Genomic DNA, 131,038 nt, shown 5'->3' on the forward strand with positions numbered 1-131,038 from the left:
TATTGAAGTTTTTGAGAAAAACAAAATTTAGAGATGAATTTGTGAAGGTATCCTAGAAAAACTCCAAGGTATTCTATCAAGTAGCTAGAAAAAAAAAAGTGAAATTTACACATAATATTATTTTGTAAGAAAAAAATTTATTATACAATTAAGTAGAATCTTTTTTTATGGTAAAATTTCTACATTTTTTTTTACATGTACAAAATTTCATGCTTCATTGATATTTTTGTACTAGGAAACAACTGAACACACTCGTGGCTTTGTCTTCTCCAACAACACATCAACAACGAGTCGTCGAAGAAGAAAATCACTATTTTGTTATCTAAAGAACATGAAAATGAGTGGTCTCCTTCATGAAGCTTAAGCATTATATATTTCAACCAAAAAAGAAAAAAAGAAGCTTAAGCATTATATTAGAATATGAGTCATATGCATAAACTTGCATATTTGGATGGTTTTTTTTATAAATAAAATCATTAATTATCCCCTCAAAAAAACATTATAATTTAATATAGAAAATGTTATCTTTTGTATGTAAATCCAAAATAGTCACCCACTAGTTATTATTAAATGTCAGTGAAATATAAACTTTTATTATTATTATTATCATTATTCAAAATTTTATCTATTCGGCTGGTTATAATTATAAGAAGAAAAATGGCAGTTGTGGCCAAATTGATTGCATTTCATAACAAACGATAACTTTCATTAAGTGATAAGATAGTCATTTCACACATTACAACGTAGAAATCTTGGCATTTCTATGTATGTAAAGCAGAATATTACATATTACAAACACACACTCACACGCACACAATTAGAAATTAATACAATTCAAATTACATATCATAAAACCAAATGAGATAATAATAATAATTCAACACCAAGCCACGTACGGTACATAAGGCCTACAGTCTTGTTCACACACCTGAAATCATTCAAAACACAATTCAACAAACCAATTTTGCACTATATTACTTAATATTCTATACAAAAATTTGTGTAAAAATTAATTTTTTTGTTGCACTTAAATTTCTATATAAATTTTTTGGTGAAAAAAATTCCAACATTGTCTTTTTCGTTGCAGTTGATAGTTTTTTGAAAATTCATGTATAATTCATTTTTGATGCAACATCAATCCTGAAGTTGGTAACAACAAAAAAATTAATATTGTAGTAAAATGATTGCCTAGCTAAGAATTTTTGGGACATATAAATTTAATTGCAACAAAATAACTCTATAAAAAATTTTGCCACAAAAAATTACAGAAAGATTTGGGCAACAAAATAAATAAGACTCGATATTAAATTTTACCAGTAATACCTTATTAACAGTTAGGAGGAGATGGAATGTTGCATTTAGCGGGTAGTTGCATGGCGAGAGTAGGATCGATGCCAAAAGCACTGAGTAGGAAAGGGCTGCTATTTTTGTAATCACAGAAGCACTGTAAATCGGCGCTTTTTAAAGCGTCGCAACAGGTTTGGGTAGGGGGAACGGGGTTAGATGCGGTGACAGCCGGTCGACAAGTGTTGAGGCCATCCTCACTCATGTTGCATATGCCTGCAGCACTAGACACTTCAAACATAGATGACACAATAAGTACTATTGCCATAATCACCATTGTTGCCATTTTCATCTCCATATCTTAAAAAATTATCTCTTCTTTATTATTAACTTACTCCTTTGATAGTATTGTTCAATTAATTTGATGTTAGTGTATTTATATATGTGTAGTGTAGGGAGGAGAGAGATTGGAAAGATTGTAAACCACAAGTTTGAAAACCCGTGAATGAGAATTGGCACTATTAGGCTAGCTAAGGGTCACGGGAACTTATTCTTTTTTTGTGTGTTAAATTTATTAATAATATCCCAACCATATATAATAATAATAATAATAATAATGAGTGAGTGAGTTTGACCTTTTGGGATATGGTGATTGTTATATACGGTTGTATAGTATTGTCTTATGTTTGTATACAACTCATTTAAAAACAAAAATACACTAAAAGTACGAAATCATACCAGTTTGGACCTATATATATAACTTATCTTTTGTTGTTAATAACAGAGTTATATCTATGGAGATGAACAGAGTAAGACAAGATTAACTTGTGATAAACTAATTGACTTAGCTAGCGATTTGAGTTCCGAAAATAAAGTAAAAGATTAAACAAATACTATCTAAATATATAACTTTCATTAGTGATCGATTGATCTTTGGTTAGTTTGGTAAACAAGTAAATAAAAACATATTCAATAAGGGCTTGTTTGACATCTGGATTGTATTTTATAGTATTGTGTTTGGTATTATATTGTATTAATAGACGTGTAAATTATATTATCTTTCTTGACTATAAACTTGACTCCAATCCCAATACCTAAACCATGACTTTGGACTCGGACCCTTGGGTCGAGTTTAGGGTTCAGTCCAGGATTAGGGTCCAAGTTTGGAGTTCGGGTCCGGCCGAATCCAGAGTCGAGGGTCAGGTTTGAATTTTGAGGTTCGGGACTATGGCTAGGCTAAGTCTAGAGTCTAGGTCCAAATTCGAAGTTCGAGTTTAAATTTGGGTTTGAAATTTGGGATTCGAATTCTTTTTAAATATTATAATACAAACTAATACATATTATTTGTTAAATATTTAATAATACAATTCACATGTATTAAATTTATAGTCATAAGAATTTATATAATATAAAATTTTATTTAAATATAATATTTTTTATTATTTAATACAATACGACATTTATATTAAATAAATTAAAATTTGAAGTCGGCATAACTTTATAAATTTAATGAAATCTTCAAAGTGTTTATTTTAGTGGAATTATAACTATTTTGGGTGAATCCCCAATTCCCCATACAAACGCATTCTTTTATGTTAGTGTGGCGTGCAGGACCATAAATTTTTACAAGAGTCAAAATTTAAATGTATAAAAAATATATATGATTTAAAATTATTAAAATTGTAATACTATATAATATATACCAAAGAAAGTATTGTAAAAAAACCTAACAAATAAAATTAATGGGAACCCGTGTAAGAATTTATATTTTTCTTTTTTAAAAAAAAGGATTAAGAACTAAGAATTTATGATCAATTGCCCCCCATAGTCATTGAATATCCACATTATTTAGGGCACTCTAAATAAATTTTCTATACTATTCTTTAAAATAGATTACTAAAATTTTACTTTCTCTATTTTACATTACATCATACAATAGTCTCTTAATTTTATTTTCTACATCAAATAAAATATTTTATCTTTACATATTTAATTACTTAAATTAAAAAAAATAGAAAAAATACTAAAAAAAGTTAATTAGTAGGAGAGAGAAAAAAAAAGATTATTAAAAAATATATGAAGAAGCTTTAAAATTTCTCTCTATATGTGGAGATGAATTAAAAAATTTCTATTTTAAAGAGCTGATGAAGTTATTTTTTATACCATTTTCTTTATAATTTTAAAAAATGTAAGAGTTTGAAAGAATTGTTGGGAGCTCTTGTTGAGTAAACTGCTAGCAAAATAAAAGAGGAACGATATTACCGAATGAAGAATTCCGGGTTGAGTCGCGGACTAAGTCGCTCTCTTTAAGACGTTCGCGGCACTGCCCAGGAGTGTGCAAGCAGTCGGAAACCCATTCGCACAAAACTGGGTACCCCTTGGGGCCCAAACCCAAATGCCAAAGTTGCACTCTTTATACCCATATCCCATGTGAGACTCTTTCCAACTCACACACACTAAGACACTTATATATTTTGTTAAAATATTCACAATATTTCCAACAGCTCTTATACATAGTTATATTTCAAACGAGTATGGAGTTTGACAATGTAAGCATAGTCAATTTTACAAATGTAATTTAATATTAAGCATAGTTAATTTAATATTAATAGTCAATGTAATAGTAAAGATGTAATTTTTTATTTATATTGTTTTAGTAATGTAAATATTGCATCACATCCAATTTGTCTATGTACCACATCATTCTTCTTTAGTTAGGTTCTTGATTTTTTGGTTTGTTAATTTGCAATTATGTCTGTTGTGTCTCCTCTTATGAAGTTAGTCCGTTGTGTCTCCTCTTATGAAGTTAGTCCGCTTAAGTCTTGTTTGGTTAAAATTCTTCTTTCTGCTTTTAACTTCTCAAGAAATTTTCTTGAGAAAGCTACTAAAGTTAGTTTCTGTTAAAATTAAAAATATTTTTTAGAGCTAAAAGTTTAAATTTATTAGTTACCCAACTAACAACAGAAGTATTTTTGAAGTTTTAGAATCCCAAAAATAGCTTTTAAAAGCCCCACTAACTATGGTCTATACATAAAGATTCCTAACTTAGTTGGGAGATAAGCTAAACTAAGAGATTTCTCGAACCCAAAATTATAGTTAGAGAAAGAGAGAGAGCATAGAGAGAAATTGAGAGTTTTCTTAGGCAACTTGTTTAGTCACCTGGTTTTGTAATAGTAAACTTGAATCATGATAGTGCAAGAATTTGAATCTATATTGTTGGGAGTTCAGAAGAAAGGAATAGACTCTTCAACTAATTTTAAAGGAAGTGTGAATCTCTATAGTTCGGTGTATATATCTTTTATTTATTGTTTTACTTCCTTTCAGTTTGTTCGAATTGTGTTTGTTCGTGTTTGGATTTGAGATTGGGTTTGGATTGAATTTCCAACAGTAAAGATGCAAACTTAAACTTAAGTATGCCACTTAGATATTTTATAATATTATTTTAACATTAAAATGTAAATGTAAAAGGGATTAACATAAACTAGTAGAACTTCTTTACACCATAACAAACTGAATGGTATTGCAATCAAAACACATTGTGAAACACTAATACCGCTGCATATTGTTAATAGGATTACTTCACTACCAAAAGCTAAAATTAGTGGAAGCCATTACATTAGTCAAAGAGATTGGCAAATTGCAAATTTAGCTCTGCATGGTAAATCCTTGTTAGTGGTGTTTGACATTACATAATGTGAGATTCATGGGCCAAGCCCAGAATGGGCCCAATTTGAGTGCTCATGATTTGAAACTAGATCCTAGCCTATCTCGAATGGGCCCATTTAACTTTGAGTATGGCATGGCCTACAAATGTTGAACGTACAATGAATATGCTTATGGATTAAACGGTTGAGAGAGATATTCTAAAGACTTTGGATTGTAAAGTTAGTCTCATTTATAACCTCACAACTTAAATTTAAATTTTGTAGCTCATAATGTGGTGAAGTAGATTTTTACCAATAAATAATATGATTGTTTGTCTATTTCTTCCGTTCTCTAAAACTTATTTTATAATGATTATGAGATTTAATTTTTCTTTATTAATGAACGGTATTTATGGTAATTCTTGTAGTGAATAAAGCCCGAGTCAATGAAAAATCTTGCATTGATTAATAGATTTAGGGTTCGTTTGAAACGTCGTATAAGGTTGTATTGTATTGTATTATATTAAATTGGATTATATATCATATTTTTATATAATACTATGTTAAACTTTAATTTATACTAAAATATTATATATTTAAGTGTATATAAAAGTTAATACCACATATAGTTTTACATAAAAATATTGCATAAAATACAATTTAATATAATACAATACAATACGACCTAATACGGCATTCCAAACGAGCCCTTAAGTGAGAATAATCTTCAAGAGAAAACTGTAGTATATTTATATTATTTAAAATTAATTATTTTTTTTAAAAAAAATATTTTGTTTAATCACTCAAGTGATAATAGGAGTTATTGAGATGCATGTGTTAGGGGTCTTGGGATCGAATCCCAACTTATGTAATTCAAAAATGTATTTGAGCTATCAAACTTAACAGATATGAACTATAACATCAAATGATTTAAAGTGACAAATTTTTTACTTAGCATTTTATAAATGGAACAGAAGAATCACATATTTATTTATTTAATTTGCTATATTCAATTACGTTTATATAAAAATAAGAAAAATATGTATTAGGCAAACTTTTGGTCATGATGAATCACTTATGGGTTCAAGGCTTTAATTAATTACAATTACATTTTATTATTTGAGCTAGAGTGCACTTAAGCTATTAAAAATTCACAAGTAGTTTTTGGCATCATTTCAAAGGAATTTAATTGCTAAATTTACACTATACAATAAAAACGAGATTTAGCATATTGCTTTTTAGATACCTCTTGTTTCTTATTGAGTACTACATCAGTACTACTTAATTGGGACTAGGTTAAGTTTTCAACAAGCAATATATTTGGAATCTCAGAACACATGATACCTTAACAAACAAGAAGAAAAAGAACAAAACAAAATCCTCATAATTGCACAATGAAACAAGACACAATGTTAAGAGGGAAATTATATTCAAAGTTAAACCTTGCAAGAAAAGCAATACCAAAAAAACTTAAATGACAATAATAATAGTACAAATGATGAATAATATTTTAGTTATTGTGAATTGTGATGATCACTTTCATTATTATGAGGGAATAAAGAAGAGAATAAGATTCAAAAACGACAACTCGTTTGTAAGAAAGATAGTATACGACAAATTGTCATGATAAATAAAGAGCTGCATCAAATAAAGAATCACAGTCCGCAGCACATATATTGAACTGTCACTTTTTATTTTTATTTTTTTTTTTACAGTCGTTCAAAAAATGACCAGTCATTTTCGTAAAAGACTGTCTCAAAAAAACTCCAATTTAAACAACTTCATATATACAAGCTTTTGATTCGTGAGAGTGTCATATATATATATATGCATGTGTATATACATAACATGTACATATAATACAATATCATACACATAAGATGTATAATATGGTACGTACGTACTTTCATTTGTAATAATAGGAAGTAATTAACCTTGAAGAAATTTATATATAGGCCAGATTAATTTTGAAGACAATTGCTTAAAATGGTGTTTGACCAAGATTTTCTCATTCACATGTCTTTACTACATATACATATATTTTTGTTCATTGAAGAACAACAAAGCAATAATATTGAACTGCATGCCCCTCTGTAAATTGATTAATTTCATATTTTATTTAGAAAAAAAAGTACTAAAAAGAATACGATATAATAAGAATATAGGGCAAAAAGCAATACATGAAAAGTAGATATAGTATAAGGGTTGCAGGAGGAAGATATATGTACTTGAATTGCATATGCCAGATAATCAAATGGTGTGAAAACTCATCAAGAATCTCATAAGAAGTAGAGCCCCTCTCCATTTAAAAAAAAAAAAAACCTGACTTTGGATTAATATAGTGAATATTTGTGTTCACGTGTTATTGTGTATAATAAGGAAAATGCTTAACATAATTTATTGAACGTGCAGGTCCTATTTATAAACAGACCATTGAAAGTGACTCGTTTATAATTAAAAAGATCGATCATATTAAATTTTAGGTTAACTTAATTAGCATCATCAACTAATTAGTGCATGATGTTTAACTCGTATTGTTAACTTGTTTATAAGCTCATTTTTATGATCAATTAAATAAATATATGTGTACAATATTACAGTCACACTTATTTTAAATAAAATAAACTTAAGCTTTATATAATTTAAATAAATTAAGAGTTTTTTTTTTTTTATACTTACATAAAAATTACCCGAGAAACTATTGGAGCAATTACATAAACTATAAATTTAAAAAATAAAATAAAATAAAATAAAATGAAATAATTTCTTAATACATTATGTATTTTTTTTTATTCTATTATACATCTTAATTTGTTTTTTTAAAAAGAAAAATTGACAAAAAAATATCCATTATCATTGATAAAAATAACATTTTAAAATTAACAGTGTACAATATATTTCTTTCATTGCATTTGGAAAACTAATTAATTGAGATTGGGTAATTGCAAAATTAAATTAATATTGTGTTACATAAATTCTTGTGTCAGGTTAGTTTTTGTGTTTGCAATTCCAAACAAACAGTATCTCACACTCTCCTAACCTAATTAGTTTAAGATTTGAATTTCTAATTTTCATAAAACAATGATAACGATAATAACAAAGAAAAAAACATTGAAAGCACAATTATCCAAAAAAAATAAAAAATAAATAAAAAGCTCAAAACCCAAAGTGAGCAGAATTTGTCTGAAACTGTCTACAACATGGGGAGAATAGAAAAACGGGTAAGATTTTAAGACGTATATTTTTATTTATTAAATGCAAACAACAAAACTTTGATTTTAGGGTTAGTTGATGGAATACAATATTAATTAAGTGTTGAAAAGACACCGAATTTAACATGGAATACAATATTATTGCACACTGTTTAAGTTGACCAAAGACAACTGACACCTCAGATTCTGACCATACTTAGCTACTCTTTTCTTTTAACCCCAAAATTAAATGACTCTCTCTCTCTCTCTCTGCTCTTGGCTATTTGCTTCCTTTGTTTACTTACTCGTGTGCCAAGTTAAAAGAAGAGAAAGGAAAAAAGAAAAGCAAAAATAATAAGAGCTACCTAGGTAGCTTTGGTTAAAATAACACCATTAATTACTATGACATGACCATGTTGCATTTATCTAGATTTTTGCCCCACAAATTTAAAAAGGAACTAAATTAATGAAGTTATTGAATTTAAAGTTTTTTTTAGTCTAATTTTATTAAAATATGAAAGCCATGTTAAAATTTAAAAGATATAATTTTGTAAATTTTTGCCCCACAAATTTAAAAAGGAACTAAATTAATGAAGTTATTGAATTTAAAGTTTTTTTTTTGAGTAATTTTATTAAGGGAAGTATGAAAGACATGATTTTGTATATGTTAAAATTTAGAAGATATAATTTTGTAGATATTAAAATTTGAAGAGTAGAATTTGGTACATAGATAATTTACGTATTAATAAAATTAAATAAAAATCTTTATATCAAATAATCTTCATAATTCAAAAAAAAAATTAACAACCTTAGACTTAATTTAAGACAAGTTAGAACTATGCCTAAAGCCCATTCAATCCATAGCTTCAAAAATATATTTTACTTTTAAAATATATTTTATCATATACATCATATTAAGTGCGAGTATTAATATTAGTTTAGTATTATTGTTGGATATCAGTGATGCTCAATACTTTTTATAAGTGACACTTATAATTAGTTAACGATATTTTTTAAAAATTATTTTCTTAAGTTATAAGAGTTCTCATTACATCAACAGAAGTATGACAGTAATAAAAATATTAGCCACCAATAATACCTTTAACAATTCTCGTATTAATTATTAAATTAAAATTTTGAAATTCCATATTAAACTACACTGCAGTAGCATTAATATTCACAGTTGCTAATTACTATTTTAACCCTGGGAGAGGAGGTGTGGCTTCGAGATTGAAGAAAGAAAGAAACCCCACAACAAGCCAAGAAGCTGAGCTTGAAAGAGAGAGAGAAGAATGAATGAAAGACTTTTATGTAGTTGCTTTGGAATATACATATATATATATATATTTATCTCTGAAGAGAGACAAAGTAGGGGAAAGCTATTAAGCCCTGATAAAAGGTAATAATAAAGATACATATATACTCTCTTTTCTCTCTTCTCTCTCTTACCTTACTTCTTTGTCCCTCTGTCTCTTACTAGTGATACTTCGTTATCTGTGGTTACTTTCTTTTTTACCTATTCCACACTACCAGTTAAGTTAGCTTTGAATCCCTACTCCTCTTTTTTTACTGTACTCTTTTTCTCTCTCTTCACCATTCTTTTTAAATTGGCTCAAAAAAACCCACGCTTACAACCACAGGTTAGAAAGAAAACAAAGAAAGACAACACATTTTCTGTATTCTCTCTCTTTGAAAGGAGCTCATTCAAAAAAAATTTGATATGGAAGTAAGTTTTAGTTGGTTAGTTTTCGTTTTCTTTAAGTTTTTCTTTATAAAGAGTGAAACTTTACCGTATCTCACCGATGTGGGACTAATGATGTAAGTTGTTTCTGTTTGGTTTGGAATTACAGGACTACAGAAGGACTCATTTGCCTGCGTTTGGGAGTTGGGATTGGAACGACAATGTTCCATTCACTGAGTGTTTTGAGTCAGCTAGACAAGCTGGCTTACTACGCTATAGCTACTCTGAAGATCGTGATTTGTACGTAACAGGGGATTTGTATGAGAATGATGTCGTTACACCTGCAATGATTGTCGTTCCTCGTAGAAGGGTAAGCTAAAAATAATCACTCAAAATGATGTCGTTTTCCCCCTTACACCATCATGTATATCAATATCATCATCAAGATTTTATATTTATGTTATGTCATATCATGTGATGTTTTTATTTCTTGAAATTTTCTTTAGAAATAAAGTTTTAATATTTGCCCAGAAAAAAAAAGTCAGTTTTAGTGGCTTCAATAATGGAAATATGACTCTCTTTGAGATTTGCATGAGTTTAGCTTTTGCAATTTTGCTTTATTATTGCTAAAGAGTCAATAGTGTAGATAACAAAAAGAAGAAAATAAAGTTATATTCTTGATAGTTGAGAAAGGCCTAGTAGCTAGCTAGTATATATCTCTTTATATATATTGTGTTGGTGTGTGATTAAATTTCTATATATGATTTTTTTTATAGACCAAAGCTCGAGACTCATGCCATGAAAAAGAGGCCAAACAACATGAGTACCAAAGTTGGGTAAGTGATGAGTTGAAAGAGATTGCTCCTCCTATGCCAAGGCCAACCCCTAAGCCAGTAGATGAAGACCTCTATAGAATCTCACCCGAACTCCTCTTCAAAAAACACAAAAAGGTAATTAAAATTATAAAGCTTTATTTACACTATTGCATTTTTCTTATTATAAAGTTCTTCCTTTTTTCTTTTTCTTTTTTTATTTTTGGCCCACTTTACCATAAAATGTGTAATGTATAGTATATATGTATTAATATTTAATGTCTTTTTTTGCAGAAGAGAGGGCTGAGTTTCTTCTCAAGTTGCTTGTTGCCTACTTGCATTGCGTGAAGCTTTGACAATATAATTCTATAGTAGACTAGTAGTACTACGTACATATAGATAAGAAGAGAGAGAGAGAGAATGTGATGTTTGGGTCTTTTTTTTTTAATGTGTAAATGTGTTCCTTCCATTGGACCTTTTGGTGGGGTGTGGGACATGGCATATATATGGTGATGTTTGTAAGACCAAAAAAATATTCTTAATTACTAGTCATTTTAATTAAGTGACACTATTATATGAAGGTGGTACTTGATCTTGAAGTATATTTAATTTGGTTTTTGGTTAATTTTTGGGTATGTATCTTTTGGATCTTTTTAATGTGACAAAAGAGAAATAGAGGAGAGACAATGTTAATTAATATAAAGTGTTTTGTAAAAAGAAGGGAAAAGTATTTTTCTTTCATGTATGGTATGTGGGGTTTAATTATTATTTCAATTATCTTTTTTTCTTTATTTCTCAACAAAAAAAAAATTAAAAAGCTTTTCTTTTAGTTGAGAGTGGTTGTAACAAAGCTATAGTCTCACACATGAGTTGTGGTTACAATGGAAATTGGCTGAAAAAAGAAAAAGTGGAATCTCATCATGTGTGGTGTGAATATTTTCTTCCATCTGAAAAAGAAAAGTATTTCAATTATTATTAAATTCAGTACTATATATATAGTCTTCTCTATTCATATATGTGTTAGTTCCACAGTAGACTATCAACAAAAGATGAGAAAAAGGCTATTTCAATTTCAAAAGCTAGATTTATATGTGTACATAAATTTAGGTATGTTGTAAATTAGGAAAATAAAAAAAAAAACAATATGTGAAAGAATGATGATCAAGTTTTCAGTAGTTGATACTGATAGTGATAGATATTATTTTCTTGAAAATTATTGGTTATTAGAGATTCCATTTTGAGTTCAAAATACATACAAATATAGCCTACACATAAATTATATGTTTATAAAATTTTGATGCTTTTGAGATAAATGTATATATATATAGATCCCACCCCATATTGTTGCTTTGGTATATTTATAGATAATCAATCATAGATCCCACCATATGTTTCTTTTGTTAAAGTTGGGTTTGCATGTTATGTAAAAGTTGGTTCACTTATGAAAGTGATGAAAGGCACATTACAAAATTAATAATTAGGATTAAGTAACAACCATCAAGTTAATTAGTGAAAACCTTTCTCTTTTTCTTCTTTGTTTGAGCAAATAATGATACTTTTTGTCGTTTTATAACAACCATAATTAAGAATGGGAAATTTGATTTTCTATGCTTAGAAAATCAAAAAATTTGATTTTTAAACCAATAATTAAAACCCTAAAAAAACTATACCTTTTTTTTCAAAACCCCAAAAATACCCCCAAACTAAAACTATCTCTCTTTCTCTCTCTATCTAGCCGGTCCCAATAATCCCACACCCCAGGTCCGATGGTCGGACCATGGGGTCCGACCAATCGGACCCATCGGACCCCAAGGTCCGACCATCGGACCTCTCTCTTCCCCTCTCTCTCAAATCGCAGGAAAAAAAAAAAAATTAAAAGCCGGTCGGACCTTGTCCGATGGGTCCGACCATCGGACCCATCGGACCCGAAGGTCCGACCATCGACCCTTTCTTCCTCTCTCTCCAGGAATCGCGAGAAAAAAAAAAAAAAAAAAAATTCAAAGGTCCGATGGTCGGACCTTGGGAGTCCGATGGGTCCGACCATCGGACCCCAAGGTCCGACCATCGGACCTTTGTCTTCTTCCCTCTCTCAAATCGCAGGAAAAAAAAAAAAAGTTTCAGAGAAAATCGCAGGAAGTGGGTGGGGGCGGTGGTGCGATCTAGGGTGGGTGGGTGCGGTCTACCGTCGGTGGGTGGGTGCGGTCTACCGTGGGTGCGGTGGTTCACCGTGGGTGGTGGTCGATCGGCGTTTTGGGTGGAACGCCGGAGGTGGATCGGTTGGATTTGGTGCTTTCTTAGTTGGGTTTCGGGTGGGATTGCTTTGAGAGAGAAAGGAGGAAGAGAGAGAGATGGTTGAGAATAATGAGGGGGGTATTTTTGGGGTTTTGAAAAAAAAGGAATAGTTTTTTTAGGTTTTAAATTTTTGGTTTAAAAATCAAATTTTTTGATTTTCTAAGCATAGAAAATCAAATTTCCCTTAAGAATTGGGTGAAAATGCTATGCCTCTCTCCTCTCTATTAACTTAATTTTTTTATCAAAATTTTTTCGTTCATATATATATGTTTAGATTTTGTCCATAATTATATATATATATTGTTAATTTAGTGTGATTATATTGAGTTTAGCAAGTTATTCTTTGTTTCTACTTTTCCTTTTAACTTTATAAATGTACATGAAAACTTATTGAAGTAAAATAATGAAGATAAAATAAAAAATTATATTAAAAGAACAAACTTAATTTAATAAATAATGTAAAAAAGTGAAGAAAAAATGTTTTATGAAAATAAATATTTTCTTACTTTTCGAAAATGTATTGTTTGCATGTGATTACATGGTAATTACTTACCATAAATAATGGAAATTCTTCCCAATGAAATATCTGAAAATATCCCGGGACAAATAAATATCTTTATATCGTGCATCTCTTCTATTTTTGGCACATTTATATTCATATTTATGAGCAATCAAATAATTGATAATGTACATTAGAGTTATTAAGAACATCCAACAAATTTTATTTATTTAAATAATTTATTATATCAAAAACAATAAATTTAAAAAATTATTTGACACCTGTGTAAATATAATTACTCATATAGATTTTTTTTTTTTTTTTGACAAAGTGATTAAAATCACTCATGAATTTACGATGCCCACGTCCGCCACCGGCGCTGGAACCTCCTCGAACCAGGATAGCTCATCGTCTAACCGCAGAGCATGCTTTGCCAAGCTATGGGCCGCTAAATTCTCAGAGCGAGCCACATGGGACAAAACTGCCCCCGAAAATTTAGACAATAAAGCTATAACATCTTCAAACAACGCTCCTAACTTGTTGAAATACATCTCCCCATTGTTGATAGCCGTCACCAAAGCTAACGAATATGAATAAACTGAAAACAAATCAAAAAATCAAAAAATTTTATTAGAAAATAATCAATATGATCAAAACACTCATACAATGATAGATTTGCTTAGACTCAATAAATTATTTGAAATTGTTCGAAAATTTATAAAATGTTTAGAAGTTGATGTTTATAATATTAAGTTGTGTCTTAGGAGGATATGAATGTTAAGAAGTTAGGTGTTCACTCTTCTTTTTTTTTTTGGAAATATTTATATATCTCTAAAAATTATGCTAATTATAAGAATTATAGATGGAAACTCAGTCGGGAGTGCTGTCCATATTCACATCTCCTATATTTCACAAAAACAAGCACAAAATATAAAAGGGGCAATAATAATATATAATAATACAATTAAAGACAGTCAATATATAAATTTATAAAGAAAAATTAAAAAAAAAAATTACAAAATTATATGTAAGGGGTCAAGGCAGCTCCCATATCACCTATTTAAAAACAAATAAAATTATGAATATAAAAGATAAATTATATAATAAGTAAAAAATTATATATGTTTTTAAATTAAGACATACAATATTATAAAACTTAATGATAATATTTAAGAGAATTATTTTATATATTATTTTTTTAATTTTTTTTTTCAAATTTACAGTTTGGATTTCTAAAGTGGTTGCAGTGCTAGTTGCAATAGAGGTTTCTGTACGATTTTTAGTTGCAATTTAGGTTGCAGCACTAGTTACAATAGGGGTTTCTATGTAGAATTTCGTAAAAATACAAAAAAAACTGTTTTAAAGTGTAAAAATAAAAAACCCCCTAATATTTACAAGGTACAAAAACGGTAATGATATATGTATAATAATTGAAAAAATAATATTATAAAATAAATAAAAATTTAAATGAGAATTCCAATTTTATATTGGTGATAGAAAATTGTATATTTTTCTGTCTCTCGTACTCATGAATTAAATTTGTTTCTTAAAATAGATGATTTATTCCTTTTCAAGAAAAAAAAATAGATGATTTATTTATTTAAAGGAAGAGTGTGATGACATTTGGTACTAAAGAAAAGCTTTATCAGTTAGCTTAGCTTAGAATATGGGACAAATACATTCATTAAAGTTTTATTAACTTTTTTAAAATTCAATTAGACTAACGAATTACGACTTTTTCTCTATAGATAACTATAAACAAATGGTCAATATTTTCTTTTTATGTAAAACAAAGTATTTAACAAAAAAAAAAAAAAGAACAACACACGTACACAAGTAAATTGAAATTGCAGTAATCAAAATAAATAATTAAATTGAAATTGCTTTAGTCTTGATTGGATAGATATTAGATAAGATAGAAAAAGATAAAAAATTAATTATTATTATTATTATTGATATGGGATTGGACCACCCTCTGAATCTGATCACAACAAGTATATGGGTTTTTATACCACTATACGGTGGAAAATATAAGCTATCCTTATTATTAATTAACAACTTACACGTGTCACATTTTTACGTGTTTTATGCATGAGCTTGTCAAGCTGTCATTGGTTAAAATACATTTAATTAATTTCATTATTCTGCCATATAATTAGGATTTTCATTTCTAAAGATTTGAAAGGCTAGTTATATATTATTACGTTCAGATTTGAAATAAATAATATTGATCAGATATCGATCGGAGGAGCGTTTTCTCTACTTGTCACAAAAATCTCTCTCTGCTTATTCAAATCTTACCCATTTGATCCATTTTATCAACACTAAAATATGCCTATTGTTGTTGTTACTGATGATGATCAAAGAAATATTATCAACAACAATGTTCTCAAGAATAGTAACCATCATGACTCCATTCCCTTCCCTCTTTGGTACGTAAATTTATTTATATATATAATCTTTCTTATTCTTCTTCTTCAAATAAATAAATAAATTCACATATTTGATTCTTGATTTGGGCAAAAAAAAAAAAAAAACTGACTGATTCTTTCTTGACACTATGTAGTGAATATGGGCACTGAATCATAAAATTTTGGGCCTTATTTTGGGATATGAAACAGAATATTGTTGATTACTCACTCACTCACTATATTTTAAACATATATATATATACACATACATTTAGATTTTGTTATTTTTGTTATTGTTGTCTCACTCTTATGTTATGTGTATGATCATGTACTTACATACAGCCGTAATAGAAGTAAAAAAAGTGATGAAAAAGTGACAAAAGAAGTGATTATTAGTAAAGAAAATTACAAAGCATCATCATCATCATCATCATCATTAGAGAAGAAGAAGAAGATTATTTTTATGAATATGGAAGAGGAGAAAGTAAGTGGTTCATCATCATCTATTGGGATTATTAATAATAGTAATTCAAAATCTTGTATATGCTCTCCAACAAGCCATGCTGGCTCATTCAGATGTCATCTTCACCGAGCTAATGTGTCTAATTCATGCAATATAAACATTATTAGTACTCTTAATAATGATAATAATAGTAAGAGTTTTGAGTCCAAGAATTATGTCCGTACCAATGGTGATGGACAGGGTAGGTTATCAAGGTTCGGCAGGGCTGCCTGTGATCCTGGAAAGTGAAAATTGCCCATCATTAGTATTGGCCTTCTCAAACACTGACAAACTCAAGTAGTCATCTTTTCTTGTAAATACAAATAAATTCTTTTTTGTTTTTATTTTAGCAGTAATAGTATTGTGTGTTTCTTTTATTTGGATTAATGGACTTTCAGAGCGTGAACAGTTTATTTATTTATTTTTTATAATATAAATATTTGATATAACAAGTACTAAGTGTCTATTGATAGAAGATGAAAAGTTTGAATCTAAAAACTAAAGTTATAGAAAATATTTGTTTCAATTTTATTATTTGGTGACTAGAGTGACATTGCCAACCTTTTAGAGTAACTATAATTTCTCTCCTTTCAATGGTAAGTCTATTAAACATCTCTCTCTAAAAGTATTTGAGAAGAGAATTTTTTAGTTTTTTTTTTTTCTATAATACCGAAAATAAAATTTAAATATTTTATGCGTAATAAATAATTATTTAAATCTAATTTTTAACATTCTAAACTATTTAAAAAAATTAAAAATTAATTAGTAATGCTAAATAATTAAAAGATACATCATCATAAAAAAAAGCTTTCTTCAATTTAAAAACAGATAAAAATCTACCAAAACAATCTTTTAAATTAAAATAAAAAAATCAATGCCAAAAAAAAGAAAAATCGATGCCAAAACAAATTAAAGTTTACCAAAACACATTTAAGAGGTGTACTATATAAATTTCCTTACATAAATGTAAATATTGCCTCCTTTTTCACTTCTCTATTTTCATTACTACCAATTAAAAAGAGCCAGAAATTTTCCATTTAATTAAAATTGTCGTCCACAAGTAGTGAGATTTACAACTTAGTTATTCCAAAAATACATACAAGACTGCTTCGCACATTCACAGGCACATACAGAAACCAGGGGAGAGAGAGATTAAAAACAGAGATATGAAATTAGGAAACTTGCAAAGCTCTGACTCGTGCTGTCAGCTCCCTAACTTGGCTCCTCAAACGTTCGGGATTACAAAAGAAATCAACAAAGACCCGTCGCTGCAGAGCAACCTCTTGAGAGTGATGTTTTACAATCTGCATACCGAAATGAACAAAATCGTGTAAAGAACAAGAATGAGTCTTCCACCCTCAATTTAAGTAAATGAAATAGAAACACTTCCCTGATTTCCATTCCCCTAAACATATAGTATTGATTATGAAACATGGTCTGGTTGTTTAATTTAGAAGGGTTAATTTTGAACAGGAATTTTTAATCATTTGAAATTGGAAACTGTAGATGCTACTGCAGTATATTGATATTCATACAACCTCCAAAGACTGGCTTATTAAATGAGAAGGATAGTAAAAGAATCAAATAATGAAAGGTTACCTCATTCTTCTTGCAGTGCTCAAGTGTCACCTCTTCGACGGCAGCAGAGAGTTTGGCATTAATCTTCTCCATTTCATCAAGCTCTTTCATTAATGGCTGAAAAAATAAATCAAGGGATACAGGAAAATGACATCATGTTGTAATAATGTATAAACAACTTGTCACGAATTGCATGAATAACCAACCAAATCCCATATGTAAACCAAATGAACAAGCTCTTGATGTATGGAATAGTGTAAAGTCTAGTCAAGTATTACTTAGGCAGTTCATTATGTTTAGAACTTTGCCACTGTAACACAACACAGTATGAAACTTTAAAAAGTGAGGTAAGAAATGAGTGGTAACTGTAAAAGACTAGTGAATGATTTTGTACCCGAGGCGTCAGTATCGGTTGTGCAGTGGTTGAAGAGGCAAAAAGCAATTGCTGCAAACTTTGAATTAAAGTGCACCTGGCAAAAAGAAACCACAGATAAGGCATTTGAAGATTATTCTCCAGTAACAGTAATACTAGTACTACGATGGTTAAGTATGAATATGATAACTTACAGCTCATTGATAAATCTATTTCTATCCTCAGGAAGAGAGTTTTCAAGATCAGACTGAAGAGTCATTAAGTCGGATTGCAGACCTGATATCTGCTGAACAATGCCTGGAGCTGATACATATGTTGACAACCCAGCTTGTGCATCTAATAAAAAGTAGTTAAAAACAATAATTCGTTATCAATTGAAAAACAGGAATATGGAAGAAATGTTATCAAAATTTTATGTACTGTCATTACTTGAATGTATACTTAAAAGATCTCTGACACCATGCAGAAAATGGTCCTGATCATCCACCCCTCCTTGTTCTTGCACATCTGATGCAGCTTGTATTAGTGCAAGGCAGCGACCCTAATTGAGAGAACAGTGGTTCAGAATGGAAAGATTGACGGGAATATTATATTTAAATCTCAATGTACACATGAACAGGATAGAAACAGATAAACATAGAGAGTTGAGATACCACACGGCCTTTGGTTGCTGAAAGGTAAGCTTGCAGCTCTGACTCAATGACTTTAAGCAAGGAATATGCTCCAAGCATATTCTTCTTTTCCAACTGGCAAGCAATTTTTAAGAATTGATGTCTTGCAAGCTGATTAACCAGATGATTTATAAACTACAAGTTCACATAAGGATTATGAAATGTCAGTGTACAAAATCAGTAAGTATGGTGATGGGAATATATTTCTACCAACAAAGTTAACTTGGAATGATGTTGAAAATCAAGTTAGAGCTCTTTCCTCTCTACAAAAACAATAATAATAATTAAAAAAGAAAAGTTAAAATAGGTGTATCTAATAATACCGCTTTCTGTCGGTTAATATAATATTCTTGACGCATGACCTTCAAATCATAATCACCTATAATTCCATTCAGATTGCATCAGTCTTAGAGAAATAAGAAATCAAAAATGGGTTCATATGACACTTCTGTAAAGGGAAAGCTAGAAGAAATACCTTGCAAAATGTATGTGTCTTGGAGCTGAGCCAGCTCCCAACAAAGATCCGGTATTGTCTTTAAATCAGAAACACACAATTGGTTAGAAAATATAAATGCAACAACAGAAAAATTATCCACCAATTCGTAAGAAAATGAAAGCATAAAGAAGCCTTCTAACTTAAAACAAACATATAGGAAAAATCCCCTCAAAGCCAATAATATAAAAGAGGCCCAAAAGTTAAGGTACACACCTCAGATAACAATTTCTCTTCTTTATGATAAAGATTTGATAGTTCTCCAACCAGTTCAGAATGCTTTCTCCTGAATATCGTGTAACATTAGTAACCAAGAAGATCAAGCTGAAGGAATGTAAGTTGCAAAATGTAGTTTCTAGTTTGGTACATATAGTAAAAGAGCTATGAACTCAATGATGCGTTAACGAATCAACTAGTAGAAGGAGCATACCTGAGAGAGTGAAGATCAAGATGAATGTGTGCTTCATCTGAAGTTACTTGAGATCTAAGTGATATTAGAATAGCTTGCTGCTTAGCATTCTCAACTTGGGCTTCCACCCATTGTCTTTCACTTGTCCCAAAACTGTTCCAAATGACAATCAGTTACAAAATCATCATAGAATTTTTCCTATATAACTTCAACATGCTTTAACCACAAGTAAAAATATTCATGGCATGTTATAATTGCTCTTTTCACATCATACTAAAGGCACAAAGCCAGTTAAAGGTCCAGTTAAAGGTAAATGGGGGATGAAGGCCCCGCTAAAATTTTATGTTTTTTTAATATAGAGTTTATATAAATATTAACAACAGAGAAAACATCTACAACAGATTATATAATTAGCCTTACTAACAGACTCTGCTTCCCTGATATAATGAGTGAAATAAGTCAAACTCTTCTTTTTTATCATTTCTTCCAAATAACCACAAGACATTGTTATTTGTCAACGTTTTCAGTATTCAATTCAAAGCTAAATGAAACTTTGTTAATATGCGCAAAGGAAATAGACCAGTCCATAGGATTAAGAAAAACTTACACTGAACGAAGTCGTTGCAACTCAGAGACACGTTGATGATGAGATGTTTCAATATCTGCTGCAAAAACAGATCAATTAGAGAAGATTCATTTGCGGAAAATAAAAATGGCCAAACTCACAAGTGACGACAGACGACAATCTTTCCTATTTTCCAACAAAGAAAAAAGATTTTTCATTCCAAAAATCTCCTTAAAAATAATAAAATAAATTCTATAAAAGTTAAAAGATAATGTTCTGTCTCTCTCAATGGGCATACATAAATATACATTAGGGAAACAAGGGGGAATCCGTATACCCAAAAAATAATGGAAAAACAATACAGAAATGAAAAGAAATTTGATGAGGACAGCACCAAGGCAGCTGGAAAATTACCTCGTATGATGATATTTGAGATATCATCAAGACTCACCCATGAGCACTTAGACTTTCCATCTTCAGCAACTAATCGGAAGGGACCCTGATAAATTAAAAATGATGTAGAAAGAGCATCAGAAGAAATCACAATATACATTCTAGAAAACAGCAATAAATGTTTATACTTGGTACCGTGTCCAACTGCTTAGAAAACCACTGATTTAGCTCCTTTATACAAGCTGAATCTCCAACCAAGTAGGGATCAAAGTAAGAGTAAGCTAAGTAGATTCCATCCTCTGAATGTAAAAAATAGAGCTAATTAGAGCAGAAAAAGGATTAAAGCCTTATTATTTATGCATGGTTAGCCATTAATTAGTCCCATTATGGTGTACACAAAGGGAAAAAAATAAATATGTCAAATCGTTTTTGAAGAATCATATAGCCAACAAGTACAAGTAAGCAATACCCTCTCCAGAATGATAATGAGCCAACTCCTCTGAGGTAGAAGCAATCTTTTCTAGAACTGCATTCATCTAAAAAAAAATCACTTGTCAAAAATACACAACAAATAAATGAGGTAATTACTTCCTTGCAAGATATTAATGTCGGAACACAACAATATGGCATCACGAGGGGAAAAGAAAGGAGGGGGAATCTTTCACTTGATAAATGTAAATTTCATTAACAAATTACTTGTAGATTGCAATAACAAAAAAAACCTCACAGATTGCAATAACAAAAAAAAAAAACCTCACAGAATGCATCAACAAATTACTTTAAAAAGAACAAATTAATCACAAGTTACTTTATAGCCAGAACAGAAGCACAATTTCCAAATATTGATAAAATAAAGAAAACTCTTGTCTCCTAGCTACCTGTAAATTTCTAGCAGAAAGGCTGTCATCTACAGTTGTAAGGTGTCCATTGACAGTAGATGTAGCGGCAACTCTTGCTCGTCTCCCTTGTATCAAGGAAGAAGCCTGACCAGACAGCATATCAAATTGAGATTGCAAGCTTCTAAGTTGTCTCTGCAAGTCTAAAGCTTCAGTTCTATAGGCCATAGTTGCATCCCTAAAACAAATAAGAAGTTTATTAGAACTCTTGGAGAAAATTCTCACATCCTAAATTTGTATGATTAACAATGTTAAAAACCTACCGAATATCTAAAATTAATCAATACGTCTAAGACAAATAACCATCAAACTGTATTTCTTATAAGTCATTCTATTTGTTTTATATCAAAAAGTTACACATAAATAACTTACATTCCACCCCATCTTAACATAATTCACATCGAAATAGATGCTTGTATAGAATCAATCATATTGCACAAAAAATTTCCTTAACCAAATTTTTTAAGATATTCCCACTTAAAGACAGTAATGTAGCATCAAAGATTCAAAATTGTATATTACCTGATGTCCTTCAATCCTTCTTCAGCTCCAAAAACCGCTTCTTGGTTATCTCTCCTGGAAGCAAAAGCTGAAATGCTATCATAGGCAAAGTCCAAGTCTTCACCCTGCCCAATCATGGAAATTAAGTATCATTTGTAGCCCATATACTTGAGATCATTTCAACCTGTTCATCACAATTTTCAATTCTGCACCAAATGAAACTAAGAAAGGGAAACCCAGATACATACCTCAAGTAGCTTCCCCTCTTGAAGAAATTGTCCATACCTAGAAACCAAATCATATAGATAATTACATACCAGTGATTTCACATTTCATTTCAAATTCAGCCAAAAGAAACGAAATAGCATAAAACCCAGTAATTCACAACGATTCCTCCACTAATTTCTAGAGTTTCTCAGCAAGCAAAAACAATGTAAAATAACGAGAGAAAAGAGAAAGAAGGGAAGGTTACTGGGATAGTTCGGGGAGTGAAAGGACATTAGAGGGACGGAGGCTGGAGCAGATCCAGTCGAGAATAGGTCGTGCGTCGTCGTATTGGAATGGCCATTCGAAGCTATCAGGGTCTAATGCCTCCGCACCTTCGTACCCCAATTCACCTAACAAGGAGCACAATTTGGCTCCGCTCATTCTCGATCTCTATCTGTCTAGGCCTGAGGCCTCACTCTCACTCTGATCTTCTTCTTCTTCTTCTTCTTGTTTCAATTTCAAAAATGTAACAGTGAGGAGTGTTTGGGAAGGTTTTTGGCGCCGGCCACCAACAAAAATGACACTACTTCTACTCTTACTTTCTCATGTAAAAAACTACGTACGCTGTTATGTGTTGTACCTTTTTTACAATCTTGTCCTTCTTTTTAAATTTTATATTTATTTATACCTCATTTGCCATATTTTAATTTATCCCCCTCAAAAAGAAAATAAAATGTTAAAAATTAAAAAAAAAAAAATTCTGGACAAACTGATACTTGACAGATAAATTTGGAAATCACATTCAATTTGTTTAATGTTAGAACATCTTGTAAGATTTAATCATTTCTAAATGCTACATCAATTAGAGCTTTCTTAGATTAAAAATACCCTCAAACTTTGAAATTCGACTAAGAAAGAACAAAATTAATCTTCCAATCTCACTACATGTAAAAAAAATTGTTTATGAGATAAGCTTATTTATTTTTTTTCCCCACCCCTCTCTTCTCATTCCCTCGTTTTCTCTCATAATTGTACCAAACTCACAAATGGTAGAGAAGCAATCAATATCAATATGTAAATCCAAGTTTCTTGACAGATAAAATTGTAAATCACATTCAATTTGTTTAATGTTACAAAATCTTGTAAGATTTAAGTTTTATGTTAAACTTTTAGTAATGAAAAGTTAAAAGATGAGAATGAAGAATTTAAAAAATACGAATCATTAAATAAAGGCAATCAAATCGAATTTTCGGGTTATGGAATTGATTAATTACAATCTTAAACATAAGCAAAGGAAACAATTTAGAGAACCACATCCTATAAAATTTTGCAGTTTCTTTCTACATTTTAATCCAATTTGGGCAGTGGATGGATTGACCCAAAAACCAACTAGTTTGGTAGAATTCAGTGAAACATCCATACATAGCAAAAACACTAGAAATAAGTTTTTAATAAACAAGAGGAAATAATGATATTTGATGGTATACAACTATAGTTTTTGGTATCAGACTAATTTTCTTTTTGTGGATGGGATGGTTGATGTAGAGGAATACTATCACTCCAGAAGCTTAGCAAAACAACCAAACTAATTTGACATTGAGTTGGAGCAACACAAGGTCACTGCTGCCAGAAATAGTAACACTTCAAAAACATTTGCCGGGTTAGCAGAAAAGTAGATGGACTCCGGCATCAGCAAGATTCCTTCTATAATGAAATTCACATGTGCATAGCTTTGGTACGTCTAGATTTACTTTCTTTCATCCTGGGGAAAGTATCTTTGAGCATCAAAAGGCTGATTACGATTTGAATTATGAGAGTCGGATGTAGCTTCTCCGTGCATCGGTGCAAATGCTGCAACACAAATTTTTGAACCAGATTAGGATCCATATGCAGTGGAATTTTCAATCTCTATTGTTTTGACTTTCATTTACTTCCTGATGAAATGTGCTAAGTTCTGAATTTTTAGCATATGAAGCATGCTACATCTCTACCCAAAACATTATATACCAATCTTCAGTTTGAACAGGCTAGTTATTAAGTAGTTAGGTACTAATAAAAGCAAGACCAAGCTGGCTAAGGGATATTGTTATATTAGACAATATATCGAAGAACTCCTCCCACAAAGGTCAGCAGGAGAGTCAGAAATATATTCAACTAACCTTTGTCTCTCATTCTTCTCTCCCTGTCATACTCAAATTTATCCCTTACTAGGTTGACCTTTTCCCAGGTATCATCTTGCTTGTTTACAACAAAACTCCGTTCCTTCAATAAAATAAAAATATTTGAGCATTAGAATAAAATCATCATATATTCTAGCACAAAAACAATCTAAGCCATTCAAAGCAAATGTGGCATGATCCAATCTATTTTTTACACCGTCATTTCAAGGTAATAAATCAATGAAAAATCACAGTGCAAGATACATGAATAACATCATCCAATCCAATGAACTAGAGAACAATCGCAACCCTTTGTCCCAGCCATTGTAGCTCGTGTGTCGCCCAGGGCATAAGGGGCATCATAAGTAGTACACTCTATGAAACCTGACATTACAATTACTATCTGATTCTCCCAGAAGTTTTATGCTTTCCTGGAGTTTGGAAATAGCAAGAAAACCTCTTAACCAGACACTGTACATTCAACTCAGTAACCATTGACAAGTAACAAAACATCACAATCTATCCACTAAGAGTAAATCAAAATTAGGAAATAGCAATCACATTAGCCAAATTTTGATTATAACAATCACTAGAGTCTCCTGAAAATTACACATTTTCTTAGTTTGTATATGTATATACTATAGTATACAACAGTAACCTCAGTTAGTAGCAGAATTCAACTTCTAATACTACAAGGACTTTGCTTGAGTGAATTTTCAGTTTTCCTAAACTACTGTCATTATAATCAAAACAAACAAACAGGAGTCATTCTCAATTCTTGATCCAATTGCATAACAAAAATTTCCAGTTTAACCAAATTTGTACCTTTAGTCGCTCAGGATTGGATGACCTATTCCTGAAATTATCAACAAAAAGACAGAAAGGAATATTTAGAATCTAGCAAGAGAAAAATTAGTACACTGTAAATATCACCAACGAGATATTAAGAAGCAAATTTTAATGAGTGGTAATGGCACCACAAGAATGGGTTGTGCGAACCTATATGGAGAAAAATCGTCATCATCATCTTCAGCAGACTCGTAATTTGCATGATCTTCACCGTGTTTCTTAGTGTATCCCTCATCCCAGTAAAGCCTCTCCCAATTTTCTCTAAGCTCTTGATACAGCTCCAAATACCTTTTGCACCAAGGCTCATGCTCCTTTTAATTAAAATTAGGCAAACATTTTGAGGAAATTCCTTCGTTTTCCCTCATTTTCTTGTAAACCAAACAGGAAAAAAAAAAGTTGAGAACAAAGAGAAGCAAACCGATTCTTTGATAACGAGGCGAGTCCGGCGCATGAACTGTTCCCTGAGCTGCTTCCGACGCTTATTAGGAATATTATCCCTAGGAAGGACGAAACGCTCGCGTAGAGGTACATTTTCGCCGATCTCGTGAACTTCTCCGTCGACAATCCACCACTCAGAGTTGTCTTCCGCCCTCTTACGAGCAAGTGCCGGGGTCTTGCGACGGCGCCTGGGTGGACCGGCAGCATCGTTCCGGAACCACCGGAGGTGATGTGTGGCGGCCCCGAGGCATTGAGGAAGGGTTTGGAGTCGCTTTGCGAGAGACAGCATAAGAAATGAACGCGCGCAATCAGATTCTGTGTGCTCTGTCTAATACCACAGTGGATTGGGGTTCAGATCAAAGGTTTAGGAATACAAAACGACATCATTTGGAGAAGATAATATTAATACCATAAATAAAACGACAACCAATAATAAGAGTAGGAAAAAAAAAAAACCCACTACTTGACTAAATTAATATTGAAATTACTTATTAGTGTGGTGTCACTCCTAACCCAATTTATTTATATTTCATATTAAAGAAAGTTCAATTCTACTCCAATTGGGTGTGTTCACACATGTCATACTTGTTTATGGACTAAATCCATACTATATTTTTAAGTGTGGTAATTTTTAGTGACATGTAGATTTGATATGATACAATATAAGATTTTGTAGACTTAATACGGTCAAAATTTATGTGATTCGGTTTGCATCTTTGCAATAAGTTACAAAATTTAGTCCCTTTCAATATGAGTGTTTAACTTTTTTTTTTTGTGTGTGAATATATGAGTGTTAAACTTGCTTCCTAATCATATTGTTGTAATGTGGAATGGCTTTCCCATTCTCGTGAGAATGTGATTTCTTGTTCATCCTCAAACTCAACAAAAGAACATATAAAGCAGGCAACTCAAGCGATCAACTCGGTGAAAACTTACTATGTATTTCATGCGGGCTAGTTGATTTTGATTACACCAAATTAGTATTGTAAATACGGTTCAAATTTTTTGACACGATACGAAATCGACACAAGTTCAGAAGGCACGAGCACGACTAGACACAAAAAAATACGGATTTGAGCACGACACGACACGATACTACAAATAAGCACAACATGATACGAAAAATATATCCTTAAGCACAACACGACACGATACTACAAATTGACACGACATGACACGAAAAATATATCCTTAAGCAAGATACGATATGAGAAGCACAAAAAGCACGACACGTAAGCACGAATAGACTAGCCCGAAAAGCACGACACACGACAAGTCCAAAAAATACGACACGACATATTAAAAAACTTTATAATTTATTATTATTAAGATATGAATTTATTAATTTTAAATAAGTTAAAATATTATTAAAAATTAAATATAATACCGAATATTATAATTTTATAATTAAAACTATTAAAACATGAAAAATTAAAATTATATATTAATTTATTTATAAGACGTGATATAAAAATTTGAGTATTTATAAGTAAATATTCAAATATATTCATAATTTTTTTTATATAATTATTTGTAAAATATTGTTCAAAAGTTATATAAATATAATTAAAGTTTTGAAATATATATCATTTAGTAATTGTAAAAAAAAAATATAAAAAAGTAAAGTACGAATTCAAGTCCAAATATAAAAATGGGCTGCCTATTTAAGAAATACGGGCCGGAACGAGCAAAGCACGACAGGGATCTGAGATGAAAATATCAGACCTACTCTTTAAAAATGTTGTCACGACACGACACATCCCATATTGTTTTTTGCGGTACAACACGACACGATACATCCCATATTTTTTTTGCGGTACAACACGACACGATCTAAGAAAAACACAAATAAGTAACAAGTCAGGCCAACAGCACGCACGAACTTACAGCACTACACCAAACTAACCCATTGAAAAACGTGCACATGAGCATAGGAACTAAGAGGTCGAAATTGGGGATCTAAGGGTGGGGAGTGAAAGTCCACAATATAATTAATTGGCCCAAGCGATTCCATCTTGACTATGCCACCTTCTATTACACTATAATTTTGATTTTTTTGGCATACCTCAAATTTTAGTTGTAGTAATCAAGTTCGACAAATTAAGTTTTAAGGAAAATGTAATTCCTAGTTAGAATGTTTTGTTTTTGTGTCTATATATATATCAATTTTTTTGTGTTTTGTATTAGCCAAATTGGTCATTAGACTATTTATTATTATTATTTTTTCCCTCTAAAAATAATGGTTTTACTAATTTTTTAAAGTCTCATCAATTGAATTACCACCAACAAAAGGAAGACAAACAATTTTTGTAAGTGACAGTAGTAGAAAAGAAGGCAGGCAGCTGGCAAGTGCATTTGACTCATTTCGTCCCACATTGATTAAATAGAGAAGGCCTATTTGTATGTGTAGCTATTTAATGGGAAGTCTTTAACTTTCCAATTCATACCTTTCTCGGCCTTTTGGCTAAGATCAAGTGTAGTATCTGTTCTTATCAGTTTAATATCTGATATGTGGGCCAATGGTCCACACGATATTAAATTAATTTTTTAAGGGGTAAGGCCCATTCGGTAGCTTGCTACTAGGGTCCTTACGCGTCGCCTATGTGTTGCACTACAGCATGGGCCTGGCGCACCCCTCCAAGCCCAGTTTAACTTTTTCAGCAGTCCTAGGAACTCGTTTATTTTAGTTTCTCTCCTAATGCAATGACAGGGTGAGTTATATTTAATTCCAAATCCATTTGAACATCTAAAGTGGAAAAAAAATGAATGCAAAAGTATTTACTTCTATAGATAACAATATTATATAATTATAAAGTCTATAAATATAGATCTAAATAAATCTTTTACTAATTCAAAGGGAGGAAGAACATGAATTTAATTCAAGACAATTATTGTAATTTTAGGTAATGATCTTCCAATAATACAAAATTTAAAATTTAAGATTATTTAGTTTTCTCTCAAGAAAAATGAGAATAGTGACTCTTGTTTTGTTTCTTTAGAACCACTACTAATTTATAACTTTATAAATATGTTATTCATCTTAAGTATTTCTATTTTATTAATCAAGAAAGGAAATTATCATTATTCACGGAACAAATACAAACACAACCAAACAACTAAAACCAGTCTAGCTTACAACAAACCAGCTCCAGCTTTTAATTTCTTAATAAACTATACATTTAAGCAGAAAGTGTTGATCATTAGTGTTAACCTTCCCTCTAGCAATATTAAGCAATTTATAAGATAACGTCTTTTGAACCTCAGCAACAATCGACTTAGTTGACCTAGAATAACCTTTAAACACACTTATTTCGATTTTTCCATCTCATACACTGTTACGGCCATCAAACAATTTATAACTGCAATAGCCAAGCCTTTCTTGGTATTGCAGATCCACATGTTCCAGCTTTCAAACACTTGAGGCCAAGAAATAGGCCCCAACCAACTGAACATCATCTGAATCACTCGATCAGACAAAATGCAATCAAAGAATAAATGAGCGTGACTTTCTTTTGTTAAATCACAAATAGGATAGTTTAAATTTTCAACAGAGATGCAGAACTTGACCGACTTGTCTCTAGTAAAAAGATGGGAGTTCAAAGCTTGCCAAAAAAATAAACTTATGTTTAGGAGCACGTAGTTGACACCAAACATTTCTTTGATAACTAATAGCAGGTTGCTAAATAAGACTGTTATAGAGTTTTGCAGCTCTAAATTTGTCAGAACTTCCTTCAGTAGTTATAGTACCTCTACAAAATATTTTCCTCAAATGACAAAGTTTTCTCCAATATCAGCTCGAATCCTGCTTCAAATTATAATTCTAGAAATTAGCTCCTTTGAGTTATATTGAACTAACTCATTTAACCCATAACAAGTCTTGCTTCTCCATTATAGCCCAAATATACTTAACCAAAGTTGTTTTGTTCCACAAAGGGCCCTCTCGAAATCCCAAACCTCCAAACAACTTAGGAAGACAGCCCCAAAGAAATTCTCTGCAAAGTTTCTCAACTTTTTTAATAACACTCTGAGGAAGAAGAAAAATGCTCATCCAATAGTTCCTTAAGCCTATAAGAACTGAATGGATCAATTGGACTCTCCCAACAAACGATAAATGCCTAGAAGCCCAAGTGTAAATCATGAGTTTTATTTTTCTCAAGATAACATCACTATCTTCCAACTTTCACTTGGTAGGTCTTAATAGGACTCCTAAATACTTTAAAGAAAATCTACTTTCCTCAAAATATTGAACAAAATGGTCAACAACCTCACTATAATGGTCAGCCAAATCTCCCTGCTCATTAACAAAAGAAGCAATCCTATTTTCCTCCCTTCTCTTCTTAATACAAGCATGAAAATAAGCATTATTTTCATTTCCCTTTCTCAACAAATCGACTTTACTTCATTGCACCAGAAAACTTGGAAGCATACCCGATTTAACATTATAATCCTTAGCAGCCTCTAATTCAGCTTGAAAACAAACATCTCTTGGGTGAGCTTGAGCAGCAGCTTTAGCTTCTTGATAATACTCTTTAGCTTTATGAAAAATAGCCTGTACATGACCAACTAACTCCCTATTGAATCTTTTAAGAACATGCTTCAGTCTCATTAACTTTAAATAAAGAGCTTTAAGCACAAAACTTCTTAGCGGTAAATTCCAACTAGCCATAACAGAATCTTTAAAACCAATATGTTGGGACCAGAAATCAAAGAAGCGAAATGGTTTAGTTCCAATATTCTGAGGTTGAGTTGAAGAAACAATACAAGAGCAGTGGTCTGAGATAATTTCCGACTAGAATATAGCTGATGAATTAGGGAAAACATCTAACGAATCTTCATTTTTGAACACATGATCAATCCTAGAATAAATTCTATCTTGACCATCTTGATTATTAGTCCAAGTAAAATGAGAACCTGAACTAGATAACCAATCAACTAACCTCAAAGCAAGCCCAAATATTGTCACGAATACACATAAAACTTAAGATTAGAAAGGTATCAACACTTCTTTTCCTTAAGCGAGTTAGAGCCATAAACAAAAAGTAGCACAAAAAACTTGAGAAATCCCTGCCATTTTTATAAAGCAATGAACAAACTAATCTGATTTCCACTGCAATGACTCGCTCATATACTTTCCTCTACAAAATCAAAATAAGACCTTCAGTAACAGAGCTAGTATAGTAATCCCAACCCTAAAACTGAGAATTAATCATTTCAACAACTTTTGGATTCTTCATTTTAGTTTCCAATAAACCTATAACTCCTACCTTCTTAATACTGTAGGTATCTACAACTGCATCCTACTTATTACTATTATTCAACCCTTTCATATTTCAACTTATTATTCTGCAATTTTCCATGATCAACAAGAAGAAAAAGTACCTCCCTTAAGTTAGGCTGCTCTTATAAGGCCTCATGAGCATTCTTTGAACTTCCTGGTTGACTGTTTGTCTCTTGAACAATATTCTTCAGACTATTTCTCAAATTTGATCTTCTCATAATGCCCTTCTTTGGGGTTTGCCAATAGATTCCTTTATTAGTTCCAATCCCAAAACACTAATTATAGTATTACTATCTTCCATTTGAGCTTCAAGAACAACAGTAGCAGCCTGTTTTTCTAAATTAAGAGCATCAGATTCAACACCAGTCTCTACTTTTTTCTCTTCCTCAACTTTTGTCTTTTTTACCCACAGAGCTTTTTTTCTTCTTACAATCGACCATTCCATGGCCATAACCACCACAGTTCTTGCATTTTATTGGCAGCCATTCATAATCCTTATTTTAATCAACAAGTCTGTCATGCTCATTAAGAAACTTCACAATTCGGGGAGGTGAATCTAAAATTTCCATCTCAACCGAAACCCGAGCAAACTTCACCATAGATTTTTCTTTAGTAACTCTATCAACCATTATCAGCTTCCCAATAGTGCTAACAATAGCACTAAGACATTTAGAACCCCAATATTGCAAGACTAAGGGCCCGTTTGGCACAACATTTGAAAAAACTAAAAGTTGCTTTTTAAAAAGACTGTGACAAAAAGGTGTTTGGTAAGCAGTTAAAAAACAACTTATTGATGAATTTATGAAAAAGCTACAGCTAAAAGCTAAAGCTAGTACAGCCCAACTTTTAAAAAAAGCTGTTTTGCTTAAAAGACTATAATAAATTATTTTTCACTAAAAATTTATTTAATTATTTATTATATATTACAAAAAATAAAATTCGAAAAAAGTATTTAAAATAAATAATATTTAAATTTCTAACTTTTTATTTTGTTTTAATTTTTTTTATATTTATATTTTTATTATTAACCAACAATATCAACCTAAGTTTCTTATAAATTATAATTTTTTCTTTAACAAGTGATAAAAATATTCTTTAAAAATATTAAAAATTATTTTTATCAAATGCATATTATAAATTTATACTTCAAAAAAAAAAAAATTAAAGATATTTAGAAATAAAAATTTTATATAACATATTTATATATATATTTGTGATTATAATGAACTAGATTAAAATATCATCATTATTATTATAGAATCTTAACAACTCGTAACACTTTAAAATTTATAATTTACCAAACACTCAGCTTAGCTTTTTTCCACAGTTCTGCAACAGTTGCTTTTTCTCACAGCACATCTACAACTATTTTTTCTCACAGCACATCTACAACTGCTTTTCCCCACAGCATAGCTGTGTCAAACTGGCCCTGTCATATAATCGGATCCAAAGAGGCACCGATTTAATCAATTTCAAAGCATCGATATCAGCTGACCATGGCCTAACTATGACAGGTTTTCTATCAAACTGTAACACTCCCTCTTCAAGCACATGATCCCTAGTAGCTTCGTCATTGAACTTCATAATTGTAAATCCAACATTCATTCTCACTATCTGAGCTATCCTTTATTTACCCCAAACTCTCCTAATGAATCCTTCAAAAATGGCAAAAGGAGGATTGACTCCAAGCACCATACAAATCACAGCTGAATTCCAAAATGTCGATTGAGATTTAACCTCATTCAGATCAACCTTACCAATCTTTTTTCCATCTTGAATTAAAGGTTCCATGTACGAAAGTTTTGCATCTTGATAAGAGATCTTATCAATAGTGAATTGCTTCCATTGATGTTGGGAATTCGTTTGATAATCATCATCTTCAACCTCCTCAACCCACGATTTATTCCCACTTTCAAATAGTTCTATTTCCTCAGCTATTTTTCCCCTAATCTCAGATCGCACTAGCTCATCAATTTGAGGATCTACCTCTTGTTCTAAGCAGTCCGTGAACTGCTCACTCGAATTCTCACCATCCACACCATCTTGGATTAAAGGGGGATCCGAAATATTATTCTGAATCGGCTTTCGAACGACTTACTTCTTCTTCGCCATGGAAGAGGGAGACAGCTGAAACGCATGCCTTCAATATTTTTGAATTAAGTTTTTCTAATTTAGCCCCTCAATAAATTAAAAATATCGCTTAAGGTACTTACAAATTTAGCTCATGCCATTTTAATACTCATGACTTATAATTACTAAAATGATTATTTTATTTGGATCAAACTACAAATAGTAATATACCAATATATAAGCTCATATTGATGATTTTAATCTGACAAAATATATCACCTTCTATTACACTATAATTTATTCTTTTTGCAGCTTAAAAAAATGTCAAAATTAGGGTAAATACCATTTTAGACCACGTGTTTTACAAAAATTACCAATTGGACCATCTGTTTTGTTAAATGACAAAATAAACCCTGTATTTTCCAAAATAGGACCTTGAGCTTAATTTTTGACAACTTTTTTTTAATATAACTAACTTGAAAATTCGAACAGATACGAAAAATGTAAACAGTTTTGTCATAATACTTTTAGATCAAATTATTATTAAATTTTATTTTGACAAAAAAATCAGTTAAGAGTCCTATTTTTATCATTTTAGATAATACATGATCTATTTTGTCATTTAACAAAATAGAAAGTCCAATCAATAACTTTTGCAAAACACAAGGTCCAAAATATTATTTACGCTCAAACTTTTTGTTACTTTGTTGCAGCTTAGTTACTAAGGTGGCAAACTAATATGATTTTGGTTTATATGACATCCGATTTTGGTTGATATGACATATCAGATTTTGGTTGAAATAACTAATAAATGACATATTCGATTCTGGTTTATATGACATATCAGATTTTGGTTGAAATAACTAAGGTGCAGCAAAGTAAGTTTGAAAGAAAATGCAGTCGCTAGTTAGAATGTTTTATCAATTTTTTGTGTTATGGTATTATACTTATTAGCCAAACAATTTTTATAATAGTGGAGAATTAAGGCAGGCATTTGGATTTCTTATCTTCATATATTTTTCCAGGTATAAGGCAAGTGCAGTTGACTCATGTAGTCCCACATTGATTAAATAGAGAAGGTCTTCTTGTATATGTGGCTATTTAAGTGGAACTCTTTCCTGATTCAATTCATACCTTTCTCGGCCTTTTGGCTAAGATCAAGTGTAGTATCTGTTCTTATCAGTTTAATATCTGATATGTGGGCCAATGGCCCACACGATATTAAATTAATTTTTTAAGGGGAAAGGCCCATTCAGTAGCTTGCTACTCGGGTCTTTACGCGTCGCCTATGTGTTGCACTACAGCATGGGCCTGGCGCACCCCTCCAAGCCCAGTTTAACTTTTTCATATGGCTCAGTCATTAAAGTAGCAATCGGAATCTTTTCTTTATTTAGCCTGAGCTTGCCCATCTTTTTCCATTTAAAAAAGTTGATTAAACTGCCAAACGAAATTTATAAGGAGAAATTTACAAAAATATTAGAATTTGAGATAATTGTACAAAAATTAATATTGTATCTTTATAAAATAAACATAAAACAGAAATTTCCCTTTATAAAACTACCAACAGACTACTACAAAGAAAGAGTTTAATTTTCACCTCCCAAAAGGAGTTTATCAAACTAATCAAAGCGCCAACTTAACATTTTCAGTCACCTTCTCTGTAAATATGCAATCAAAAAAGAAATGCTGAATAGTTTCAGTCACCTACTGAGGTGGAAGGAATCAAACGGACTTTACAAAGATGATCTCTTTGTCAAGAGATGATTATTAATGACTTGCCAAGCTATAGCTGACTTCGAGAGAAAGGTACAAAGTTTTTACCTTGAATTTTCCTTTCCTACATAAAAGAGCATCTTTAATAAAACTACATAGGACTTTTGCTATCAAATTTTTTACATAGCCAGTAAGAGCATCTTTAATAAAGGTGCTTGCTGATGTGGAAGAATACTTAGAATGAGCTAACTATTGAAAATGTTTGGGTGTCAAGCCAAAGATAGAGTAACACTGATGCCAAAACTTGCCATTGGTATCATCCACTTTTTTATTATTATTTTTATTTTTTATGAACAAAACTATAATAAATAATATATTAAATAATAATACATGAGACAATAGTATTAACTTTTGAAGTACCTTTTAGAAGTAAAATTATAAAAAATAATGATAAAAAAGAGATTTTTGACGTGGAAATTTTTTACACCTCTAAATAGTTTGGACTTTGGAAATGCTCAAACTGCAACAAATAAAAGTTTAATCACAATTTTCTCTCTAACAAAAGGAAAAAAAGTTAAGCTACAATTATTCTTAATTATACAATAGAAAATTTTATAATGTATGTTGTTACTAGAATTTCACAACACCAAGAAGTGTAATTTAGCTGGTAAAAGATAGAATTATTTGAAAGAATATAAATGCGAGTAGTCAACCTAAAACGGCGAGCACTCAAATGGGAATGCGAGAACAGACAACAAAGCCGGAAAAAATACAGAAGACGATGAAATATAGTGGTTCAGTCAGATTTTGTTAGCAGTCCACGTAGCAAGGGATTCGTAGCCCCATTTTCACGGCGGATCACCCCTTTATATACAAAGCAGGTGCCCAATCGGTTACATGAGGATCACATTTATTGTTAATCCATTATTTACACATTAAATTGTCATAATTAAACTCAGACAACGTTAACATTAATAAATATATGACAGTTACTGAACTTATCAACGTATGCGTCCTTCGCATCTGCGAGTTGACCGTTCGTGTTCCGTCTGTTGAGTTCGTAGGGTCGCACGTACGTTTGGAACGTCTGCGTCCTTAGGTGATCGCTCGTTACAGACGTCGCATGCTGAAGTTGGTAGCATCTGGACATGCGAACTTACATTGGTCCGTTAGGGCTATTGGGTCATTGGGACCAAAACTGCATCATAGGGCATTGGCCTCTATACTAATCGCGGAGGTATAGAGGGAGGCACTCGCACATGTTCTGACATATGCGAGTTGGGTCTACCCTGTATGATGAGGATTACGGTTATGCGGTGTGAATTAAGTCGCATCCGCGATACCTCGCTGGTTTTATCCTGGGCGAGGTCTAAACTTCGAGAAGCCTCTCTGGACATTTCGGCCCTTCACCGGAAGGTACGGATACACGTGTCCTTCAAGGAGGGGTACGGTCTCGAGTTTCAGGTGAGAGAAATCTCAGCATAACACATGCCCCTAGTTTCGCGATGTGACTTGAGCGGTCGGCCACCGAGAAACTGCGCTCGAGAGACGGGTGAAAGGTTGTCACGAGGAGGTGACCTTTTGGTTGTCCCATCGAGGGTTTCGAAAAATGACGGCTGTAATGATTAATTTTCATTATCTCTAGGATGCCACGTCACGAAACTCTTCGGTTTTCGTGTAGGCGTGGCCATAGCTGGCCGTTAGATTGGGCGACTTTAGGCATTCTAGTTGCCACGTGTCACAATCCCAATAAATAAGGGATATGGGTATTTAAACGCTTTGATACGAATCAAATATCCCATTTTTCCCTCCTTTCTCTTAACTTCTCCCCAGTATATACACCCCAGAAAAAAGAAATCCATTCCAACTTTTCTGTCATTTTCCATGACATTTTCATTCTCGAAGTGATCGAGAACAACGCAGGAATCGAAACTAAAGGTTAGCTTCTAAATCCATGCATTTTCGTTTTACGCTTTTTTTTTTTTTTTTGGGGAAAATGTGCTTTCTTTTCCGGTTTTGGGTGCTCATGGAAAACTCTTTTTAGGAGGGTATGCTAGTGGGTATTTATGTGTTTTGGTCAATGATACTGGGTAATACTCATAGTGTAGGGCCTGTAAATTGACATAACCGCAAAAAACTGATCACTACTGATTCACGTCTTCGAATGCTCGCGGACATTCGGATGAACAATTTGAATACTCGCATGTTTCCAAACTTATTTCTGTTTAACTGTTGATTAGACCTTTTAGGATCTTTTCGTGTCGCGGGCTGAGTGGTAAGAGTATTAATTGCCATTTCAAATGGTGGGTGTGTCACAGTATTCTAATGGCCATATACGCGATTATACGTCCCTTGAGACACTGTGATACGCCTTGACCATTTGTTGACGTGCGTTAATGCTCGAATGATCGTACTTTCTCGGTTGGTAGTTGTCTCGAAACGGTGGGTGTCTCCCAGCAACTTCGGGGTTATGCTCGAAAATGCATACTTCTTGAGTCTTGAGGAAACGCCAATGTAGTTCGGAGGTATACCGCACAACCGAGGATGCGTGAGTTACTCGCCCAAAGATAGTTACATTTCTTCTCGCATATCGATAGAAGGGTCAGTTTTCGCACAGAGTCTGACTTTCTTGCTGAATGCGACTTTTATAGTTTACTACGGGTGAGATCACTTATCTTTATTTTTTCACACATTCATCACGCTGAAAAGATCTCGTATCTTTCAGATGAGCGATCTATCGGATAGCCAGCAGCTCGGATCAGGAGGTCGCGCCTTTGACGGGGAATCGGACCAGGAGAGGGACAGTTTTCTCCCTACGGACATCTCCGAAATGGAGGCTGCGGAGATAGAGTTAGGTCCGATGTCTTCTGTGGAGATCGAGAAGATGGTACGGGAGAGCTTACCGAACTCGGGGCACGATATCCGAGATAGCGAATCCACGGTGTCGGCACGCGACTACCTCATCCATACGAGGCGGTGCCCCGACATCGAGGTCGAGGAGGTGGAGGAGGGATGGACCACTCCGCCCGCGGGTCGTGGGGAAGAAGAGGAAGCGGAAGGGAGCGGGACGGACTCGGTTGACGACTCCCAATCCGAACGAACCTTTCTCATGCGAAGACCTAGTCTCGAGAGTCGTCAAATGCGACTTCACCACTTTCGTGAGGTTAAATTTGTTGCGGCTTGCGTTTCAAAGTCCCAAACCCTCCCGAGAGAGCGCATCTTCCGTTCACCAACCCCTGCGATCATCCCCACAGAGGACGTGGTCATCTCAATACCCATTCTTCGATGTGGTGTATCGGTCCCATTTCATCCTTTCGTCGCGGCCATTCTTAGACGCCCATGACGTATCGCCTTTTCGGTAACACCCAGCCGGTTATCGCCTTGTTCTAGCCTTCTATGCGATGTACATGGAGTACGCCCATAGAGCTCGTCGCAGAGGAATTTAGTTATTTTTATGACATAAAGAGCGTGGGCCTTCATAACGGCTTCTTTTGCTTTAGTAAATGGGCGACTTCGAAATCAACGGGTTGAGGGGATGGTTTCGAACATGGGTGATCGGAAGTCAAAATGGTTTTATGTTTTTAAGGTTCCCGGGATCGAACCGACTTTAATCGCGAGACCCGGTATGTCGCATATTTGTTGACTTAGATAAAGTTTGTTACTCGTTTTTCGAGATCTTTTGCTAACTCGTTCTTTTGTTGTCATCGCGTAGATAGACCGACTCGACCAACGCTTAGCGCGAATAAGAAGGGGGTAGCCGAAATTCTTGGGGAGTCTTCGGTACAAAGATCGCGACCGGCGATTGCCGTGTACGACCGCCAAATTGCGAGAACACAAACCGATCCCCGAGAACGCGAGTCTTCAACGGGAGCGTATATAAAGAACCATCGAGAGACAAGCAGAGCGGATAGATAAACGGCTTTCCAAGCAAACTCCTCGAGAAACTTCAGGTAACTCGTCCTTTTGCTATAACGTGATGGGTAGAGTCGTGATTTTTACTTATTCCGTCTTTTATGCTTGTAGACATGACTTTCTGAAGTCCGCCCCCGTCCCGAAGATCAAGCGAAAGGGTGGGACACGGCATCTTCACCGGTCGTCGCCCGAGAAGAGGAAGAGCGATGTGATGACTTCGCTCGGCCGCAGATTCCTCCAAGAAGTTGGCCAAGACCACTCAGATAAGGGGAAGAAGGTTGTCATTGATTCTCGGTTCGCCCTCGCGACTTCCCGGCCATGCGGGAAAAATTACCGGCCGAGATTCCTTATGAGGAACTTGTTTCTCGATCTACCGAACCGGCCGTACAACTGTGGCCTTGTTTATGAAAGCCGCGGCCACGCCTTCGAAGGAAATTGACTCGGCCGAAGAGGCGAACACCCATTTTCAAGAAAACATAAAGAGGTTGGAAGCGGGGAGGTGGCCAAGATGGAGGAACTTCACAAGGAGCTCGAGGAAGTCAACGGTGGCCAAAGAACGGTTGGAGCTCGAGCTCAAGAAGTCGCAGGACACGATCGGCGAGATGGCTCGCGACTTGGAGGCCGAGAAGAGAGGGGAAAAAACGGTATGATCGGGGCCGTGTCTGCGATTACATTTATACTACTCTCTCCAAGGTTCCCGACTTCGACTTCTCGCCTTGGAGATGAAGCCGCCGAAATGGCCGAAGCCTTTCGCTCGATGTCTCCTACCGGACTCGAGGCAACCTTCCGGATGAAATCGAGGGAGTGCGGGCGAGGAGGTCGGGAATGAAGTTGTGAGCAAGATCGTGGATGAAATTTGCTCCCCGATGAGACTACTCCCGCCGTTGATTATTTCCTATCTTAGTTTCACTCTTTTTTTTTATATATGCGGTACACGGGTACTCGCACTTTTGTACTTAAAGAATTTTATCTTACTTTTTGGACAAACTTCTATCCTCGCGGGGATAGTATGCATTTTAATATTTACGCAGTACATGGGTACTTGCGATTTTATTTTCAACTTCGATCACAACTTGGTGTGACCGCGATTATATATATATATATGCGACTTTAATTACAGATTGGTGTAACAAAGTAGAAAAAACTTAACAGGCACTTTTATTCAAACAATCAGTAATACATGCGGGTATACATGCCCCTATACTTAGGAATTATGTTGAACAATAAATGTCTAAGTATAAGTACTCGAATCAAAGGACGCGAATATTACTGATAATAGAATTTCAAGCTCTCGCTTATTCCATGCTCGTGGGATCGCGGTGCCATCGAGTGTTGCGAGTCGATACGTGGCATCACCAATTTGATCTGTGATCATGTACGGTCCTTCCCAATTGTCTCCGAAGACTCCGTGAGATTGGACTTTGGTGTTTGGCATTACTCTTCTTAGGACTGTGTCTCCTACTCGCGAGGTTTTATCTTAACTTTCGAGTTAAAGTACCTTGCGCTTCGTTGTTGATAAGCCGCGTTTTGTAGTTGTGCTTTATCACGCTTTTCTTCTAAAAATCAAGGTAAAACAACGATTCTCGTTGTTCCGCGAGACATCCAAAGCGTCTCGCGCAAGGATCCGGCCAACCTTCATCGGCAACATGGCCTCGCACCCATAAGAAAGTGAGAAGGGTGTTTCGCCGAGTTGTAGATCGAGGGGTTGTGTTGTAAGACCATAAGACTTGCGGTAATTCATCAGCGCCATGCCCCTTTGCGATCTTCTAATTTTCCCTTTAGTGGTGTGCTTAATTATTTTGTTGGCTTCGGTCTGTCCATTACTCGCGGTGTGGAGAAGGCTTTTTTAATCCCCAAATCATCGCATAGGCTGCCGCATTTCTTTACGGTCGAAGCCGTTTTCCATTATCCGAAATGAGCGTGTGCGGGATGCCGAAACGCGGATGATGGAAGTGTAGACGAACTCGCGCAACTTCATTGCGGTGATAGTCGCGAGTGCTTTTGCTTCGGCCCACTTTGTGAAATAGTCAACCGCTAACGACTACGGCGTATTTGACCCCGCCTTTTCCCTTGGGTAACTCGCCAATTAAATCAATTCCCCATATTGCAAAGGGCCAAGGACTCGTGATAGAATGGAGGTTACTCGGAGGTCGGTGTGTAGGTGGCTATTCGACATTTATCACACCTTTTTGCAAATGTGAGGGCATCTTGTCGCAATGTCGTCGCAATACCCTTGCCGCATGATCTTTAAGGCAAGGGAATTGCCTCCAGGTGTGATTGCCACAAATTCCCCCATGTACTTCTCGCAAGATATATAACCGCAGGTCTTCTCCACGCGATACACTTGAGAAGTGGTTGACTAAAACTTCGCGATACAAGCTCGGTCATATATCACATAGCGGCTGCTCGTTGTCGCAATTTCCTTGCTTCTATTTTATCATTAGGTAAGACCCCCTTGTCGAGGTATGCGATAATAGGACTCATCCAAGTAATTTCACCGAGCGTCATCGATCTCGCATGATTATTTCTCGATCTATGGTTGGATGTGACAATACGTCTACCTAATTACGTCGAGTAACTCGGCTTCTCTAGTGAGGCCGGTCGGGCCGGTTGCAGGCGTACGCATGGGCATTTTGAGTACGCGGTACTCGAGATATAACTACATGTTTGAATTTCGCATGATTTCACGGACGATGGCTAAGTATTTAACCAATCTTCCGCCTCGCTAAGTATTCTCCACTTACTTGACATACCACGATTTGAGAGTCGCTAAATGCTTCGTAGGTATTCGACTTTCATCTCGAGGGCCAATTTGAGACACTGCGATTAAAGCCTCATACTCGGCCTCATTGTTAGATGCAGAGAATTCGAAACGTAGAGCGGCGTGTACCTTGAAATTGTTGGGACCGATTAACAATATCCCACTACGTAACCTTCATTATTTGAGGCTCCATCGACATACAATGTCCATATGTCTTTGCCTGTCATGACGACGTCATTTCCACCGTCTACAACCGCTATCTCTGTTCTCGGTAGCTCAAGTACAAAATCTGCGAGGGCTTGCCCCTTGATCGCAGTTCTTGGTTTATACCTGATATCGAATCGACTCAATTCCATGGCCCACTTTAATATTCTCCCCGATGCCTCCGGCTTCGCTAAAACTTGCCTTAAGGGGAAGTTTGTCGAACTTCAATCTTTGTGAGCCCGGAAATAAGGTCGCAATTTTCTTGACGATATTATTAAGGCAAAGGCTAGTTTCTCCATCCGAGGGTAACGCGTCTCGGCGTCTAGTAATCGCTTGCGACGTAGTACAGGTGTCGACGTCCTCGGTCCTCGCGGACAAGTTGGCACCGAACCGACCGCATACTCGGAGACGGCTAAATAAATTGACAAGAACCTCGCCGGCAACGGTTTGATAGAATTGGAGGTTGTCCCGGTGCGTTTTTAACGCGAAAAGCTCGCTCGCACTTCTCATCCCATCGGAACCTCTTGTTACCCTTCAAGATGCGAAAAAACTCTTTACACTTGTCGAAGGATCTGGATATATGAAGCGGTTTAGAGCCGCGACTTTGCCTGTGAGGCTCTGAACCTCCTTTGGCTTAGTCGGTGATGGCATTTCTACCAACGCTTTAATCTTCGTAGGATTGGCTTCTATTCCTCGTTGATTTACCATAAAACCGAGGAACTTTCCGGAACCCACTCCAAAGACGCATTTTAAAGGGTTTAGACGCATCTTATATCTTCGCAATATGCCGAACATGGCTTGTAGGTGCGTGTGACATGATCCTTCGCATGTTGCGATTTTACGAGCATATCGTCAACATATACCTCCATTGTCTTTCCAATGAGGTACGAACATCATATTTACTAGCCTTTGATAAGTCGCACTGCGTTTATTAAACCAAAGCGGCATTACCTTATAACAAGATAGTCCTCGATCGGTAATGAACGAGGTATGTTCTTAATTACCGGTTCGTACATCGGGATTTGATTATATCCCGAGTATGCATCCATGAAGCTTAAAAGTGCGTGGCACACGGTGGCATCGACAAGCCGGTCAATGCTAGGAAGAGGAAAGCTGTCTTTAGGACGGGCTTTGTTCAAATCAGAAAGTCAACGCAGGTTCGCCATGAGCCATTGGGCTTTGGCACAAGTACGGATTGGCTAACCGGTCGGGGTAAAATGACTCCCGTATAAAGCCGCAGGCAAGGGGAGGCGGTCAACTTCTTCTTTCGCCGCCCAGGTACCTCGCGGGGTCCATTTTGCGGCGCTTTTGTCGGACACCTCGCACCGGGGTCAATGTTCAAGCGATGACACATGACCCTGTGGAGATATCCCGACCATATCTCGATTGTATCTTCCGCGGCTTGGGCCGCGGCCGTGTGATCAAGGATTCTCGGATCCAAGTGCGGTTTGTCTATATGCGGTACCTCTTCGATCCGAAGGATTTCACGGGCGAGGTGGTGGTGCGTCCAAAAGGTGGATAACGTTCACCGTCCTTTTTCTCGAGCTTTGCGTTGTGCAACATTCTCGCGAGTCAGATTGGACTCCCCTCACTGATCCTACTCCAGAGGGAGTGGGGAACTTCAGTGTTAGATGATAGATCGAAGTTACGATCTCCATCTCCTTTAGAATCGGCCGTCCAATCACGACGTTGTATGCCGAATATTGATCGACATCGCGAAGTCGGCCATCGACTTGGCCGTTATCGAAGGCGGTTCCGAAAGTGATTGGGAGTTTGATCATCCTTTTGTACCTGTATGACATCTCCCGTGAAGCCATAGATGCTCGATGTCATGGGCGCAAATCTTTTTCTTGTAGCCCCATTTGCTTGAAAGCTTGGAAGTTCGATAAATTTACCGAGCTTCCATTGTCGACCAATATGCGATGAACGTTATCTCCACCTATATTGGCAATTATCACAAGTGCGTCGAATGTGGGTGGTGGACCCATCTCGCATCGCTCTCCATGAAGACAATGTCCTCGCGGTCTCTCGAAGAAGCTTCTGGCCGTTCACCAAGATTGTTCACATTGGTAAGCGGCTTTTCCTTCTTTCCGGCATACCGTTCTTGTGATTTGCGAGAGTCGCCCGCGATGTGTGGTCCTCCGATTATAGTCAAGATATTGCGAGGTGCTCTGTGAGCCACTCGCATTCTCGATTTTCTCCTTTGTCATCCGCTCGGGATGGCTTTCCTCGTTTCTTCTATACTTATCGAATTTTCCCCTTCGATCAATTCTTCAATCTCGTCCCGCAAGACCCAACATTCAAGGGTAGTGTGACCGATATCCTTGTGGTACTTACGTAACTTCTTGGGGTCTCTTCGGTCGCGATTTCCCACGATGGGGGCGCCAAGACGCGCGTTCCTTTCCTCAACCGCATAGATGTGGTCTCGAGGGACGGCGAGTTCGGTATAGTTGACAAAGCGGGGTCCTCCTTTTCTTTTGGGCGAGGACTCCTTTTAGGAGGCGACTTGGCCAACTTCGGGCTTCGCGGTTTGCGTGGAATTTGCGCGTCTTCTCGGGGCTTCGGCCCACGGAATTCTTTCCTCGTGGATTGCGGGATCGCGACCGCGTATGGGTGATCGCCTCTTGTTCTTGCCCTTTTCCAATTCCGCGGGGGAGTTCTCGATTCTCTTATGAGGTTCGGCCATGGCGAAGAATTCTACCAAGGATTCCCCGGCCTTCGGCCCGTAGCTCTTTCCGAAATCGGTTCTCGGCGGGACACCCGTTATTAACATGCAAACAAGCGAAGACTCGGGAGCCTTCTCAACTTTTGTTACCTCGGCCGTTAAAACGCTTGAAATACCCCGCAAAGACTCACCGGATTCTTGCTTGATGTTCGCCAAAGTCGTATAGGGTGGCCTATACGTCATCGTGGCTTGTGGAAGTGTGTGAGAAATAGATCGACGAAGTTCTCCCATGTCGATATCGATGCCTCACAGTAATTGGGTGAACCAATCATGGGCATTCTCTTCAAGCGTAGCCGCGAGAATGCGACACTTCGCGAGTTGCGCACAGTCCACTTCCATTATGGTGTTAAATTTCTCTAGGTAGTCTAACGGGTTAGATGTACCTTTATATTTGAGGGATTCGGATAAACGGAATCCCTTTGGAAGATAGACTGTCCGCACTTCTCGCGGTAAACGGCGAGGTGCCGTGCGGCTTGTATACGGGCTTACCTAGCTTTGTTCGAGCATTTTCAAAGCTTGCGAAGCATGCTTTGATCGATTCCTCTGTCGCAAAGGAGGTGGAGTCGGCCTGGCAGGTGGGGCTCGCGGCCCGCTGCGGCAGCAAGGTTTGAAGGGATATTAATCCTGTGGTCGCGATTGGCGCGATAGGCGGGTTGGCAATTGCGTTGACACACGATCGCCCATATGGGGATCATGGAGTGTCTCCGTGTTGCGCGGGCCGGCGGAGCGCGCCCTAAAGACCGCATTGAGATGATCACGCAGATCACCTCGGTGTACACGGTAGCGTCCTCCCCGCCGTGTTTGCACGAGCCGGACCTCGTATATCCGTCGGGGTGCGGTTATGCGAGGATGAAGAGGCCGATTCGCGTCGTTTTCTCGGGGATGACGCTTGCGAGGGTTGCGGCGCTCGGGATCCTCGTCGGTTCGCGTGCTCGGTTAGGCAACCTTGCATATTGGTCTCTCGACGTCGGGTGATTCAAATCCAAGATTTCGGGATCGAGTTCTTCGCTCCCCTCGCGTACACGCTAGTTTGACGTCGAACCGTACTCACGAGGGTTTTCATTATGAACGGCGGGGACCCGAGGGAGGGTGTCGAGCGCGACTCGTCCATCTACCTCGGCTTGTAGTGCTCGCAGCCGATCTGGATTACGGCGTATTGATCGATTGACCGCCGTGAGCGGACCATTCCTTCGGACACGACCGCCGGGTGACAGGGGGAAAGTGCATGGTTCTTGGCGGTGTGGATGTGCCTCGGCTTGAGGACCGGTTGTTTCGGAAACGGGTTGAGTGGTACGATGTTGCTCCTCCCTACCCGCCGTTGATGACGTCTACGGGCGGCACTCGATTCCGGTGCAATGGTACGTTCATCGTTCCAATGTTGATGGACTCATTGTTAGCTCTGTTAGCGTGATTTCCAGCCATGTTGAGTGATGTTCTTTGAGGTAAATAAAATCTTACAATCGATTTCCCACAGACGGCGCCAAATGTTGTTACTAGAATTTCACAACACCAAGAAGTGTAATTTAGCTGGTAAAAGATAGAATTATTTGAAAGAATATAAATGCGAGTAGTCAACCTAAAACGGCGAGCACTCAAATGGGAATGCGAGAACAGACAACAAAGCCGGAAAAAATACAGAAGACGATGAAATATAGTGGTTCAGTCAGATTTTGTTCTGCTTAGTCCACTGTAGCAAGGGATTCGTAGCCCCATTTTCACGGCGGATCACCCCTTTATATACAAAGCAGGTGCCCAATCGGTTACATGAGGATCACATTTATTGTTAATCCATTATTTACACATTAAATTGTCATAATTAAACTCAGACAACGTTAACATTAATAAATATATGACAGTTACTGAACTTATCAACGTATGCGTCCTTCGCATCTGCGAGTTGACCGTTCGTGTTCCGTCTGTTGAGTTCGTAGGGTCGCACGTACGTTTGGAACGTCGCCTTAGGTGATCGCTCGTTACAGACGTCGCATGCTGAAGTTGGTAGCATCTGGACATGCGAACTTACATTGGTCCGTTAGGGCTATTGGGTCATTGGGACCAAAACTGCATCATAGGGCATTGGCCTCTATACTAATCGCGGAGGTATAGAGGGAGGCACTCGCACATGTTCTGACATATGCGAGTTGGGTCTACCCTGTATGATGAGGATTACGGTTATGCGGTGTGAATTAAGTCGCATCCGCGATACCTCGCTGGTTTTATCCTGGGCGAGGTCTAAACTTCGAGAAGCCTCTCCTGGACATTTCAGCCTTCACTGGAAGTCTGGATACACGTGTCCTTCAAGGAGGGGTCTGGTCTCGAGTTTCTAGGTGAGAGAAATCTCACTATAACAATGTACTCGATGCACCTATACTTTTTTTATCTGTTTTAGTATCCAACATAATTTATTAGTTAATTTTTTCTAGTAGTCATGTACCCTATAGTTATTTAAGATATTCTGTAAAAATTTTAAAAATTCGAAAAAAATTTAACACGTCGAAAATAAGATACATACATTGTGTTGAACATATGATTAATTTATTTTATATGCGTGCAAAATAAATTGTTTGAATACTGTTTTTTATGTTATAAATTATTCTAAATTTCTTAAAATTTTATAAAATACCTTATATAATTATAACGTAAAAAAAAAATTAGTCTGAATGTCTAAACATGTAGATCAATACTTTTTTTAAGGGGTGACAATTAAATTAAATGGAAGATAAAAACATAAAAAAAAAGGCTAATTAGGATTTTTGCCCCCTGAACTTTGACATGTACCAAATCATGCCCCTGAACTTTTAAGGTCATTGAAAATGCCCATGAACTATTGAGATTGTTAGATTTAAGGATTTTTTTCTAATTTTAGTAAAAAAGTCTAACTTGGACGAAAGTTCAGGGGACATAATTTAGTACATGTCAAAGTTCGAAGGGCATGATTTGGTAGATATCAAAGTTTGGGGAACATGGTTTAGTACATAAATAATCATTGAAATAATAAAATTGAATAAAATTAGACAGAAGTCCTTAAATCAAACAATCTCAATAGTTCAGGAGTATTTTCAATGGCCTGACATAATTTGGTACATGTCAAAATTCAAGGCAAAAATACTAATTAGCCTAAAAAAAAAAAATAAGACAAAAGAAGAGACCAGATGAAATGGGAAAGTGGTATCTCAAAGACAAATATTGTTGAAAATCCAACGGTTAGGGCAGTCGCATCATTCCCATCCCGCCCATCTTTGGTTTGAGTCCCATTCAATAGAAGCAAAGTGTAGAGTGTGGAAAGCGCGCCAAATAGAGTACTCGAAATGTGTGGTAGAGCCCGTTGTACCATGAGAGCCGACGACATCCCCAGGGCTTGTCGTCGTAACGATGGTCCTGTTCGTACTCTTCACATAGACCGGTAAGTTAAGTAAAGCAACCTCCTTTTGGTCTATCAACCTAAATCAAAACAAGGGTTTCTTACATTCTTGGCTTTAAGTACATACAGGTATCGTCCTTCGTACAATGTTTCGCCTGGGTCAAACATACCTGTTATTCGCAGAGAAGACGGTTCTGATGGTGGGGTTGTCCTCCAATGTATGAAATGGGGACTTATTCCCAGTTTCACTAAGAAAACTGACAAACCTGATCATTATAAGATGGTAAAAACCTTAACTTTCACTTTGTTCAATATGGTTTTTATTTATTTATAGATATTATAATTTCTTGTTCTGTTTTGAAAAATTTCAGTTTAATGCTCGATCTGAGTCTATTAGTGAAAAGGCTTCTTTCCGTCGTCTAATTCCTAAAAGTCGGTGCCTTGTTTCAGTTGAAGGGTATGTTAGATTCTCCTAATTTAGTTGATGATTCATTGAAATGGTTGCTGCTGTGCTTCTCCTAATTTCCTAGCTGTTCTATGAATTTGGAATGTGCTATAGACAAATATGATATTATGATTACTGACTGTTTTTTGACTTATTATCAGTTGTTGTTACTCTACAAATTCAAAGGTGCCAATTTGATGTGGTTTTATTAAACTTCATACACCTTTATAGTTCTTAAGATTGAATGAAAAGTTGGTTTTTTCAAGACTGCCTTAGCCTTAGGTTCTGCATTATAACACATTTCATTTCTTGGATCGACTCATAGCTTCTGCTTGGTTCTTGTGAAGCTTTTATTCGATGTAGTTTATCGGTTGTCTTAATCTCCTTTTACTTTACATATTATGTGTAATACGTGTGGATACAAACATAGTTTTACCATATTTTATCTTGTGGCCGATTTTCTTTCTTAGTTGAGTTCATATGTGGCCAGAAGTTAAGGAAAAGTTTATGGATTGTTTTATTTTAGTTTTTAATTTGTCTAAGTTTACATGATTGTCACCTTCAGTCTTCCATTCATAATTTTACATCATTTTTCCCTTCAGATTCTATGAATGGAAAAAAGATGGGTCGAAAAAGCAGCCCTATTACATTCATTTCAAGGATGGCCAGCCTCTTGTTTTTGCTGCTCTTTATGATTCCTGGGAAAACTCTGAAGGTACTTTCTTCTTGCTTCCCCACACCTCCTCCCTTTTCATAGCCAACTTACTTGTATCCCTTTCCTCTAAAAAAAGGAGAATAGAAAGAAATGTACAGAGAAAAACTTTAATTGAGTCAATACAATTAAGAGAAGTATTGTCAGTTCTTGGTGCTAATACATTTATTGCATGCTTTTCTGCAGGGGAGATAATTTACACTTTCACTATTATTACTACATCGTCATCTCCAGCTTTACAGTGGCTGCATGGTGAGTTTAGTTCTTGCTTAAATAGATATATCTGAATATGTTTTTATACAATTTGAATATATCTGAATATGGGGGGTACCAAACTCTAGTTTAGAATTTATGATTTGATATTTGCATTTGGAAATAGATGCTTTTTGAGATTTTAATATTGCTTGCCCATTCCTTTTATTTGCTTGTGTTCTTGCGGTTTCACTTGTACAAAGAGATGCACTACATTGGTATGCAACATTATCTTGTTGTACTCCTACAATTATGTCTCTTAGAAAACAGTAATTTTTGAAAGAATCATCAGTAGGGGATGCTATCTTCTGTTGCATGCTACTGAATTTTGTTCTTTTTAATCTTTTCAAGTTAGAATTTTACTTGCACATACGGATATTATTGATTGTAGGTCTTGATTTTGTAGAGTGAGACTAGGAATTCTGGATTCCTTTTTTAGTGGGGAACATTTGTTTTTCGGGTGCACATCTTTACATAAGTTTAGCTTTCGCTACAATATATGTTATTTGTTATTGCAGACCGTATGCCTGTTATTTTCGGTGACAAGGAGGCAAGTGACGCATGGCTTGATGGTTCTTCTTCCAAAGTCGACACATTGCTTAAACCATATGAAAATCCAGATCTGGTAAGATCCCACAATAATCATGATATTGCTTTCTCAATATGCCTTAACTCTATCCTTGCACATTTCTTGAATTCTGACATTTAGTTTCTTCAGATTTGGTACCCAGTGACACCAGCAATGGGTAAGCCATCTTTTGATGGACCAGAGTGCATTAAGGAGGTATGACAAGTTGGCATTTTCCATATTATTCCTTTTCACTGATTATTAACATAACTTGTCATGAATATAGCATTAAAAGCTTTATTCTACATTTGATTAGGAACACAATGGTTGTGTGCATGAGAATGATGATCTAATGTTAAACTCTTATTTCACGAGAGATTTCTGCTTCAGTTGCTATTTTCGACTTGCTTGCCTTCTTGTTTGACAAAGAATGAGCTTTGCTTAGTTGTTTTCAGTTATAACTTTCCTTGGTATTTAATAAAGCTGCTATTTGCTGATTGCACTATTGTCTCCAGACAAAGTTGAAGACAGATGGGAATGTACCGATATCAAAATTTTTCTCGACAAAAGGAGCAAAGAAGGAAGTGGCGTTAAACTCAGACGAGAAGGTTGTCAAGCTTGATTCTGCAAAATGCCTGAAAGAAGAAGACCCTGGATCGAAAGTGAAAACAGAACCATTCTCTTCTACCGAAAAAGAAGAACATGACTCCAAATCTAGTGTCATGGCATTTTCACATGGAGTTGCAGAGAATTGCCAAATGAAGCGGGAACACGAGGAGGAGCTTTCAGCTGATTCAAAGGTTACTTCAGACGACACTAATAAGCTTCTGGCTAGTCCAGGGAGGAAGAAACCAAAATTGAAGAGTGCCGGTGATCATAAACAACCTTCAGTACTTTCATTTTTTGCTAAAAAGTGATTCTATGCTGTACTATACTATAGGTAGGTGGGAAATTTTGTGAAGAAAGCGGCAAAGGTTTCCTGTACAAAGTAAAACCTTCAAATCTGCTTGCTAGAAGATCAGCTTTCAAAAGCTTTGATCTTCTTGTTCTCCTGCCCTTTTTTAGGATTGTTTATGGGACTTTTCCTTTATTTCCATGGCTTTCTTCTAATTATCCTTTGCTTTAGTCAAGTGGAGGACAAATCACTTGCTATGATTTTGGATTGTATTTCTATGTATTTGTACATAAATGCATATGGTTCTTTTTCTTGAATCAATTCATTTATATTCACATATTATAAGGAAAAACAAAGAAAGAAAAAGGAGATAAAAAAAAAGTCATAATCTTTATAAAACATAACTTTCAATCTTTGATTGTCTTCAACTGTAGTAATTACATAGGCACATACTGTCTATATCAATCAAAAAGGTCTTTTTGTAAGCCCTTTATTACACATTATAAGAAGAAAGAAACAAAGAGAAGAAAACCCACCAAAAGAAAAATTGCAGTTTGCAAATTAACAAAGGGGAAACAACTGAGGATGTAGAAATGGTAATGACCAATAAACACCTTCAATAAACTGCGAATTCGGTACCATATCTGTTATGATCTTTCTCAGCATCCGAATAGGACCAGCCATGAATCCCCACTGAACCACCGGGCGTGCTCCAAGAGAGAATCCTCTGCGCTTGTTCCCGAGCCTAACAGTGGCTCCTCTCCTCCTCCTCAGCCTTCGTTTTGGGCGGCACCACCCTGCCAACACGGCGGGATTATTTGATAACATAGATGTAGTTACAGCTCCTCTTCTCAACATCTTTCTCACAGCAAATGTTTTTGTTGGTCTTTGGTCTATTATGCTTTGCTGTAACAACTTGGATGGATTTGAGTCTCAATTCTATTTCAACTTCAATTATATATACATGGTTTTACTAAAGATGAATCAATGATGTCAATCATGAACTTCATAATGGCTAGCAATTATAACAATCATGAAGCTTTGAGGCCTAGACTATAGAGTGAAGTAAAGTGATCATGACAACCCCACATAGAATACATTCTTATACTTTATGTTTGGTTTGTGGTAGTCATCATTAAATGGAGCTTATGCTAGAATCAAATTAGTTAGTCCTAATCTAAGATCCTAAATATATATATGTTGAGATGTACTTTTCAAGATGTAGCTTATTCATTCAATCCATAATAGTTACCAAATATATATTGTTTTGACTTCATTTAATGTTAAATCAATCAATAGATTAAGATGGCTCTTTTATAATCTAACAAGCAATGATAATGGTCAATTTCTATGCATTTTGACAATATAAAGTTGAGAAAAATGCATTGTTTTCTATAGTTCAAAGGTTAAATTTTACCAAACATTCTCTCTCTCTCTCTCTCTCTCTCTCTCTCTCTATATATATATATATATATGGAAAAGTAAATATAAATGTATATCAAGCAAGATCTAAATCTTCAATATTATATAATAAGCTTATCATGTTATAGGGTATAATAGTACTTAGATTGAGAGGTCCAATTATTGATTTTTGGCCTTAAGAGAGAGAGCAAAAGCTATTACAAGCTTTCACTTATTTTTCATTTGTTTATTCTCCATTTGTCACATTATTAAATAAATAAATATGATATAATGTTCAAAATTTGAAAATTTTCTTTTCATTTCTAATAATAATAATAATAATAATGAATGACTCAGTTTTTATAATTTTCATGGTGTATTATTTAAATTATCTGGCTTTTCTCATGGGTATCTTGGATACGTTAGGTTTATTTATTTATTTATTCATTAATTAATCTTACAAATAATATATTAAGATCACTAGCTAGCTCAACCTTCTCCATCTTGCCTTTTTCCATTTAAAGCATATTTCTTTTCCAATTAAAAACATGATTATGTGCCCCCCACTTTGATTATATTTCACTAAACATTAAATTTTCTAACTTTAAAATAATCATAAACTCATTCATGTTGATAATTGTAATAATTGTATTCTTAATTGTTTAACATTAGCCAATTAAATTAGAAATAAATCTCCTTTTGAAAAGCATCTTTTTGTCGTGATAATTTATTATATGTATAAATTGTCATTAACAACAATTTATAATAGATTATATTTCATAAACTTATTTTAATATCTTCTAATAAAGTAGTATTCATCCAACTACAAACAATGATTATATATGGAGTATTTTTGCAAAATATCACGTATTTTTTTTTTTTTTTTTTTTATCTATAAAGCTGAAAATGCATATTTTACTTATGAATAAATAATAAAGAGTTGGAGTATTTACAAAATATCACGTATTTCTTCTTAGAATTTTTACTGGAATGATGAGCATAATGTCCTAATTTTTCTTGTAAGGGTAAAGATGATTATATATGAAATGTGATATTATTTTATACATTTAGTCGCAACAAAATTTGTGACTAAAAGTGAAAAAATTGTAACTAATTATAAATTATGATTCTTATGTTGTGACTAAAAAATCCGTGGCTAAAAGTATTAGTCACAAAAATTACAATTTGTTGTGACTAAATGTATTTTTAGTCACAATACTTGTTGTGACTAAATTAAAATTAGTGACAGCTTGTACCTAAATGTTATGTTTTAGTCACAAGTTCATTTTGTTGTGACTAAAAGTCACATTCAGTCACAAAAAAATTATATGTTGTGATTAAAAAGTTGTCACTAAAAGTAGCAGTTTTTTGTAGTGTCTTCTAAGGTTTGGATAACCAGATTGAGTCCTTTGAGTCCCTCGGGGCTCTTTTCCAAGGCGATGAATGGTTTCTTCCAGTTCAGCAGGAATATCTTGAGAAGTATTTTCCATGATAAAGAAAACCTTTTCTTTTTAGGTAGGACGATGTGTTTTCAGAGTTTAATTATTAAAGACTCAATGAAAGCACTAAACTGTTAACTCACAATCTTGTTAACATTGATGGGGCTTTTGAAAATTCATGAAATTTGTAATAATTATTGTTAAAATGTTAATTATAAAATTAAGACAAATAATTTTGGGGCTTTTTTATTTTTGCACTTCAAAATATTTTTTTTTTTTGCATTTTTACGAAATTTTACATAGAAACTTCTATTGCAACTAATGCTGCAACTTAAATTGCAACAAAAAATCGTATAGGAACCTCTATTGCAACTAGCCATGCAACCACTATAGAAACTCAAACCGTAAATTTGAAATAAAAGTTAAAAAAATAATATATAGAATAATTTCCCAATAATTTTTTGCATAGTTTTGTAGTCAAAATCTACGTACTCCTTAAGTCATTCTTATTTTTGGATTTTGTGTGTACATAATATATTTTGGTAGAATTTCTCTAAGTCAGAAAATTGGTCGCATCTTCTGCAACATTAGTCCTGCTATTTATATGATTAGGATAGCAGTTACCTATGCCGTGTCATTACAAGCAGTTTCCTTTTATTTTTTATTTTTTTTTTCAATTTTTTATTTTTTTTTAGAAAGTGATAACTTTTGACTTAGGACTGCAACTTCTGAAGCTAAAAATTACAAATTTTGAATTTTTTAAGCACTAAGAATCTCAACTAAGCATGCATGATTTTAATTTTGAATTTTTTTTCTCAAAATTAACCAATTTTATCATAAAAATTCTTGAAAAACACCGAAATAAGTAAAAACAGAGATCTCCCAATATTTCACTTGAAAAATACACAAAAACAAATAGCAAGCATAAATTCAAATAATAAAGCAATAATATATATATATATATAAATACATTAAAATAAACTCTAAAAATTCATAAAATTAATTGACCTAACAGCCACAAATCAAACAATTTGGGTGTTCACTAACCCCAAACTTATGTAATCTAGCTACTACATGTCTTCAACATGTCTCTTCTATCTAACCACAATATATAAAATAGTATTTGGGAATAATCTTTTTATAATTCCAAACTAAATTGGCCAAAAGAAACAAGCTAGGAGAGTTATCATTCTCTTGTACACCTGATTTATAGAGTAAGTAAGGATTACTAACCACATATCCTGAAGAGAACAATAGTTCTTCATCTTGTCTTCAACTTCAACTATATATTTTCTTCTAAGGGGGCTTTAATTACCACTATATTATGAATCTGCTTCACGCAAAGATTTTCTTTATTACCCCACTCCTCAATCTTCTTTGGTCTACAAATGTCCTTCCATTTGAAGTAGCCTTCTAGAGAAACGTCCTAGCTACATATGTCATTGATCCTCTTGAACACTCTTTTTGGGAAGCATACAATCATTAATTTTAACCCAATAAGTATATATGTAAGGAAATAAGGACATATATATTTGATTAGAATTGATCCACCTGCATGCCACCAAATGAGAGTTTTAAAACCATCTTTTCAACCATCCCTTCAAAGTCTTTAACTCACATTTTCCTAGGCAACTCCAAATAACGAAAAGGAATAGACCCTTTCTGAAAACCAGAAACTCTTAAAATTCTTTGCACCTCATTCTCAGCTATATGCCATTGGCAAATAGCCTCTAACTTGCTATTGTTGACTTGCAATCAACAAGTTTGAGCAAAGAGCTTAATGTCCCTTAACAATTCATGTATACCAATTTAAAACACAAATGAGTTAGTTCAAAACTACACAAATAAATAAACAAAATTATTTGAATAATATTAATACAAATGTTATTTTTCTAAATATTAATATAAATTTTCTAGTAGTAATTTAAAAAGAATATATAATTTTATTCTCATATTGTTTTTTTTTTATAAAATTAATTAAGTAACTATTATTTAATTAATATTATTTTAAATTTTAAAAATTTATGTATGATAATTCAAAATTATACATATTTACTTATTTTAATAAATAAGTATTGTTAAAAAAATTTATAAAAAAATTGTAATAATTCTTTTATTTATATTTTTATTAAATTTAAAATATGTTAACAAAATCAAAAATTAAAAAATGATTAATAAAAAATCTCACCTGTATGTGGGTTTATTTATACTATCCTGTTGGATGGGATAAATTATCAATGTGATTAGCTGGATTAGTTATCCAGACTTTCAACATGCCCAAACGCTGGATTGGATAAGTTAGCACGTCTAATGCAGTCCAATCCTGCGTACCAAACGAACTCTTTATGAATTTAATTTAGACATTTTATGTGTCATGGACTTAGGCTTTTATATATATTCGTGCTTATTTGTCGTGCTCTCGTATTAATATGATTGTGCTTTCTTAATTATTACAATTTTGAATCTATCGTGTCATACTCAAGCCTACATCATGTCTATACCAATTTACATCATTGTGTTGTATTTGATCCAAATCTATATATATTTTGTTGTGTCGCTTGTTTGTGCCTCCAAACTCATGCATGTTTGGTTCGTGCCTTGTCAAAAGTTCAAAATGTTTTTGTAGCTCTAATCTAAAAGACAAATCTTCGAAAACCAAATTTACGCGTGCTTTTTTAGTTCTAATAATAAGATGTTTTATATTTGAAGAATGAAGGAAGAGTCTTAATTATTATATGGGTTATTGGTACTTATATAGCTAGCTAGGTTGAGAACTGACAATTTATTTATTTATTTTGAACAAGAGAACTGAAGACATTTGGTTTGTTATAGTTGTATAGAAATTAATTAATTAAGTAGAATAGCACACATACATATATGAATAAATAAAGAGTTGGAGTTGAAATAAATGATACAAATGAAATAGAATGTTGTGAAATAATCAATATTAATCCAAACAAAACAAAGTGTTAAATACATAAAAGTAAATGATTATTACAATTAAGACAAGAGTATTTTCTTCTTCATCGATCATCTTGAATTGAACTCTTTGTTACAACAATTGAGACCGAAAAGAAAAGCATATATTAGAAGAGACTGAATCAGTATCATTTGGTAATGTTATGCATTTTGAATCCAAGGGTATTCTGCAATAATAAACACAATAACCAATATTAATAAAGTTAATTAAAAAAAATAAAATTAATAATTAGAAAACAAAAAATATATATTCATAGATTAGTAGTAGTTAATTACCAAGAACTTGTTGAGCAGTTAAACGCTTTTTTGGATCACGCTCTAGCATTTGCCTTATAAGACTCTTAGCACTCTCAGAAATTCGAGGCCACGGCTGTGTTTGAAAATCTATGTCCCCTTTTAAAATAGCACAACTCATCTGAGTAATGCTATGATCATAACTTGAATCATCTGAGAATTCAGGATAAAATGGGAAATTACCACACAACATAATGTAAATGATAACTCCAGCACTCCAAATATCCACTTCTGGCCCATGACACTTCCATTTGCTCAAAATCTCTGGGGCTGCATAATACAGAGTCCCCACTATATTTGAAAACCTTTGATTAGGCTTAAAAAAGGCAGAAAATCCAAAATCAATGAGTTTGAGAGGCGAGTCTTGTTTGTTGTTAAGGAACAACAAGTTTTCAGGCTTCAAATCTCTATGCATGATCCCATTAGTATGACATGTCATGATTGCCTTGACTATCATCTTAGCCACAGGAGCTGCCTCTGCCTCACTCAAGTAGTTTTTAGCCTTAATTAGATCCACCAACTCGCCTCCTTTACAAAGCTCCATAATTAGGTAAAAGTTGTTTCTGTCCTCACAAAATGCTTTTAACTTCACAATGTTTGGGTGATCTGGCAACTTCATCATGATAGTCACCTCATTATATATATTCTCAATTTCCTCCTACATATATGTACAATAACATTTTATAATTATTATTATTATTATTATTATTGCTAGTTGATTAGTATATATTTTTAATTATAATATTAATTACCTTTGTGTCCATATGAGCTTTGGAGATGGCCTTGCAAGCTAGGGTTTCGTGGGTCACTAAGTCTCGACATAAGTATGTAACACCGTATGTCCCTTCGCCAAGTTGAGAACCCAGTTCGTACTTATTTCCAATCATTCTCCTTTGATGCAACACATCCTCCATATTAATTAATAATAATTATGATATCTTAATTTAATTTAGTTTGATTAATTATATTGATCTGTGTAAGTAAATTTAAAAGGAAAATGAATCGAGCATAAGTAAACAAGTCACTGTGCATTGCTTACTATTTATATATATTCTCGAGTGATTACCAAATCCTATTTATATTCCAACTATGATATAATTCAATTTTAAAAAGATATATCACCAAATCCTATTTATATTCCAACTATGATATAATTCAATTTTAAAAGATATATCCTAGTTTTAATTGAACATACAATCATATATAATTATCTGTAAATGATATATTAATGTTGCTGATTTTTTTTTTTAGAGAAGTTTTTGCTGAAATTTAAATGATATCTAATTATCATACGTACTTTAGCGTAATTTAAAGGATATAGATAATTTTTTCTTGAATATATAAATATAAATAATATCAAGATTCCTAATTTAATTAAGTTTGATATTATAAATAAAATCACAATATTTTAAACAATTAAATTAGCCGAATTAATTGGAATTCATTATCTTTTTATATAGTTAAAGAAAAATATTAAAAAATTGAGTCCTGGATTAATTACCGAACTATTTGTTTTCAAATTCTTATTTAATTAATTTATAAAACTTGCAAAACGAACGATATTAACAAAATTTTAACCATGATATATATATATACTAGCAAAAAATTACGTGCGAGACACGTATACTGAATTTTATATATGCTAGATTTTTTCTATGTTATTTGAAAGCGAGATTATTATTGAATACTGAATGCAATGTATTAGTGTTTAATAAAGCTTAATGATTTAAATATGTTCTTAAGTTAATCCAAAAATAAACTAAAGAGAAAATAGTGTAATTTTTGTATTTTGCACTTTTCACTCAAGCCGGGTCCGCATATATCTAGATTATCCATTTTTTCTTTGATAAATTGAATATGGCAGTGTCGACAAAGCGGCGGTGTAACAGTGATGTATTTTTATTTAAGATGATTAGACATGGTGTGCATAATTATTTAATTAAAAAATCAACTTATGAAAGGCATGTAAAACTATTTAATTTTTTAAAAACTACACCTCTGCAGTATATTTCATTAGTTGGGCAACATTACACGAAAATATTTTTTCCACAATATCTGCGAACATGACAGCAGATAGGCTCTTTGTATTGTTATTAAGTTCAACATATGCTATAGCACTGTAAAATGAATAATAAGATTGTTAGTATATGCTATACCTTTATACAACTCAGACCGAATATGCTGTTGCTCATTTCTGTAATAGTCTAATCTTGATGTCTCAATCTTGACATACATATCTACGACATATTGTTGTAGCAGTCGTCCTGAGAGTAGCAAAATTGATCGTGCATCTTCTCTTATTCGTAACTTGAAGCAATAATATTCGCGACACGAAACTACTACTTCCTTTTTTTGTCGGTTTGATACTACAAGAGTTGAGTGAGAAGGAAGTGTTACTAAATATGGTGTGCATAGTGAATAAAACATTGATGAGATTTAAAATATTACAATCTAACCTCGTTCTTCAGCGGCAAGTAATTCTTCTGCAGTGGTTGACTGTTGAGGATCTATTGTTAGGCTACGAACATTGGATCTGGTTGTGTGTCCTCCAATTCGTTTTATGTGTTGATGCCAACCAGAATCTCCGTGAGGAAATAAAATTGGATATTGTAATGGATCGTAACAGCCGTAGTAATATTGAACTTTATGTTTTCCACCATAATGATTATACACAAAAATGTCACGCCCTCCTTGTTGATACCCTTCATCATCTTTCACCCAAATCAACTTGTGAGGATGTAGGAGCATTGAATACACGCTGATCTAGCCCAGCATCTTCTCTTACTTGAATTATTTGTGTTTCCAAATCTGGCAAATCTCCAAGTGAACGAAAGAATATAGAATACAGATTAATTCGAAGGATATTCATAAGTTGAGTTGTAACAGATGGATCCAGTCAGCATTTTGAATCATTAAGTCGGTGCTCCAATTCATTCTCGGTGTCGTAAAAATGTAGTTGCAGATTAGAGGGACGTCCATCAGATGGTAGTAAATTATTGATTGTGTGATAGATTTGCCCTTGGCTTCGGAAAGTATATATTCCTTTATTCCTTCGACACATCGATTAGTCGTAAGTAACTCCCATTGATGTAAAAGCAAATTTATTGTTGTAAGTTCGAATGTATGTTCGAAAATGTGTAGATTTTTCGCTACTGGAAGTAAGCAATTCATAAAGTTCATTCGGCACATCGTTTGTTGCGAGATAAATTTTTCCATCGGCACAACAAAAGCCTGTTGTTTCATGAATGAAACGCTTTGCTTTGCAATGTTTGCATCGAGGGACGGATGGTAGAGAAAATGCTTCAAATGACACCTCTTTTAGCAATTGACGAAATCGAGGTGAGGAATAAAGATGGAGACCTTTTTTATTGTAACAAAATAATTAGGTATCAAATTCCAACTCACATAACATATTGATTTTAATTATAAATTGAGAGTGTCCCTTACCGCTACGAGGTCTTGTTACTCTTTTATTGTAGGTTGGTCCCTTAGCAAATTCATTTGGGTTCTGATTATATATATTAATTTTTATCAAAAACAACATCCAAAATAATCATATGGAATTTCATCACGTGAAGGAAGTAGCAGAGTTTTGAAGAAAAAAAATATCGGTCAAATGCAAACCTGATTGAAATTGACATTGCTCGAAGATGATGAATTTACAAATAAATTAGTTTCACAATCGACATTGGTAGAAACATTATCTCCACAAGAAGATTCATCTTCATTTATGGTTGTGTGAGTGGAATCATTTCACAGTCTTTTTGTTTGTTGTTGACTTGACATTGCCGTATTCTCGACAATATATGTGTGAAGATCAATATGACTGGGATTACTACTTACACTAATCGGATTGATCTTAAATGCTTTTTGTTTAGCATATCTCTCTCTTTGTTTTTTACATATTGCTTTCTTTTTTCCGATTGGTAAATCTTTATATGGAATCCGCTTTGAAGGTTCTCTGTCACGATCTTATAAAATTAAATTATGAACATTAATTTTATATGTATTAGTTTCTCTTAAACAAAACACATTTTTAAGTTTAGGTATTTTGTGTATGACATCTTACCATGTGTCATTATGCTAATGCAGAAAATGTTAGAATCCAATCTACACAAGTAAAAAAAGATGGTGTAATAAAGTAATTACAGACATTAAATTTAAATAATAATAATTCAGAAAATCCATACTTACATGAAACGGTTAGATCAAAAAAGAAAAACTCTATATGATTACATATAGTATAGAGTTTTATTTTTGACAATATTCATTATATTTGAATATAACATTTGGACAATATTCATTATTCACAATGGATTGTTACAACTACTTTCTTTTTATATTTTCTTTTAATTTACAATCAATCAACTGTTTTTGAAATTTAATAGAAACAATAGAAATGAAATTGATAATAATAATATAGGATAAGAACGAAATATGAGAGAGATGCATGATGAAGATATATTCTTCTTAAAAGAAACAAATGAAGAAGCGATGAATATTAACATTAAAATTTCATATTTATCTTTATTCAAAAAAAAAATAAAAATACGATATTAAAGTGATGAATATTAACATTACTTGAGAGAATAAGCAGAGAGAAAAATCTAGAGAAGAAGAGAAGTGGTGTAACGGCCAACAAAAAAAATTAGAGGGTATATGATTCTGTTATATATAATGGAATGAAAAAAATAGAGAGAAGAGATGAGATATAAATGAGTTTTGGATTGATGACATATATTATTATTCTCAGCAAGCTCTGAAATAAATTAGAATAAGAATGTCCAAATTATAATAGGAAAAGGAATACATAGATATCTAATTTTTAAATTCTTTACGACGAACTAAATAATAAATAAAAAAATAAAACAAAAGCTAAATAACAAAAAAAAAGTAATAAATAAAAAAAAGATAAAAAATAAAACAAAAACTAAATAACAAAAAAAAAATAAATAAAAAAGATAAATAAAATAATAACATGTCCTGCTCCATGAATGAACGGTGATGATTTTTCCCTGACCCAAGATCATCAAAAGTCTTGATTTTTCCCCTTTGGAGCAGCAGGGGATGACCCAATTACAGTCCCCCGGAACAGAATAGTAGCTGCGGGATCATCACTTGATTTTATATACTGTTTGATTTTATCACCATTAATCTGACCAACTATGGTCGCTGGTATAAAATGAGAATCAGCTATGAGCTCTTCGCCACTGTCTTCTGTATTAGCTAACACCAAAGCAAGACCACATGCGAGCTTAACAGCACTACCTTTTTCCACTCTTGCGTTACCGCCACGGTCGCAAACGACAATCTTTCCGGCGACTTTAGAGGCAATGAGAGACCCAGAATAGCAGTACATATTCCCTGCGTCACCGGCGTAGATCAACGAAAGCTTTGCATCGGCAGCCAAAGGCTCTCCTGCGTACAGAGACACGCCGATTAATATTCTACCGTCACCCAAAACGACATCGGCCAGTATCCAAGGAGCGATGTTGGTGGCAGTGGAAGGGTTGGGACCGGAGTTTCCAGCGGAGCAGGAAACCAAGACGCCGTGTTGGGATGTCCCGAATTATAATATCGTAAAAATAATAACTAAAACGAACTTATTTATAAAGACTAAAATGTCAAATTGATGTAACATCAACATAGACAAATTAATTCTTCAGTTCAAACATCTTTAAACTTCACAAAATGGCAAGACATATTGCCATATTCTTGCTCCTCTAACTTAATATATTGGTACTATTTACAGATTTACATAAAAGAATTGATCTTTCTTTATTTTTTTTTTAGACATTTTCCCAAACAATTCATATATGAAAAATAAACCAAAAATAAAAACATTGACATGAGAAGAAAATTGCGATAAAACAAAATTCACTTTGCAGTAGTACAATCAAAGCAAACAGAAGTTCTATTCTGATTCCGTCACAAGATTAAGTTACATACAATAATTTATTTTAAGCCGATAAATAAACAGAACATTTTGCAAGCGCTACTTACCTATATCGCTTTACAGCTGGAGTTTTATTCCCTTGTATCCAAACTTTGAGCAAATATTCATAAAAGCTGCAAACAATATCTTTTGTCAATAAAAACAAAGAGGTACTGCACAGGTTAGCAAATTCAGTACAGAGAAATTTATTAGATAAAGGGATCTGAATGAAAATTATGAAACATTAATGAAATAATTGCAGTACCTGTCTCCCATAGCACCAAAGGTTATTGTAGAGTACGCGGTTGTACCTCTATGTGGGTCAAGATCGATGGGAAGCAAATTATCATCTGGGAATATTTTTTTATCTGTGTTATAACATTCTCAACCTGGAAAAGTAACATGGACATAATTCAGCTCACTACAATCGCTTGGTCCATGGCTGTTAAGATATCCGAATCCAAACATCCCAATTTTTCGAAACATGTGGGGAGTGCAAATTTTGATGGTATAAGCGAATATTTAATATCAGTTCAAATATTAATAAGATTTGTTTTATTATTATTTTATTATATATAAATAATATTTTATTATTTTATTAAATAAAAATAAAAAATCTCCATAAATTTCTCATAAACTAAGAATTTTAGTTATATAGGCACACTTTATATAGAATAGATATATATTTTTATTTTTTAATTTTAAACTCTAGATGAAATACACATACAATTTTTTTTTTTTTTAAGAAATTGCATGGTATACCCACTTTATTTTATTTGTTTTAATTTACCATCATTTTCAATATACTCACTTTAATAAAATGATGTTTCTATTATACTCCTTAAATTAATGTACTCACTTATAAATCATGTACTACATTTAAGTGGAAGACAAGAATATATTTAGTAACCCACTTATAAAAATAGATTTTAACTAAATATAATATGAAAGTATTTTTGATTAATGGATAAAAAAAGAACTATGGATCAACTTATCCTATTTTTTTAAGTACTAAATTTATTTTATCCCGATACATTTCAATGCTAATTAAATTAATGTTAAGTCAAAATTTTGATCAGTTTTTGGTATTTAATTTTAAGTAAGCACAAAGTGTGGTATTTACCAATAAATTATTATTTTTCATAAATTTTTTACACTATTATTTTTAAAGATTTCTCTTTTTTTTTTTTTACATATTTATGATGTTCTTACAATAAACAACACAACATAAAAATAACTAAAAAGTAATATCAAAACAACATAAAAAATAATATACAAATAATAAAAACTAACAATAAAATAACAAGACTAGTACAATATAAAAATACATCAAAAGACTTTATTTTACGTAAATAAAATCTTAAAAACCGTAAAAATATTTAAAATTCAGTATTTTTGTAATTTTTTTTGTTGCTTTTTGTGTATTTTTTGAAATAATCTCTTTTTGTGGGTCATTTACAAAAATATAAGTAAAAATAATAAGTTTTGATATGTATATATTAGATTGAAGTTACGCACATATATTTAGTTGTAGTTTTTAATTTATTTTTAGTTAGTGTATTATGATTTCAAAAATGTCATTCATAATTTATTTTAATAAATAATTTTTTTTAAAATATTTTTTTTTTAATAAAAATTATAAGATCTATTAATTAATAAATTCGTTTAAAATAATAGAACGTATTTCAGAGGAACAGTCCTCCAACTGATCAGCACACGACCTGTAGAGAAACAAGAGCCTCTTTCCAAGCAATGAGCCAACTTATTTCAAGATCGTTTTACAAAACACAAATTGTGAAGGCATAAAATACCGCTTTGAATCTCTTGGACACACACCAAGCTATCTATTTCCAACATGACTCAAACCACAAATGAGTTGCAAACCAACTCAATGCTTCTTTAATGCGTATTATCTCAGCAATTTTGGGTTGAACACATCCAATCTTTTCCTTCTTGAATGCTTCTACCATAACACCATGATGATTCTGAGCTACACAACCCATGCCAAAAGACAAGACTCGAACCAGAAAAAACTAAAAGAAAAAGACTAAAAAACTATGTCAAAAGACAAGACTAAAGAACCATGTAAAAAGACAAGACTAATGGAAAAACTAAATTAGTTTCAACACGTAAATACGATCACAGCATTAAAATTAATTAAAGAATGAACTCCTTATAATTCTAAACCTATAAAAACATTAATTGGAATTAAACTAGTAATAGTAAATTAATAAATGAAAACAAAAATCTGAAACGGAGGACGTCGTTAAGCCGAACCGAACCACTCTCAGACGATTGCTCTTGAACCCCTCACAGAAGAAGACGTTGATGTGGGAATTATTAAGGTTGTGGTTTTAATGTAGGTTAGGAATTAATAGATATGTGATTTTTTATTATTTTAAAAATAATTAAATATTGCATATGAAGTATAAGAAAAATACATAATAATATATGGGCTTTTTTTATAATTGTACAACAAAAATAACATAATTACAAAAAATGTGCAAAAAAAAATTATTTTAAAAACTTATACATTTTGAAAACTTATTACATGAAACCATACATTTTAGTCATTAAATAAAACAATATGTTTATTAAAACTCAAAATAAACAATTTTATAAAAATAAACAAGTTAAATATTTTTTTATTAAAAAATAAAAATTTATTATCTATTTTAGGATGAATTATTATAATTTAATAAGATTTTTTTAATAAATACAATATCAAAATTTTAAACATTAATATATATAATTATAAATCAATACTTAAAATTACGAAAAATAAACATGACACATAGAGTGATATAATAAACATATGTGAATATTATTATATTGTTTATTAAATTAGTATGTTTAATAAATAAAAAAAATAAATATATATATATAAAGTATTTTATATTATTACTATGTTTATTATAATTGTAAAAATAAAAATAGACATAGCCAATTAGTATTTTTTTTCTTTCTATTGTTTCTATATATTGATTATTTTCTAATGAGTTAGTGAACGAATTTTCTACTGAAGTATAATTTTTACATCAAAAAATAAATAAACAAACATAGCTTTATAAACTCCTAAAATTATTTAACTAGAAAAAATAAACATGACACAATAAACAAATAAAAAGATAAAGATAAACAATTTTTTTATATAGATTATTTATTTTCTAAAAAATTACTAAAAAATAAACATAACACACATAGAGTGATAAAATAAACCTATGTGAATATTATTTATTTTGTTTATTAAATTAGTATGTTTAATTAATAGAAAATAAAATAAACACATATATAAAATGTTTTATATTATTGGTATGTTTATTATAATTGTAAACATAAAAATAAACATAGCAAATATTACCATATATATAACAATCAATAATTATTACCATATATATTATATCAAAAATTGAAAAAAAAAATTAATTATATATAAAAATGTATGAGAAAATGGTAATAAATTTTTTTGCTCATATTTTATAATTAATTAAAATAATGTATACAAAATTGTAAAATATCCATAATATATTGGTCAAGAAAGAAAATAAACTATAGCGCGCATTGAAGGCTCTGGATGTAGATGATCTTTCTGATCTTTACATACCATATGTTGGCATCATTGTCACTTATCCTCCAATTCCATCCATGATTACACTACTCATGATGCACCTGGTTTCAAGCCTCTGCAAATGACCACCATTGTAGCAACAGATGTTGTCATATGTTCAACTATGAAGCAGTTTGCAGATAAAGAAAATGCATCCCCAAATCGAATCTTAAAGAGACAATCTGATAGCCTCTCTATGAGGAAAACTTTGAAAAGATGCAGGGGACCTAAGCAAGCCTTGTTCTCTCCAACTTTGTCTCCTGTAGATGAGCCAAACCAGAGTGTTTCCAGTCCTGAAATAAATATTTCGGGTAGTTTCTTAGACAATTCTGCAGTGAAAATCATTAGTTGGAATGCGTGAGGTCTGAGAATTCGAGCGCATTCCATCATCTTTGTTTGCTTGTCAAAGAGTAATCTCCTCGTATATTATTTACTATGGAAACTAAACTTATTTCTAATGTAATTTCTCGTTTTTGTCATGCTTTCTATTTTAATAATGAACTTAAGGTTTCGCGGGTAGGTCTAGGAGGGGGTTTATTTTTATTAGAAAGATGATGTTAATGTAACACTTCTAAATTTTAATTCAAATATGTTTGACTGCTATATTATTTTTGGCACTGGTCCTACTTGGCATTTTACTGATTTTTATAGCTCTCTTAAACTAAATAATCGGTACTTTTCATGGATAACATTAAAGAGATTAAGTGATGTAACTCTTTTTTTACCATGAGTAGCATGATTGGAAGAAGTGGAGGTATTGCTCGAGGATTTCATTGGAGGCGACTAATACCATGTAGAAGCTTAGCTAGAGCAAGCTTAGGAAGATGGTAAAATCAGAGAAAGTAAGAAGAAGAAGAAGAAGAAGAAGAAACGCTTATCTCTCATAATTGAGAGATCCATTATTTATAACCACAATACAATACAAGTGGACAATGCAAGAGCTCAACAAAGCTATACCAAAACAGAAAACAGAACTGAAAAGAAAACAATTAACTAACTAAATTAAGTGAAAGTTATGTTAACATACAGAAACTAAATTTAGTGCGTGCTTTTTTTAGTTCTAATAATATGATGTTTTATATTCTTTGAAGAATGAAGAAAGAGTAGTAATTATTAGTTGGGTTATTGGTACTTATATAGCTAGCTAGGTTGAGAACTGAAAATTTATTTATTTATATTTTGAACAAGAGAACTGAAAACATTTGTTTGTTGTAATTGTACAGAAATTAATTAATTAAGTAGAAAAACACACATACATGTATGAATAAATAAAAAGTTGAAGTTGAAATAAATGCTGCAAACGAAATAGAATGTTGTGAAATAATCAATATTAATACAAATAAAACAAAGGGTGATAAAATATAAATATACATAACAGTAAATGATTATTAATTAAGACAAGAGTATATTTTCGTCTTCATCATCTTGAATTGAACTCTTTGTTATCGATGCCATGGATAGACCAAAAAGAAAAGTAGTATCATTTGGTACTTTTATGCATTTCGAATCCAAGGGTGCTCTGCAATAATAAACATAATAACCAATATTAATAAAGTTAATTAAAAAAAATAAAATTAATAATTAGAAAACAAAAAATATATATTCATAGATTAGTAGTAGTTAATTACCAAGAACTTGTTGAGCAGTTAAACGCTTTTTTGGATCACGCTCTAGCATTTGCCTTATAAGACTCTTAGCACTCTCAGAAATTCGAGGCCACGGCTGTGTTTGAAAATCTATGTCCCCTTTTAAAATAGCACAACTCATCTGAGTAATGCTATGATCATAACTTGAATCATCTGAGAATTCAGGATAAAATGGGAAATTACCACACAACATAATGTAAATGATAACTCCAGCACTCCAAATATCCACTTCTGGCCCATGACACTTCCATTTGCTCAAAATCTCTGGGGCTGCATAATACAGAGTCCCCACTATATTTGAAAACCTTTGATTAGCCTTAAAAAAGGCAGAAAATCCAAAATCAATGAGTTTGAGAGGCGAGTCTTGTTTGTTGTTAAGGAACAACAAGTTTTCAGGCTTCAAATCTCTATGCATGATCCCATTAGTATGACATGTCATGATTGCCTTGACTATCATCTTAGCCACAGGAGCTGCCTCTGCCTCACTCAAGTAGTTTTTAGCCTTAATTAGATCCACCAACTCGCCTCCTTTACAAAGCTCCATAATTAGGTAAAAGTTGTTTCTGTCCTCACAAAATGCTTTTAACTTCACAATGTTTGGGTGATCTGGCAACTTCATCATGATAGTCACCTCATTATATATATTCTCAATTTCCTCCTACATATATGTACAATAACATTTTATAATTATTATTATTATTATTATTATTGCTAGTTGATTAGTATATATTTTTAATTATAATATTAATTACCTTTGTGTCCATATGAGCTTTGGAGATGGCCTTGCAAGCTAGGGTTTCGTGGGTCACTAAGTCTCGACATAAGTATGTAACACCGTATGTCCCTTCGCCAAGTTGAGAACCCAGTTCGTACTTATTTCCAATCATTCTCCTTTGATGCAACACATCCTCCATATTAATTAATAATAATTATGATATCTTAATTTAATTTAGTTTGATTAATTATATTGATCTGTGTAAGTAAATTTAAAAGGAAAATGAATCGAGCATAAGTAAACAAGTCACTGTGCATTGCTTACTATTTATATATATTCTCGAGTGATTACCAAATCCTATTTATATTCCAACTATGATATAATTCAATTTTAAAAAGATATATCACCAAATCCTATTTATATTCCAACTATGATATAATTCAATTTTAAAAGATATATCCTAGTTTTAATTGAACATACAATCATATATAATTATCTGTAAATGATATATTAATGTTGCTGATTTTTTTGTGAGAGAAGTTTTTGCTGAAATTTAAATGATATCTAATTATCATACGTACTTTAGGCGTAATTTAAAGGATATAGATAATTTTTTCTTGAATATATAAATATAAATAATATCAAGATTCCTAATTTAATTTAGTTTGATAGTAAAAAGAAAATCACAATATTTTAAACAATTAAATTAGCCGAATTAATTGGAATTCATTATCTTTTTGTATAATTAAAGAAAAATATTAAAAAACTGAGTCTTGGATTAATTACCGAACTATTTGTTTTCAATCTTATTTAATTAATTTATAAAACTTGCAAAACGTACGATATTTACAAAATTTTAACCATATATATATATTTATTTTTTCATTTTAAACTCTAGATGAAATACACATACAATTTTTTTTTTTTTTTTTGAAGAAATTACATGGTATACTCACTTTATTTATTTGTTTTAATTTACTTTTATTTCCAATTTAATTACTTTTATAAAATGATATTTTCATTATACTCCTTAAGTTAATGTACTCACTTATAAATCATGTACTATATTTAAGTGGAGGACAAGAATATATTTAGTAACCCACTTATAAAAATAGATTTTAATAAAATATAATATGAAAGTATTTTTTATTAATAGATAAAAAAAGTGCTATTGATCAACTTATCCTATTTTTTTACGTACTAAATTTATTTTGTCCCGATACATTTCAAGGCTAAATTAATGTTAAGTCAAAATTTTGATCAGTTTTTGGTATTAAATTTTAAGTAAGCACAAAGTGTGGTATTTACCAATAAATTATTATTTTTGGTAAATTTTTTACACTTTTATTTTTATAGATTTTTTTTTTGGGATTTTTACACTTGGTATCTTTTTTTGCCATTTTTTTTTTTACATTTTTATCTTTATTCGATTATTTAAACATTTTTAAAAAAATTATTTTTCAATATTATATTTAAAAAGTTTGATAATTACACAAATACCTATGCATGCTTATGTCATAGGTTTTCTCTAATATTACACTCCATCTCTTCCACCTTCTTCTCTTTCATCTCCAATATTACACTCCATCTCTTCCACCTTCTTCTCTTTCATTCATTTTTTTAAATTTTTCTTTTATTTTCTGTTAGTTTTTTTTTTTTTTTTCCATAACCCACTATCATCCCCTGTGAAGCCCTAACCCACGGATTTCAAACTCCCATCTATGCTACGATCCTAAAATGGGTTTGAAAGACATTGCAAAGAAGGGAATGAGTGATGCTGCAGAGCCATCTGGTTCTAAAAAAAGATTTTTCCAGCTAAGATTGAATCTTGTAAGGCAAAGAGAACCAAATCTTCGAGATTTGTCAAGGATGTAAGTTGGGTTGTTTTTTGATTTTTTTTTAGTTTTTTTCTTGTTGTTTTGTTTTTCGTTTGCTGTTTTGTGTTTCAATTTTTTTTCTCCATAACGTTTTAGGTTCTCTCCGATTTTGACTTCGAGGATGAAGTTTCTCATTTGGAAGTGAAGCCTAAAGTTAAACCCAAGAGTTGTTTACCTTGAATTTTTTTTTATTTTTTTAAGTTAAATTTTTAATTAACCGTTATTTTTTATTTTGTTTTTGTTCTCATTTTTGTTTTTTTAGTTTTTTTTTTTTTTTGGTTTTGTTACTGCTATTAAATAGTTTTTAGCATCATTTAACCAAACTACACTATTTTTCTTTTTGTCAGTTTGGGTTTTCTTATTAGTTGTTTTTAAGTTTTAAATGTAATTTTTTAGGGATTATTGTTGTTTTTGTTCTCATTTTTTGTACGAAGGTTTTAAGTTTTAATAACATTTTTTCCTTATTTTTAATTCGTTGTTTGATTGTTATTTTAGTGTTCTATTGTCCTTTTCTAAACAGTTGTTTTAATGTTTAGTTTTAGTAGTTTTAGTGTTGTTTAATTTTATTTCACAGTGAACAATTTTTTTAGTAATTTCATGTTTTGCAGATTGTTGTTAGTATATTTTTTCCCAATTGTTCATCTTTTAGGCTGTTTATGTCTGGGTGTTTTTAAAATGTTGTTTTGTGGTTGCTTTCTGGTTTTTTTTTTTTGAAAGCTTAGATGATGCTTGTTTTTTCATATTTTATTACCTTCAATTCTTTCTCTAATTCAATCATGAGTGAGTTTCAATGATTTCCAGATCTCCTTCTATTTGATTCTTCATCTCTGAACGCGATTTGCTTTTTTGACTGAATGTTGTTTTTGAGTTTTTTTTGTACAACAATGGAGGTTGGATGATTTTTTTTCTTTCTGTTTTTGTATTTGGATTTTCGGGATTTAAATTGTTTTCCCTTGAGATCTACATTTTTTTTAGATCTGATTTTCCTGGTTTTGGAAGGAAAATGGTTGAGAATGGGTTGTTGGGATTCGTCCGCTGGGTCACGAAGAAGATGGAGGCTTCCATTTTCCTTGGCTGGTATTTTTGTAATTTAACAACTTTTAGTTTCTATTTTTGTTTATTTCCCTTTTTGGGGTCATAAATGTAAACTAGTTCCATTTTTAGTTTATTATAGAAAAAATTCCTTTTTTTTTTTTTACATATTTATGCTGTTCTTACATTAAACAATACAAAAATAATAAAAAAATTACATAAAAATAACTAGAAAGTAATATCGAAACAACATAAAAAAATAATACACAAATAATAAAAACTAACAATAAAATAACAAGACTAGTACAACATAAAAATACATCAAAAGACTTTATTTTATGTAAATAAAATATTAAAAACCGTAAAAATATTTAAAATTCAGTATTTTTGTAATTTTTTTTTTATTGTTTTTTTGTGTATTTTTTGAAATAATCTCTTTTTGTGGGTTATTTACAAAAATATAAGTAAAAAAATAAGTTTTGATATGTATATATTAGATTGAAGTTACGTGCAATGCACATATATTTAGTTGTATTTTTTAATTTATTTTTAATTAGTGTATTATGATTTCAAAAATGTCATTTAATTTAATAAATAATTTTTTTTAAAATAATTTTTTTTTGAATAAAAATCATAAGATATATTAATTAATAAATTCGTTCAAAACAATAGAACGCAGTTCAGAGGAACAGTCCTCCAACTGAAGCACACGACCTATAGAGAAAAAAGAGTCTCTTGCCAAGTAATGAGCCAAGCCAGCTTATTTGCAGATCGTTTTACAAAACACAAATTGTGAAGGCATAAAATATCGCTCTGAATCGCTTGGACACACACCAAGCTATCTGTTTCCAACATGACACTATCCCACGAATGAGTTGCAATCCAACTCAATGCTTCTTTAATTCCTATTATCTCAGCAATTTCGGGTTGAACACATCCAATCTTCCCCTTCTTGAATGCTTCTACCATAGCACCATGATGATTCTGAGCTACACAACCCATGCCAAAAGACAAGACTCGAACCAGAAAAAACTAAAAGAAAAAGACTAAAATACCATGTCAAAAGACAAGACTAAAGAACCATGTAAAAAGACAAGAGTAATGAAAAAACTAAATTACTTTCAACACATAAATACGATCACAACATTAAAATTAATTAAGGAATGAACTCCTTATAATTCTAACCCCATAAAAATATTAATTGGAGTTAAACTAATAATAGTAAATTAATAAATGAAAAAAAAAATCTGAAACGAAGGACGTCGTTGAGCCGAACCGAACCACTACTCTCAGACGACTGCTCTTGAACCCCTCACAGAAGAAGACGTTGATGTGGGAATTATTAGGGTTGTGGTTTTAATGTAGGTTAGGAATTAATAGATATGTGGTTTTTTATTATTTTAAAAATAATTAAATATTGCATATAAAGTATAAAAAAATATCCATAATATATTGGTCAAGAAAGAAAATAAACTATAGCATTGAAGGCTCTGGATGTAGATGATCTTTCTGATCTTTACATACCATATGTTGGCATCATTAATTAATTAAAATAATGTATACAAAATTGTAAAATATCCATAATATATTGGTCAAGAAAGAAAATAAACTATAGCATTGAAGGCTCTGGATGTAGATGATCTTTCTGATCTTTCCACAAATGAGTTGCAAACCAACTCAATGCTTCTTTAATGCGTATTATCTCAGCAATTTTGGGTTGAACACATCCAATCTTTTCCTTCTTGAATGCTTCTATCATAACACTATGATGATTCTGAGCTACACAACCCATGCCAAAAGACAAGACTCGAACCAGAAAAAACTAAAAGAAAAAGAGTAAAAAACTATGTCAAAAGACAAGACTAAAGAACCATAAGACAAGACTAATGGAAAAACTAAATTAGTTTCAACACGTAAATACGATCACAGCATTAAAATTAATTAAAGAATGAACTCCTTATAATTCTAAACCTATAAAAACATTAATTGGAATTAAACTAGTAATAGTAAATTAATAAATGAAAACAAAAATCTGAAACGGAGGACGTCGTTAAGCCGAACCGAACCACTCTCAGACGATTGCTCTTGAACCCCTCACAGAAGAAGACGTTGATGTGGGAATTATTAAGGTTGTGGTTTTAATGTAGGTTAGGAATTAATAGATATGTGATTTTTTATTATTTTAAAAATAATTAAATATTGCATATGAAGTATAAGAAAAATACATAATAATATATGGGCTTTTTTCATAATTGTACAACAAAAATAACATAATTACAAAAAATGTGCAAAAAAAAATTATTTTAAAAACTTATACATTTTGAAAACTTATTACATGAAACCATACATTTTAATCATTAAATAAAACAATATGTTTATTAAAACTCAAAATAAACAATTTTATAAAAATAAACAAGTTAAATATTTTTTTATTAAAAAATAAAAGTTTATTATCTATTTTAGGATGAATTATTATAATTTAATAAGATTTTTTTTAATAAATACAATATCAAAATTTTAAACATTAATATATATAATTATAAATCAATACTTAAAATTACGAAAAATAAACATGACACATAGAGTGATATAATAAACATATGTGAATATTATTATATTGTTTATTAAATTAGTATGTTTAATAAATAAAAAAAATAAATATATATATATATAAAGTATTTTATATTATTACTATGTTTATTATAATTGTAAAAATAAAAATAGACATAGCCAATTAGTATTTTTTTTTCTTTCTATTGTTTCTATATATTGATTATTTTCTAATGAGTTAGTGAACGAATTTTCTACTGAAGTATAATTTTTACATCAAAAAATAAATAAACAAACATAGCTTTATAAACTCCTAAAATTATTTAACTAGAAAAAATAAACATGACACAATAAAAAAAAAAAGATAAAGATAAACAATTTTTTTATATAGATTATTTATTTTCTAAACAATTACTAAAAAATAAACATAACACACATAGAGTGATAAAATAAACCTATGTGAATATTATTTATTTTGTTTATTAAATTAGTATGTTTAATTAATAGAAAATAAAATAAACACATATATAAAATGTTTTATATTATTGGTATGTTTATTATAATTGTAAACATAAAAATAAACATAGCAAATATTACCATATATATAACAATCAATAATTATTACCATATATATTATATCAAAAATTGAAAAAAAAAAATTAATTATATAGAAAAATGTATGAGAAAATGGTAATAAATTTTTTTGCTCATATTTTATAATTAATTAAAATAATGTATACAAAATTGTAAAATATCCATAATATATTGGTCAAGAAAGAAAATAAACTATAGCATTGAAGGCTCTGGATGTAGATGATCTTTCTGATCTTTACATACCATATGTTGGCACCATTGTCACTTATCCTCCAATTCCATCCATGATTACACTCCTCATGATGCACCTGGTTTCAAGCCTCTGCAAATGACCACCATTGCAGCAACAGATGCTGTCATATGTTCAACTATGAAGCAGTTTGCAGATAAAGAAAATGCATCCCCAAATCGAATCTTAAAGAGACAATCTGATAGCCTCTCTATGAGGAAAACTTTGAAAAGATGCAGGGGACCTAAGCAAGCCTTGTTCTCTCCAACTTTGTCTCCTGTAGATGAGCCAAACCAGAGTGTTTCCAGTCCTGAAATAAATCTTTCGGGTAGTTTGTTAGACAATTCTGCAGTGAAAATCATTAGTTGGAATGCGTGAGGTCTGAGAATTCGAGCGCATTCCATCATCTTTGTTTGCTTGTCAAAGAGTAATCTCCTCGTATATTATTTATTATGGAAACTAAACTTATTTCTAATGTAATTTCTCGTTTTTGTCATGCTTTCTATTTTAATAATGAACTTAAGGTTTCGCGGGTAGGTCTAGGAGGGGGTTTATTTTTATTAGAAAGATGATGTTAATGTTACACTTCTAAATTTTAATTTAAATATGTTTGACTGCTATATTATTTTTGGCACTGGTCCTACTTGGCATTTTATTGATTTTTATAGCTCTCTTAAACTAAATAATCGGTACTTTTCATGGATAACATTAAAGAGATTAAGTGATGTAACTCCACTTTTACCATGATTAGCATGATTGGAAGAAGTGGAGGTATTGCTCGAGGATTTCATTGGAGGCGACTAATACCATGTAGAAGCTTAACTAGAGCAAGCTTAGGAAGATGGTAAAATCAGAGAAAGTAAGAAGAAGAAGAAACACTTATCTCTCATAATTGAGAGATCCTTTATTTATAAGCACAATACAATACAAGTGGACAATGCAAGAGCTAAACAAAGCTATACCAAAACAGAAAACAAAACTGAAAAGAAAACAATTAACTAACTAAATTAAGTGAAAGTTATGTTAACATACAGAAACTAAATTTAGTGCGTGCTTTTTTTAGTTCTAATAATATGATGTTTTATATTCTTTGAAGAATGAAATTATTAGTTGGGTTATTGGTACTTATATAGCTAGCTAGGTTGAGAACTGAAAATTTATTTATTTATATTTTGAACAAGAGAACTGAAAACATTTGTTTGTTGTAATTGTACAGAAATTAATTAATTAAGTAGAAAAACACACATACATGTATGAATAAATAAAAAGTTGAAGTTGAAATAAATGCTGCAAACGAAATAGAATGTTGTGAAATAATCAATATTAATACAAATAAAACAAAGAGTGATAAAATATAAATATACATAACAGTAAATGATTATTAATTAAGACAAGAGTATATTTTCGTCTTCATCATCTTGAATTGAACTCTTTATTATCCATGCCATGGATAGACCAAAAAGAAAAGTAGTATCATTTGGTACTTTTATGCATTTCGAATCCAAGGGTGCTCTGCAATAATAAACATAATAACCAATATTAATAAAGTTAATTAAGAAAATAAAATTAATTAGAAAGACACATTACAAAACAAAAAATATATATGCATAGATTAGTAATTACCAAGCACTTGTTGAGCAGTCAAACGCTTTTTTGGATCACGCTCTAGCATTTGCCTAATAAGACTCTTAGCACTCTCAGAAATTTGAGGCCACGGTTGTGTTTCAAAGTCTATGTCTCCTTTTAAAATAGCACAAGTTGTCTGAGTAGTTTTATCAAAATCTAAATCTGAATTAAGATAAAATGGGAAATGACCACATAACATAATGTAAATGATAACTCCAGCACTCCAAATATCCACTTCTGGTCCATGACGCTTCCATTGGCTCAACATTTCCGGAGCTACATAAGACAGAGTCCCCACTATATCTGAAAACCTTTGATTAGGTTTAAAAAACACAGAAAATCCAAAATCAATGAGTTTGAGAGGGGAGTCTGGTTGGTTGTTAAGGAACAAAAAGTTTTCAGGCTTCAAATCTCTATGTATGACCCCAGCCACATGGCACATACAAACTGCCTTGGCTATCATCTTAGCCACAGGGGCTGCCTCTGCCTCGGTCAAGTAGTCTTTAGCCTCAATTCGATCAAACAACTCGCCTCCCTCACAAAGCTCCATAATAAAGTAAAAGAAGTCTTCATCTTCACGAAATGCCTTTAGCTTCACAATGTTCGGGTGATCCGACAATGTCATCATGATGGTCAACTCACGATATATATTCTCGATTTTCTCCTATATATAAGGATACATTGTTATTATTATTATTTAATTACATAATATAGTTAATTAGTATAATTTATTATTATAAAATTACCTGGGTTGTAATATTAGCCTTTGAGATGACCTTGCAAGCTAGAGTTTCATTGGTTATTAAGTGTCGACATAGGTAAGTAGTACCATATGTGCCTTGGCCAATTTCCTTACCTAGTTCATAATCACTCCCGATCATTCTCGGTAGATTCAACACACTTCTCTTTTCCATTATTAATTAATAATTACGATATGTGTGTTAATTTAATTGATTAATTAAAATAATCTCTGTTCTATATCACTTTCCTTTGTGAATTTAGAAGGAAAACTAAACGTACATAATAATAAGTATATATGCATTCATTTCTATTTATATATCAGCTGGTTATCCTAATAATAATCATCAAATCATATTTCTATTCGTACTATATTGTAATTTAACTTTTTTTTAAAAAAATATCTTTTATTTTATTATTTTTTTGTAAGGAAAATATCTTTTATTTAAACATATCTTTTTTTTTTATTTCCAAAAAAAAAAAAAAAAAAAGACCGCGTCAGTCCCACATCTCACAAGCCCACAATCCCAACAACTAGTTATTAATATTTATTTAGAAAATTTTACAAAAATATCGGATTTTGAGCAAAATTTTATAATTTTACTGCCCATGAATTTTTTTTTAAAAATACCATATTTTTATAAAACAACCATAAAACATTAGTATCTTTTAAAAAAAAAATCTACCGCACCGTAAAAAAAGAAAAAAAAATTCTCTTTATTTATTAGATTAAAACAAAGACAAACATTTATTTAATTTTATATTGGTAAGGATTATTATAAAAATCTTTTTATATAAATATATTAAAAAAAAAAAGTTGAGTCTTTCTGTTACTTATAATTTGCTTTCGATTTATATTTAATTGATTTATAAAACTTGCAAAATTAAATATAAAATTTTAATAGTAGATTATAATATTAACATGTATATTAGGTGCTTGTGTGTGGGTGGATTCAAGCTTATTATTTAAAATATCTACTTAGTACAATTTATTTCAAACTCATAACCTAAATTACTTAAAAAAAAAATAACACAATTAAATTAGATAAAAGAAAATTGTATATATAATTAGGGGAACTTACAAAATTTCTAAAATTTTGGTTGAATTTTACAAAAAATATTGTCACACGGAAAAGTTTTTAAAAATACTGTATTTTTATAAAACACCAGTAAAATACAAAACAGAACAACTCAAAACAACAGTAAAACAACTAAAAAACACCAGTAGAACACCAGTGAAAACTTAACATACTATACTGCAGTATGAAACTTACTAAAAAAAATATAATAAAAAAGTAAAAAATACCGTCTGTCAGTATTTTTGTAAAAAAAATGAAAAGAAATTAGTATAACATGTAAATTTCCCTATAATTAGCTCCCTTAAAAATAAATAAAAAATAATAATATAATGCTAAATATGAGGAAATTACATTGTATACCCACTTTACTTTATTTGTTTTAATTTTTACCTCTATTTTCATATTTTTTTTTTCAGATTTACCCCCTTTTATAGATGATGTCTCCATTAGATCCTTTAAGTTAATGTAAATTATATGCTAGACTTAAGTAAAGAGAGAGTATATTAGGCAATCCACTCAAAAAAAGTGAGTATATTTTAATAAAACAATAATATGAGAGTATTTTTAATTAATGAATACAAAAAAATGTATTTTTCAACTTATCTCGCTAAATATTATGTTGGGTATGATTAAATTTATAAAAAAAATGAAAAACAAAAATCTAGGTCTGTCATGGTAAAACTAATGCAATATCTCTAGCTATTTAGATTTTTTTTTTGAAAGACTAGCTATTTAAATGAAACGTGATACTATGGATCGTACGTACGACCACTTTAGTCTAGTTGTGCCGTGAGAAGAAACAGTTGTATTTGTGTCGTGAAAAAAAATAACTACAGTAAAATTATTGAAAAAATTCGAACCGAGTGTTTGGTAAATTATTAATTTTAAAGTGTTGTAGTAAATTATGAAGATTCTATCATAATAATAATAATAATATTATTATTATCATCAAATTACAACTACAAATGTATAAAAACTTATGTTATACAAAATTTTTATTTTTTATATTTTTTCCTAAAATATAAATTCATATACATTTATAAAAATAATTTATAATATTCTTAAACTATATTTTTATCAGAAAAAATAAAAAACTCAAGTATATAACATATATATAAAAATAAAAATATATAATAAATATAAATATTTAAACAAAATAAGATAACTTAAATATTATATATCTTTTAGACTGTGGGTTGGAAGGCCTTTTGGAGCCCATGGATTCTTTTCCAGGACGATGATGAGCTTCTTCATGTGGTGTATTAATGTTTTCTTGATTTTCATCCATGAAGGAGATGGTTTTTTTTCTTTTTTATTTAAGGAGGGTTTTTTCTGAGCTTTTTCACGAAGGCTCTCAATGAAAGCAACAAATTGTTAACGCAAATTTTCATTAACCAAATTTGAGCCTGAATGATAAACTTTCACAGAAAAATAAAAAATAGTATAGAAAATAATATGAACACAAAGGTTTTTTTACGTGATTTTGCAGTTAAAATTCTGCATAGTCCACGAGTCAATCTTATTAGATTTCTGATGGTTTTTCAAACCCTTTTTGTTATGGTTTTTTCGTCCCTTTTTCAGTATTACTTGCCTCTATTTATAATTTCATAGTCAGGGAGTTAATTACAAAGTTGACTGTAATCTTTACAACAATTATCCTCTGAAATTATGGGGTTTGATTACATATCACGTAGTATAAATGCGGTTAATATTTAAATATCACAAAATTGTGATAAATCTGCTTTTATTGGGTCAAAATGATCGTGTATTAAACATGTTTTAAATCATAACGTTCTAGGATATCTCAACAGGAACTCAGTACCAATGACCTTGATAGCGAGCTGAAGCTTTTCCCCTATCTTTTCGAGGTTGATGATGTACGCTTCGTAGCTTCTTTGCTTGAAAGCATAACACTTCATTTTGACAATCACAATTCTTAATAACAAAGAGTACTTCAACAGTCATCATTCGAATGTCAGCTTCTGCTCGAGAGAACTGATTTGCTAAAATTAATAACCTCACTAAAAGATATCTGAAGCTGATTGGTAAAAGCATCATGAGTATGCCTTCTTATAGTGAGATAAGCGCCTCGCTATTACTTGTTTGGGTTCGTCCGACTGTTATACTTAGTTTGTATATTATACGCTAAGTATTTTCACAGTCATTATGCATCGCTTTCGTCTTCCTTGGCGTAACGAAGTTGATGTCTCGCCTTGTGCATCTAATGTCGTATGGTTTCTCGTTTACATATGAGGCAACAGTTTGTATATCTTTATCTCGCATAGGACCTTATAGTCAGCAAGTTGCAAATATACTCTATCACTTTCGCATTTAATAAGTTATTCCATTAAATGTAATTACCGTTACACGCATCGATCTATATTCTCTTGACACGTGTCCTCCATTGAAATGGTAGCCAAATTTCGGATATAACAATATAAATTAGTCAAACTTAAAAGTGTCATATTTAATATAAAAACTTTTAAAATCCCATAGTAAGTGTAATTTCTTTTTTTTAAAAATACTTTTTAACTTTTTTAAAAAGTATAATCTAATTTGAGATCGCTAGTGATTAAGATAATAAAAAAATATTTTATGTATAGTTTTTTTTTTAAGGAAACTTTATGTATAGTTACTTACATATACTCATCATATTGTTGTGATCTTAGATAAATAAAGGTTAATATTACTTTGAATTTAGTTTTTACTTAATTTATTAAATAAGAGTTAAATTGTACTTTTGGTTATCTTAAATAACAATTTAGATCTTGTATTTCGTAAAATAGTACAAAGTAGTACTCTCAACTTAATTTTCAATAATTTTTTTAACATAACTAATTTAAAGACAATTGTAATAGAAATAAATACATGAAAAAATAACTAGTCTTATTATAAAATATAAAACTTTTGGATCAGATTATTATTAAATTTTATTTTAACAAAATCTCACATCTACACAAATAAAATTAGATTAAATTTGTTTCTATAAAAGTGTTAAGAGTCACATATGAAACCTTACTTTGTTCTCTAGTATTATAGCTAAGTACAACTTCTATTTCCAATAATCCATAGATTTTTATAACTTTTTTTTTTTTTTTTGCTTGTTTTAGTTATGTATTTTAAAAGATTGAGCAAAACATGAGAGTGCTCCAAGTGCTCACTTAGATAGGTGAGGCCTAATAAAAAATTTAGCATTTTTCTAATTTTTGTATAAAAATGATAATTTTTTTAAAAAAATAATGAGTTGCCTTTTTATATGTAAGCTTCAAAAATTGTTGACTAGAAATATTAAAGAACATCTTAGAATGATGAACATCCTATATTGCTAATGGTATAAACAAATATCAAATCTCAATAAGATGATGAACATTATATTGGTTGGTGTAAATAAATACCAACTTCCGACCATGACCATATGTAACATGTCTAAAGTATTGGGTACCATAATTAAATTAAAAATAGCATATACTAATAAAAAGAGTAGAGAATAAAGAGCTTCAATTGCCTGATCTCTTTTAAGAAATCACACAGCACAAAAAATGAAACACCAATCTCTAACCCCAAAATGTAAAAACTAAAATCTCCAATGGATAAAGCTCATGATGATGCTTAGAGTCACAATAACAGTCACCACCAGCATAAAAGTTCAAAATGATAATTTTAATTAACCTAAGAAGATGAGCCATTATTATTGTTATTATTGTTATTGGGAGCAGGGTACTTAATGGCATTAAGACCAATCTTACGAAGGGCAGCTTTACCAAGATCAACACCACACATATCAGAAAGCCTAATTAGGTAAAGCAACACATCAGAAAGCTCTTCTCCAAGGTGTACTTTCTCCTCTTCTTTCCAACCAGGCAATCCCTTTGGAACCTCTCCTTTCCATTGGAATATCTCTGAGAGTTCTCCTACTTCACCCACCTAAATAATCATCATCACAAAATTAATTAACCCACAATCCAAAAACTGGTTTCTTAAACAGTCTATTCATTTCTAACAATCCATTTTTTTTTTTACTATTTGTCAAAAACAAAAGAAAAAAGTCAAAAAGAAAAATCATTATAAATGCTTTAGCCCCATTTATGGGATCGAGAAAAAGATACAAACACCTGAATCTCCATGGAGATTAAACCATACAAAGACAGAAATTCCAATAGCTAGTAGTCCCGTGATTCGTAAGGGGAAACATCGGGTAAGCTGTGCAATCCCACACCGCTTGGGGAAGGTCAAGTGGGATGATTTTGAGACTGTGTAGGTATGGGACTACACAGTTGAAGAGAGCTTAAATGGATTGATTGGTACTACCTTTATCAACAAGGTGCATCTTATTTTTCGGTAGCCCATCTCGAAAGAACTCCACAGTTAAGCGTGCTTGGCTTGGAGCAATTTCCAGGATGGGTGACCTCCTGGAAAGTTTTCCCAGGATGCGTGTGAGTGAGGAAAAAGCACGCTGGAAACACCCGTGTTGGTCTGTAGGGTCAGTCATCAATCTAGGAAGCAGCCAGAGTGGCGTACTCGTGTATAAGAGTCATTATTCCGTGGGTGGAAGGTCCTAATGGAGGCTTGAAGCGGGGACGTTACAAATAATTGTGACAGTCAGTAGTCCCGTGATCTGTAAGGGGAAATACCGGGTAAGCTGTGCAATCCCAGACTGTGTAGGTATGGGACTACACAGTTGAAGAGAGCTTAAATGGATTGATTGGTACTACCTATATCAACAAGGTGCATCTTGTTTTTCGGTAGCCCATCTCGAAAGAACTCCACAGTTAAGCGTGCTTGGCCTGCAGCAATTTCAAGGATGGGCGACCTCCTGGGAAGTTTTCCCAGGATGCGTGTGAGTGAGAACAAAGCACGCTGAAAACACTCGTGTTGGTCTGTAGGGTCAGTCATCAACCTGTGAAGCAGCCAGAGTGGCGTACTCGTGTATAAGAGTCATTAGTCCGTGGGTGTAAGGGCCCAATGGAGGCTTGAAGCGAGGACGCTACAGTAACACTTCTAAATTTTAATTCAAATATGTTTGACTGCTATATTATTTTTGGCACTGGTCCTACTTGGCATTTTACTGATTTTTATAGCTCTCTTAAACTAAATAATCGGTACTTTTCATGGATAACATTAAAGAGATTAAGTGATGTAACTCCACTTTTACCATGATTAGCATGATTAGAAGAAGTGGAGGTATTGCTCGAGGATTTCATTGGAGGCGACTAATACCATGTAGAAGCTTAACTAGAGCAAGCTTAGGAAGATGGTAAAATCAGAGAAAGTAAGAAGAAGAAGAAACGCTTATCTCTCATAATTGAGAGATCCTTTATTTATAACCACAATACAATATAAGTATTGGACAATGCAAGAGCTAAACAAAGCTATACCAAAACAGAAAACAGAACTGAAAAGAAAACAATTAACTAACTAAATTAAGTGAAAGTTATGTTAACATACAGAAACTAAATTTAGTGCGTGCTTTTTTTAGTTCTAATAATACGATATTTTATATTCTTTGAAGAATGAAGAAAGAGTAGTAATTATTAGTTGAGTTATTGGTACTTATATAGCTAGCTAGGTTGAGAACTGAAAATTTATTTATTTATATTTTGAACAAGAGAACTGAAAACATTTGTTTGTTGTAATTGTACAGAAATTAATTAATTAAGTAGAAAAACACACATACATGTATGAATAAATAAAAAGTTGAAGTTGAAATAAATGCTGCAAACGAAATAGAATGTTGTGAAATAATCAATATTAATACAAATAAAACAAAGGGTGATAAAATATAAATATACATAACAGTAAATGATTATTAATTAAGACAAGAGTATATTTTCGTCTTCATCATCTTGAATTGAACTCTTTATTATCCATGCCATGGATAGACCAAAAAGAAAAGTAGTATCATTTGGTACTTTTATGCATTTCGAATCCAAGGGTGCTCTGCAATAATAAACATAATAACCAATATTAATAAAGTTAATTAAGAAAATAAAATTAATTAGAAAGACATATTACAAAACAAAAAATATATATGCATAGATTAGTAATTACCAAGCACTTGTTGAGCAGTCAAACGCTTTTTTGGATCACGCTCTAGCATTTGCCTAATAAGACTCTTAGCACTCTCAGAAATTTGAGGCCACGGTTGTGTTTCAAAGTCTATGTCTCCTTTTAAAATAGCACAAGTTGTCTGAGTAGTTTTATCAAAATCTAAATCTGAATTAAGATAAAATGGGAAATGACCACATAACATAATGTAAATGATAACTCCAGCACTCCAAATATCCACTTCTGGTCCATGACGCTTCCATTGGCTCAACATTTCCGGAGCTACATAAGACAGAGTCCCCACTATATCTGAAAACCTTTGATTAGGTTTAAAAAACACAGAAAATCCAAAATCAATGAGTTTGAGAGGCGAGTCTGGTTGGTTGTTAAGGAACAAAAAGTTTTCAGGCTTCAAATCTCTATGTATGACCCCAGCCACATGGCACATACAAACTGCCTTGGCTATCATCTTAGCCACAGGGCCGCCTGCCTTGGCCAAGTAGTCTTTAGCCTCAATTCGATCAAACAACTCGCCTCCCTCACAAAGCTCCATAATAAAGTAAAAGAAGTCTTCATCTTCACGAAATGCCTTTAGCTTCACAATGTTCGGGTGATCCGACAATGTCATCATGATGGTCAACTCACGATATATATTCTCGATTTTCTCCTATATATAAGGATACATTGTTATTATTATTATTTAATTACATAATATAGTTAATTAGTATAATTTATTATTATAAAATTACCTGGGTTGTAATATTAGCCTTTGAGATGACCTTGCAAGCTAGAGTTTCATTGGTTATTAAGTGTCGACATCGGTAAGTAGTACCATATGTGCCTTGGCCAATTTCCTTACCTAGTTCATAATCACTCCCGATCATTCTCGGTTGATTGATCAACACACCTCTCTTTTCCATTATTAATTAATAATTACGATATGTGTGTTAATTTAATTGATTAATTAAAATAATCTCTGTTCTATATCAGTTTCCCTTGTGAATTTAGAAGCAAAACAAAACGTAAATAATAATAATAATAGATGCATTCATTTCTATTTATATATCTGGTTATCCTAATAATAATCATCAAATATTCAAATCATATTTCTATTCGTACTATATTGTAATTTAACTTTTTTTAACAAATATCTTTTATTTTATTATTTTTTTTGTAAGGAAAATATCTTTTATTTAAACATATTTAAACATATCTTTTTATTTTTATTTCCAAAAAAAAAAAAAAAAGACCGCGTCCATCCCTTAGTCCCACATCTCACAAGCCCACAAGCCCACAATCCCAACAACTAGTTATTAATATTTATTTAGGAAGTTTTACAAAAATATCAGATTTTGAGCAAAATTTTATAATTTTACTGCTCATGGAATTTTTTTAAGAAAATACCATATTTTTATAAAACAACCATAAAACATTATTATCTTTTAAAAAAAATCTACCGCACCGTAAAAAAGAAAAAAAAAAATCTCGTCTTTCTGTTACTTATAATTTGCTTTCGAATTAATAATTAATTGATTTATAAATCTTGCAAAATTAAATATAAAATTTTAATAGTAGATAATATTAATATGTATATTACGTGCTTGTGTGTGGGTGGATTCAAGCTTATTATTTAAAATATCTACTGAGTACAATTTATTTCAAAATCATAACCTAAATTACTTAAAAAAAAAATAACACAATTAAATTAGATAAAAGAAAATTGTACATATAATTAAGGAAACTTACAAAAATATTGAAATTTTAGTTAAATTTTACAAAAATACCAAACACCAGTAAAATACAAAACAGAATAACTCAAAACAACAGTAAAACAAATAAAAAACCCCAATAGAACACCAGTGAAAACTTAACACACTATACTGCAGTATGAAACTTATTAAAAAAACACAGTGAAAAAGTAAAAAAATACCGTCTGGCAGTATTTTTGTAAAAAAATGACAAAAGTTAGTACACCATGTAAATTTCCCTATAATTAGACCCCTTAAAAAATAAATAAAAAATAATAATAATCTTATGCTAAATATGAGGAAATTACATTGTATACTCACTTTACTTTATTTGTTTTAATTTTTACCTCCATTTTCATATTTTTGTAGATATACCCCTTTTATAGATGATGTCTCTATAAGACCCTTTAGGTTAATGTAAATTATATGCTATACTTAAGTAAAGAGAGAGTATATTAGGCAATCCACTCAAAAAAGTGAGTATATTTTAATAAACAACAATATGAGAGTATTTTTGATTAATGAATACAAAAAAATATATTTGTCAACTTATCCTGCTAAATATTATGTTGGGTGTGATTAAATTTATAAAAAAAATGAAAAACAAAAATCTAGCTCTGTCATGGTAAAACTAATGCAATATCTCTAGCTATTTAGATGAAACGTGATACTATGGATCGTACGGCCACTTTAGTATAGTTGTGCCGTGAGAAAAAATAATCTATCATAATAATAATAATAATATTATAATCAAATTATACAACTACAAATGTATAAAAACTTATGTTATACAAAACTTTTATTTTTTATATTTTTTCCCAAATAAATTCATATACATTTATAAAAATAATTTATAATATTTTTAAACTATACTTTTATCACAGACAAAAAAAAACTCAAGTATATAACAGATATATAAAAATAAAAATATATAATAAATATAAATATTTAAACAAAATAAGATAACTTAAATTTTATATATTTTTTAGACTGTAGGTTGGAAGGCCTTCTGGAGCCCATATTCTTTTCCAGGACGGTGATGAGATTCTTCATGTGGTGTATTAATGTTTTCTGGATTTTCAGCCATGAAGGAGATGGTTTTTTTTTTTTATTATTTAAGGAGGGTTTTTTCTGAGCTTTTTCACGAAGGCTCTCAATGAAAGCAACAAATTGTTAACGCAGATTTTCGTTAACCAAATTTGAGCCTAAATGATAAACTTTCACAGAAAAATAAAAACAGTTAAAAAATAATATGAACACAAAGGTTTTTTACGTGATTTTGCAGTTAAAATTCTGCATAGTCCACGAGTCAATCTTATTAGATTTCTGATGGTTTTTCAGAGCCTTTTTTTATAATTTTTTTATCCCTTTTTCAGTATAACTTGCCTCTATTTATAATTTCATAGTCAGGGAGTTAATTACAGAGTTGACTGTAATCTTTACAATAATTATCCCCTGAAATCATGGGGTTTGATTACATATTACGTAGTATAAATGCGGTCAATATTTAAATATCACACAATTGTGATAAATCCGCTTTTACATGGTCAAAATGATCTTGTATTAAACACGTTTTAAATCATAACGTTCTGGGATATCTCAACAGGAACTCAGTACCAATGACCTTGATTGCGAGCTGAAGCTTTTTCTCTATCTCTCCGAGGTTGATGATGTACGCTTCGTAGCTTCTTTACTTGAAAGCATAACACTTCATTTTGACAATCGCAATTCTTAATAACAAAGAGTACTTCAACAGTCATCATTCGAATGTCAGCTTCTGCTTGAGAGAATTGATTCGCTAAAATTAATAACCTCACTAAAAGATATCTGAAGCTGATTGGTAAAAGTATCATGAGTATGCCTTCCTATAGTGAGATAAGCGCCTCGCTATTAGTTATTTGGGTCCGTCCGACTGTTATACTTAGTTTGTATATTATACGCTAAGTGTTTTCACTGTCATTATGCATCGCTTTCGTATTCCTTGGCGTAACGAAGTTGATGTCTCGCCTTGTGCATCCAATGCCATATGGTTTCTCGTTAATATATGAGGCAACAATTTGTATATCTTTATCTCGCATAGGACCTTATAGTCAGCAAGTTGCAGATATAATCTGCCACTTTCGCATTTAATAATTATTCCATTAAATGTAATTACCGTTACACGCATCGATCTATATTCTCTTGACACGTGTCTTCTATTGAAATGGTAGCCGAATTTCGGGTATAACAATATAAATTAGTCAAACTTAAAAGTGTCATATTTAACATAAAAACTTTTAAAATCCCATAATAAATGTAATTTCTTCTTTTAAAAAACACTTTTTTAACTTTTCTAAAAAGTATAATCTAATTTGAGATCGCTAGTGATTAAGATAATAAAAAAAATATTTTATGTATAGTTTTTTTTTTTAGGGAAACTTTATGTATAGTTACTTACAAACACTCATCATATTGTTGTGATCTTAGATAAATAAGGGTTAATATTACTTTGAATTTAGTGTTTTACTTAATTTATTAAATAAGAGTTAAATTGTACTTTTGGTTATGTTAAATAACAATTTAGATCATGTATTTCGTAAAATAGTACAAAGTAGTACTCTCAGCTTAATTTTCAATAATTTTTTTTAATATAACTAATTTAAAGACAACTGTAATACAAATAAATACATGAAAAAAAATAACTACTCTTACTATAAAACTTTTGGATCAGATTATTATTAAATTTTATTTTAACAAAATCTCACATGTACACAAATAAAATTAGATTAAATTTGTTTCTATAAAAGTGTTAAGAGTCACATATGAAACCTTACTTTGTTCTCTAGTATTATAGCTAAGTACAACTTCTATTTCCAATAATCCATAGATTTTTATAACTTTTTTTTTTTTTTGCTTGTTTTAGTTATGTATTTTAAAAGATTGAGCAAAACATGAGAGTGCTCCAAGTGCTCACTTAGATAGGTGAGGCCTAATAAAAAATTTAGCATTTTTCTAATTTTTGTATAAAAATGATAATTTTTTTAAAAAAATAATGAGTTGCCTTTTTATATGTAAGCTTCAAAAATTGTTGACTAGAAATATTAAAGAACATCTTAGAATGATGAACATCCTATATTGCTAATGGTATAAACAAATATCAAATCTCAATAAGATGATGAACATTATATTGGTTGGTGTAAATAAATACCAACTTCCGACCATGACCATATGTAACATGTCTAAAGTATTGGGTACCATAATTAAATTAAAAATAGCATATACTAATAAAAAGAGTAGAGAATAAAGAGCTTCAATTGCCTGATCTCTTTTAAGAAATCACACAGCACAAAAAATGAAACACCAATCTCTAACCCCAAAATGTAAAAACTAAAATCTCCAATGGATAAAGCTCATGATGATGCTTAGAGTCACAATAACAGTCACCACCAGCATAAAAGTTCAAAATGATAATTTTAATTAACCTAAGAAGATGAGCCATTATTATTGTTATTATTGTTATTGGGAGCAGGGTACTTAATGGCATTAAGACCAATCTTACGAAGGGCAGCTTTACCAAGATCAACACCACACATATCAGAAAGCCTAATTAGGTAAAGCAACACATCAGAAAGCTCTTCTCCAAGGTGTACTTTCTCCTCTTCTTTCCAACCAGGCAATCCCTTTGGAACCTCTCCTTTCCATTGGAATATCTCTGAGAGTTCTCCTACTTCACCCACCTAAATAATCATCATCACAAAATTAATTAACCCACAATCCAAAAACTGGTTTCTTAAACAGTCTATTCATTTCTAACAATCCATTTTTTTTTTTACTATTTGTCAAAAACAAAAGAAAAAAGTCAAAAAGAAAAATCATTATAAATGCTTTAGCCCCATTTATGGGATCGAGAAAAAGATACAAACACCTGAATCTCCATGGAGATTAAACCATACAAAGACAGAAATTCCAATAGCTAGTAGTCCCGTGATTCGTAAGGGGAAACATCGGGTAAGCTGTGCAATCCCACACCGCTTGGGGAAGGTCAAGTGGGATGATTTTGAGACTGTGTAGGTATGGGACTACACAGTTGAAGAGAGCTTAAATGGATTGATTGGTACTACCTTTATCAACAAGGTGCATCTTATTTTTCGGTAGCCCATCTCGAAAGAACTCCACAGTTAAGCGTGCTTGGCTTGGAGCAATTTCCAGGATGGGTGACCTCCTGGGAAGTTTTCCCAGGATGCGTGTGAGTGAGGAAAAAGCACGCTGGAAACACCCGTGTTGGTCTGTAGGGTCAGTCATCAATCTAGGAAGCAGCCAGAGTGGCGTACTCGTGTATAAGAGTCATTATTCCGTGGGTGGAAGGTCCTAATGGAGGCTTGAAGCGGGGACGTTACAAATAATTGTGACAGTCAGTAGTCCCGTGATCTGTAAGGGGAAATACCGGGTAAGCTGTGCAATCCCAGACTGTGTAGGTATGGGACTACACAGTTGAAGAGAGCTTAAATGGATTGATTGGTACTACCTATATCAACAAGGTGCATCTTGTTTTTCGGTAGCCCATCTCGAAAGAACTCCACAGTTAAGCGTGCTTGGCCTGCAGCAATTTCAAGGATGGGCGACCTCCTGGGAAGTTTTCCCAGGATGCGTGTGAGTGAGAACAAAGCACGCTGAAAACACTCGTGTTGGTCTGTAGGGTCAGTCATCAACCCAGGAAGCAGCCAGAGTGGCGTACTCGTGTATAAGAGTCATTAGTCCGTGGGTGTAAGGGCCCAATGGAGGCTTGAAGCGAGGACGCTACAGTAACACTTCTAAATTTTAATTCAAATATGTTTGACTGCTATATTATTTTTGGCACTGGTCCTACTTAGCATTTTACTGATTTTTATAGCTCTCTTAAACTAAATAATCGGTACTTTTCATGGATAACATTAAAGAGATTAAGTGATGTAACTCCACTTTTACCATGATTAGCATGATTAGAAGAAGTGGAGGTATTGCTCGAGGATTTCATTGGAGGCGACTAATACCATGTAGAAGCTTAACTAGAGCAAGCTTAGGAAGATGGTAAAATCAGAGAAAGTAAGAAGAAGAAGAAACGCTTATCTCTCATAATTGAGAGATCCTTTATTTATAACCACAATACAATATAAGTATTGGACAATGCAAGAGCTAAACAAAGCTATACCAAAACAGAAAACAGAACTGAAAAGAAAACAATTAACTAACTAAATTAAGTGAAAGTTATGTTAACATACAGAAACTAAATTTAGTGCGTGCTTTTTTTAGTTCTAATAATACGATATTTTATATTCTTTGAAGAATGAAGAAAGAGTAGTAATTATTAGTTGAGTTATTGGTACTTATATAGCTAGCTAGGTTGAGAACTGAAAATTTACTTATTTATATTTTGAATAAGAGAACTGAAAACATTTGTTTGTTGTAATTGTACAGAAATTAATTAATTAAGTAGAAAAACACACATACATGTATGAATAAATAAAAAGTTGAAGTTGAAATAAATGCTGCAAACGAAATAGAATGTTGTGAAATAATCAATATTAATACAAATAAAACAAAGGGTGATAAAATATAAATATACATAACAGTAAATGATTATTAATTAAGACAAGAGTATATTTTCGTCTTCATCATCTTGAATTGAACTCTTTATTATCCATGCCATGGATAGACCAAAAAGAAAAGTAGTATCATTTGGTACTTTTATGCATTTCGAATCCAAGGGTGCTCTGCAATAATAAACATAATAACCAATATTAATAAAGTTAATTAAGAAAATAAAATTAATTAGAAAGACACATTACAAAACAAAAAATATATATGCATAGATTAGTAATTACCAAGCACTTGTTGAGCAGTCAAACGCTTTTTTGGATCACGCTCTAGCATTTGCCTAATAAGACTCTTAGCACTCTCAGAAATTTGAGGCCACGGTTGTGTTTCAAAGTCTATGTCTCCTTTTAAAATAGCACAAGTTGTCTGAGTAGTTTTATCAAAATCTAAATCTGAATTAAGATAAAATGGGAAATGACCACATAACATAATGTAAATGATAACTCCAGCACTCCAAATATCCACTTCTGGTCCATGACGCTTCCATTGGCTCAACATTTCCGGAGCTACATAAGACAGAGTCCCCACTATATCTGAAAACCTTTGATTAGGTTTAAAAAACACAGAAAATCCAAAATCAATGAGTTTGAGAGGCGAGTCTGGTTGGTTGTTAAGGAACAAAAAGTTTTCAGGCTTCAAATCTCTATGTATGACCCCAGCCACATGGCACATACAAACTGCCTTGGCTATCATCTTAGCCACAGGGGCTGCCTCTGCCTCGGTCAAGTAGTCTTTAGCCTCAATTCGATCAAACAACTCGCCTCCCTCACAAAGCTCCATAATAAAGTAAAAGAAGTCTTCATCTTCACGAAATGCCTTTAGCTTCACAATGTTCGGGTGATCCGACAATGTCATCATGATGGTCAACTCACGATATATATTCTCGATTTTCTCCTATATATAAGGATACATTGTTATTATTATTATTTAATTACATAATATAGTTAATTAGTATAATTTATTATTATAAAATTACCTGGGTTGTAATATTAGCCTTTGAGATGACCTTGCAAGCTAGAGTTTCATTGGTTATTAAGTGTCGACATAGGTAAGTAGTACCATATGTGCCTTGGCCAATTTCCTTACCTAGTTCATAATCACTCCCGATCATTCTCGGTAGATTCAACACACTTCTCTTTTCCATTATTAATTAATAATTACGATATGTGTGTTAATTTAATTGATTAATTAAAATAATCTCTGTTCTATATCACTTTCCTTTGTGAATTTAGAAGGAAAACTAAACGTACATAATAATAAGTATATATGCATTCATTTCTATTTATATATCAGCTGGTTATCCTATTAATAATCATCAAATCATATTTCTATTCGTACTATATTGTAATTTAACTTTTTTAAAAAAATATCTTTTATTTTATTATTTTTTTTGGTAAGGAAAATATCTTTTATTTAAACATATCTTTTTTTTTTTATTTAAAAAAAAAAAAAAGAAAAAAAAAGACCGCGTCCCTCCCTTAGTCCCACATCTCACAAACCCACAATCCCAACAACTAGTTATTAATTTTTATTTAGGAAGTTTTACAAAAATATCGGATTTTGAGCAAAATTTTATAATTTTACTGCTCATGGATTTTTTCTTTAAAAAATACCATATTTTTATAAAACAACCATAAAACATAAACCATTAGTATCTTTTAAAAAAAATCTACCGCACGGTAAAAAAGAAAAAAAAAATCTCTTTATTTATTAGATTAAAACAAAGACAAACATTTATTCATTTTTATATTGGTAAGGATTATTAAAAAAATCTTTTTATATAAATATATTAAAAAAAAAAGTTGAGTCTTTCTGTTACTTATAATTTCCTTTGGAATTTATATTTAATTGATTTATAAAACTTGCAAAATTAAATATAAAATTTTAATAGTAGATTATAATATTAAAATGTATATTACGTGCTTGTGTGTGGGTGGATTCAAGCTTATTATTTAAAATATCTACTGAGTACAATTTATTTCAAACTCATAACCTAAATTACTTAAAAAAAAATAACACAATTAAATTAGATAAAAGAAAATTGTATATATGATTAGGGAAACTTACAAAAATACTAAAATTTTGGTTGAATTTTACAAAAATACTATCACACGGAAAAGTTTTTAAAAATACTGTGTTTTTATAAAACACCAGTAGAACACAAAATAAAACAACTGAAAACAAAAGTAAACAACTAGAAAACACTAGTAGAACACCAGTGAAAACTTAACATACTATACTGCAGTATAAACTTATTAAAAAAACACAATAAAAAAGTAAAAAATACCACCTGGCAGTATTTTTGTAAGAACATAACAAAAATTAGTATACCATGTAAATTTCCCTATAATTAGCCCCCTTAAAAATAAATAAAAAATAATAATAATCTAATGCTAAATATGAGAAAATTACATTGTATACACACTTTACTTTATTTGTTTTAATTTTTATCTCTATTTTCATATTTTTTTTTAGATATACCCCCTTTTATAGATGATGTCTCCATTAGATCCTTTAAATTAATGTAAATTATATGCTAGACTTAAGTAAAGAGAGAGTATATTAGGCAATCCACTCTAAAAAATGAGTATATTTTAATAAAACAACAATATGAGAGTATTTTTGATTAATGAATACAGAAAAAAAATATATATATTTTTCAACTTATCCCGCTAAATATTATGTTGGGTGTGATTAAATTTATAAAAAAATGAAAAACAAAAATCTAGCTGTGTCATGGTAAAACTAATGCAATATCTCTAGCTATTTAGATGAAACGTGACACCATGGATCGTACGACCACTTTAGTATAGTTGTGCCGTGAGAAAAAACAGTTGTATTTGTATCGTGAAAAAAAATAACTACAGTAAAATTATTGAAAAATTTTGAACCGAGTGTTTGGTAAATTATTAATTTTAAAGTGTTGTAGTAAATTATGAAGATTCTATCATAATAATAATAATATTATTATCATCAAATTATAACTACAGATGTATAAAAACTTATGTTATACAAAACTTTTATTTTTTATATTTTTTCCCAAATTAGAAATTTATATACATTTATAAAAATAATTTATAATATTTTTAAACTATATTTTTATCACAGAAAAAATAAAAAACTCAAGTATATAATAGATATATAAAAATAAAAATATATAAGAAATATAAATATTTTAACAAAATAAGATAGCTTAAATATTATATATTTTTTAGACTGTGGGTTGGAAGGCCTTCTGGAGCCCATGGGTTCTTTTCCAGGACGATGATGAGCTTCTTCATGTGGTGTATTAATATTTTTTGGATTTTCAGCCATGAAGAAGATGGTTTTTTTTTATTATTATTTAAGGAGGGTTTTTTCTGAGCTTTTTCACGAAGGCTCTCAATGAAAGCAACAAATTGTTAACGCAGGTTTTCGTTAACTAAATTTGAGCCTGAATGATAAACTTTCACAGAAAAATAAAAACAGTATAGAAAATAATATGAACACAAAGGTTTTTTTACGTGGTTTTGCAATTAAAATTCTGCATAGTCCACGAGTCAATCTTACTAGATTTCTGATGATTTTTCAGAGCCTTTTTTTATGGTTTTTTCGTCTTTTTTTCAGTATAACTTGCCTCTATTTATAATTTCATAGTCAGGGAGTTAATTACAGAGTTGACTGTAATCTTTACAACAATTATCCCCTGAAATTATGGGGTTTGATTACATATCACGTGGTATAAATGCGGTTAATATTTAATTTTAAATATCACACAATTGTGATAAATCTGCTTTTACTAGGTCAAAATGATCGTGTATTAAACACATTTTAAATCATGACGTTCTGGGATATCTCAACAGGAACTCAGTACCAATGACCTTGATAGCGAGCTGAAGCTTTTCTCCTATCTTTCCGAGGTTGATGATGTACGCTTCGTAGCTTCTTTGCTTGAAAGCATAACACTTCATTTTGACAATCGCAGTTCTTAATAACAAAGAGTACTTCAACAGTCATCATTCGAATGTCAGCTTCTGCTCGAGAGAATTGATTCGCTAAAATTAATAACCTCACTAAAAGATATCTGAAGCTGATTGGTAAAAGTATCATGAGTATGCCTTCCTATAGTGAGATAAGCGCCTCACTATTAGTTGTTTGGGTTTGTCCGACTGTTATACTTAGTTTGTATATTATACGCTAAGTGTATTCACAGTCATTATGCATCGCTTTCGTCTTCCTTGGCATAACGAAGTTGATGTTTCGCCTTGTGCATCCAATGTCGTATGGTTTCTCGTTTATATATGAGGCAACAATTTGTATATCTTTATCTCGCATAGGACCTTATAGTCAACAAGTTGCAATTATACTCTATCACTTTCGCATTTAATAAGTTATTCCATTAAATGTAATTACCGTTACACGCATCGATCTATATTCTCTTGACACGTGTCCTCCATTAAAATGGTAGCCAAATTTCGTGTATAACAATATAAATTAATCAAACTTAAAAGTGTCATATTTAACATAAAATCTTTAAAATCCCATAGTAAGTGTAATTTCTTCTTTTAAAAAATACTTTTTAATTTTTCTAAAAAGTACAATCTAATTTGAGATCGCTAGTGATTAAGATAATAAAAAAATATTTTATGTATAGTTTTTTTTTAGGGAAACTTTATGTATAGTTACCTACATACAGTCATCATATTGTTGTGATCTTAGATAAATAAGGGTTAATATTACTTTGAATTTAGTGTTTACTTAATTTATTAAATAAGAGTTAAATTGTATTTTTGGTTATGTTAAATAACAATTTAGATCATGTATTTCGTAAAATAGTACAAAGTAGTACTCTCAGCTTAATTTTCAATAATTTTTTTTAATATAACTAATTTAAAGACAACTGTAATACAAATAAATACATGAAAAAAAATAACTACTCTTACTATAAAACTTTTGGATCAGATTATTATTAAATTTTATTTTAACAAAATCTCACATGTACACAAATAAAATTAGATTAAATTTGTTTCTATAAAAGTGTTAAGAGTCACATATGAAACCTTACTTTGTTCTCTAGTATTATAGCTAAGTATAACTTCTATTTCCACTAATCCATAGATTTTTTTTAATTTTTTTTTTTTTGTTTGTTTTAGTTATGTATTTTAAAAGATTGAGCAAAACATGAGAGTGCTCCAAGTGCTCACTTAGATAGGTGAGGCCTAATAAAAAATTTAGCATTTTCTAATTTTTGTATAAAAATGATAATTTTTTTAAAAAAATAATGAGTTGCCTTTTTATATGTAAGCTTCAAAAATTGTTGACTAGAAATATTAAAGAACATCTTAGAATGATGAACATCCTATATTGCTAATGGTATAAACAAATATCAAATCTCAATAAGATGATGAACATTATATTGGTTGGTGTAAATAAATACCAACTTCCGACCATGACCATATGTAACATGTCTAAAGTATTGGGTACCATAATTAAATTAAAAATAGCATATACTAATAAAAAGAGTAGAGAATAAAGAGCTTCAATTGCCTGATCTCTTTTAAGAAATCACACAGCACAAAAAATGAAACACCAATCTCTAACCCCAAAATGTAAAAACTAAAATCTCCAATGGATAAAGCTCATGATGATGCTTAGAGTCACAATAACAGTCACCACCAGCATAAAAGTTCAAAATGATAATTTTAATTAACCTAAGAAGATGAGCCATTATTATTGTTATTATTGTTATTGGGAGCAGGGTACTTAATGGCATTAAGACCAATCTTACGAAGGGCAGCTTTACCAAGATCAACACCACACATATCAGAAAGCCTAATTAGGTAAAGCAACACATCAGAAAGCTCTTCTCCAAGGTGTACTTTCTCCTCTTCTTTCCAACCAGGCAATCCCTTTGGAACCTCTCCTTTCCATTGGAATATCTCTGAGAGTTCTCCTACTTCACCCACCTAAATAATCATCATCACAAAATTAATTAACCCACAATCCAAAAACTGGTTTCTTAAACAGTCTATTCATTTCTAACAATCCATTTTTTTTTTTACTATTTGTCAAAAACAAAAGAAAAAAGTCAAAAAGAAAAATCATTATAAATGCTTTAGCCCCATTTATGGGATCGAGAAAAAGATACAAACACCTGAATCTCCATGGAGATTAAACCATACAAAGACAGAAATTCCAATAGCTAGTAGTCCCGTGATTCGTAAGGGGAAACATCGGGTAAGCTGTGCAATCCCACACCGCTTGGGGAAGGTCAAGTGGGATGATTTTGAGACTGTGTAGGTATGGGACTACACAGTTGAAGAGAGCTTAAATGGATTGATTGGTACTACCTTTATCAACAAGGTGCATCTTATTTTTCGGTAGCCCATCTCGAAAGAACTCCACAGTTAAGCGTGCTTGGCTTGGAGCAATTTCCACGATGGGTGACCTCCTGGGAAGTTTTCCCAGGATGCGTGTGAGTGAGGAAAAAGCACGCTGGAAACACCCGTGTTGGTCTGTAGGGTCAGTCATCAATCTAGGAAGCAGCCAGAGTGGCGTACTCGTGTATAAGAGTCATTATTCCGTGGGTGGAAGGTCCTAATGGAGGCTTGAAGCGGGGACGTTACAAATAATTGTGACAGTCAGTAGTCCCGTGATCTGTAAGGGGAAATACCGGGTAAGCTGTGCAATCCCAGACTGTGTAGGTATGGGACTACACAGTTGAAGAGAGCTTAAATGGATTGATTGGTACTACCTATATCAACAAGGTGCATCTTGTTTTTCGGTAGCCCATCTCGAAAGAACTCCACAGTTAAGCGTGCTTGGCCTGGAGCAATTTCAAGGATGGGCGACCTCCTGGGAAGTTTTCCCAGGATGCGTGTGAGTGAGAACAAAGCACGATGAAAACACTCGTGTTGGTCTGTAGGGTCAGTCATCAACCCAGGAAGCAGCCAGAGTGGCGTACTTGTGTATAAGAGTCATTAGTCCGCGGGTGTAAGGGCCCAATGGAGGCTTGAAGCGAGGACGCTACAGTAACACTTCTAAATTTTAATTCAAATATGTTTGACTGCTATATTATTTTTGGCACTGGTCCTACTTGGCATTTTACTGATTTTTATAGCTCTCTTAAACTAAATAATCGGTACTTTTCATGGATAACATTAAAGAGATTAAGTGATGTAACTCCACTTTTACCATGATTAGCATGATTAGAAGAAGTGGAGGTATTGCTCGAGGATTTCATTGGAGGCGACTAATACCATGTAGAAGCTTAACTAGAGCAAGCTTAGGAAGATGGTAAAATCAGAGAAAGTAAGAAGAAGAAGAAGAAGAAGAAGAAGAAGAAACGCTTATCTCTCATAATTGAGAGATCCTTTATTTATAACCACAATACAATATAAGTATTGGACAATGCAAGAGCTAAACAAAGCTATACCAAAACAGAAAACAGAACTGAAAAGAAAACAATTAACTAACTAAATTAAGTGAAAGTTATGTTAACATACAGAAACTAAATTTAGTGCGTGCTTTTTTTAGTTCTAATAATACGATATTTTATATTCTTTGAAGAATGAAGAAAGAGTAGTAATTATTAGTTGAGTTATTGGTACTTATATAGCTAGCTAGGTTGAGAACTGAAAATTTATTTATTTATATTTTGAACAAGAGAACTGAAAACATTTGTTTGTTGTAATTGTACAGAAATTAATTAATTAAGTAGAAAAACACACATACATGTATGAATAAATAAAAAGTTGAAGTTGAAATAAATGCTGCAAACGAAATAGAATGTTGTGAAATAATCAATATTAATACAAATAAAACAAAGAGTGATAAAATATAAATATACATAACAGTAAATGATTATTAATTAAGACAAGAGTATATTTTCGTCTTCATCATCTTGAATTGAACTCTTTATTATCCATGCCATGGATAGACCAAAAAGAAAAGTAGTATCATTTGGTACTTTTATGCATTTCGAATCCAAGGGTGCTCTGCAATAATAAACATAATAACCAATATTAATAAAGTTAATTAAGAAAATAAAATTAATTAGAAAGACACATTACAAAACAAAAAATATATATGCATAGATTAGTAATTACCAAGCACTTGTTGAGCAGTCAAACGCTTTTTTGGATCACGCTCTAGCATTTGCCTAATAAGACTCTTAGCACTCTCAGAAATTTGAGGCCACGGTTGTGTTTCAAAGTCTATGTCTCCTTTTAAAATAGCACAAGTTGTCTGAGTAGTTTTATCAAAATCTAAATCTGAATTAAGATAAAATGGGAAATGACCACATAACATAATGTAAATGATAACTCCAGCACTCCAAATATCCACTTCTGGTCCATGACGCTTCCATTGGCTCAACATTTCCGGAGCTACATAAGACAGAGTCCCCACTATATCTGAAAACCTTTGATTAGGTTTAAAAAACACAGAAAATCCAAAATCAATGAGTTTGAGAGGCGAGTCTGGTTGGTTGTTAAGGAACAAAAAGTTTTCAGGCTTCAAATCTCTATGTATGACCCCAGCCACATGGCACATACAAACTGCCTTGGCTATCATCTTAGCCACAGGGGCTGCCTCTGCCTCGGTCAAGTAGTCTTTAGCCTCAATTCGATCAAACAACTCGCCTCCCTCACAAAGCTCCATAATAAAGTAAAAGAAGTCTTCATCTTCACGAAATGCCTTTAGCTTCACAATGTTCGGGTGATCCGACAATGTCATCATGATGGTCAACTCACGATATATATTCTCGATTTTCTCCTATATATAAGGATACATTGTTATTATTATTATTTAATTACATAATATAGTTAATTAGTATAATTTATTATTATAAAATTACCTGGGTTGTAATATTAGCCTTTGAGATGACCTTGCAAGCTAGAGTTTCATTGGTTATTAAGTGTCGACATAGGTAAGTAGTACCATATGTGCCTTGGCCAATTTCCTTACCTAGTTCATAATCACTCCCGATCATTCTCGGTAGATTCAACACACTTCTCTTTTCCATTATTAATTAATAATTACGATATGTGTGTTAATTTAATTGATTAATTAAAATAATCTCTGTTCTATATCACTTTCCTTTGTGAATTTAGAAGGAAAACTAAACGTAAATAATAATAATAATAGATGCATTCATTTCTATTTATATATCTGGTTATCCTAATAATAATCATCAAATATTCAAATCATATTTCTATTCGTACTATATTGTAATTTAACTTTTTTAAAAAAATATCTTTTATTTTATTATTTTTTTGTAAGGAAAATATCTTTTATTTAAACATATTTAAACATATCTTTTTTTTTTATTTCCAAAAAAAAAAAAAAAAAAAGACCGCGTCAGTCCCACATCTCACAAGCCCACAATCCCAACAACTAGTTATTAATATTTATTTAGGAAGTTTTACAAAAATATAGGATTTTGAGCAAAATTTTATAATTTTACTGTTCATGGAATTTTTTTTTTTAAAATACCATATTTTTATAAAACAACCCTAAAACATTAGTATCTTTTAAAAAAAAATCTACCGCACCGTAAAAAAGAAAAAAAAAATCTCTTCATTTATTAGATTAAAACAAAGACAAACATTTATTCATTTTTATATTTGTAAGGATTATTAAAAATATCTTTTTATATAAATATATTTAAAAAAAAGTTGAGTCTTTGTGTTACTTATAATTTGCTTTCGAATTTATATTTAATTGATTTATAAATGGGCTATTTACAAAAATATGGGAAAATAAAGATAAGTTTTGATATATATGGCATAAAAACTTAATTACACTAAATATGACATTTTTTAAAAAAACTTACAAATATGGGAAAAAGTCTTGAGTAATGCCATAAAAAACTTAAAATTTGTGTTTCTTTTTATTTATTTTTTCTTTTTTAAAAAATAAAATACTAAAATAAATAAAAAATGATCTCAACTATAGATATTATTTTTTTTTTTACAGAAATTAAACTTGTTTTTTTTTTTTTATTTAAACTACTATTTTTTTTCTTTGTTTTTTTTGTTAAAAACTAATTATTTCATTAAAAGCAACAGAAAAAAAAAACCAGTTTCATCAACATCATCCTGAAGAAAAAACAATATAAAAAATTATAATCTAAAGATAATATAAACTTTAAAAATCAGTTCATCAACATTGAAAGAAACTATTAATTTCATTAAAAGAATAAAAAAAATAGTTTCATTATGTTATTAGAATTTTTTTTCAAGTTACTTTTTTATTATTTTGTTTCTAGGTTGGAAACTTACACTTATATTTTGTTATTAAATTATTGGTAGGCATTATGTGTTGTTTTGATTATATTTGTGATTAGTATTTTTTTTTTTTTTTGTATATTTGTGTGTGTGTATGTTTTTATTTGATTGTCTGATGAAACTGGTTTCAATTAACTTTATTATTAACATTTGTATTTTGTTATGATTTTTTATAACGTCAAAACTGGTTTCACATATCGAAACTGGTTTCACATGTTTTAACTATTCTGTAATGGGGTTGCTCAATTTTTATGATATTATTATATATTTTTTCGTTTGTATAAAACCAGTTTTATTATTGTATGATATTTGAACAATAATTTTTATTTTATTTTAATTAATCAGTTTCTGACATACATATTATTTTATTATTTTCATAATCGGTTTTTTAAGTAATTAATTTTTTTTTATTGTTGTTCATAATTGAGTTTTATTCAATTTTTTATTAATTTATCTCAAGAAAGCGGTTTTTATTTGTTTGTTTTTATTTTGGTTGTTTTACTAATCGGTTTCTCACATTCCTTGTTTTTTTTTGTTATTCTTCTATGGTTTTTATTGCACTTTTGTCTCTTTAATTTTCTTTGTTTCTTTTTTTTCTCTTTGATTTTAATTTGTGATTCTCTTTGTTATATTTGCTGCATATTGTATGTTTAAATTAACTCTAATTTTTGAGCAAGCAAATAAAAAATTAAATGCCAAAATAAAGAATGAAGTTAGAAGTTTGATTATTAGGTATTGATATAAATTTTATATGTTCGAAACTGGTTTTTAAATTTAGTATCGTTAATTTGTAAAAGTTTAGTTATTAGGCATTGTGTATTTTTTATTATGTTATTGTTGAAACTATTTTTTTTTTGCCTCTTTTAATGAAATAATTTGTTTATTTTAATATTGATGAAACTGGTTTTTAAAGTTAGTATCGTCTTTAGATTGTAATTTTTTTCATTATCTTGTTGATGAAACTATTTTTTGTATTCTTTAAATGAAATTATTAGTTTCTTTCAATGTTGATGAAACTAGTTTTTAAAGTTTGGATTCTTTTTAGATTATGATTTTTTATATTGTTTTTTTTTTCAGGATGATATTGATGAAACTGGTTTTTTTTTTCTGCTGTTTTTAATGGAATAATTAGTTTTTAACAAAAAAAAAAACGAATAGTAGTTTAAATAAAAAAACAAGTTTAATTTTTGTAAAAAAAAATGAAATATAAAAATGTACACTTATTATATATATTAAGAGAAAAAAATTAGGTTGAGAAAAAAATTGAAAAAAAAAAGAGAGACACAAAGAGAAATTAGAAAAAAAAAATAGAGAGAGATAAGCGAAAGAAAGAAAAAAAAAAAGTAGCAACTGACTTAAAAGTTGAAAAGAAAAAAGAGAGCCAAAATTGACTAAAAAATATATAAAAAAGACAAAAAAAAAACTTTTTGAAGTTTCAATAAGTAAAAAAGAAAAAAAAAATTAATAAAAGTATAAAAGTAAAATGTTCTTGTCAAATTAAAAATGTAATGTTTGAAAAAAAATGTAGTATTTGGTGTAAATTTTTCAAATAAAAAGAAACCCTAAAATGTAAGTGTAAAATAAATTAAAAAAATAAATAAAACTAATTAAGCTAAAAATAAAAACATAAAATATGGGATTGGATAATAAGTTTATAAAAATATGGCATATCAAATACCATAAAAAACTTAAATGTGAAAAAATGTCATAGAAAAGTGGCAAACCTAAAATGGCCATATTTTTCTAACTTTGTTATGAAATCCCATATTTGATGTAATTTTCACTTTATAAAACTTGCAAAATTAAATATAAAATTTTAATAGTAGATAATATTAAAATGTATATTACGTGCTTGTGTGTGGGTTGATTCAAGCTTATTATTTAAAATATCTACTGAGTACAATCTATTTCAAACTCATAACCTAAATTACTTAAAAAAAAATAACACAATTAAATTAACTAAAAACTTTGTGAATAGTAGGACTTCTAATTCAAACGTTTTATGAGTCAAATTCTAGGCTAAACTTGTTGTACAGTAAGAGTAATAAATATATTGAGTTTATCGGTGGACTAAGGGTTTCGTTAAATGTTATAGGGCCTAGAAGGTATCGTAGGAGTTAATTACAGCGGAGTTGAGGTAAGGAAAAATAATTATACTTTATACTTGCTTTTTATAAGGTTTGAGTACCTAGTATGACTGCTTGAATAAATTGTATTGAAACTGTGGAATGTGATGATTTCGGTGAAATAGTGTTTTGTCGATGGATTGTATATGGCTGTTTAATTATGTTCCAGGTACTTGGAAGTGGTTGGAAACCACACATGCATGGTGATGTGGTAAGTGAGGTAGTGTACGTAAGGGTGCACTGGTTATTGGTACTGCGTTCTGGTTAAGAACGTAAGACACTCCAGATTTGTACGGAAGCTGGAGTGTGAGTGTGTGGTATTTCAGTATTTGTGTGGTTGCCTCTAATTATACTTATGATTAGTTTGTTGTATGTTTGATGTATATGTTTGTGCTACGATGTGTGAATGCAGGTACATAGTATTTTGTTTTTTCTTACTGGGCTTTGCAGTTCACCCCTTATTTACCCCCTATGTGCAGATAAGTAAGCATGTAAGCTTTCGTTGACAAGTTGAGTCTGGGCAGCATGGGGTGTATCTCGTGTGATCATGTAACTGCGTGTGGTCTTGGCCATCTTCCGCTGAAAGTTTTTTTTTTCTATTTATTAAACTTATCGAGGATGTTGTCGTTTAAATTTTCTATTACTTTTCCCTAAGTGGTAATACTTTATTTTCAACTGGGTACCCATGTTTTGAAAATTGTTATTTTTTTAATAAAGGCAACATTAGTATCTTAACGCCAATTTATTTTTGGCATCTTATTTTACGTAAGTAACGGCGTTACACCACCATTGTAGCAACAGATGTTGTCATATGTTCAACTATGAAGCAGTTTGTAGATAAAGAAAATGCATCCCCAAATCGAATCTCAAAGAGACAATCTAATAGCCTCTCTATGAGGAAAACTTTGAAAAGATGCAGGGGACCTAAGCAAGCCTTGTTCTCTCCAACTTTGTCTCCTGAAGGATAGCCAAACCAGAGTGTTTCCAGTCCTGAAATAAATCTTTCGGGTAGTTTCTTAGACAATTCTGCAGTGAAAATTATTAGTTGGAATGCGTGAGGTCTGAGAATTCGAGCGCATTCCATCATCTTTGTTTGCTTGTCAAAGAGTAATCTCCTCGTATATTATTTATTATGGAAACTAAACTTATTTCTAATGTAATTTCTCGTTTTTGTCATGCTTTCTATTTTAATAATGAACTTAAGGTTTCGCGGGTAGGTCTAGGAGGGGGTTTATTTTTATTAGAAAGATGATGTTAATGTTACACTTCTAAATTTTAATTCAAATATGTTTGACTGCCATATTATTTTTGGCACTGGTCCTACTTGGCATTTTATTGATTTTTATAGCTCTCTTAAACTAAATAATCGGTACTTTTCATGGATAACATTAAAGAGATTAAGTGATGTAACTCCACTTTTACCATGATTAGCATGATTGGAAGAAGTGGAGGTATTGCTCGAGGATTTCATTGGAGGCGACTAATACCATGTAGAAGCTTAACTAGAGCAAGCTTAGGAAGATGGTAAAATCAGAGAAAGTAAGAAGAAGAAGAAACACTTATCTCTCATAATTGAGAGATCCTTTATTTATAAGCACAATACAATACAAGTGGACAATGCAAGAGCTAAACAAAGCTATACCAAAACAGAAAACAAAACTGAAAAGAAAACAATTAACTAACTAAATTAAGTGAAAGTTATGTTAACATACAGAAACTAAATTTAGTGCGTGCTTTTTTTAGTTCTAATAATATGATGTTTTATATTCTTTGAAGAATGAAGGAAGAGTAGTAATTATTAGTTGGGTTATTGGTACTTATATAGCTAGCTAGGTTGAGAACTGAAAATTTATTTATTTATATTTTGAACAAGAGAACTGAAAACATTTGTTTGTTGTAATTGTACAGAAATTAATTAATTAAGTAGGAAAACACACATACATGTATGAATAAATAAAAAGTTGAAGCTGAAATAAATGCTACAAACGAAATAGAATGTTGTGAAATAATCAATATTAATACAAATAAAACAAAGGGTGATAAAATATAAATATACATAACAGTAAATGATTATTAATTAAGATATGAGTATATTTTCGTCTTCATCATCTTGAATTGAACTCTTTATTATCCATGCCATGGATAGACCAAAAAGAAAAGTAGTATCATTTGGTACTTTTATGCATTTCGAATCCAAGGGTGCTCTGCAATAATAAACATAATAACCAATATTAATAAAGTTAATTATGAAAATAAAATTAATTAGAAAGACACATTACAAAACAAAAAATATATATGCATAGATTAGTAATTACCAAGCACTTGTTGAGCAGTCAAACGCTTTTTTGGATCACGCTCTAGCATTTGCCTAATAAGACTCTTAGCACTCTCAGAAATTTGAGGCCACGGTTGTGTTTCAAAGTCTATGTCTCCTTTTAAAATAGCACAAGTTGTCTGAGTAGTTTTATCATAATCTAAATCTGAATCAAGATAAAATGGGAAATGACCACATAACATAATGTAAATGATAACTCCAGCACTCCAAATATCCACTTCTGGTCCATGACGCTTCCATTGGCTCAACATTTCCGGAGCTACATAAGACAGAGTCCCCACTATATCTGAAAACCTTTGATTAGGCTTAAAAAACACAGAAAATCCAAAATCAATGAGTTTGAGAGGCGAGTCTTTTTGGTTGTTAAGGAACAAAAAGTTTTCGGGCTTCAAATCTCTATGTATGACCCCAGCCACATGGCACATACAAATTGCCTTGGCTATCATCTTAGCCACAGGGGCTGCCTCTGCCTCGGTCAAGTAGTCTTTAGCCTCAATTCGATCAAACAACTCGCCTCCCTCACAAAGCTCCATAATAAAGTAAAAGAAGTCTTCATCTTCACGAAATGCCTTTAGCTTCACAATGTTTGGGTGATCCGACAATGTCATCATGATGGTCAACTCACGATATATATTCTCGATTTTCTCCTATATATATAAGGATACATTGTTATTATTATTATTATTTAATTACATAATATAGTTAATTAGTATAATTTATTATTATAAAATTACCTGGGTTGTAATATTAGCCTTTGAGATGACCTTGCAAGCTAGAGTTTCATTGGTTACTAAGTGTCGACATAGGTAAGTAGTACCATATGTGCCTTGGCCAATTTCCTTACCTAGTTCATAATCACTCCCGATCATTCTCGGTTCATTCAACACACTTCTCTTTTCCATTATTAATTAATAATTACGATATGTGTGTTAATTTAATTGATTAATTAAAATAATCTCTGTTCTATATAAGTTTCCCTTGTGAATTTAGAAGCAAAACAAAACGTAAATAATAATAATAATAGATGCATTCATTTCTATTTATATATCTGGTTATCCTAATAATAATCATCAAATATTCAAATCATATTTCTATTCGTACTATATTGTAATTTAACTTTTTTTAAAAAATATCTTTTATTTTATTATTTTTTTGTAAGGAAAATATCTTTTATTTAAACATATTTAAACATATCTTTTTTTTTTATTATTTCAAAAAGAAAAAAAAAACAAAAAAGACCGCGTCCCTCCCTTAGTCCCACATCTCACAAACCCACAATCCCAACAACTAATTATTAATATTTATTTAGGAAGTTTTACAAAAATACCGGATTTTGAGTAAAATTTTATAATTTTACTGTTCATGAATTTTTTTTTAAAAATACCATATTTTTATAAAACAACCATAAAACATCCGTATCTTTTAAAAAAAATCTACCGCACCTTAAAAAAAAAAAAATCTCTTCATTTATTAGATTAAAACAAAGACAAACATTTATTCAATTTTATATTTGTAAGGATTATTAAAAAAATCTTTTTATATAAATATATTTAAAAAAAAGTTGAGTCTTTCTGTTACTTATAATTTGCTTTCGAATTTATATTTAATTGATTTATAAAAATTGCAAAATTAAATATAAAATTTTAATAGTAGATAATATTAAAATGTATATTACGTGCTTGTGTGTGGGTTGATTCAAGCTTATTATTTAAAATATCTACTGAGTACAATTTATTTCAAACTCATAACCTAAATGACTTTAAAATAAATAACACAATTAAATTAGATAAAAGACAACTGTATATATAATTAGGGAAACTTACAAAATTACTAAAATTTTGGTTGAATTTTACAAAAATACTGTCACACGGAAAAGTTTTTAAAAATACTGTGTTTTTATAAAACACCAGTAGAACACAAAACATGACAACTCAAAACAATAGTAAAACAACTAAAAAACACCAATAGAATACCAGTGAAAACTTAACATACCATACTGCAGTATAAACTTATTAAAAAAACACAATAAAAAAGTAAAAAATACCACCTGACAGTATTTTTGTAAGAACATAACAAAAATTAGTATACCATGTAAATTTCCCTATAATTAGCCCCCTTAAAAATAAATAAAAAATAATAATAATCTAATGCTAAATATGAGAAAATTACATTGTATACACACTTTACTTTATTTGTTTTAATTTTTACCTCTATTTTCATATTTTTTTTTAGATATACCCCCTTTTATAGATGATGTCTCCATTAGATCCTTTAAATTAATGTAAATTATATGCTAGACTTAAGTAAATAGAGAGTATATTAGGCAATCCACTCTAAAAAATGAGTATATTTTAATAAAACAACAATATGAGAGTATTTTTGATTAATAAATACAGAAAAAAAATATATATATTTTTCAACTTATCCCGCTAAATATTATGTTGGGTGTGATTAAATTTATAAAAAAATGAAAAACAAAAATCTAGCTGTGTCATGGTAAAACTAATGCAATATCTCTAGCTATTTAGATGAAACGTGACACCATGGATCGTACGATCACTTTAGTATAGTTGTGCCGTGAGAAAAAACAGTTGTATTTGTATCGTGAAAAAAAATAACTACAGTTAATTATTGAAAAATTTTGAACCGAGTGTTTGGTAAATTATTAATTTTAAAGTGTTATAGTAAATTATGAAGATTCTATCATAATAATAATAATATTATTATCATCAAATTACAACTACAGATGTATAAAAACTTATGTTATACAAAACTTTTATTTTTTATATTTTTTCCCAAATTATAAATTTATATACATTTATAAAAATAATTTATAATATTTTTAAACTATATTTTTATCACAGAAAAAATAAAAAACTCAAGTATATAATAGATATATAAAAATAAAAATATATAAGAAATATAAATATTTCAACAAAATAAGATAGCTTAAATATTATATATTTTTTAGACTGTGGGTTGGAAGGCCTTCTGGAGCCCATGGGTTCTTTTCCAGGACGATGATGAGCTTCTTCATGTGGTGTATTAATATTTTTTGGATTTTCAGCCATGAAGAAGATGGTTTTTTTTTTTATTATTTAAGGAGGGTTTTTTCTGAGCTTTTTCACGAAGGCTCTCAATGAAAGCAACAAATTGTTAACGCAGGTTTTCGTTAACTAAATTTGAGCCTGAATGATAAACTTTCACAGAAAAATAAAAACAGTATAGAAAATAATATGAACACAAAGGTTTTTTTTACGTGGTTTTGCAATTAAAATTCTGCATAGTCCACGAGTCAATCTTACTAGATTTCTGATGATTTTTCAGAGCCTTTTTTTATGGTTTTTTCGTCCCTTTTTCAGTATAACTTGCCTCTATTTATAATTTCATAGTCAGGGAGTTAATTACAGAGTTGACTGTAATCTTTACAACAATTATCCCCTGAAATTATGGGGTTTGATTACATATCACGTAGTATAAATGCGGTTAATATTTAAATATCACACAATTGTGATAAATCTGCTTTTATTGGGTCAAAATGATCGTGTATTAAACACATTTTAAATCATGACGTTCTGGGATATCTCAACAGGAACTCAGTACCAATGACCTTGATAGCGAGCTGAAGCTTTTCCCCTATCTTTTCGAGGTTGATGATGTACGCTTCGTAGCTTCTTTGCTTGAAAGCATAACACTTCATTTTGACAATCGCAATTCTTAATAACAAAGAGTACTTCAACAGTCATCATTCGAATGTCAGCTTCTGCTCGAGAGAACTGATTCGCTAAAATTAATAACCTCACTAAAAGATATCTGAAGCTGATTGGTAAAAGTATCATGAGTATGCCTTCTTATAGTGAGATAAGCGCCTCGCTATTACTTGTTTGGGTTCGTCCGACTGTTATACTTAGTTTGTATATTATACGCTAAGTATTTTCACAGTCATTATGCATCGCTTTCGTCTTCCTTGGCGTAACGAAGTTGATGTCTCGCCTTGTGCATCTAATGTCGTATGGTTTCTCGTTTATATATGAGGCAACAGTTTGTATATTTTTATCACTTTCGCATTTAATAAGTTATTCCATTAAATGTAATTACCGTTACACGCATCGATCTATATTCTCTTGACACGTGTCCTCCATTGAAATGGTAGCCAAATTTCGGATATAACAATATAAATTAGTCAAACTTAAAAGTGTCATATTTAATATAAAAACTTTTAAAATCCCATAGTAAGTGTAATTTCTTCTTTTTAAAAATACTTTTTAACTTTTCTAAAAAGTATAATCTAATTTGAGATCGCTAGTGATTAAGATAATAAAAAAAATATTTTATGTATAGTTTTTTTTTTAGGGAAACTTTATGTATAGTTACTTACATATACTCATCATATTGTTGTGATCTTAGATAAATAAGGGTTAATATTACTTTGAATTTAGTTTTTACTTAATTTATTAAATAAGAGTTAAATCGTACTTTTGATTATCTTAAATAACAATTTAGATCTTGTATTTCGTAAAATAGTACAAAGTAGTACTCTCAACTTAATTTTCAATAATTTTTTTAATATAACTAATTTAAAGACAATTGTAATAGAAATAAATACATGAAAAAATAACTAGTCTTATTATAAAATATAAAACTTTTAAATCAAATTATTATTAAATTTTATTTTAACAAAATCTCACATCTACACAAATAAAATTAGATTAAATTTGTTTCTATAAAAGTGTTAAGAGTCACATATGAAACCTTACTTTGTTCTCTAGTATTATAGCTAAGTATAACTTCTATTTCCACTAATCCATAGATTTTTTTAACTTTTTTTTTTTTTTTGCTTGTTTTAGTTATGTATTTTAAAAGATTGAGCAAAACATGAGAGTGCTCCAAGTGCTCACTTAGATAGGTGAGGCCTAATAAAAAATTTAGCATTTTCTAATTTTTGTATAAAAATGATAATTTTTTTAAAAAAATAATGAGTTGCCTTTTTATATGTAAGCTTCAAAAATTGTTGACTAGAAATATTAAAGAACATCTTAGAATGATGAACATCCTATATTGCTAATGGTATAAACAAATATCAAATCTCAATAAGATGATGAACATTATATTGGTTGGTGTAAATAAATACCAACTTCCGACCATGACCATATGTAACATGTCTAAAGTATTGGGTACCATAATTAAATTAAAAATAGCATATACTAATAAAAAGAGTAGAGAATAAAGAGCTTCAATTGCCTGATCTCTTTTAAGAAATCACACAGCACAAAAAATGAAACACCAATCTCTAACCCCAAAATGTAAAAACTAAAATCTCCAATGGATAAAGCTCATGATGATGCTTAGAGTCACAATAACAGTCACCACCAGCATAAAAGTTCAAAATGATAATTTTAATTAACCTAAGAAGATGAGCCATTATTATTGTTATTATTGTTATTGGGAGCAGGGTACTTAATGGCATTAAGACCAATCTTACGAAGGGCAGCTTTACCAAGATCAACACCACACATATCAGAAAGCCTAATTAGGTAAAGCAACACATCAGAAAGCTCTTCTCCAAGGTGTACTTTCTCCTCTTCTTTCCAACCAGGCAATCCCTTTGGAACCTCTCCTTTCCATTGGAATATCTCTGAGAGTTCTCCTACTTCACCCACCTAAATAATCATCATCACAAAATTAATTAACCCACAATCCAAAAAACTGGTTTCTTAAACAGTCTATTCATTTCTAACAATCCATTTTTTTTTTTACTATTTGTCAAAAACAAAAGAAAAAAGTCAAAAAGAAAAATCATTATAAATGCTTTAGCCCCATTTATGGGATCGAGAAAAAGATACAAACACCTGAATCTCCATGGAGATTAAACCATACAAAGACAGAAATTCCAATAGCTAGTAGTCCCGTGATTCGTAAGGGGAAACATCGGGTAAGCTGTGCAATCCCACACCGCTTGGGGAAGGTCAAGTGGGATGATTTTGAGACTGTGTAGGTATGGGACTACACAGTTGAAGAGAGCTTAAATGGATCGATTAGTACTACCTTTATCAACAAGGTGCATCTTATTTTTCGGTAGCCCATCTCGAAAGAACTCCACAGTTAAGCGTGCTTGGCTTGGAGCAATTTTCAGGATGGGTGACCTCCTGGGAAGTTTTCCCAGGATGCGTGTGAGTGAGGAAAAAGCACGTTGGAAACACCCGTGTTGGTCTGTAGGGTCAGTCATCAATCTAGGAAGCAGCCAGAGTGGCGTACTCGTGTATAAGAGTCATTATTCCGTGGGTGGAAGGTCCCAATGGAGGCTTGAAGCGGGGACGTTACAAATAATTGTGACAGTCAGTAGTCCCATGATCTGTAAGGGGAAATACCGGGTAAGCTGTGCAATCCCACACCGCCTGGGAAAGGTCAAGTGGGATGATTCGGAGACTGTGTAGGTATGGGACTACACAGTTGAAGAGAGCTTAAATGGATTGATTGGTACTACTATATCAACAAGGTGCATCTTGTTTTTCGGTAGCCCATCTCGAAAGAACTCCACAGTTAAGCGTGCTTGGCCTGGAGCAATTTCAAGGATGGGCGACCTCCTGGGAAGTTTTCCCAGGATGCGTGTGAGTGAGGACAAAGCACGCTGAAAACACTCGTGTTGGTCTGTAGGGTCAGTCATCAATCCAGGAAGCAGCCAGAGTGGCGTACTCGTGTATAAGAGTCATTAGTCCGAGGGTGTAAGGGCCCAATGGAGGCTTGAAGCGAGGACGCTACAGTAACACTTCTAAATTTTAATTCAAATATGTTTGACTGCTATATTATTTTTGGCACTGGTCCTACTTGGCATTTTACTGATTTTTATAGCTCTCTTAAACTAAATAATCGGTACTTTTCATGGATAACATTAAAGAGATTAAGTGATGTAACTCCACTTTTACCATGATTAGCATGATTAGAAGAAGTGGAGGTATTGCTCGAGGATTTCATTGGAGGCGACTAATACCATGTAGAAGCTTAACTAGAGCAAGCTTAGGAAGATGGTAAAATCAGAGAAAGTAAGAAGAAGAAGAAGAAGAAGAAGAAGAAACGCTTATCTCTCATAATTGAGAGATCCTTTATTTATAACCACAATACAATACAAGTATTGGACAATGCAAGAGCTAAACAAAGCTATACCAAAACAGAAAACAGAACTGAAAAGAAAACAATTAACTAACTAAATTAAGTGAAAGTTATGTTAACATACAGAAATTAAATTTAGTGTGTGCTTTTTTTAGTTCTAATAATACGATATTTTTTATTCTTTGAAGAATGAAGAAAGAGTAATAATTATTAGGTGAGTTATTGGTACTTATATAGCTAGCTAGGTTGAGAACTGAAAATTTATTTATTTATATTTTGAACAAGAGAACTGAAAACATTTGTTTGTTGTAATTGTACAGAAATTAATTAATTAAGTAGAAAAACACACATACATGTATGAATAAATAAAAAGTTGAAGTTGAAATAAATGCTGCAAACGAAATAGAATGTTGTGAAATAATCAATATTAATACAAATAAAACAAAGGGTGATAAAATATAAATAAACATAACAGTAAATGATTATTAATTAAGACAAGAGTATATTTTCGTCTTCATCATCTTGAATTGAACTCTTTATTATCCATGCCATGGATAGACCAAAAAGAAAAGTAGTATCATTTGGTACTTTTATGCATTTCGAATCCAAGGGTGCTCTGCAATAATAAACATAATAACCAATATTAATAAAGTTAATTAAGAAAATAAAATTAATTAGAAAGACACATTACAAAACAAAAAATATATATGCATAGATTAGTAATTACCAAGCACTTGTTGAGCAGTCAAACGCTTTTTTGGATCACGCTCTAGCATTTGCCTAATAAGACTCTTAGCACTCTCAGAAATTTGAGGCCACGGTTGTGTTTCAAAGTCTATGTCTCCTTTTAAAATAGCACAAGTTGTCTGAGTAGTTTTATCAAAATCTAAATCTGAATTAAGATAAAATGGGAAATGACCACATAACATAATGTAAATGATAACTCCAGCACTCCAAATATCCACTTCTGGTCCATGACGCTTCCATTGGCTCAACATTTCCGGAGCTACATAAGACAGAGTCCCCACTATATCTGAAAACCTTTGATTAGGTTTAAAAAACACAGAAAATCCAAAATCAATGAGTTTGAGAGGCGAGTCTGGTTGGTTGTTAAGGAACAAAAAGTTTTCAGGCTTCAAATCTCTATGTATGACTCCAGCCACATGGCACATACAAACTGCCTTGGCTATCATCTTAGCCACAGGGGCTGCCTCTGCCTCGGTCAAGTAGTCTTTAGCCTCAATTCGATCAAACAACTCGCCTCCCTCACAAAGCTCCATAATAAAGTAAAAGAAGTCTTCATCTTCACGAAATGCCTTTAGCTTCACAATGTTCGGGTGATCCGACAATGTCATCATGATGGTCAACTCACGATATATATTCTCGATTTTCTCCTATATATAATGATACATTGTTATTATTATTATTTAATTACATAATATATAGTTAGTTAGTATAATTTATTATTATAAAATTACCTGGGTTGTAATATTAGCCTTTGAGATGACCTTGCAAGCTAGAGTTTCATTGGTTATTAAGTGTCGACATAGGTAAGTAGTACCATATGTGCCTTGGCCAATTTCCTTACCTAGTTCATAATCACTCCCGATCATTCTCGGTAGATTCAACACACTTCTCTTTTCCATTATTAATTAATAATTACGATATGTGTGTTAATTTAATTGATTAATTAAAATAATCTCTGTTCTATATCACTTTCCTTTGTGAATTTAGAAGCAAAACTAAACGTACATAATAATAAGTATATATGCATTCATTTCTATTTATATATCAGCTGGTTATCCTAATAATAATCATCAAATCATATTTCTATTCGTACTATATTGTAATTTAACTTTTTTTAAAAAATATCTTTTATTTTATTATTTTTTTGTAAGGAAAATATCTTTTATTTAAACATATTTAAACATATCTTTTTTTTTTATTTCAAAAAAAAAAAAAAAAAAAAGACCGCGTCCCTCCCTTAGTCCCACATCTCACAAACCCACAATCCCAACAACTAGTTATTAATATTTATTTAGGAAGTTTTACAAAAATATCGGATTTTGAGCAAAATTTTATAATTTTACTGCTCATGGAATTTTTGTTTTAAAAATATCATATTTTTATAAAACAACCATAAAACATTAGTATCTTTTAAAAAAAATCTACCGCACCGTAAAAAAGAAAAAAAAAATCTCGGATTATTAAAAAAATCTTTTTATATAAATATATAAAAAAAAAAGTTGAGTCTTTCTGTTACTTATAATTTCCTTTGGAATTTATATTTAATTGATTTATAAAACTTGCAAAATTAAATATAAAATTTTAATAGTAGATTATAATATTAAAATGTATATTACGTGCTTGTGTGTGGGTGGATTCAAGCTTATTATTTAAAATATCTACTGAGTACAATTTATTTCAAACTCATAACCTAAATTACTTAAAAAAAAATAACACAATTAAATTAGATAAAAGAAAATTGTATATATGATTAGGGAAACTTACAAAAATACTAAAATTTTGATTGAATTTTACAAAAATACTATCACACGGAAAAGTTTTTAAAAATACTGTGTTTTTATAAGACACCAGTAGAACACAAAATAAAACAACTGAAAACAAAAGTAAATAACTAGAAAACACCAGTAGAACACCAGTGAAAACTTAACATACTATACTGCAGTATGAAACTTAATTATAAAAAAAATACAGTAAAAAAATAAAAAATATCGCATGGTAGTATTTTTGTAAAAAAAATTACAAAAATTAGTATACCATGTAAATTTCCCTATAATTAGCCCCCCTAAAAATAAATAAAAAATAATAATAATCTAATGCTAAATATGAGGAAATTACATTGTATACCCACTTTACTTTATTTGTTTTAATTTTTACCTCTATTTTCATATTTTTTTTAGATATACCCCTTTTTATAGATGATGTCTCCATTAGATCTTTTAAGTTAATGTAAATTATGCTAGACTTAACTAAAGAGAGTATATTAGGCAATCCACTCAAAAATGTGAGTATATTTTAATAAAACAACAATATGAGAGTATTTTTGATTAATGAATACAAAAAAAATATATTTTTCAACTTATGCCGCTAAATATTATGTTAGGTGTGATTAAATTTATAAAAAAAAAATGAAAAACAAAAATCTAGCTGTGTGATGGTAAAACTAATGCAATATCTCTAGATATTTAGATGAAACGTGATACTATGGATCGTACGACCACTTTAGTATAGTTGTGCCGTGAGAAAAAACAGTTGTATTTGTATCGTGAAAAAAAATAACTACAATAAAATTATTGAAAAATTCAGAACCGAGTGTTTGGTTAATTATTAATTTTAAAGTGTTGTAGTAAATTATGAAGATTCTATCATAATAATAATAATAATAATAATATTATCATCAAATTACAACTACAAATGTATAAAAACTTATGTTATACAAAACTTTTATTTTTTATATTTTTTCCCAAAATATAAATTCATATACATTTATAAAATAATTTATAATAATTTTAAACTATATTTTTATCACAGAAAAAAAAAAAACTAAAAGTATAAAACAGATATATAAAAATAAAAATATATAATAAATATAAATATTTAAACAAAATAAGATAGCTTAAATATTATATATTTTTTAGACTGTGGGTTGGAAGGCCTTCTGGAGCCCATGGGTTCTTTTTCAGGACGATGATGAGCTTCTTCATGTGGTGTATTAATGTTTTTTGGATATTCAGCCATGAAGAAGATGGTTTTTTTTTATTATTTAAGGAGGGTTTTTTCTGAGCTTTTTCACGAAGGCTCTCAATGAAAGCAACAAATTGTTAACGCAGATTTTCGTTAACCAAATTTGAGCTTGAATGATAAACTTTCACAGAAAAATAAAAACAGTATAGAAAATAATATGAACACAAAGGTTTTTTTTACGTGGTTTTGCAGTTAAAATTCTGCATAGTCCACGAGTCAATCTTATTAGATTTCTGATGATTTTTCAGAACCTTTTTTTATGGTTTTTTCGTCCCTTTTTCAGTATAACTTGCCTCTATTTATAATTTCATAGTCAGGGAGTTAATTACAGAGTTGACTGTAATCTTTACAACAATTATCCCCTGAAATTATGGAGTTTGATTACATATCACGTAGTATAAATGCGGTTAATATTTAAATATCACATAATTGTGATAAATCTGCTTTTACTGGGTCAAAATGATCGTGTATTAAACACGTTTTAAATCATGACGTTCTGGGATATCTCAACAGGAACTCAGTACCAATGATCTTGATAGCGAGCTGAAGCTTTTCCCCTATCTTATGAGGTTACTGATGTACGCTTCGTAGCTTCTTTGCTTGAAAGCATAACACTTCATTTTGACAATCGCAGTTCTTAATAACAAAAAGTACTTCAACAGTCATCATTCGAATGTCAGCTTCTGCTCGAGAGAACTGATTCGCTAAAATTAATAACCTCACTAAAAGATATCTGAAGCTGATTGGTAAAAGTATCATGAGTATGCCTTCCTATAGTGAGATAAGCGCCTCGCTATTAGTTGTTTGGGTTCGTCCGACTGTTATACTTAGTTTGTATATTATACGCTAAGTGTTTTCACAGTCATTATGCATCGCTATCGTCTTCCTTGGCGTAACTAAGTTGATGTCTCGCCTTGTGCATCCAATGTCGTATGGTTTCTCGTTTATATATGAGGCAACAGTTTGTATATCTTTATCTTGCATAGGACCTTATAGTCAACAAGTTGCAATTATACTCTGTCACTTTCTCATTTAATAAGTTATTCCATTAAATGTAATTACCGTTACACGCATCGATCTATATTCTCTTGACACGTGTCCTCTATTGAAATGGTAGCCAAATTTCGAGTATAACAATATAAATTAATCAAACTTAAAAGTGTCATATTTAACATAAAAACTGTTAAAATCCCATAGTAAGTGTAATTTTTTCTTTTAAAAAATACTTTTTCTTTTCTAAAAAGTATAATCTAATTTGAGATCGCTAGTGATTAAGATAATAAAAAAATATTTTATGTATAGTTTTTTTTTTTAGGGAAACTTTATGTATAGTTACTTACATACACTCATCATATTGTTTTTTTTTTTTTTGATAACAGAAACTTCATTGAAAACCCAGCAAAACAAGACAGTTAAGTAGCAACAAAGGGTGCTACTTCCCTTTCCAGCAGAGAACGGCAACCATTATGGGACGCAGCCCATGCCGCCACCTTGTGAGCCACCCCGTTAGCCAAACGAGGCAGCCAAAACACAGACCCATGGGCCGCAAAAGAAAGTCTATTAAACAAATGCAGAAAGAGATAAGGGTTAATATTACTTTGAATTTAGTTTTTACTTAATTTATTAAATAAGAGTTAAATTATACTTTTGGTTATGTTAAATAACAATTTAGATCTTGTATTTCGTAAAATAGTACAAAGTAATACTCTCAGCTTAATTTTCAATAATTTTTTTAATATAACTAATTTAAAGACAATTGTAATAGGAATAAATACATGAAAAAATAACTAGTCTCATTATAAAACTTTTAAATCAAATTATTATTAAATTTTATTTTTAACAAAATCTCACATCTACACAAATAAAATTAGATTAAATTTGTTTCTATAAAAGTGTTAAGAGTCACATATGAAACCTTACTCTTCTATTTCCAATAATCCATAGATTTTTATAACTTTTTTTTTTTTTTGCTTGTTTTAGTTATGTATTTTAAAAGATTGAGCAAAACATGAGAGTGCTCCAATTCCAAGTGCTCACTTAGATAGGTGAGGCTTAATAAAAATTTTATTATTTTTCTAATTTTTGTATAAAAATGATAATTTTTTTAAAAAAATAATGAGGTGCCTTTTATATGTAAGTTTCAAAAATTGTTGACTAGAAATATTAAAGAACATCTTAGAATGATGAACATCCTATATTGCTAATGGTATTAAACATATATCAAATCTCAATAAGATGATGAACATTATATTGGTTGGTGTAAATAAATACCAACTTCCGACCATGACCATATGTAACATGTCTAAAGTATTGGGTACCATAATTAAATTAAAAATAGCATATACTAATAAAAAGAGTAGAGAATAAAGAGCTTCAATTGCCTGATCTCTTTTAAGAAATCACACAGCACAAAAAATGAAACACCAATCTCAAACCCCAAAATGTAAAAACTAAAATCTCCAATGGATTAAGCTCATGATGATGCTTAGAGTCACAATAACAATCACCATCACCACCACCATAAAAGTTCAAAATGATAATTTTAATTAACCTAAGAAGATGAGCCATTATTATTGTTATTATTGTTATTGGGAGCAGGGTACTTAATGGCATTAAGACCAATCTTACGAAGGGCAGCTTTACCAAGATCAACACCACACATATCAGAAAGCCTAATTAGGTAAAGCAACACATCAGAAAGCTCTTCTCCAAGGTGTACTTTCTCCTCTTCTTTCCAACCAGGCAATCCCTTTGGAACCTCTCCTTTCCATTGGAATATCTCTGAGAGTTCTCCTACTTCACCCACCTAAATAATCATCATCACAAAACTGGTTTCTTAAACAGTTTATTCATTTCTAATAATCCATTTTTACTATTTGTCAAAAACAAAAGAAAAAAGTCAAAAGGAAAAATCATTATAAATGCTTTAGCCCCATTTAAGGGATCGAGAAAAAGATACAAACACCTGAATCTCTATGGAGATTAAACCACACAAAGACAGAAATTCCAATAGATTATTAGAATCTTAAGTAAACAGCAGGAAAATGAATATACAAGATTAAAGAAGAAGGTGAGGTGTGTACATACCATAGCCAAAAGGAGGTTCCTGGGGCTGTGGTACTGTTCCCAGTTTCTTTCTTTAGCAAAATCAGCCATTTTTTGCTTCAGAAGATCAAGAGACACGCTTTCATTTTCTGAATCCTCACCAGTTTTACTCATCTTTTTCACTCTTAATGAATAATCTTAGTATTTGTGGAACCCCAAATGAGAGAATGAAGAACCCCAAAAGAGAGTATAAAAAGGCACAAGCCTCTGCTCTTTGCTATATGCAATTACTCTCTTTCTCTCTCTCACTCTCACCAAATCCTTTTCCAAATTAGTAGAAAACTGTAATAAATTGAGAAATAAAAGCCATGGTTATGGTATGAGTCTAATGGTCTGATCAGATGACCCTTTTTTTTTTTTTTTGGTTTTAACATCATAAGGTGGGTACCGGCTACTGGCTGTTCCCGGTTTCTCTATTGGTACTTGAAGTCGAACATTGGAAAGACACGTGTCAGTCCATGTGCTTTCTTTTTCTACGTTTCTATTGGGCTTTTCCCAAATGGCCAATACGAAATTGACATCTGTCAATTCTATGGGTTTACTTTACCATCTAGTCAATTTGGTGCTGCCATTTCCAAAAAATAAAATCCTTGTTTACTGTTTTTTTTTTTTTGAAAAGATCCTTGTTTACTGTTTTTGGTTTTTTTTGATAGAAAAAAATCCTTATTTACTGTTTTTAGCTTTGGAAGAAAGGATATCCATTTTTTCTTTTTTTTTTGCTTGAAGAAAATCCATATAATTTAATGATATGGATCATGAATTATGATTGTTCAAAAAGAAAAAAAAAATAGGGATTATTCCATTTTTCGGGAAAAAATAAGTAATAAATTAAAAGGATTATGGATTGGAGATCTTCAAGTTAATTTTGTTTGGTAACTGAAATTGGATTGGAAGAATCCCTAAAGATGGAATAAATATAAAAATTCTTATTCTTCTTCTTATTATTGGATAATACTTCAAATTAAAAATGATTTTATGTAGTATCAATTTTTTAATATGTATTATTGTTTTATTTTAAATTCATATTAATGTTATTTTTTTATTTTTTTTAATACATAATTATTTATCAAAAATATTATCATTATTCTCGTTACTTCTTTCTTCTTTTTCTCCCTCTCTTTCTAAAAATTCTTTAAAGTTGCTGAATCAAAATTGTAACCAAGACTTATGGACATATTTATTTAAAAAGAAAAACAAATATTGAGACTTACAAGTTTTTTAATGGCAAAGTTAAAATACAATGCAAAAAAAGCCTCTTGTGCACCTCTTTCATATTTTTATTATAATACTAAAAATAATTCAATTAGCCGTGGGAATAACGATTATATTATCTAATTATTATATAATAAGAATTCAAAATGACTTGTTTTGTCGTTTTACAATTTTACATTATCGTTTTTTTATTTTTATAAATCTCTTTTTTTTTTTTTTTACAAATCCGCAAGTAAATACAAAAATTAATTACTTCAATAGAAAATTTTACAAATAATGATAATACAAAATTTTGTGAAAACATATTTGAAACAAGAACATGTATGTGATGTGTGGGAGTAATTGAGGATCAAAGAAAAATCTCGCGTAAGTTCTACGAAAAGTGAGAATAATGATATTTATGAAAAGGTACGTACTTCATCACTTGCAAAAAACTATCTAGGAATTCTTTTTTTATTTATTTATTTATTTTTGAATTGCTATCTAGGAATCTTTAAGGACTTAGTCTCTATCCCTTCTCACTTTTACATTTAGGTGGCGTTTAGTTGGAGGTAATGAAATGGAATGGAATGGAAAGGAAATAATTTTTATTCCATTTCTTTGTTTGGTTGCATTTTAAAGTATTGGAATGGCATTCCAATGGAATGCTCTTTCCACCATTTTGGTGGAATGGCTATTCCATTTTAAAAAGGAAGAAATGACCATTCCGATGTAACAAGAAAAAAAATTTAATTATTTTTTTATTAATTTTTTTTTATCCATTTTAAATTTTATTCCATTCCATTCCTATTCCCATTCCCATTCCCATTCCTATTCCTATATTTTTATTCCTCCCAACCAAACGCATTTAATGTTTAAAATATGTCTTTATAATATGTTTACTGAATATTCTTATGTGCACTATATATGATCCACAATTGAGAATTATATATATAGCTTGTACACCACTTGAGACACACTTGACTCATTACAATACCTTAAAATTGGGCCTTTTTTTTTCTCAAAGCTAAACTTTACAAATGAGAATAAAACTATAGCTATTTATAAAATTTGTAGTACACTAGTTCAAGACAAGTCCCAAAACTTAACAATCTTGGATTTAACTGATGAAAAAACAACACAAAAACTTATTTATTTGATGTAGAATCCAATTATTCACTTCATAACTCAGAAGAATCATGTGGTTTAATCTGAAAATTAATTAGTAATAAATGGATTACTAAATTATATTTTTATAAACGGCTTAATAATTTTTTTATTTAATCAATGTAAAATAGTATTGTCTAAAAACCCCTCTAGATGGTAGTTATTTTTTGTTTATCAATCTTGAATTACCATATCACAAGTTATTGTTGTTAGAAATTTTTTATTCTAACAATTATTGTGGTATGAACTTTAATTGAAAATCCTACTTATATAAATGTAAGGTCTCAGTTTCCGAGCTTACTACTTATTATGTGAAAGCCGGCCTTGAGCATAGGCGGGCTAGGCCTATGCGTAAGGCCCAACTAGATTAGGGGCCCAAAAAAAATTTTATCCCTTTTTAAAATTACATATTTTTTTTATCAATTTTGAAAAATACCACATTTTTTTTAAATGAGGGCCCAAAAATATTTTCTTTTTCCTATGGCACACTAAATTTCAGGGTTGGCCCTGTATGAAATACAGTAAATCTAATTAAACACAACCGTGTATATAACATTGACTCCATAATATGAATAATAGAATTAGTTAAAATAACTAACTATATAGCTAACTTGACATGTGACAAAATAACTTAACAATACAAAGCTACATCTAAGACTTTCCCTCAAGATGATGTGTAAAGATTGGTAGCACTCATCTTGGACAACAATGTGTAAAACTAAGTAGGGAAAAGAGCATTGGTCATGATATCTACAGTGTTGTGTTAAGGGGAAACGTAGGAGAGTTTGATGCGATTTTTGTTGACTTGTTCTCAGACAATATGACAGTCGATGTCAACGTATTTGGCACGCTTGTGGAAGACAGCATTTTCAGATATGTGTATTGCAGATTGATTGTCACAATAGATGATTGTTGGTTGAATTTGTGAGATGCCAAAATCAGATAGAATGTTGTGGAGCCATAGTATTTTCACAAGTGGTGTTAGCAAGGGATCGATATTCAACTTCTGCAGAAGATTTTGAAATAGTGGACTGTTTCTTTAATTTCCAAAAGATGAGGGACTGGCCAAGGAAGATGCAAAAACCTGTGATGGAGCGTCTTGTTTCTGGACATGTACCCCAATCTGCATCAACGAATGCTTGGAGGTGGAATAATCGATCTGTCAAGAGTTGAGATGAGTTGTTGGAATGAAAGATGAGCCCTTGTCCAAGAGTGCTTTTGAGGTACTAGACAATTCGATAAGCAATCTTGAGGTGAGGTTTTCTAGGGTCACTGATATACTGACTTACTCAAATGACAGCAAATGCTATGTCAAGCCAAGTGATGGTGAGGAAGAGAAGCTTTCCAATGAGGCTTTGATAAGAAGTGACATCATTTACAGGGGGTCCAACATCTTTACTATGAGAGATGTTGACATCCATAGGTGTGGAAACACTTTGGATCCAAGAAGGCCTGTTTCAGTAAGTAATTGTATTGTGAAGGGTCTTTGTGAGACAAAAATGCATGCTTTTGATCTGGCAATCTCAAGTCCAAGGAAGAATCTCAGATGTCCAAGGTCTTTTAATTAAAATTTGGAATTGAGAAAGGTTTTAAAAAATGTTACATCAGAGTCACTTGTGCTTGTAATTATTATGTCATCGACATAGACTAATAAGGCGAGAAAACTTGTTGGAGATTTTTTGATGAATAAAGAGTGATCAAATGCAGATTTTTAAAAACCGTGTTCAAGCAAAGTAGTGCTAAGTTTGGCAAATCATTGACGAGATACTTGTTTAAGGCCATAAAGGCTTTTGTGTAGTAGGCATACAGTGTTGGGAGGTAGCTCCCCCTCATGTATGTATTCCTGAGGAGTGTCATGTAAACCTGCTCTTTGAGATCACCATGCAAAGTGTAGTGACCAATTGTTGATAGCAGCAAGTGCTAAGAAAAGTTTAAGTGTGTTGTAGGAGTGTTCATAAAAATCGATAAACCGAAACCAACCATCAAACCGACCAGACTGTAACCGAATTTTTGGTTCCACATCATCACCGAATTTGGCAGTCGGTTTCGGTTTCAATTTTTTTGACATGGTGGTCGGTTTGTTTTTGAAATTAAAAAATAGTTAAACTAAAAAAAACCGCCAAAAATCGTAATAAATCGCCCAAAACTGCCAAAAATTGCCAAACCGAAAACTAGCAAAAACCGTACGGTCAGTTTTATACGGTTATAATTTCTAAACGGTCGGTTACAGTTTTCGTAAAATAAAAACCGTAACCGACCAATTGGCTATAAAATTGTATAAACCGACCATAATCGACCGATTTTCACCCCTAGTGTGTTGAACTTAGCAACAGGGGCAAAGGTCTCAACATAATTGAGACCATATTATTGTGAATATCCTTTAGCAACAAGACGTGTCTTATATCTGTCAGCTTCATCTTCGGAGTTGTATTTGATTTTATAGGCCCATTTGTTACCAATTGATTGACATCTAGGTGGTAATGAGATTACTGTCCAGATTTTATTTTTCTTAAGGGCAAAGAATTCTGTGTCCATGGCTTTTAACCATTGAGCAAATTTTGATGCATGTTTGAATGTAGTTGGTTCAAATTCAATGTAAGCATGTAATATAGCATTTCGAAATGGAACGCTCAACCTGTCATAACTAAGGTATTCAAATTTATAGTCTTTAAGGTGACTAGGTTTAGATGTTTGTCGATATGCTTTTGTAGTTTGAGGGTCTTGAATGACCTTAGGGGGAATCATTATTGCAGCAGGGGCCATTGTTGGTTTATGAATTGGTTCAGTTGGTGGTTTATTGTGCAACAATTGAAAATGTGTTAAATGTTGCAGCAAAGGAGTAGGGGTTCGATTAATCAAATAGACAACAATATTTATAAGATGTGGCCAATATACCAAGACTATGGAAGATTGAAAAGCCAAGGCACGAGCCACATTTAAAATTTATTGATGTTTTCTCTCAACTACTGAATTTTATTGAGGTCCTTCAACACATGAATTATAAAGTTGAATGCCTTTTTGAACATAAAATGTTTTAATATAAAGCTCCTTTGCATTATCACATCTTACTACTTTTATGTTTTAAGAGAATTGTGTAGACAAGGTAATAAAACTGTGGAATTAAATGTTGCACAACTTCTAATAAGATGATTTTATTATAATCATCTAGATGCTTTCTCAATTTCTTTGACTCATCCATTCGAAGTGTGTACAACTTTTTCTTGAGATACAGCTTGTTTGTAAGAGATTTCTTCATGTAAATTGATGCCAGTTTGTTCGAGAGACCCAAGGCCTTGTCTTCATCTAAAACTTCCCTTAAAACCTCATCACCAAGACTGAGGAGGAGGACACTATGTGCTTTAGCTTCAATCTCAAGTTTCTTCTTGTTGTCTTTAATTAATTTTATGTTTTCATCATTAAGTGTCTCATAGATCCCTTAGTGAACTAGAAAAGCCTTCATTTTAATTCTCCATAGGTTGAAATCATTCGAACCATTGAACTTGTCCACCTCAAACCTTGCTGAAGCCATTCAAACCAGTTCTTGATTGCTTGAATCTGGTTTTTGAAAGTTCGAGTTTAATTTTTGGAATGTTGAAGATGAGTCTTGATTGGTTGAATGTGATTCTTGAACTCTAAACCCTGAGCTCTGATACCATTTGTGGTGAATGCTCACCCTCAAAATAGGTTGTTAGAGTAGTAACAATATTAAAAAATATACAAACAAAACTAAAACCAATCATAAAATTAAAATTAGAACTTAATTAAAATTAGACAAGAAAACTTAGCTCGAGAATGATCAATGAATCATAGATCTTTATTGCTTGAATAGTAAGTAGTACACAATTGAATATGCCCAAGAATAAAACTCAACACAGGGAATAATTACAAAGAAATATCTCACATTGAGAAAAATCACTTCAAGAGTGATACTCCCATTACATCCATCCACACACACTAACTATATGATATTGGATTCTCTCTCTAAACTTGAATCTAAAACTAAAGTATAAGCCTAAAAGATTAAAGATCATAACTCAGAACTTAGAAATCTCTTTGAGAATAGAGAAACACATATTTATAGTTGTTGGTGGGATCTCTTTTAAGTTGGTATTAAAGCCAAATATTATAACTAATAATAGTTTTCTTCAAATTTATCTGATGAGCATATAGATGAACCTACTGACTTGACATGTTAAGTGATGAGTTTAATCCCAACATATATACATTACTATAATAAATCAACACTAAGATATAGTTAGTGCATCATAACTAGCCAGAGGACATTTAATTATTGATCACTTGAACCAACTCTAACTAACTAGCTCAAATCTGAAGACCTTTCTAAGCATGCATACATAAAAATCATGTGCGTTTATATAATTATGTATAATATTTGTTTGACTAACTAGAATAGTACACTATTGACATAAATGAATTAGCTATGAGTGTAATTATTTTCAATATCAAATCAATAATATATAAGTGTCATAAGTTTTTTTTTATTATTAAAATAATACATATAAGCTCCTTATAGAAGTTAAAACTTTTAAAGACCTTAGCTCAAGTTGATATGATACACATTCTGAACAAGTTTTTGTTTGTAGGTAGGGGACCCCAATTGAGCTACAACAATTAATAATCTATATATATTGGGGGGCTGCCTACTCATTATAACTACTCCAATGTAAAGTAAGAGTGTGTGTAGAGATAAGTAGAATATTCCCAAAAAGAAGAAACTGCGAGAAGTCCCAAGTGGCAAGTGCAAAACATATATATACATATAATTAAAGTTAGTGGGTCTTGCATGCTTGTTCATACATACTGAAAAATTGGGTCCTCCATGCCTTGGAAGTTTTTCTTGGCTTTTTTATCAGTAGTTTTGCCATTTTGTGTTAAAAATAAATGAATGGATTCTAACAATTTGTGCCCATGTGAACCTTTGGGTCTTATGTCTCATTGATCTAGTTAGGACCACTTTTGTGTCATGTGTTGTGTCTACTATATATCTATATACACTATAATTAATTTCAGTTTCAAAAAGTAGCATATTTCACATTTTTTTCTCTTCACTTATATTTAAACTATAATACTACAATAAAGAAACCAAAGTTCATATTCATGGTTACTAGTATATGCCAATCAATGTGTAGCTTGACATGTAACGGTATGTATCATCATGTGATTTCTTGTTACATTTAGGAAGGTTTGCTAACAAATAATTAATGCAAGAGGCTATTCTTTTCATGCATTATTGCCTTTTGTAGTGTTGTCATGTTAGTTTTAGTGAAAAAAATAAATATATATATACATATTAAAAGAATTTTGAAACCCTTTTTAGGGTCCACCGATGCAACTCTTATCTATCTGTTTTGGCATTTTAAAAAAAATTACTTCAATAATTTTTATAGTCGTCTACGTTATAATTAATTTTTAGAACATTTGGTAAAATTTTGAGAATTTTTAAAAAAATTAACACTCCAAAAATAAGATTCAAATAGTTTATTTTACACTTGCAACAAATTGTTTAAACTCTATTTTTAGCCTCTTAAATTTTTTTTCGAATTTCTCAAACATTTACATGATGTCTTAATAATTAATAACTACAACTATAAAAAAAATTAAACTAAAAAATTTTATCAAAAAAAAGGGTACATTATAAAAATACCGATATATATATATTAATTGTAATTTATTTTATGGGGTTGTAAACTTTGTCATATTATAAAAAGATACATCTCGGTTATCTTTGCAATCGTTCCACTTCGATTGATGAGATGATTATTAATTATTGAAAACCTAAGTACATCTATAAAAACAAAAAATAATTATATTCTATCAAAAGAATTTTGTATATTAATAATCTCAACGTTGAAAATGAAATCAAATATATAGATTTAAATAAACACAAAAAGAAATATCTATTCTATATAAAGTGTGCCTATATAACTAAAATTCTTGGTTTATGAGAAATTCATGGGTGACTTTTTATTTTTATTTAATAAAATAATAAAATATTATTTATATATAATAAAATAATAATAAAACAAATCCTATTAATATTTGAACTGATATTTAGCATATTTCAACTCTACATATAATCACAACTATAACTCTAGAAATTAAAAATATATATATATAAAATAAATTGATCCTTAAACCGCATATATAATTAGTTTGTTGAGAGAGATCAGGAAAAGAACGAATTATAAATGAATTTTTTTTTTTACCAAATCATCCCCCAATTTTTAAGATTAATTTTTTATTTTCTAACATTTTGGGATTTTTGTCTCCTTATTGAATCTTTTCAAATCTGCATTGTTTCTATCAAAATTAATGAGCTCACATCGTTATTGTGTTATACGAAGACTAAACTATGCCATTTGTTATGTTTAACCTACACATCAAAAAACATGTTGTTATATTCATGTGTTTAATTAGCTTAATGTATTTTACTATGCAGTATATTCATATACAGTCCTTTTTCTTTTCTATCTTCGAAAGGATAGTTAATAAATATAATATATAGTTTTTTTTTTTTTGAAATAATATATAGCTTTTTTTCACTCTCTCTAATATGAAATAACAAAAAAAAAAAAAAAAAAACTAAATTATCCATGCGCGTTGGGTCCACATGAGTCAAAAAAATCATAAAATTATCTTTTACAAAAATATACACTGATATTTTTTAGAACTTTTTTTGATGATCTTAAAAAATATTATAAAAATAATTTCAAAACAAAAAAAATTACTTACCCTAATTTCGTTTTATCTTAAGAAAAAAGAAAATTAATTTTCTAATTATTTTTTTTTCACTGGAAAAAATATTTTCGTGTACTGGTGTCCAATTAATGGATTATACTGCAGAGGTGTAGTTTTAAAGAAATAAAATAACTTTACTTGTTTTTCATAAGTAAATTTTTTTAATTAAATTAATTATGCACACCATGTCTAATCATCTTAAATGAAAATAAATAACTATTTGCAGGAACATCGCCGCTTTGTTGACACTACCATATTCGATTTATACACAAAAAAATGGACAATCCAGTTATATGCAGACTCGGTTAGAATGAAAAGTGCAAAATAAAAAAATTATACTATTGTCTCTATCGAAGCAAATGTTATCTTCAATTATCAATAATTTAGAGATTAATTTTTAATTTTCTTTTTATTTTACACACATTGTGTTTCCTTAAGTATTTGAACATCAATTTTTAGTTTATTTTTGGATTAACCTAAGAACATATTTAAATTATCAAGCTTTTTTAAACACTAATATGCTGCATTCGGTATTATTTTTTATTTATATTAAAAATAAAATGGTTTATTAGAAAAATAAAATAGTTTATGAGAAATTCATGGGTCACTTTTCATTTATATATAATAAAATAAATCCCATTAAATTCAAAAAAAAATATGATTGGATTTTTGCTGTTGTACATCTACGATTAGGTTTTCTTTAATTATTTAATATTGTATTCCTTTTCCTATTACAATTTGGACATTCCCATGGGATCACACATAATATTCCAATCCGCACTTCACTTTTTTCTTCTTCACAACTTAATAACAAAATATATAAGTAATAATAATAATAAAAAAGAAGCATGACTTTTATCAAAGTTCACAAAACCAAGCATCAATGGCGAAAAAACCCAACAAAGTTTACAGCTAATAAATGATTCTAAGTGCTCGGCATATGCATTAGTTTCCAGGAGCAAAGTTTTTTAAAGTTACGTAATAATTTACATATATGTTGCAAACACAATATACAAAATATAAAGAAGAATATGGAAGAAAGAAGAGATCATTATTCACATCTAGAAAGGCAGTGGAGATAATAATAGAAACTTTTCATTTTTTTTATCATTTTTTTTTCTTTTTGAGTAAAGATAAATATGAAATTTTAATCGCATAAAGTTTTATTTTAATAAAATATAGTATTTTAAAATAATTTAATAGTATTTTGTTATAGAATACTATCACTTTTTGTTAAACATGGTTTTCACTTTTTGTCGACACTACCATATTCAATTTATCAACGAAAAAATGGACAATCCAGATATATGCGGACCCAGCT

The 131,038-nt window shown here is 31.2% G+C and overlaps 15 protein-coding genes, 2 long non-coding RNA genes and 2 other non-coding genes across 22 annotated transcripts; 6 read left to right on the forward strand and 13 right to left on the reverse strand.

Annotated features, from left to right (window-relative positions):
- Window positions 1-679: 679 nt before the first annotated feature.
- LOC115711929 (uncharacterized) lies at window positions 680-2,378 on the reverse strand. Its single transcript, XR_004010757.2, has 2 exons — window positions 1,324-2,378; window positions 680-928 (listed from the first exon to the last, which is right to left on the reverse strand). It is a non-coding gene; the product is annotated as an uncharacterized LOC115711929 (long non-coding RNA).
- Window positions 2,379-9,491: 7,113 nt separating this feature from the next.
- On the forward strand, window positions 9,492-11,329 carry LOC115715218 (uncharacterized). 3 transcript variants are annotated; one of them, XM_061114640.1, is made up of 5 exons: window positions 9,492-9,518; window positions 9,760-9,845; window positions 9,970-10,170; window positions 10,577-10,750; window positions 10,907-11,329. In XM_061114640.1, exons 2-5 carry the CDS (start codon window positions 9,840-9,842, stop codon window positions 10,958-10,960), a joined length of 435 nt encoding a protein of 144 aa, XP_060970623.1. In that variant the 5' UTR covers window positions 9,492-9,518; window positions 9,760-9,839; the 3' UTR covers window positions 10,961-11,329. The 3 variants fall into 3 exon arrangements, with proteins under 3 accessions (XP_060970623.1, XP_060970625.1, XP_060970624.1); XM_061114642.1 differs by lacking the exon at window positions 9,492-9,518 and adding an exon at window positions 9,633-9,651; XM_061114641.1 differs by lacking the exon at window positions 9,492-9,518 and adding an exon at window positions 9,638-9,656.
- Window positions 11,330-12,198: 869 nt separating this feature from the next.
- LOC133037408 (uncharacterized) lies at window positions 12,199-12,490 on the forward strand. The gene is made up of 2 exons (XR_009687526.1): window positions 12,199-12,394; window positions 12,426-12,490. It is a non-coding gene; the product is annotated as an uncharacterized LOC133037408 (long non-coding RNA).
- A 3,070-nt stretch (window positions 12,491-15,560) lies between these two features.
- On the forward strand, window positions 15,561-16,737 carry LOC115714644 (uncharacterized). Its single transcript, XM_030643391.2, has 2 exons — window positions 15,561-15,835; window positions 16,157-16,737. Exons 1-2 carry the CDS (start codon window positions 15,735-15,737, stop codon window positions 16,563-16,565), a joined length of 510 nt encoding a protein of 169 aa, XP_030499251.2. The 5' UTR covers window positions 15,561-15,734; the 3' UTR covers window positions 16,566-16,737.
- Window positions 16,738-17,322: 585 nt separating this feature from the next.
- Window positions 17,323-23,600, reverse strand: LOC115714353 (AUGMIN subunit 3). 2 transcript variants are annotated; one of them, XM_030643029.2, is made up of 18 exons: window positions 22,668-23,600; window positions 22,444-22,480; window positions 22,217-22,320; window positions 21,677-21,872; window positions 21,268-21,334; window positions 20,994-21,097; window positions 20,820-20,904; window positions 20,448-20,502; window positions 19,862-19,993; window positions 19,648-19,717; window positions 19,414-19,471; window positions 19,262-19,317; window positions 18,921-19,073; window positions 18,697-18,808; window positions 18,462-18,603; window positions 18,289-18,364; window positions 17,916-18,011; window positions 17,323-17,620 (listed from the first exon to the last, which is right to left on the reverse strand). In XM_030643029.2, the coding sequence occupies exons 1-18, from the start codon at window positions 22,841-22,843 to the stop codon at window positions 17,489-17,491; spliced, it is 1,851 nt and encodes a 616-aa protein (XP_030498889.1). In that variant the 5' UTR covers window positions 22,844-23,600; the 3' UTR covers window positions 17,323-17,488. The 2 variants fall into 2 exon arrangements, with proteins under 2 accessions (XP_030498889.1, XP_030498888.1); XM_030643028.2 differs by having other exon boundaries at window positions 20,448-20,505.
- Window positions 23,601-23,703: 103 nt separating this feature from the next.
- On the reverse strand, window positions 23,704-26,423 carry LOC115714609 (uncharacterized). The gene is made up of 5 exons (XM_030643354.2): window positions 25,829-26,423; window positions 25,561-25,721; window positions 25,387-25,417; window positions 24,562-24,664; window positions 23,704-24,253 (listed from the first exon to the last, which is right to left on the reverse strand). The coding sequence occupies exons 1-5, from the start codon at window positions 26,135-26,137 to the stop codon at window positions 24,150-24,152; spliced, it is 708 nt and encodes a 235-aa protein (XP_030499214.1). The 5' UTR covers window positions 26,138-26,423; the 3' UTR covers window positions 23,704-24,149.
- A 1,868-nt stretch (window positions 26,424-28,291) lies between these two features.
- On the forward strand, window positions 28,292-28,486 carry LOC115715413 (U2 spliceosomal RNA). The gene has a single exon (XR_004011284.2). It is a non-coding gene; the product is annotated as a U2 spliceosomal RNA (small nuclear RNA).
- A 5,840-nt stretch (window positions 28,487-34,326) lies between these two features.
- Window positions 34,327-34,521, forward strand: LOC115715379 (U2 spliceosomal RNA). The gene has a single exon (XR_004011254.2). It is a non-coding gene; the product is annotated as a U2 spliceosomal RNA (small nuclear RNA).
- A 13,122-nt stretch (window positions 34,522-47,643) lies between these two features.
- Window positions 47,644-51,065, forward strand: LOC115712155 (uncharacterized). Its single transcript, XM_030640399.2, has 8 exons — window positions 47,644-47,914; window positions 48,002-48,155; window positions 48,244-48,329; window positions 48,920-49,032; window positions 49,216-49,281; window positions 49,800-49,906; window positions 50,000-50,065; window positions 50,365-51,065. The coding sequence occupies exons 1-8, from the start codon at window positions 47,820-47,822 to the stop codon at window positions 50,764-50,766; spliced, it is 1,089 nt and encodes a 362-aa protein (XP_030496259.2). The 5' UTR covers window positions 47,644-47,819; the 3' UTR covers window positions 50,767-51,065.
- Window positions 51,066-51,115: 50 nt separating this feature from the next.
- LOC115715200 (uncharacterized) lies at window positions 51,116-51,721 on the reverse strand. Its single transcript, XM_030644030.2, has one exon. It carries the CDS (start codon window positions 51,600-51,602, stop codon window positions 51,306-51,308), a length of 297 nt encoding a protein of 98 aa, XP_030499890.1. The 5' UTR covers window positions 51,603-51,721; the 3' UTR covers window positions 51,116-51,305.
- Window positions 51,722-55,874: 4,153 nt separating this feature from the next.
- LOC133036571 (calcium-dependent protein kinase 10-like) lies at window positions 55,875-57,670 on the reverse strand. Its single transcript, XM_061113086.1, has one exon. It carries the CDS (start codon window positions 57,477-57,479, stop codon window positions 56,832-56,834), a length of 648 nt encoding a protein of 215 aa, XP_060969069.1. The 5' UTR covers window positions 57,480-57,670; the 3' UTR covers window positions 55,875-56,831.
- A 9,688-nt stretch (window positions 57,671-67,358) lies between these two features.
- LOC133037409 (calcium-dependent protein kinase 10-like) lies at window positions 67,359-68,858 on the reverse strand. Its single transcript, XM_061114644.1, has one exon. It carries the CDS (start codon window positions 68,665-68,667, stop codon window positions 68,020-68,022), a length of 648 nt encoding a protein of 215 aa, XP_060970627.1. The 5' UTR covers window positions 68,668-68,858; the 3' UTR covers window positions 67,359-68,019.
- A 7,538-nt stretch (window positions 68,859-76,396) lies between these two features.
- On the reverse strand, window positions 76,397-77,786 carry LOC133036572 (calcium-dependent protein kinase 10-like). Its single transcript, XM_061113087.1, has one exon. It carries the CDS (start codon window positions 77,294-77,296, stop codon window positions 76,655-76,657), a length of 642 nt encoding a protein of 213 aa, XP_060969070.1. The 5' UTR covers window positions 77,297-77,786; the 3' UTR covers window positions 76,397-76,654.
- Window positions 77,787-84,111: 6,325 nt separating this feature from the next.
- On the reverse strand, window positions 84,112-85,306 carry LOC133036573 (calcium-dependent protein kinase 10-like). The gene has a single exon (XM_061113088.1). It carries the CDS (start codon window positions 85,159-85,161, stop codon window positions 84,523-84,525), a length of 639 nt encoding a protein of 212 aa, XP_060969071.1. The 5' UTR covers window positions 85,162-85,306; the 3' UTR covers window positions 84,112-84,522.
- A 6,390-nt stretch (window positions 85,307-91,696) lies between these two features.
- On the reverse strand, window positions 91,697-93,312 carry LOC133036574 (calcium-dependent protein kinase 10-like). The gene has a single exon (XM_061113089.1). It carries the CDS (start codon window positions 92,747-92,749, stop codon window positions 92,108-92,110), a length of 642 nt encoding a protein of 213 aa, XP_060969072.1. The 5' UTR covers window positions 92,750-93,312; the 3' UTR covers window positions 91,697-92,107.
- Window positions 93,313-98,949: 5,637 nt separating this feature from the next.
- LOC133036575 (calcium-dependent protein kinase 10-like) lies at window positions 98,950-100,991 on the reverse strand. The gene has a single exon (XM_061113091.1). The coding sequence runs from the start codon at window positions 100,607-100,609 to the stop codon at window positions 99,968-99,970; it is 642 nt and encodes a 213-aa protein (XP_060969074.1). The 5' UTR covers window positions 100,610-100,991; the 3' UTR covers window positions 98,950-99,967.
- Window positions 100,992-106,330: 5,339 nt separating this feature from the next.
- Window positions 106,331-107,473, reverse strand: LOC115713827 (calcium-dependent protein kinase 10-like). Its single transcript, XM_061113092.1, has one exon. It carries the CDS (start codon window positions 107,229-107,231, stop codon window positions 106,590-106,592), a length of 642 nt encoding a protein of 213 aa, XP_060969075.1. The 5' UTR covers window positions 107,232-107,473; the 3' UTR covers window positions 106,331-106,589.
- Window positions 107,474-114,201: 6,728 nt separating this feature from the next.
- Window positions 114,202-115,598, reverse strand: LOC133036576 (calcium-dependent protein kinase 10-like). Its single transcript, XM_061113093.1, has one exon. The coding sequence runs from the start codon at window positions 115,083-115,085 to the stop codon at window positions 114,444-114,446; it is 642 nt and encodes a 213-aa protein (XP_060969076.1). The 5' UTR covers window positions 115,086-115,598; the 3' UTR covers window positions 114,202-114,443.
- A 4,120-nt stretch (window positions 115,599-119,718) lies between these two features.
- On the reverse strand, window positions 119,719-120,954 carry LOC115712043 (uncharacterized). The gene is made up of 2 exons (XM_061114645.1): window positions 120,583-120,954; window positions 119,719-120,301 (listed from the first exon to the last, which is right to left on the reverse strand). Exons 1-2 carry the CDS (start codon window positions 120,712-120,714, stop codon window positions 120,047-120,049), a joined length of 387 nt encoding a protein of 128 aa, XP_060970628.1. The 5' UTR covers window positions 120,715-120,954; the 3' UTR covers window positions 119,719-120,046.
- Window positions 120,955-131,038: the final 10,084 nt, after the last annotated feature.

The sequence above is a fragment of the Cannabis sativa genome, chromosome 4 (genome assembly GCF_029168945.1).
Source record: "Cannabis sativa cultivar Pink pepper isolate KNU-18-1 chromosome 4, ASM2916894v1, whole genome shotgun sequence".
In the NCBI taxonomy this organism is placed as follows: Eukaryota; Viridiplantae; Streptophyta; class Magnoliopsida; order Rosales; family Cannabaceae; genus Cannabis; species Cannabis sativa.

What these genes read in the sequence shown, in the direction of transcription:
- LOC115715218 (XM_061114640.1), top strand. An exon ending in TTGTCGTTCCTCGTAGAAGG is followed by an intron (nt 10,171 to 10,576) that starts GTAAGCTAAAAA and finishes TTTTTTTTATAG; the next exon opens with ACCAAAGCTCGAGACTCATG. An exon ending in TCTTCAAAAAACACAAAAAG is followed by an intron (nt 10,751 to 10,906) that starts GTAATTAAAATT and finishes CTTTTTTTGCAG; the next exon opens with AAGAGAGGGCTGAGTTTCTT.
- LOC115714644 (XM_030643391.2), top strand. Translation starts at nt 15,735, where the DNA reads ATGCCTATTGTTGTTGTTACTGATGATGATCAAAGAAATATTATCAAC. An exon ending in TCCATTCCCTTCCCTCTTTG is followed by an intron (nt 15,836 to 16,156) that starts GTACGTAAATTT and finishes ACTTACATACAG; the next exon opens with CCGTAATAGAAGTAAAAAAA.
- LOC115714353 (XM_030643028.2), bottom strand. Translation starts at nt 22,843, where the DNA reads ATGAGCGGAGCCAAATTGTGCTCCTTGTTAGGTGAATTGGGGTACGAA. An exon ending in TCACTCCCCGAACTATCCCA is followed by an intron (nt 22,481 to 22,667) that starts GTAACCTTCCCT and finishes TTTGGTTTCTAG; the next exon opens with GTATGGACAATTTCTTCAAG. An exon ending in CTTGATCTTCACTCTCTCAG is followed by an intron (nt 19,718 to 19,861) that starts GTATGCTCCTTC and finishes CACGATATTCAG; the next exon opens with GAGAAAGCATTCTGAACTGG.
- LOC115714609 (XM_030643354.2), bottom strand. Translation starts at nt 26,137, where the DNA reads ATGCTGTCTCTCGCAAAGCGACTCCAAACCCTTCCTCAATGCCTCGGG. An exon ending in GACGATTTTTCTCCATATAG is followed by an intron (nt 25,418 to 25,560) that starts GTTCGCACAACC and finishes TGATAATTTCAG; the next exon opens with GAATAGGTCATCCAATCCTG. An exon ending in GAGAAGAATGAGAGACAAAG is followed by an intron (nt 24,254 to 24,561) that starts GTTAGTTGAATA and finishes TTTGTGTTGCAG; the next exon opens with CATTTGCACCGATGCACGGA.
- LOC115712155 (XM_030640399.2), top strand. Translation starts at nt 47,820, where the DNA reads ATGTGTGGTAGAGCCCGTTGTACCATGAGAGCCGACGACATCCCCAGG. An exon ending in CGTACTCTTCACATAGACCG is followed by an intron (nt 47,915 to 48,001) that starts GTAAGTTAAGTA and finishes AAGTACATACAG; the next exon opens with GTATCGTCCTTCGTACAATG. An exon ending in TGCCTTGTTTCAGTTGAAGG is followed by an intron (nt 48,330 to 48,919) that starts GTATGTTAGATT and finishes TTTTCCCTTCAG; the next exon opens with ATTCTATGAATGGAAAAAAG.
- LOC115715200 (XM_030644030.2), bottom strand. Translation starts at nt 51,602, where the DNA reads ATGTTGAGAAGAGGAGCTGTAACTACATCTATGTTATCAAATAATCCC.
- LOC133036571 (XM_061113086.1), bottom strand. Translation starts at nt 57,479, where the DNA reads ATGATGAAGTTGCCAGATCACCCAAACATTGTGAAGTTAAAAGCATTT.
- LOC133037409 (XM_061114644.1), bottom strand. Translation starts at nt 68,667, where the DNA reads ATGATGAAGTTGCCAGATCACCCAAACATTGTGAAGTTAAAAGCATTT.
- LOC133036572 (XM_061113087.1), bottom strand. Translation starts at nt 77,296, where the DNA reads ATGATGACATTGTCGGATCACCCGAACATTGTGAAGCTAAAGGCATTT.
- LOC133036573 (XM_061113088.1), bottom strand. Translation starts at nt 85,161, where the DNA reads ATGATGACATTGTCGGATCACCCGAACATTGTGAAGCTAAAGGCATTT.
- LOC133036574 (XM_061113089.1), bottom strand. Translation starts at nt 92,749, where the DNA reads ATGATGACATTGTCGGATCACCCGAACATTGTGAAGCTAAAGGCATTT.
- LOC133036575 (XM_061113091.1), bottom strand. Translation starts at nt 100,609, where the DNA reads ATGATGACATTGTCGGATCACCCGAACATTGTGAAGCTAAAGGCATTT.
- LOC115713827 (XM_061113092.1), bottom strand. Translation starts at nt 107,231, where the DNA reads ATGATGACATTGTCGGATCACCCAAACATTGTGAAGCTAAAGGCATTT.
- LOC133036576 (XM_061113093.1), bottom strand. Translation starts at nt 115,085, where the DNA reads ATGATGACATTGTCGGATCACCCGAACATTGTGAAGCTAAAGGCATTT.
- LOC115712043 (XM_061114645.1), bottom strand. Translation starts at nt 120,714, where the DNA reads ATGAGTAAAACTGGTGAGGATTCAGAAAATGAAAGCGTGTCTCTTGAT. An exon ending in GGAACCTCCTTTTGGCTATG is followed by an intron (nt 120,302 to 120,582) that starts GTATGTACACAC and finishes ATGATTATTTAG; the next exon opens with GTGGGTGAAGTAGGAGAACT.